The sequence below is a fragment of the Passer montanus genome, unplaced genomic scaffold (assembly GCF_014805655.1).
Source record: "Passer montanus isolate IOZ18808 unplaced genomic scaffold, ASM1480565v1 scaffold52, whole genome shotgun sequence".
NCBI classification, from domain to species: Eukaryota; Metazoa; Chordata; class Aves; order Passeriformes; family Passeridae; genus Passer; species Passer montanus.
Genome location: NW_024370152.1, coordinates 43,255 through 187,433, shown reverse-complemented (window position 1 = coordinate 187,433; position 144,179 = coordinate 43,255). Strand labels below are relative to the sequence as shown.

Genomic DNA, 144,179 nt, shown 5'->3' with positions numbered 1-144,179 from the left:
TCTGAGTCTCTCTGGATTCTCATCAAGTTTCTTTAGTCTCTCCTCATAATCTCTTTGTCTGGGTCACCTCTTGTGAGACAGTGCACAATATCCATTACAGACTGCTCGAGAATGCCAGGTTCCTATATTCAAATTCTCTCAGTATCTCCCACTTGGCTCTTGCCTCATTGCCATTCAATCTGCCCTTGCTGAAAGTATCTCCACACTTTCTCCATGACAGTTTTACTACTTTCACAGCAGTTAACAAGCTTGTAAAAGGTTACCTTATCCTTCTCTATTCTTTCATAGCTGAATTTCAGCCAGGCCCCACCCATACTACCTGACACAATCTAGTCATTACTTTACAAACTACCCTGTAACTCTTCTATATACTAATTTCATACAATCATCATGTTTCAGTCATCCTCATGACTTATGCAACTCAGCAGATTTCCAGCCATCCTCTTGATATTTCTGCTGTGGTTAGAACCATTGTTTCTTGGAGGCAGACTTGGGGAATGGGTTAATATAATCAACTTGCCAACAAGCTTCACCAAGCTTGTGTCTTGGAATTGTCAGCAGCAACAAATGCAATTCAGGGACCCTGATAGAAAAGGCCATCTTTGGTTTAATCTTATCACTGGACTAAACACAAGGTGCAGAGCTCTGAAGTCACCACATTATCTCTACATTGTGCATACCTTGTTCGCAGAGGAAGCTCAAGGCTCAAGATGGGAAATCACATGCTGCAGAAAATTCTATTGTACATGGTCATCCCTTGCAACATATGAACATTTTTTTCATTAGGACTTCTATTTGCTTCATTTCAGATCAACAACTTTGTTCAGCTGCTGCAATTTCCTTCCTTACTTTCTTCTTACTGGAGCCTCCAAAAAATAAGTAATACAAGAAATCAATATGCAGTATTTTTTGTGGGATCATTGGAGATCATTAAAAAGAAAAAATGTATGAAAATCAATTGAATCTCCTTTTTATTTCCTTTACCCTTTGCTCATACCAGGAGTATGGTATGACATACCATATGGTAGACAGTTCTGTTCCAAATCTGTTTTGCTTTACCCTCTCTACATGCAGAGAATGGACTAGTGTGTGGGGTGGGGTCTTTAATCTGTTTATTTAAAATTCTGTTAAGACCTTGCTTGTTTTGCTCAGGCACCACTTGAGATACCACCCAAGGACAGCATGAATAACTTACAGGAGCAGAGGACCAAGTCCACCAGAGTATAGCTCAGTAGTGCAGCAGTGTCAAAAGAGAATCAGAGCCTGGATAAGATATGATTTGTGGACTATACCAATATTGCCACATGGTCTTTGTGTTGCCAGCTTGAGCCATGGCATCAAGATAAAGTGCAAAACCGAATGGGATGCTGAGGAGAAGCACACAAATGTGTCATCCTCCAAGCAGGAAGCATTTTCCTCCGAGTATAGATTCAGGCCATGATCTTTGAGAAGCTGAAAATGTCTGTTTTGTACCTTTGCACTTAATTCAGCCCTGTGCTTTGCATCCTGTCTCTGAAGACTTAATTTCAAAGTAGGACAATAATCTGTTATCAAGTAGAGAAACCATGGTGATGGCTGTACTTCCACAAATCTAAATTATTTTCTAATTATGGAAGGAGCTGTGAAATGCAACCTTGGCCACTAAAGCTCTCCTACACATCATACAGATGTTCACAGCCTTCACCATGCTGTGAAATACTCATCAAAAGAGAAGACAAATTAACACCTCTTACAAAGACTGCAAAAAAGTGACTCACCAATGTTATGCTGTTAACAGCAATAACTGGATTCCTTGGATGCCAGCAGCAATATCATTCGCACATGCACCCGTGTCAGCCCTTGTAAAGGTGCACATTATCAAGAGAATTAGTCAGGGTAGAACTGAGATATATGATTTTTCAGACTCCAAATTACAACCTAGTGATTACTTTCACAACACAGCTGAGACAAATAAACACAACTTGTTCTAAAAGGCCGCTTCAATTATTAGCTATTCATGACAATCTGAGTACACAAGGACAATCAGAGGAAAAAAAGGGAGAGGTTCATTTTTTTTTTAAAATAAACTTTTAATGTGCAATATAGGCATGATCACTACAAGATCCTCCACCTATACGCAATACTACACACTGTTAACACACCGCATTTTCACTGTACATTAAAAAATCTGGTAAGAATATTCCTTCACTGGAAAAATATAATACAATCACTTAAATAAACTGAGACAACATTACAGTGCAAACAAAATCCTGGTTTTATTTATTCTGCAATTATTGAGTACTTTCTAAAAGTCTTTTAGAAAAATAATAAAAAAAACTTCCCATAGACAACCAATACGTTCTGAGATGATTTCCTCTTAGTGAACCAAGAACCTTGATCTGATCCTTGAAGCTGTAATAAGCAGTATACTCATTTGTATGATGCACATTCACATAATTTGTATGACAATGGATCCCAACCCAAAATTTGCAGACAGCAATAAAATGGCACTTGCTGGCTTCATCTGACTTTTGATCAGACCCGTGACAAGAAAGGTCTGGTACAATAGTTATCCCCATGAATTAAAGACAAAGTGCTTAAGGAAGCCAGACAAGACCTTGGTTAATGATGCTACTGGTTTCTACTGGTAATTGCTGTTAGACAGAGTAGGGGGCATACTTTTTTTTTTTCCCTTTAAAGAAGAAAAACAGACTATGAAACAGCAATCATGCCAGATTCAACATGCAAAAGAAGAAATAACACATATTTCTGTTCCAAAGGGCATGATAGCGTTGCTCGAGTCCACAAAGGCCAAGACTCAGAGCAGATGTCACCTGATTCCTAATCTGTGTGAATTCTGCCACCTTCATAAACTCCTACTCTGGTGAGAGAATATACTAACTTAAAAGTGCCTGTATGGTCTTGTCAGTTGAGTGATATTAAGAGAGTAAAGACTTTAGGGAAATAAAAAAAGCAGATGGGTGAATATGATGCCTTAAATTTTAGCTTTCATATTTTTCAGATTCTGTGCTGTTTTAGTGTGAAGCTCTGAGCTTCATACTAAGTGTTGGTAATTTCTCTTCACAGGATAGGTAGGCAAAACAATTCCTTCTCCAGCTGACCAAGGATAACCGTTACAAGCTCCAGGCCCAAAAAGTATAGACAATGGTGAACTTAAGAGAGAAAACAAGGAGGATGGAACTTCATAACTTAAACCTCTAACTGGACAATTAACTCCAATATGCTAATGGACCAAAACTTATAAAAGTGTGACACCTTGTGACTGATCATCCATTTTGTGACCATTTTAGGTTCATCTTGGGTGCGGCCCTGGCCAGGCTCTTACACTGCCCAAGGTGTATCTTTTAAGGGCTTTTAATAAATACCTACTTTACTCTTTAACTCTGTCTAGCCTGTGTTCTAGGTCAGCCATCCCAAGGCATCAAGTACACCAAAAAAGGCATGTTTGTGTTCACTTGGAGAGGAATGTTGTCTCTTTGTCCTCCATTGAGCCACCCTCCTTGGAAAACTTATTTCAATGCATTTTCTGATTCTGGGTAAGACAGACAGTTTGACCCACTGCACAGAATGACACTGGGCTCTTCACACACATATGATCAACTTCTGCTCAATCTGCATTGGATGCCATTTAAAGAATAAGGCAGGCTTAAAAGGAAACAGAATATTTAGCACCAGTGAGAGTATATGGGTCATCCTTGAGGTTCTTAACAAATTAAACAATACCATGAAGAACTACTTTTACAGGCAATAAGTGGTTATTCCATCACAATTTTCAGATTTGCACTTCTTTCTAAGCATACATAAAAAATAGTAGTAGCTAAGAAAGCTTAATTAAATAGCACACAATTTCACAGTCCTATTGCTGTCTGTAAAATACATAACCTGCATATAACCAGTTTGCTACTATACCAGCTGATGGGTTAATGCACAACATTCTAGACGTATGTGGGAGATGGCACAACATGAGGACTATAAGGCTATAGATTCCCCAGTTCCAGCTTGTGTACAATTATAATTTTTCACTTTATCTCACTGAATGAGCACACAGAGCATATAGAAAATATGTCCCAAGGAGATGAGTACTGAGTTGGCAGGACTAAGATACAGACCAGCTTCCACAGTGCTTCTGGCTGACAGTGACTGAAATACAGCAAGAGGCAGGCTTCTGCTCATGGTGAAAAAAAGCACTGGCCAGAAGGTATGTGTCAACGGGGCTATGGCTTAAGAATGCCGTGGTAGACCAGAAAAACAAAATTCTGCTCTGCTACGTACTGCAATTCTCACAGCTGCAAAAGCCATCTTGTGGAAAGGCAGTATGATACACATTAGCCTGCTACATCAGTAGGACAGCTGTTTGATCCAGATGAACGAGCAAGTGAAAATTTTGCCTACTAAAGCTTTATAAAAGCCTTTGACCACCCTCATGCATAAATACTAACCCACATATCAAAATTACTTATCCTAACTACTTAAAACATTATGGTGTAACTGCCCCAAACAGAATTAGCTGCCTGTACCTACAAATGAAACTTGCAAATGAAGACAGTAAACATTAAGAGATTATTGTACCAAAAAGGATAAAAATATATAACAAACTACTGTTTAGTTACATCCCCTATTCATAAGTAATTGACCATGATTTGCTCTCACAAAACTATTTTAAGATTGTGTGTCTAATAGAAGTTCAATATTTGACTACCCCAAGAAACTGCATTAAAAAAATCCCAAACCCATCAAACTATGTGACCAGAGCCAGAGACTTGCTTGCTAAGCAGCTCCTTCTCAGGTCCATCAAGAACACCCTAGGGTCCCTCAGAGTAAGGTTCCTCTTTCTCATGGAGAAGTTTCTCAGGGTAGCAAGAGAATACAAGTGGTTGGTTTTTTACTGCTGAGAAGAACTTATTGATTCTTCTCAGAACATGAAGGAAGAACTTTTGTTGGGAAGCACTTTCATTCACATAGAAGGTCTGGGAAGGTTATCTGCTCTCCTTGCATTAAAATAAATGTTCTTTCTCTTATGCAGTAATATAATTCTAGAGGCATGCTGCAGCACAAGTGTATCACACACACAGCCCCACAGACAACTCTGCAGAGAGCCCACATTCACAAGACTAAATGCTGCCTCTCTCCATCATAGACTCAGGCTCTGAATTCTGGCAATGAATTCTGTGCAACCCAGCTTCTCTCACCTCCCATCCACAGGAAGGGGTGAGACTAGGTTATTAGAGAGTCCGTACAGCCACAGGGTAGAGCAAGGACAAGTGTTCTGCTCCTTTGATAGGCAGCTTTTTTGTAGTGTAGTAGTGGATGACTTCAGGAACACTGTCGAAGGGAGGGCTGTTCTGACCCAGGATGTACTTCTCTTTGGTTTTCGTCAGCTTCATATGCATAAAACCTTGACTGCTCCTGCAAGGAAAGCAAAGTGTAAGTTCATGCTTGTGCATAGGGAAGAGGGGTGCAGCACCACAACAGGCTCTCCTTATGGAAGGGAAAGTAGGAGAACAAAATGCCAATAGCTGCTGGGTGGCAGGCCAGGACAGTGGCCAGACTGACATCTCCAATTGCTAGTAGCAAACCCCCATGGACAGTTTACCACTGCCTAAGGCAGTATTTTGTTTTCAGCACCTGTGCTGCCTTGATCCACATGCACAGCTGTCTCACACAGAAAGTGATCCAAAGGTATGCCAGCAGACAATCCATTTCCTTCCCATGGCCCCTCTCTCCAGCCCCTTCAATATTTTCCTGTGAACACTTATTTGCACTATAGCCAGTCATTACTTCTGGACCCAAATATCTGTGGTGTTGGCCTGTCAGAGGCCTGAGGGTCCCTTCATAGGCACAAGCAGGCTATGAACCTTGCTCAGCTAGGCAAGACAAGATCTGTCCTGTTGTAACCTGTGGATGCCTCAGGGCAGAGCTTACCCATTCCACCCAGGCAGTAACTGTCCAGAACAGATCTCTGTGCATAATATGGTGGTTTCAGGTGGGAAAACTACTCCAGGTAAGCATGTTCCCAAGGTTCATGTCATAGCATTGCTTTAGACTGCTCACTGAGCAAAGGCTGCTGTCCTGTGGTCTTTCTGCAGGCACTCTCTTTGAGGGAAGACTCATGATTACACAGGCAGGAGAAGAGTGTCATGGAACTGCCCTGCCTGCTCTTGGCAAAGCAACCTGTCCAACAGAATTCCTGTTGCTACTCTGATGATGTATGGCAGTGGCACCCACACTGCCATACAGCATCAGAGGTAAAGCTGGCCTCAGCTCTTCCCAGAAGTGACCCTTCAGTGTCTGCTGTCTTAACATAACATATAGGCTACTTGAAGAGTGTAGAGTTCATCCAGGGCAACACAACTGCAAAGAACAGCTCCTGCATGTCAAGATGTTAAATGAGCTTTAGAAGGCTTTTACAGCTTATTTGATGTCCCAATCCCTAACCTTCTGGCTCCAAGCCATTGTTTCTTCTAGGTGTGTCCAGGGGCAGAGACAACAGTGTTAAAATTGGAGTTGGTCTGTGTCAGCAAAAAAACCCAATTCAAGATGACACAGAAAGCTGCAGCAGGAAAACAAATTATGTTAAAACCAGCCTCTCTAAAATCTGCCATATTCTAGTTAGCAGGTGCAGTGTTCCCCTTGTAAGTGCCTGTGTTATAACCAAGCTCATATCTTTCAGATGTATTCAACAATTGTCTGATGAAGAGAAAACCTGGTGTGCAGAAACCATGGCAGGCACTGTAATTATGCTCTACATGCTTAAAATTGTGCTTTAAATATCAATTTCTTAGTAGGAAAATATATCAAGTCATAATTAATCTCTAAATTATTTCCCTTAAATAAGAGTGGCATCTTTAAATACTTATTATGAGGGCAGATGTATTGCTCTCTTTCTTCAGTTGACTGTGAATCTGCTTCGCCACAAAATGACTTAAAAGTGTGCAGATACATTAATGGAATCAGGTGCACGCTAATTTCAGAAGTATGGCAAGGACCAAAGAACAATCTTTTAAGTGCACTTTAGTGCAGAGAAGGAAAAGGACAAGCCCTTTTTGAACAGGAGGACAATGCAACAGAGTATGAACAAATTGCTACAAGCCATGTATTCATGACAACTGTTGCTTCCTCAGGAAGGACCTATGTATATGTATATATTCAGGTTTGTGTAGCAAATAGTCACTGAGCTCCCACAAGAAGAATCCCTGCTATATATCCTGACAGGTGATATATAGCCGGAAGGCCACAGTGTTTGTGAGGGTGGGGGAAAAAGAATGTGAGCTAAAAGTTATGAATAGCAGGCTAATGGAATATAGACAAGGCAAATTCATAGCTTCTGCACTTGGGATGGAGCAAACCAAAGCAGCGGTGCAAGCTGGTGCACACAGGCCAGACAAGGAACTGTAGCAGGGAGGACTCAGGGTGGGAAGGAGAATGATTCAATGCTCTGCCCATGAAGGCCTACTGCAGCCCTGAGTTCCATAGCAAAGTGCAGCCAGCTGCTGGAAGACAGTGACTACTACTGTTACAGAGCACTCGTGAGGCTGCATCCATATCTGGTGAGAGGTGTCCCATGATAAAAGAGGTGCCAATACTGGAGCATATCTAGAACAGGACCACTAAACGTAGTCTGGGGATGGGAATACCTGACATACAAGGATAGAGTTGAGGGAATTGTGCCTGTTTAGTCTCTAGGAAAAGGAAAGATGAGATGGAGTGTGTCAGGTTGCAATCATCCACTGCCTGAAAAGGAGAGTTACAGAGAAAAGAGAAGTTTCTCTGTCAACAAGCACAAGGTGCAAGAGAATTCCCACTGGACAGAGGGGCTTCTTCCTCATAGGAGTCCTAGAGCCCAGGAACCAGGATTAGGCAGGTCAGAAGGGTTTCATCCTCACAAGTTTTCTGAAGCACTCAGCAACCTGAGAAGCATGTACTGCTTGTAGCAGGGGATTGGACTAGACATCTCCAGAGGTCCATTTGCAACTAGATCTCCCTAGGCAACTGGAAGGTATGTTAAATTGACTTCAAAGCTTTGGAGTGTCTCACACGCAAATTTTCGGTTCATAAAGCAGTAGAAATGAGAGGCAAGAACATTCAGCCAATGAACTGGTTTTGCTTACTGCTAGTGTTTGCAGCCAATACCACATTGTTAGTGATAGACCTGATTTTTATCCTGGCTACTTGTCTGGATGTTCAGAACTCTTTAAACTGAGCATTATTTCACATAACTGCACAGACCAGTCCCACACAGTAAGGAATCTGAAAGGACCACTTGTGTCTTGAGGCTTTCCCCACTCTGCCAAAACAAACAAGTCACATTTAATACTGCTAGAAGGGAATTCTGACCAAGTCAAGGTGAAATAAAAAAACTGGCTTTTCAGAAAAAAAAGACACAGAGTTGCAATAACACTCTTGCTTTCTAAGTGTTCAATACTGAACAACAACAGTGCAATCAGACTTTCACAGATGAAAATAAAGTAAAATATTCTCAGAAAAAAAGAGATGTTTTGGAACTTGGGCAAAATGGTGGATGAAAGCAAAGATTATGTTTTCAAATATTTTCCTTCTTCACTCCCTTTCCACCCTCTTTTAGTGTCCAAAATTTACAGTGTGAATGTGCTATCTGCCCTCCCTGTTTCAAAAGAACTATCACAGGTTGCAAGTAGACATATCAAACCAGACAATTCTCATCTTCTATAATGTAGAACAAATTAAGTTCAAAGAAAGTCAACTCAGCACCTTGAAATGCCCTTGAATTAAACCATTTCAACTGTAAACTATTCTCTGAAACTATTCAGATCTACACTAAGGATCCTTCTGTGCTGTTTCAATTTCTCTATTTATCCTTAAAATCTGTCTATCTGTCTTACAGTCTCCCCTCTTCTGCTATGTTTGGACTCAGAGAATCAGTGCCTTTAGTAATAGGTAAGAGCAAAATGCATCTGCACTTGATTAACAACACCAATGCTGCTAGACCAGTGATTAGAATTACAGGGACCAAGTCAAAAAAGAGCCTGGAGTTCTTCCTTTCCTCCAAATGCTGATTTTAGTGTGCAAAGAGATTACTGAAATTTCAGGTAATACAGAGAAAAAAGCTTCATGGTTGAAGTGATTGTAAATAAGTTTCTGCTTAGTTTTTGAAGCACTGTTGGAGTCTACCTGAAAAGGTGCCCGACTGAGTAGTCCTGGTTTTGGAATGCCTATTTATCAGCTCAGCAATAACTATTAGAACCTGCCAGACCCAAGGTTTTCAAAGAAAAGAACCTAAATAGTGATCCCAAGTTCACATTTGTGAACACTGGTGAGAGCCAGCACCTTGAAGAGACAAGACATACACATTTTGCAAGAGAAGGTGCCTAACTACAGCATGTGATATTGTTACCGTTTGAATTCTAAATGTCATTGTGGTTTTTCAAGTGTTGCAATAACTCTTCACCACATTTTTATTCAATTGACAAATAGAGACAAAACAGTGTTACTAGAGACAATATTCTACCCTTTCTTTCCTTTTTCCAGCCATTCCCATGAGTTTCAAACACAGAAGAAAATTGCTAATTGCTGATCCCTCACCAAATTTCTTTGGAACTCTCAAGCACAGATGTTTACACAGACACAAACTTGATACATGACTAATAGTCAGTCACACCTTGTTTAAAATGTTTGGCAACACAACCATAACACCAAGAGACTTTGAATTGCAACCTCCCCACATATTTTTTTTTTTTTCAGTTTTCAAAATCCAGTGAGGATGGAAAAGGAATTGGGCAGACAGTTAATTAGAATGTGCTTTTCTGATCTTATGCATGAAGTGTGATAAAAGCAGGTGTAATAAATATTAATTAGATATTAAACCTAGTATCTTTTCCAGGAAATATTAATGGCTTTGAAACATGATTCAGTGTTCACAATCAAAGTTTGGCCAAGTCTTCTGAACCCTATTTTTTCTGAAGAAAGCACTGTTTTGTCAGAACAGATTTTCTGCATTCATTTTGATGAAACATCACTTGCAAAAGAAAAAAGCAACAACTTTGCAATATCATCAGGAAAAAAAAATCTAGCCATGTAGGAAATATATGCTGTGTTATTTTTCCACTCTGAAATGATTTCCATAATGCCAGACCAAAAAAAAAAATAAAATCATTTACTGGAGGCATTAAGAGGCTGGCCTATGAACTGTTTTTCCTCTATCACCTTTGCTTTTTCAAGCATATTATACACAACACTGTCATTCTACACCTGACAGACACTGTCTCAATGATAAAATAAACATGTCTTCCCCTACAAACAAGGTGTAGAAGTGCTCATTTGCACCCAGTGTGAGAAAATCACTACTAAGCCCAGGCTCCATCCTCTATAACCAGTTCCCACTTGCTGCTTTGAAGGTAGTGAGAATCCTCAGCTTTTTGGATTTTCAATAGAAGTGAGAGAATCCATACATTCTGCTAACAGTCAGGACCCTATCTTTACGGTTTAGGCTAACAACAGACTGTTAATATACTTTTAAATACTTTTATTCAATTGCTAATTTAGAGACACATCAAAAATCCCATGACCTCTTTGTAAATTATACTGACAGGAAGAAACTTGTTATTTTTATAATATTACAAGATTTACTTCCAAGAACAAAAATCAACAGAAATGTGCAAGTCCAGCATTTATCCAGAGCCCAGAACTACCCAAAGTTTATGTACTCAGTTGTGGCAATCAGGACCACTTCAACAGACAGTAATGACAAAAAACCCCCATAGCTTGCAGTTTCCTTTGCTATTCAGGGAAACCACACGCCTGTTTACGAGTCCACAGGATCAGGATGTCAAAAGGCACCACCCTCTCTGAATTCAGCTCTGTACTTCCAGTGGCTGTGATTGTGCAGGAACTATCTGGCAGATCAGAAATCAATGCCTGTTACTGTTTTTGCTCACAGACTGCACATTTAGTTAACTTGTGAGATAATCCTTATCTAAAATTAAGAACAGCCACATTTCCCAAAACTGAAATGTGAGTCAGGAAATAAAGTGGTGTGGGCACGGTGCACACTGCTGCAAGAGCCTTGGGAGGGGGAAATCCTGACTGAAAGGATTAGTTAGTAGAGCCCAGCTGGTGCCTGGTCTTCACTGAGCAAGACTGAAATATAATAACCCCGTCCTGAGATCCTGTTCTATTGCTACATCAGAAAGACTTCTCTGTGAGCTTGATGTTCACCAAAGTAATTGCTGAACACCTAAAACATTATAAGTAAGAAATGGCTCTCTGTCTTTCATTTGCACATCTACTTCTATCTTTTTCACCAGCGTGCGTGCTAGTAAAGAACAAGAATTCAGATATGGAATTTGAAACTAGGCATTTCAATAGCAGCCAGAAATTTCTGGTTACAGCACAGTTACCAGGAGTATGGGTCTCCAATTTTTACCCAGCCTTCTGCAATTATAATTGTGTTTAAGGAAAGAGTGGGTGGGTATGAGCGAGCCAAATATCTACAGACCTGAAGGAATGCAGGGAAGAGGAAACAGGGAACAATCCAGGACTGACAGAGGAGATTCAAGAGAATGTACAGCTGCTCCTCATGCCTTTGGGATCATTTTGTTCTGGGAAGGTAGATCATATTCTTTTCCTCTTCTGCTGTGCGGAATTTAAACAATGCTGACACGGAAGCATAGCTCTTTGGATCCCAATCCATAGAAAGATGTTTTTAGCTTCCAACACTTGTCACCACAAATACTAATTCCTTGTTTCTAACTGAGATGGGCAGCATAAGTGTGTACTTCAATAAAACCTTCTCTTGATGGCCCCAGAGATAGCTAATCCACATGCAATTAAATTTCACTGGGTAAACTACACCATCTCAAAGCAATAGACATTGAGATGAGCAACTTAAACTACCTCAATGACTGTTTTATACACAGATGCATTTTAATTTAGCAATAAAGCTATTTCCACACTCATTTCATTATATTTGGAATGATCATTTTTGGATTTTGAACCAGCCAGATATCTCGCACAAATTCCCCATGCCAGTCAAGCCTGTCTGGCTCTCTCAATGTCCACAGAAAATAAAAAGACTTCCTGCTGTTGGAAAAAATGGTCTTCAGAGATGTCTCCATTATGAAATATTCAGCTATATTGAAAGAAAATCAGCAAGTTCTACCATTTTTTCACTTTTCAAATACAGGTAATATTTGGGTAGAGTCTCATTGCTGTGTTTTGAGAAACAATCTTTTGTTATTAGAGAAAACTAAAATACTAGAGTGAAGTGGTTTGGGTTTGGTTTTTGCTTTCTGTGTTGTTTTTAGAAAAAGCTTGTCACACGAAACAGAAGAATAGATTTTAAATCACTGTTACTTAATCTCAGGACAAAATCAGGGTGTGATTCTTTTTCCCTGAAGCAAAAATGAAACATTTAACCGAAAAAAAATGCTGATTCACACATGGTACTAAAGGTCTTTAAGAAGCAGAAACACACCTAATAGACAATGGAAATGTTGTAGTTCTGTCCAAAGAGACTAAAAAAGGATAGTAAAGGCATGAACGCAGCTGTCCAAAGCAGAAAAATATAATTTTAACTGTCGCCTTTCCTCTGGAAATTGTGCTCTGGCAGAATAACAAAAATCACTGGGTTGATGCAAGAATTAAGTGAAATACTTTTAAAAATAGTTCATATTCTAAGACTTTGAATTTAAGGGATAATTTAGGCCTGAGGGAAAATTTATTCCAAAGCTTGTGCCATTAATGTTTCCGTGTTTGAAAATATCTAGAAGACGCCTATATCGGAGTACACAGAGATCAAATTACAAAAGAGATAACAGGAACTCAACCACAATTCTAAAGCACGTGTTCCAGCTCAACGCAAACCTCTGCATTACAGAGAGATCCCAAAAACAGTAGCAGAGGAATAATGATTTAAAATACACTCCTACAAAATATTTTTCTTATCAAGTCCTACAATGGAATTTAAAACTTACCAAAAAAAAAGGATCCACTTTGGTGCTATTTATAAAAGCATTTGTTACAACCAGGTATCATCATCATCCCAGCAGTAAAATGTATTTTCAGAACAGACCTGCGAAGAAATGGCCTAAAAGCCAAACTGGCAGGAGTAATGCTAGTGAAAAGGGCAAGCTGGCCTATACCCCAGACCTACTTGGAAGGTTAGGCTCCACATCAGACCCTGTCCTGCATGAAGGAAAGAAAGGAAACATTTCTCTTTGTACCTGTACAGCCTATACCAAGGTAAAGGGGCTTCCTTTTCTCCTGCACACAAAACCTTGACAATCTTCCTCAGCTAGAAAATTAAGTGAACTTATCCTGTCATGGGTGGGAGAACTGGGCTAGATAATCTTTGATTCTCCCTTCCAACCCAACAAGTTTATGAACTTGTATTATGGTATGTTGAAGACATCTGTAATGTACCCTGTTCAGCCTAAGCTAGGTAAAGCAGATTCAGAGCAGTGCTAAGACTAGAATACTCCTAATTCTGTAGATCTTGCATCCTCAGTCCTGGACTTTTTACTTTGAAGAACTGTAACAATGCTGTACAGCTTTACTCCAGTAAAGCACACAAAACAAAAGGAACAAAATCCCAATACAGTTCCTTATTCAGCCAAAAGCAGAAGCAGCAGAAGCATTTCAAATTAGAACCAGAAAAAAAATTAATCCAAGCTTATTTAGTTAAGTGGACACCAAATAAAGACTAAAAATCTATTAACATCCCTAGACAGGAAGATACTAATTCAGTGACTGGTAACTATACATCACGCAGTCCCAAACACTCTGGAGTCCTTCAGAGCTAAAACAGTGCAACAACAAACTGGATAATTTTCTCATATGGCACCAGAGAAGTTAGGGCTTATAAATACATTTACTATGTTTTACTGACAAGTACTTACTTCAGTGAAAGTGAATAGTCATGCTTGCTTGTTTGACTATTTCTTACAAGGTAGCTACATTCCTTACATAAGCGCAACAGGTTTTCTGCATCTGTCCGACTGATTGCTCCATGATACCATCTAGAAAAAAACAAAGAGGTGTTAATTAACACAAAGAAATATTCCCACTCATACTGCTTTCACTGCTTAATTTTTTAAGATGTGAATTGTTACCAGTAACACATGAATACCTTTAAAATCCAATATATTATGGATAAAAAGCTCTGGATGAAGTTATTACCAATTGTGAAGGCTTCTTGTTCCTGTCAGCTGAGGGGAAAATCTCAGATCAGGAAACCATGCAATAAGATTTGTGTACATGTTTATGTAAGAAATTCCCATTTAGAGAAACACATAATCTGTTTTGCAAACAGATCCACGATATACAATTTGCTCTATTGAATCCCTGGGATATATCAGTTTTTAAACTAATACAAAATAACAACAAAAGCAAAGACACTGAAGATCACATGTGGAGAATATGACCAGTTAACAGTAGAAAAGATTTGCTAAAATAAATCTTTTAAGAAGGAGAAGAGTGATAAAGTGTGAAGATCTATCAAAAAGGCACATTCTAAACAAAGTTGTGGCAATTCTGACAGCTTTAGATAAATCTCTGTAAGATCTGTGGAGTGATGTGAACAACTCAGGGAAAAAAGGAAATTGGGTGAGGAGAGGTGGTCTTTCATACAACTAGCCACTGCAAACAAAGAAGCTTCTCAGTGCTTTCTATCAGCTTTCAAAATCTGAGACTCCAGGAGTAAGCACTTCCTTAAGTTTCCAGAGCAATGTAATGTGTCTGGCCCTGTACTCTGTCAAATGCAGCTCTGAGGAAGATCTCTCCCTCCCTGCAATTGGCAGGTGCACTTTGAAACAGTATGTGACATTACCACGTCTGCCTAGGCAAGATGATGAACACATCAGAAGTGCTCTCTGTTCTTACCGGGAAATGTTGCTTGCTTTGTGTAGAAGAGTTTCATTCCATTTGTTCCTACTCTAAGAAAGATGCTCCAACTAAAAGATAGGTGAATAAAGACCAGATAAGCCTCTTTGACAGAAATCATTCTCTTAACTGCCTTTTGCTGGTGTCTCCATTGTCAAATCTGATGAATGTGCTAAAAGAATAAAGTTGGTGCCCAAATTAAAAATTCATTGAGTGCTTGATTAAAACCAAAGTCTGCATTAGATGGAACTAAAGAGAGGTTATATTTGTATAGTCAAGACCAACTAGAAAGAGAGGCCCTAACAGCTTCATTACTTCACAAATAAGATGGAGACACAGACACAAATGATTTCAGGCAATCTCTTCCTCATCTCCCATTAGATATGTACTGGTGAAGGATATTTCCTAACATGCAATTTAAAGACTAGATTGCCTTCTGAGTGTGATGGAATAATATTAACACAGGTGTGAATCAAGAAATGGATCTGGGAGAATTTAAAAACTTTTCCTATTAGTTACAATTATCTTTATTTTCTTTTCTCCCCAAAGGCCCAAATAAAACAAAAGTGAAATATTACCTTACCAAAATAAGTGAGATGCTGAAGTCTGATATTCAGAGAGAAATAGAAAAAGAACACAGGGCTGGTTTGGGGAAGAAAAACCTGCTTTTGAAAGTTGAAAGTAAACAATGGATGAGACATCTGACTCAGATTTGACGTCTAGAAGCTGTTTTGGCTACACCTGACAGTAAGCAGCAGTATCCAGAAGTGTAATTGTTTGTGAGTCATATGCCCATGTAATTGGGACACTCTGACTGCTCCTGTTCCAGCTACCTAGTGTGATAAGCAAAGTGCAATAATCAGCTTTAAGTTCCTGAGAGATTTGCTGTTAAACTATATTGGGTCTGTTTGTCCTGGGTGTGTTCATTTTTTGAAATGTCAGCATACAAGCACTTGTGAAGAAAGGTCAAAAAATCAAACATCAGTGAGGTGGTCTTAAAAGAGTGTACTGCATTAGTTTAGATTTTTTTTAGGTAATTTTTACCTAATTTTAGGTAAAAATTAGCCTGTGGAAGATATCAGTGCAAAAGTATGGAATAACCTGAATGTCTTCTAAGATATCCTGGAAAAAACATGCACATAATGCAAACCTGAAAGTAATATTCTACATAGTCACACACTTTGACCCTTTACCAGGATCTCCTTCCAAGTTTTTAAGTGCCCTGATTGTGATTTACAGAATGCTCTTCCTGACATCCCTTACTTTGTCAATAGTCAGGTTTCAGCCACTGAGGGGCCACAACTCCACCGAAGACAGGACAGCAGCATCAATTATACAGTAAGTAGAATAAGTTATTAGAACTTATATAATGCACAACACTACTCCGTTTCTGAGTTAGAGCAAAACAGGAAACCACAAGATCTTGATTATAAGGCTGGGAGGGATTCACTTTCAATAAGACAATAGAAACAGCAGAACACACTTTTTCTTTACACTGTTATTGAGGAAATAGAACAAATTACTTTGATTCCCCTGGGTCCATGAGTTAGCAAGTTCGTCGTTACACAGATTCCTCAGTCACAAGTAATTAAAAATATTTTCTTAATGTACTAACTCACCTTGGTATTTCTGCCTGTTTGGGGAATATCCTAACCTACCCATCCATTTGCCAATTTGTGTACATCCTTTTCTTTAGATCTTGCATTCCTTTCTGCAAAAACAGACTCTACTTTTGCATAAAAAGAAGGAAGGGTTTGGCATGTGCTGTGGAGATGTCTCACACTACTAAAACAAGTAATTTGAATTACTATGAATATTCTATGTTAAAATAAATGTGGACTCTTTCACTTTATGATGCATCATTGTTAACTGCATTCATTTTAGGTTTGATCCAAAAATAAAAAAAAAACCCTCATGTCACTGACATTTGAATAGTTAAGAAGGAAAAACTAGACCTGCAGTTTTCAATTGCAACATTTAACTGCAGTTATACTAAAAGATACCAACAGTTATACTAAAAGATACCAACATCACGGCATATCTGTGAGTCAAAAATTCAGTAACAGAAACTCACCTTCTTGCAGTTATTTTTAATGTATTTGGGACTAGGAGAGTTACTTTGGTGTACTGCAGCTACTCAACTGGAAGAACTAAATCTACAGTTGAATTTACAGCCTTTTAGTTATTTACCTAACAGTATCAGTGACTGATTTCACAATAATGGTTGCTACTTCCTCTACTGTAGATAAGCACACAATCAGTCAATGGGCAGATGGTTCAAAGTCTGAGGCTGATTAGATGGAACATGACAACATGTGGATGATATTATCTGTTTCAAAGCTGTTTTAAGCTTCAAAATAGTGCCTGAAAAAGTGTAAAAGGATTCTTAATCCACCCAATACCGCTAGCATTAAGGAACAAAGTATTCTCACAAACTGCATACTCACATCCATGCTAAATTGTGCCCTCCCTCTCCAGTGCAAACAAATTCTGCCTCTAACCCAGAATGACAGCTTCTGGAGTGGACAGCCTTCGGGGATTCAAGATGCAGCTTCTTCACTTTATTGCATGAATCCACTGGCTTCTCAGTGACCAGGAATATCAGTCAACTTTTGTAAATTGCTCTACTTTTTCACTTTTCAGGATTTTTCTCTGTGTAGCAGGAATTCTGGCCTCTTCTCTGAGGCTGCACCTTTGGTATGATACAGGACAATGAGTCATTGTACCACACAAGCTAGTCTGTCCAAATTGTTCAAGGAAGGGCAACAAAGAGGCAGGACAGGGGCCATGCTTGTGGATACCAGACATTTACTACAGGGAATTCACCTAGAACCTGAATATGAAGCTGATAGAAGTGCATCTAAATACTGCTCTCAAGTTTGATAGCACAAGGGTAGAAATAATCTCTTTTCTGACAGCTATTTAAATGGTCTTATCATTCTCTCCGTAGAGGAAACTCACTGCCAGATGCAAGGCAAATCTGATGTATTAGAAACATGCTCTGCAGCCACAAATATATTGGTTTCATGAACCTTTAAACAGAATTTGGTTATATGTGAGGAACAACTTTTTTTTCCCCTAATGCAGCACAAACAACATGTTTGAAAATTGAATGTACTGGACAGATAAAATTCATTGTTTCTGAGATGAGTTTTCTGTTTAACACTGTTTTTCTCCCCACAAAAATTACTTATGCTTTGCAGGACTAGTAAGGGTAAGTCTTTGGGGATACTAAGGAGAGAAGCCGGACAGTAGGATCTGGATACTTACTGCTCCTGTAAGTGGGGAGGCAAAGAGCTAAAGAGCAATTACTGTGCTTACTTACATCTGCTTTTCCAGTTGAATAGTTGGGTCTATTCTCTCTCCCAGGATCCCACAAAATTCTGGACTGCCATGTTTGATAGGTTTAAAGCCTCCTCCAGGTGCTCTTAATTGCCTGTGCTGGTCGTTTGAGGGAGAAGGAGATGCTTGCCGTTTCCCACTTCCATTAAACTGGGCTGCAAGATACACAATAATTACCTCTCCAGGCAAGGTTAGCAAGGACCAAAAGAGTTGTAGCACATACAGGGGTTGTCATACCTCACAGAGAATAAATATATACCCACTAGCATTAACATGCTTTATCTATGTGTGACATAAAGTGTTTCTTACTAAGCAGAGTACAGTCCTAAAACTCTCTTGTTTTTCCAGTAATAAAGTTCACCCTCTTCTAAACCTTGTTATAATAACTACTGCTTATCTTGACATTTGATACATGGATCCTCCAGAGCTGTTACACAAGTTACAGTAACAAGCCTTCAGTCACCTGCCATAATTCCAAAAGGAAATAAGTGAGAAGATCAGTTTGCCTCAGGTTCCATGGTATCATCCTAACAGTGATCTGGGGGCAAATCAGGCAGCAAACATCCATGTCAGAAATACTGTCAAGCAGCAAAGAATTAACAGTACATCCACTCACACTTTGCTGGCACAAAGCTTTTGCCTTTATAGCCTAGGAAAGATGACAAAAGAAAAATAGCCTTTCATAATTTCTCTCACTAACTATATTATTCCAAGAAAAGAAATACAATTTATTTTGCAAAGCTGTTCTGTCCTAAAGGACATAATGCTGACAGGAACAGTGAAAGACTCTACCCACACCATATTCCTGACTCTGATTGCCTTCTATGATTTGCTGCTTCACCAAAAACTAACAGGCCCAGCTGCAAATGATTATACATTAAGGCCATCTAGTGAGGACCAGGCAGAGAACCTTCACTGTGTCAGGAGGTAAAAATCACAGTGCTCACAAGCGCAAACAGCTCAATCAGCCCCTATGTGAGTTTCAACAGCAATACTGGAGAAAAATGTTACAAGGAAAACTGAAGGAACTCCCTGCAAAACTTACAGGCTTCATGCACTTAAAAGTGAACTCACTATAACACACTGCCAAGTAGGCATGTCAGTGACAGCATTAAGTGTCTTAAAGCAGACAGCTGCAATGTTCAAGTTCAGAAAGATAGTGCACAGAGACATGTTGGATGAGGAAAGTGTTTTAGAGCTGTTTTTTAAAAATTTGTTTATGCTTTTGTCATGAAGTTTAGGACACTTCCAAATCCCCCCTCTACTCAGAGAAAGTAGGCACTTTTTTGGGTAAAATTTAGCCAAATGTATTCAATCACATTCCTAAGCATGTGTGATGGAAAAATGCTGATTCTTTCTTAATACAAGCTCAGATTTAACCTCATTACTGGATAATGAAAGCTGATTAGTGTAACAAGGAGAAACACTGCATGTGGATACTTGCCCACGACATATACAAGCAGCATTATTTAACTCTAAGAAAAGGTACCTGGATGTACCTTGGGTACTCTCAGAAACCCAGTGAGCTTATTGTCACCTTCTGGACAAGGAACACCTTTCAGACACCAAAAAATTCACTTCACATAACAAACTCAGTTCTGTTAGCAACTTGTCATTAGAACACAGAATGGCTTGAGTTGGAAGTGACATTAATGATTATCTAGTTGCAAACCCCCAAGAGCAGAGAGATGCCACCACAGGCAGTGATTTCATCCACTAAACCACATTATTCAGAGCCTCATCCAACCTGGCTTTGAACAGTTCCAGGAAAGGGCCATCCACAATTCACAAACAGCAAACTGCTCCATTGCTTTACCATCTTTGACTAAACAATTTCTTCCTAACATCTGATCTAAATGTCTCCTCTTTTAGTTTAAAAACATTCCCTCTTTTTTTAATCCCAAAATGCTTGTGTAGAAAGTCACTAACATGATAAGGCATAGGAACTATTCTCCAAAAACAGGACAAAGTCAAATTTCAGATGCTTTTGAATGTTGGGGATTTTTTCTCTGAAAAGTTCACACATGAGTCTGGACTTGGCTTTTTGGTTTTTTTTTTTTTTTTTTTTTTTTTTGTCCAGAAAGAAGCAGTCTTGAAGGGATACCCAGGCAGATTAAATTTACAAGTGTGATAGCCAGTCAGACTAGGCACCCAAACCAGGTCTGAGTTTTGGCTGCTATGAATCCTCTCTTAAACAAAGCTAAAGCATATCAGCCATTGCAGTTATGGAACTGACTGCAACACTTCCACACTCTCCATGTGGCCTCTCTTCCACTGCCCTGTAAGTCCTGCCCTAGCCCTGTGACAGTGGCATGCCAGAACTCCCTTGCTTTAGGTCACTCAGGGTTCTAGGCAACACCCTTCCATTCAACAGTAATAGAAGGCAGAAAAAGTTTGGCATTTATGAGTCCTCCTTCCATGAGCCCATGATCAGTGCTGGAAACTACTACCAAATGGCCCTCTTGACCATTGAGACCCTCTTTGTAAGAGAGGGTCACATATTTTGTTAAGCAATACTAAGACTGGCTTTACAGATTTCACAAGCATTTCCTTTATCCAGAGGTTTTCTGTGCCCACACGACAGCTTGAAGAGGACAGATTTCTCACAAACTCAGTGGAAGCCAGCATCAGTGTGACATTCTTCAATGGGCCCTCCAGTGACCATGCTGTCTATCCAGTGGGCTGTCCCTGGTGTTATCTCCTTTTCTAGCCAGACTTGTGTACCTGGAGCTACTTTGTTCCTGTTACTTTGCCAACCTCAATTCTTCTGGGCAAACCAGTCTGCCCAGCTCAGCAGGAGTTCTAACAAGACCTGCTCGCTTCCCATAAAAGCCATCAAAACCATATTTTAGCTTCAGCTGGACAGCCTCCAATAAAACAACCCCAAATTTGTTTGTGAAAGAACTCCAGCTGCAGACAGTCAAAATGCTGCATTCCAGTTCTGCTACACAGACACAACTTTTAGCACAGCAAAGTCCATAGGCTATGTACATTTTGCTCCATCCACAATGCCAGCATGACACCAGCCTCAGCCCCATCCTCAGGAGTCAAGAGCACAGACACACTGCCCTCAGCCTCAGCACACTTCATAGCTTGAGCACACTTTCATTCTGACAAATCTCAAAGTCCAGGTTGGAGATAAAGTCCAGGTTTTAGCTAGCTTCAGCAACGAATCTTGAAATCATGGCAGAAGAAAAATTTTTTTCCTTCAAAGACTTGCATGAGTAATTAAGTTCATGGTCATTCTAGTGTTGCCGGTGATTTTGGTTTGTTTCTACAGTCTATCACCTGACAAATCAAAAACATTTGCTGCACAAGTCTCTCTTGCAATTCTCATCACAAATGTATGTTGTTCCCTCCAGATGAATTTCACAAAATAGGAAAGTTTCAGCAGAGGGTCCCTCCAGGATCTCCACAGTTCCACAGAACTGGGAGATGGTAATTGTAGGCCTGTAAATTGGGGCTTACCCATTGCCAGAATTTTTAGTAGTTAGACCAACTTTTCAGAAAATTCCAACTCAGCTAAGAATTGAAAAAACCTTTTCCTGGGCTACACTATGGAACCACCAACTAAGTCAGAAGAGCACTTCATACATCTCAACAGGGGGTCAACACTTCTCCATTGCAAAATTTCCACTGTTTTGAACTTCAAAGCTAGACCTCTTAATTCCTTACTTTAAACATTTACTATTCCTAGGACAAAGATGAATTCTAGAGACACTAGATGAAACGGCAATCGGGCTTGCAGCCAATGCTTAGACATTTCTTTGTGACAAAAGAAATTCTTGTACCTAAAATAATCTTGTACCTAAAACAAATTAATCTATAATGAATGGCAGGCATAATGAGAGAAATCTAATTAATCTCAAAAAGGGTTTACTCTTCTTATTTTAAATAACAATTCTCTATGCTGAACCTGTAAGTAAACCAACCATATCATAATACTATTTAATTAAACTTCTCTTTAGTCTATTAATTCCGTAAAGCAGTATTTTGCTCTGTGTGCTTTCGTAACTGCATAGTACGAAGTAGTAAGAATATTTACACATAAGCCAATCTTAAAATCTTGTATTGGACTGACCTTGTTACATGTAAAAACTGGAAAGTAGATATAAAGAAAAAATATAACAAAACTAAGATTCTTTATTTTAAAACAACTTAGAAAAACCCTATTTCAGAATTTACCTGACAAAGAGCAAAAAAGTAGACACAAAGATGAATACAGAGGTTAAGAGAAGTTCCAAATGAATTAAAATGCATAAATTTCAAATAATATGACCGATACATGAAGGATAATAATTTACATATGTCCATTTTGACTCTTTAGACTTAACTTTTAAAATCCATTTCTCTGTAGCTGCTCTATTACTATTAGAAAAATTTGTGAAATGTGATCTCACTGGAGACACATGCATACTGGTCCCACAGCTTATATCTCAACAGCATTAAGCAATGAAGTTGCTGGTTTTTGAAAGAAAAATTACTTCTGGGTAGCACACAATCACAAGCCTTGTGTGGGAAGTTATGTGATCAGATCAGGTTGTTTATCCAGTCATTTCTTCCCACAGGATGAAAAAAATCTTAAGATGGAGACTGCAAGAGCTCCTTGAATAATTGTTTCCAATACTTAACTGTTCTTGAAGTGAAAAAACCAACTTGAGTAAGAACCTCTACTGATTCATCTTATATCTCATCTTCCCATCACACACCTGCTCATTTGTAAAGAAACTGGCTCCATCTTATTGAGGATCTCCTCACAGGCATTAGAAAGTTCCCACTATGTCCCACCCAAAATTTTCTCTTCTCCAGGCTAAGCAAGCCCAGTTCTCTCAGCATCTCTTCACATGTGCTGTCATGTGCTGCAGTTTCTTCCCATTTTGTTGGCTCTGTGCTAACAAAAACGTTTATCAACATCCTTCTTGTATCAGAATCCTGCCACAGCATTATGCATAGCTCAAGAAATATGAAGTAAAGAACAGTCACTTTGTTTTATCCACTGGCTTGCTCCTATTCACACAGGCTAGCACGCTGCTAGCCTTCATTATGGTGAGGAGCATTGCTAGCCACATGTAGTCCATGTCCATCAGGACTGTTTAAGCCCCTTCTAGCAAAGCTGTAAGCCCAGCAAGTCAACCAGATCTAGGTCCATTATCATTGCAGGGCGTTAGGTTGCTCCAGATACCAGGCTTTGGGTCTGTTCTCATTAGGTTTTGTAAACTTGTTGTCAATCTATTTCTCCAGTTTGCTCAGGTCCCTCAGAATGGCAGCTTTGTACACACCCTCCCTTCTTGGCTGTTATGTCAAGCTTGATAAGGGGCATTTCCGCTCCTTCTGGTTTGGTTACTAATAACTATGCTAAACAGCAAGGGTTCCAGAACATATGCTTGTAGGAATCACACTTGTAACCAGATTCCAGGAAGAGTATGAATCACTAACACTACCCTTTGAGGTCAATGACTCTGAAAGGTTTTTGCAGATCTATTAGTCCACCCATCTGGCTACAACATTCCAAACACTGCTGATGCCACAGCACAACATGCTGAAAGCTAAAGTCTACACAGATGACACCTACTGCTCTCTTTCCATTAAGAGATCTAGTAATTTTAACACACAAGGCAAACAGGTTGGTCAAGTAGGATTACCTAGGGTAAATGCACATTGACTACCCAGTAATCAGTGCTCTCAGGCTTCTTCCATGCTCAGTCCCAGAGCCACACCTCTTTTCTTCCCACCTCACCCCCAATACTTCATAACCCAATCCCTTTGAGAATAGCTCTACAATATCAGGACCCTGCAAAGCTACTTCCTCACCATAGAGATACTCAACAATAAACACTATCTACATCCCATCCATTAAAATGAGGGTAGGGAGAAGGAGTGGGAGAATCAGAAGTTTTACTTTTATGAAACAAGTGCTAAGATGACTGACAAGAGGCTTGCTGAAGTACCAAACAAAAAATGCAGTTCAGTATTTCTGCAGCAGGTAAAGACTTGAGATGACCCACATTCACTTTTCAGAAATTTCTTCATACACACATACACAAAAGAGCATAAGGATTTGATTTACCCCAAAGGCAAGTATATATATGGTATAACTGTGAGAAGGAATTTTGAGGCTGGGATCTAGGAATCCCTACCTGCCAAAGCTGGGATGCTGACTTTGTTCCACTCCCACGGCTGATCATACTCATCTGCAGGCCTGTCATCATCCTGTGGCAATTTGCTTTCTCGTAAATGGCGACTCACCACACTTTCAGAATCGGATTCCACACCGCTGCCTTCTGGTTCATAGGGTGTGTCATAGAGCTGCATGTTTTTCTGATGGGACTTCATGCCTTCCTGCTGTTGAAACTCTGTTGGCAAGGAGGAAAATTGCATCAGAATCACTACTAACCATGTCTTATCATTACAGTCTATAATTTTAGAGCATTCAACTTCCACCCATTTCTTAATAGACACGTAATTATAGAGATGACAAGCTTGTACAAGACTTCTAAATTCTACCTCTACACTAGTAACTGGCTGGAAGCAAAAGTTTGCTCCAGTTAACCACCACAGCTTTGTGCCTCCACCAACATTTCCCAGCTTGTGCAGAGCCAGATTACAGGAAGCACACAATCCCTGTCAGCTGCTAAAAAAAGTACACTCACAAGCAACTGTACATCAATTCCCAAGAACACTGAGATTTGTGTATAGTTAGCTCTTCAGGAGGAGATGGTTCTGAAATGAAATTTGAAGACACAAAGAACAAAAAAAAAAATTAAATCCCATAGTACAATTGCATATGCTGATTAAAAAAAAAATTGTCTGCATTTACACCTACAGAATATCAGCAAAAAATGAGCTAGGACTAGATTAAGAACAATAAACAACAATAGATTAAGTAAAATAAAAAGCTTATCACACATCAAGGGGGTTGTAACAGCCGGTCTCAGCTGCCTGAAAAGCAGTCAGAACCAAATCTTTTTGGGCAGAATCAGAAGAATCAGTAAGGAGAAACAGGCACAAGAGGTAGCTCAAGAGATCCGAGTGGTACATTGTAGGTACCTTCTTCCCCTCGTGTGAGGTGCAGCCCTGGGACAGGTTACCAGGAAGTGGAAGGAATAGGTCATGGGAAGTATCTTCATTCTTTGGAGTTTACAGAGCCTTGGTTAGGCAAAGCCATGGTCCCTCCATCTACTGATACAAAACTGGGTGGAGTGAATGATAGACCAGGTGGCTGTGCTACCACTAAAAGGGACCCAGGGAGGCTGGAAGACTAACAGCCTAGAAAGCTGCTCAGCAGAGAAGGACTTTGAGGTCCTGTACGGCAGCAACTTAAACACAAGCCACCAATGCACCCTCACAGGAATGAGGGACAACCCAACCTGGTGTGCACCAGGAATGCTGAATGCAGATCAAGAGATGTGATTCTTCCCCTCTAGTCGGCAGTGGCGAGGCCACATCTGGACTGCTGGGCCCACTTCTCATCTGCCCAGCACAAGAAAAACACAGAATACTGCAGGAAGTTTCAGCAAAAGGCCATGAAGCTCAATAATGGGGCTGAAGCCCTTTTCATATTAGTTGAGACTGGCTAGCTGGGAGAAAATAAGTTTTTGTGGGGACATTATCAATGCATATAAATGCCTGATGGAAGAGAGAGAAGACGGAGACAGACTTTTATTGACAGTGCCCAGTGACAGCCCAAGATACAACAGGCACAAGTCAAACATAGAAATAGGTTGCCTGGAGAGGCTGTGAAGTATCCATCTTTGGAAATATTCAACATCTGACTGGACATAGTTATGGGCAACCTATTTGAGCTGAACCTGCTTGAACAGGATTTTTTTATTAGATAATATCAAGAGGTCCCTTCCAACTTCAGATGTTGTGTGATTATACTGACCACTGCAACAACAAAATAAGAACACCAATAATGTAGTCAATTGCTAAGTTATGAAAAGACTCAGAGAGAGACCTTTTTAAGCTACAAATGAAGCAAAATCTAGAGTTCTCTCTGTTAAAACAACAAAAGTCATAAATCAAATCATACATCAACAAGAATATTATAATTAAGTAACTTCTCCAAACCACTTTAAAGTGCAGTGAAAAGTTTGCAAAATGACAGTGCCTTTATTGCTTGAAAAAACCTTATTTAATTTATACATTAAAAATTCAGTAATTTTGAAGAAATATACACCAAAATTGATGCTACAAGCAAGATGTATCCTGTTAATTTCTAGTTGTGAACAACCAACAACCACATCAAGAAAAAATGCTGCACTGAGAAAAAAACAAACTAAAAGAAAGAATACAGCGCTCTCTTGAATACCCTGGTTCAAAAAGATAAACATTTTGTTATTATCAGAAGTCAGAAAAATGGTATGTATCTTTTTGCCTTTCAGTACTGTGGACCCAGTCAATGCTTCACCAAGAAATGTGCATTTCTGAGGAACAAAAGCCATATAAGTTGTAAGTGCCAAAAACAAATTTGTGTGCCAAATACAGCTAGGCAATTGGCTCTTTGCGTGTGAGCATATACAAGAATTCTTGCCTGACATTTTTCTTTTACCCAGAAGACCAAAGCATCAGGCCATACAGAAAAGTTTACCAGTAAATAGAAGGTCGTTCATATTCAGGAAGCATAATTAGAAAAATTATGAATATTTGATTCTAAAGCAGAAAAGTTTTTCTGGGAAAAGCTACAACCTAGATGGAGAGTGTGCAGGGCCAGGAGCTGGACTTAATGATCCTTGTGTATCCCTTCCAACTCATCATAGTCTGTGATTCTGTGATATATAAAAACGTACACTTCCTACACACATATCTCCAATCTCTTTTGTAAAGCTTTGTACAAATATGCTTGAAAATTCACCTTTGAGAGTATTTGTAAATAAAAGTAATTTTACTAAAAGCTAAATCAGAAGAAGTTCCTTTCAATAAACGACAGCAGAGCTGAATCTGTACCATAAGCAGTGTTAGCGTTATACGCACAGATAGCTCAGTGCAAACTTGGTATTCAAGAATCAAATAGTAGAAGACAAAAGCACATTTGTGATGAAGCATTTCTCATGGTAATTTTACAGCCTCTAACAGTGACAGCTCTAAGGGCTAAAGTCTTTGGAAAGATTAGGAAGCCAAAACTATGTTAATTTAACTTTTTCTTTACAAATTCAGTTTTATGAACTATATAATTGGAATTCTTATTTTTGATTAAAAGTACACTTGCATACAATTCAGCATTAAGTTAATAGCTATCAGCAGAAGTAACAATTGAAGTTTTTAAAGCACTAATTTTGCTAGCAGCCTGGAAGACTCCCACAGACAATTCTTGTTCTCACAGATTAGTGGTTATTACAGAAACAGGCTCCAGAAGTTTGGATTCCTGTGTAAAACCAAGAACTTGACTAGGAGAGATAACAAAACTGAAACAACGCTATGAGATACAAGACTCAACTTGACATTGTTCTTTCTACTTGGTGAACAACTTTGATACTCAGAGAACAGAAGGCCACAGGACAAGCAGCCACATCAGCCACACTGAACAGCTTAATAGCCCTAAATAACTGAACAGGATTACACATAGATGCACTATATTCCTGAAAATAGTTGGAAGAGAATTAGGGGACCCCATCAAGGGAACAGAACAGCTACGAACCCAACAAAGTAATGTTTTCAACATTTCCTTACTTGCTTATCAAACCCAACAGGTAAACCTCTACAGCTTCCAAAAGGATGCACCAGACTAAAAAAAACAACCAGACCATTCTATAGTGGCCAGATGCCAATATATATTTCCTTCATCTCAAACTCAAGCATGCAGTAACAAGAGGTCAAACAATGTAGTTGCACTATAAAAAAAGTCCTGATAATATAAAAGCCCATTTTCCCAAATCAAGCACATCTGTAAATGCCACCAGGCAGTAATAAACTCAATGCTATTTACAGCCCATTTTTAACATATCTTTTGATGAAACACTAGACAAGCAAAATGCAGGAGTCTTACTGCCACAATCATGTAAGGAATGTTAGTTACAGAGAGGTTCCCTGAAGTTAAGGGCTTGCAAGAATTTTTGTTCTCCTGTGTGATGAAAGACAATGAACAATGACTTTGTGCACATTGGGGTTCCTGCATCACCGTAAAAGCACATCTTGCTTGTCCACATCTAATATTCAGGAAAAGTCTAAACCTGCAGGAGACAAAATCACTACCTTATACCAACTGCCTGGTTTTTTCAACCTCTGCTATTTTATTGGGAAACCTTTTAAACAAATTACATGCAACAAATCACAGCATCAGTGGTAAAACAGACATACATGGTTCTTTATCAGTCTGACAGCCATCTGTAATTTATGTATGCTCCACTGAAAACCAGGGAAAACTATAGTGGAATTGGATATCACTATATCAGTCTGTAAGTTAATGTAAGTCACATTAACTTACAGACTGATCAACAGCAGCACAATAAAGCTGTTTTGACTTGCCAGTATGTCAGATTTCAAAGTGCACTGGCCCACAAATAGGTACAAAATTGATAAACCAGACCCCTCTCCATCTCAGCTACCGTTTTCAAGACTAGTGCCAAATTAAAATGACAGTCTTACCAGTTCCTCAGCTGCTTTCTCTAGCCAAAAGCCCTGTCTTAGTGAGACAAATCTGACTATGAAGGTCTCATGCTGGAAACAGTACAAAGAGCAAGGTCAACTTTTGAAAAGCTACCACTGAAACTGACTTTCAAGAAAAGAACAAGGGATATCAAAGCCTTTGTATCCAAGCCTAAGAGCAATACTCAGGAAAGAGAACAGAATACTAGAAGGGATTTTCAAACAGGGGACATTTAGCTGCACTCAGCTCCATTCAACAGTACGGAACTCACAGAGTTTATCTGGCCACATTGCTGAATAAAGCTTCATCCTATTTCAGAAAGCATGAAACAAAATACTTGGAAATACTCCTAACTCCTACAAGCAGCTGTTGCTAGAAACCATTTAATGTAAGTATAAAGATTTTCAAGGTCATTTTTGCATGCAGTTAAACTTGCTCAAATACATAGTTATTTGCAGAAAACCAGGTAGATTTTTCATTCATTTAACACACATTAACATGTAAACACTATGCTGGAATCAGGTTTTACAGAGGACAGCTGTCAAGCTGTCAGCTTGAAGAATTTCTGTCCTCCTACCTCTGGATTCAGACTACAGATGGCTTCTTTTTTTCTGCTCTCTTTGCAGAAGTCAGCATTTAAACAACTTCAACCCCACTGACCTGGATTTAGTTTCCCACTAACCAAATGAAAAACACAACCTGCTATTAACTACATGCAAAACTGTAACCAGGCTGCAGTGAACACCAAATACTGAGCTGCTATTTCCGCTGACTGCATTTGTGTCACTCAGATCTACCAGATAATTCCAGTGACAAGGATCTCAACACTGAAGAGACTTAATCTGGAACTCACAAAACTTTTCAAGGCACACAGACAGATCAAACATTTATTATCAGAAAGATACAGGTATTTAATTAAAGAGAGTCAACTTCTTGCATCCTTTTGTCCTATATACACAAAATTCCCCATAGGGAGAGGGAGTGTTTCTGCCCTGACAGAACAGGCTCACCTGTCTTTAACTAGGATAGTCAGAGCAGAATTATGAACAGCAGAACTTGTGGAATGTGAATTCAAACACTTTATATTCAAAAGCCCTAAAAGGGCAGTCCACAAAGTGCTTGGAGACTTGCTATAAGCACACTGGCTTTTGTGGATAAGTCTGGGGAAAAAAATACCTGTTGTTTGAGGACAACAGCCAACTGCATTTCTTGTATTCTCACCTATCACTGAAAGCCAGAAGTTACCAGTGGAAGCAGAAAGAAATTTGAAAATGCTCAGAATTTGAAATACCTCTTCACATTGAGAGGTATTGCTGAGCGTCTGATGCATTTCCCCCCACCCTATCCTGACAGCCTGGCAATCTCTAGCAGGTAAAGGTCACATCAGGGCCAGATCTGATCACAGACAACAAAGACCCATCTGCAGGAGTGCTTGCTATCAAGGAGTAAGTTTTTCTGAAATGCTCAAACCTCTGCTTTACACGTGTTCTGCTCTTGAGGCCTCTAATGGAAAATCACTGAACTGGCAAGTAATCACATTGAAGGGCAGTGAGCTGTTTGCTCTAGGTGTATGGGCAGGCAACAATCAACAAGTAACTTGCCAGTTTGCCACAGGCATAAGACAGATTAATGCAAAGATCACCCTGATATGAACATTTGCTTCCATCGAATTAATTAAGATAAACAGGCAAAAATACTCAGCCAACTGCTTCCTTATCCATGCCTCGCCATCACTGTTTCTTTTCACATCTATTTTAGAAAGATAGTCTGAAAATATTTCAGGACTTGTGATTCAGAATTCTTATTTTATTACTGCAAAGCCTATTCACTAGAGAAGCTAAGTTTTACCTCTGTTCAAATTTCACCTCAGGTCACCAGAAATCAAACTGCTTTTTCCTCTGCTTCCAGATCCAGCTGGATGCCTCCAACTGCTGGGACACAAGGGAACACCAACTATATTCCAGTGGCAGGGAGAGTTATTTTGCTTTGAGACTGCAGCAACTGCTATCCAATAGTAATTATTCCAGATTTTGCTACAGGAAAAGCTGGATATGAGATCTTCCGTCCCTCATCTTTTATTCCAAACAGAAGCCAAATGACTCAGTGAAGTGAGCCACTTTCCAGGAATGACATTTGTTCCCCTGTTCCCTGTGAGGGCTTGCATTACTGCATGATGTGAAAACCAACATCTTCACGTTGCCTGCATCATGCCGGAAATACTACCAAAGTCCAAGTATGACTCATTACCCCAGGAAAAAGCATTCAAAGCAAACTTACATTCCAACAATCCTGATAAAGAAAAGTTGTTAAGCCAGTCAGAGGAGGGGTAGGCAGGGAGAAGACCGTTTATGATAAGTATCAATAAACCAGCAAAAAAAACCCCATTAATATTTTCCACAGAAGGTATGTACTGAATTAAAACAAGCAACCACTACCCTGCCCAAGAAGACAGGAAGCACACATTTGTCTTTGTGGGTGGGAAGGGTGAGGAAGAGGAGGGGTGGGTGTTGGTGGAGTCAAAGGATGCTGATTAAAAAAACAAAACACATGGGAAGCAAACCTAAATGCTGGTGGCCTGGAAGCACAGCCATACTGTTTCTAAAGGACATTTATTTCTTCTCCAAAAATTATTTTTGGAGATGTATTTTTCTTTGGCAGAGGCACATAAAAAAATATTTTTTTCTTCAGTTCCCTGGAGGCAGAAATTTATTTTATAAAGCCTTCCACCTCAACATCATATTTTCTGATAAGCAAGCAGTGTTTAACTGTTTAACTGTCAGTTTTAAATTCTTGATTTCTGCAGACTTTGCCTCTTTGGAGGTGCTTTAATGCTGCTGACCTACTTACTCCTTGCACATTTTTCAGTAAGACAGAAGAGGAGTAGGGATGCCCTTTTTATTTAGATAAGGGGACAATGAATAAAAAAACTCCACACCTCTGTACATTTACTGCTGCTTGATCAAAAGCCAGCTCCAGATGTTGCTACAGCCAGTTACATCACAGTGCTATATTCCTGGTTTGTTTATAGGTTTTCTTGACCTGCCTGGAGTACTGACCTTTGGGATTCAATAATCATTGTTTCATGGCCTAAACAGAGCAATCCAAGTGGCAACAGTGCAAACCAAAAAATTCAAGATCCCCATTCCATACTCCAAAACTTTTAAGCTGTGTAAAAGAACACTCATTTCTTGAGGTAAGAGGGAACAGAAGCCCACTGGGAAACAGAATGCTGTGCTGGGATTTCCATGTATGCCAGTTAGTACAGGGGTTCTCATTAGCCCAGGATACAAACCACAGTGTCCCAAAAGATTTGTTTTAAGATTAGCACAAACAGAATAAATTGTCCTTGAAAGCCATCCTAACACCAAAGTCTAAATGAATATTTTGAACAAGCTAAAACTTTCCCATGCCAGGACAGAGAAGTTTATAGTGAATATGACTGTTTCCTGCAGTTACATCAGTCCTGCTGCTCAGGACTGCTAGTGATGCCCTCTATACCCTTGCCAGTGCTCTTCATGAACACACCTTGAGAGAGGGCAGGAGTGGAAAAAAAAACATTCATAATTTAAATGCTCTTCAAGACTCACACAGAAGGAAGATAATTTCTTGCATCATGTCTGCCTATGAGAGTCTCTTTTTGCTGAATGCTTACTCAAAAGAATCAAATTATCAAATTAGATAAGCACTGATCAAAATTATTTTTAACGAGTATAAATATATATATTTATACACTCAGAATGATATTGCAAGGAATAACCAGATGGGAGCAAAAGGGAGTTTAGATGACTCCCTTTTAAACCTCCAGCTCTCAGGAAACAGTTCCCTAGGGAACTGTTTTCTGAGAGCTGAAGGATTATGAGATTTATGCAGAAGGAGTTATCTTTTCTGCATGTTACTGACTTTGAGCAGAGCCTCCTAGGGATGTGGGAGAGGGCAGAGAAGGATAAGTAGATAGAGGCCTCCCTCCAGACTTCCTCCCTGTGGTACAAACAGTGGGAAGAAGTTCCCTACAGGTACAACTTACACAGTACAGTAAGGCATTAGATTTTTGTAGCCAGAAGAAATGCCATTATCTGATTTAACAAACTCAGATAAGACGTATACTCAGCTAGATGAGACATGTTATCTTCTTTTAGCCACCTGCTATCATTTGCCATAGAGAGTACAAGGCAGGTAGAAGAACTGCTACTTAATAATTCCTACAACAGATTTATTCCATAGACCTGGTGGCTACATCATCAAGATGAAGACAGAAATGTGAATTGTGCATTGTTTTCATGCAACCTGTGAATGATCGTGTCACCATGATTAAAAAAACCGAATACCAACCGACCAAAAAAAGCTTAAAACCCCCGCAACTGCCAGCTGAAAACATAGCCTGAAACCTTCCTGGTAACTAATGCCCATTATTTTATCTTTATTAGTAATTTTTAAAAGAAAAATGCTAAGAAAACAAAGAAGTCAAAGCTTTGGAAGCAATATCTGATGCATTTTTAGGAGCTCTTTCCCCAACCAGCATTCCAGGAAGAGCAGGCACTATCAGTACTGTTTCCTCCTTTGGCAGGACTTAAAAGCCACACAGCATCTGCATGCTAAACCATCTGGTTTTTCTCCTGTTCACTGCAAGGAACAGCCACAGTGATTATTTGCCACAGTGATCATTTGCAATTTTCCAACTGGCAAGTTGCAAGCAGCAGAGATAAGCCACCGTGGTTATTGGCAATTTTCCCCATTTCTACATGCTTTCCCAAAGGGAAGTATTGTCCTAGTTGCAATCTTTCTGTTCTGTCATTCAAACTAAGTTACAGGGATAATCTAGCAACTCTGATCAGCACCTAAGCACTAAATGAAGATGAATCACCACCTCTTGGACATACAAGCTTTCAAATATAACTCCAAATGTTAAACTCCAACGTAAATCTAGCACAGTCCTGCACATGCATGCCATAAGCATCATTAATGCAGACATAAAAAATGGTTTGCATTTGCTGTTGAGCCCTGGAGAAAAAATGGTTTACTTTAGAATTCTACCTTACCATGATTAAATGAAGAAAGCTGTTCAGTTGTCATTACATGCAACCATAGATTTTACTTATCACAATCCAAGGCCTTGCATGCATTAAATGACAGCTGACAGCAGAGAAAAAGTGACAGGGACATGAACACTGAAATTACTGGGAAAATGTTTCAACCCATCCCCTTTGGCCTATGATCTCTTTACTCATTATGTCAAGTAGGTCAGCAAGAGATTGATGGAAGGAGAAACTTGAGTCTAGCATTTGTTGGTTTCAAATACTCTGCACTGGGCTGTGCAGCTGCTAATATTCAGTACCTTGTCCGTGTTTGCAGATTTATCTGTAATTATTACAGTACTCAGGTAAACCCTGTCTGGATGTCCATTTCTAGTTACAAGCCCACTTGCAGAGTAATCGGTCAGTTACACAGTGTTGGGTTTTCCCCTTGGACAAGACTTATATAACAGTACAGGACACGCAGCAGTGTTTGCATGTATGAAGTATACAGTCTATCACATCATCACTCAAGAGCATTTGTGCTTACACTGATACATAACAGCAAGTATATCTGGTTTGCATTCAGCACAGGATAATTAAGAACAGGTGCTTTAAGAAAGCAAATGACAGTCATGTGCAAACATCATAAATCTGTACTTTTTTAACTTCTTGCAATGGAGTATCACAAATCCAGAAGAGCAATATTTAATATTTTCCAGTTAGGTCAAGTCAGAAAAGGTCATTTTATAAAAATTCATGGCAGTCATGATCCTGATGCATACAACTGAGTCAACAATTTCTGGTAAATTTTCCAGTTACACTCTTACTTTCCAATATGCCTCTCTAAACCACCAACCAGCGAACATGGAAACATTTACAATGCACAAAACCATACCTATGGAGACAACTGTGGAAGGCTGTATTTTTTACTGGGATTTTTTGTTATTTTTTTTAAGAGACAGATACAAAAAGATCTTTTAAAAATCGTTAGGAGAGGCTGTCTTTTGTTATGCTCTGTATTCTACCATGATGCCAGGATCTCAGTGATGGTGCATGTCACAGCCTAAGGAAAGAGCAATAGTATGTGCAACTCGGCAAAAATATAATACAAAATCAAGAGTATGTATGAAAGACATCACCTTTTTTTAACTTCATCTCATTCTTTCCTTTCTGTTTCAACTGAGGCAGCAGCACAGACACCTTTAAGACAATCTCAGGCTGCATTAGAGCCATAACTGCTGCTGCAGGACTTGCTTAGAAAAAGCTCATGCTTTTCTGTCTTGCAGCCCATCCCAGATAAGTGCAACTGTTGTTAGACTGTATAAAATACAAGAGCCAGAACACCAGAAAACCCACTGCTTCATCACAGCAATTTTCAAATTATCCACAGAAAATGAATGCAGAACTGAAAGCAAGCAGAGTTCCTTCAGGCAAAATTAATTTCCCCCAGGTTTACCTGTGTTGCTCTTAATTGTTAGTGTGACCTGCAATAGCATCAGTTTTGCATGCCTTCATCCTGCTGCATAAAACCAAGATGTATGTGGACTCTCCCACTTCAAGGCACCATACACATGAAACTGAACAATGCATAATCTTGTTCAAGCCCAGATGAAGACTGAATATTTCCATGTTCTATTTGTACAACTAGTATTATTCAACAAATTTAATCACATTAGCACAACACAATCCATCAGGAAGCAGAAACACACTGGAGGCTTCCTAGGTCTTTACCTGAATAGGGATAACAAAGATAATGCACATATAGCACACCAAACACACACCAAAACCAGAAGAGGCTTACCTGACCTCAGCAAGAAGGAACAGGCTGCTCCTGCAGACAATTGCCTCTAATAATTTTAGCAGCCAGAATGGTAATGAACAGCTGGGTTTGTACAGATGTTTGAGCTCCTCCAAAGGAGCATTTTCAAGCACAGTTCTTCATAGCCAGAAAACAGAGAAGGAGAGAAGATGTACGTTTTTGCTACCCTACATAAAATGCTAAGAACCCAAAACACCACTTCTCACTGAAGTTTTAAGTTCATTCTATGACACTGCTGTGAAGCCACACTAAACTGTTGGTAAACTGATGTGGCAAGATGTACTGATGTCTCTGTGGCAAAAGCAGACACAGAACTAACTGGTTGAAACTTCAAGTCTCATTTACTTCTAAGGATATGAAAGCACTCATCTGGTTTGGGTTTCCTAACTGAAAAAGGCACAGGAGAAAGTCTAGCTACTACATTACAGCTGATGTCAGAAGCAGACTTACTAAACAAACCTTACTGAAGGTTTCACTCATATTTTGCCACTTGGGATTTCCAGCGTCTGGATGCAAAACCAGCAGGCAAAACTTTTTATTCATTTATTAACAGGCTAAGCACCATAAAGATGACAATATATCAGAGCTGAAAGGGTGTCTTATTCCTTCAAAGAACTATTCTGTTTACCTCATGCTTAACTAATACTTCCTGTACCAGCTTTTTTGAGCCTACTTAACTCTTCTGTATAGCACAGATAAAAATCCAAAAGTGATTTGAGTAAGTGATAGTACGAAAGAACATTATTGAGAAAGTTCTTCGGAGAAAAAATTCTCACTAGTTTGAGGGTGGTGGGGGGGAAGGATTCCCAAGCAGGACCTTTGAGTTGAGCACAGCTAGCTGGGGAAAGGGTAGAAATTCCTTCTGGCTTGACAGCACATGTAAAGTCCACTAGTTGCCTTTAAAAAACAATAAATCCAGGTTAGGCTAGAAGTATCTATTCCCAGGGTTGTCATCCTGACACTAACTTGTTTATTAACATGCTGCTTTGAAACATTTTCACATTTTCCTTGGCTAAAAGCCTGTTTGCAATAGAATAAAAGGAAAGAGAAAAGGAATACAAAGCACAATTGAAGATACATTCAAGTGTGACAAGGGATTTTTGTATCACTTTTTGTCCCAAGTGCATGTCTCATTTTTTCTTTTAGTATTGTTATTACATGTCCATATAACAAATCCCTGTAAAACTCATCAGCGACAGTCTACATCTCCCACACGCTGCTGATTATTCATGTAACAAATTCTCCACATTCTGCTTTTGAGCCATGTTGCAAGAAGCAATAGAGCTGGCATCAGCTTAAGAAGATTGAGAGCTGAACTGATAAGCTGGCATGATGTACCTCTGATGTCCTCCTACCTGATAAAATAATAGTCCTCCCAGTAAGACCCAAAAATGAGCTTACAATGTTCCTTTGCTGTGGCAGGCCACAGTGGTATCAATCACCTATGCTTCCATCATACCTCCACTTGGAAAGCACACAGAATTCCTGCCGACAGAGTCCAGAAGTGCACATACAGGCCGAGTGCAGTCTGGAAACCCATCTGTTCAGCCTCTGCTCCTCCCCCCCCCACACTGATAGTGAACAGCTGTCAAGAGTCAGACTCCCTTGCTTCCACAGCATGCTTTCAGCATGGATACTGCCCATCTACGGTTACCTCCACAAAACCAGAATATTTGTGCATAAGCCCCTGCTCAAACTATATTTCAGCAGACTGTTTCCTTGTGCCTCACAGTCACCTGTCTGGTCTTCCCAGAGATAAAGCTTAAAAGGATCAGCATTGGGAACATACTGTCATGGTGGTGAAGCTAGAAATCAACTGAGACTAATCAAACATGGGTTCCAGCAATCTAATCTGGGATATGCTGACTCTCACAGCCACTCCTCACTTTCACAAATCAGCTGCAGGATCATAAAATGAGCTAGATTAAACAAGATCTTAGGACATGGAAGTCATCTTGTTCAGTGTACACTCAAAGCAGGTTTTAGCTATGGTTTCTCAGTCCAGTCCTGAAAAATTCCTAAGATGGAGCCTACAAAATCTCACTAGGCAACCTTCTCCACAATTTGACTGTCCTCATAGTGAGATTTTTTTTCCTCCTGTATTCAATGAACTTATTTCAGTTTGTGTTCACTCCCTCTAAGCCTTTCCAGGCAAGGACAGAACAGATGGAACACTGATTAAATCAGAAGGAATCACACTCTACAGCGGTCTGAAGAGAAAATGCAAAACAGTTTCATTTTTTATTTACTTTATCCAATTTAAGGGTTTATACAACTCACAATAATCTCTACAGGGCAGGCAGAGGATTCCTTCATGGCCATATACTTTCATGTTCAGGCATGTTCTATCAAAGAGAATCCTTTGCACCAAGATGAAGTACATCTTTACTATCCCTGTAGATTACCAGAGAAGTGAGTTACCTTCAAATTCAACATACGTGGTACTACAGGGTAGGAGTTGGGGAAGGGAGGGTAGAGGGTAGATGGGAGAGAGATTTAAAGGACTTGAACAGGCCAGCAGGACACAAAATTAAAAAAACCAGTAACTCCTTCACCTTTGTAACCAAAAGAATACCAATATTCCTATTTACTGAATTATTTTGACTCTAGGGTCACAGTTCTCTTTTTCATATTTCCAAAGACACAGCTGCTGGAGTGCTAAAATTACAGATCCTCTTAGACCACACAGACCTCAGTGCTACTCAAACTGCTGCCAGAAGCATTGCTGTCTTGAAGGGACAGGCAATTCACATCCAATATTAAAAGCATTGTTGTTCTTAAGAAAAGCAGTCCACAATCTTGAAACTTATCTGGGGATGAGAAGGATGGAGTAGAGAGAAGACCTGTGGTAATTGGCAGGTGAAAACAGACAAAGAATCAAAGCAGCATATTAAGAAACACAAATATAACTCCCTATGCCACAGACAACACTGCATGCAAAGCACAGCTAGGCACCAAGGAAAAAGCACCTGCATACATTACACATGTTGATTCTATTAGGAAAGCAGATAGTTTTTGTCAAACTAACCATCTTCATCAAAAGTGGCTTGAAACTACTGCTTCTTTGCCAACACCAGTCTTCCAAACTGCAGGCAAGGGTTAAATAGCATTTTGACCTCATTGGTTTCTCTTTCCCAAACATCCATCCCTTCACTTTGCTTTTTATGCAAGTACACAGGCCAGATTCATCAGACAGCGAGCAAGGAAATTGAATGAATGAAGCTACAGTCCTTCAACATGCATCCTCAAGTAGTCTACTATAATTCTGATATACATTTCCAAAGTTCTGGAGATCTTGTTTCCATTATTTTGGGCATAAACTTTGTCTTAATGAGAACAAAAATCTTTGTCTTAATGAGAACAAAAGTCAAGAAACTGAAAAAAACTCAATTTTTATTAAGGCTTGTGATTAAAGTTTCACATTTAGTCCATTTCCAAACTATATCAAATCAAATGAGCAAGATGAAGGTGTTGAAATGGGGAAAAAACCCCACAAACAAAACCAACAATAAATTAAACCTGTATTATTAAACATTAGAGATCTTGAAATCTTTCTAGGGGAGGAGACATCTTTAAACATAAAGAAATTGTATTCATTTTATGCACAGCTGGTTTCCAGCCTAGTGATGCACCTAGTTTCAGCAACCAAAACACATCACAGTCTCTCACTACCTGAGAAAATAGTCTCTCCCTGTTCTGGCTTTATCTTCTCACAATCACTGATAGGGTATGAAGTGCTCATGAAGACAGGAAGAGAAGTACTGATGATCCTGGCACCTGGACATGCTTCTAAACTGGTAGGGTTTCACAGCACGTGTGAGATCTATTGCTTTGCTCAGGGAAGGCAAGAACTTGTGTTGAAGCAGGTCCAGCACAAACAACACTCAATTAATGCACATTAGACCTAATGCCAAGGAAGATGTTCTCTTCTGTAATTGCTCCTAAACAATTTCTTTCCTTTAAATCATTGCCCAATGGAATGTCTGTCCAAATTCCAAATTAAGTAAGAAACAACTTAAAATAGATGCTGAAGCCCAGGAGGTTTCTAATTAACACTGCATCTAGCATACTTTAAAGAAGCAGCACAGCTGTTCAGAGCATATGTCCTCACTTCTCATGAGCTGCAGGGAATTTTGCAGGATAGCAGCAGGTGACAGTAACACTAGCACTATACTCCAAAAGATGGAGAATGCTCAGAACACATGAGACATCCCTACTTTGTCACTCTAGGAAGAGCTCCCCAAGATTTCTAGTGCTGCTGTATAGGAAACACCTAACACGTAAATAAAACCATCTTCTTACCAATCACAAGCTTACTTCTGTGTGCTACTGATCTTCAAATCCTACCCAATGGCTCTCCACACTGCAAATGTTGAAATGAGAGCACATACACATTGAATTTCAAGAGGAAAGTGTTATTAGCTTGCACTTTTTCACTTTTTCCACACTTTCCCTTTTAAAAGGAAAAAAAAATCTTAAAATTTTTCTACTAGAATGACCTGCATGTGGTCTACTCACGTCATCTGGAAAACGGATAATGATGGCGTTAATGAGGAATTCACAATACCACCTGAGGTGCACTGACAATGGACTGATTCTCATTTGGGGTTCATTTCCAGTCATGGCTAACCTATTGTTAGACTCTCAAAGAGAATTAGAATTGAAACACATAAATGTAGGAACAAAAGAAGGAGCTTAAAGTTTTTTGAAAATGATGCCACCTGTTGAGCTTAGTGGACAAACATACGGCTCCTGTGTCCACTACAGCTGTCTGCCATGCTCAAGTACAGACAGACAGGCAAGTCTTACACAGAGACACTTAGAGATCTGGTTAGCTTGCTAGGCTTAGTGATTTTAATAGGACAAAAATATTCTTCCTAAACTTCCCATGCTGTACATGCTAATCTAGCCATCCTAATCAAAGCCTTTATCAAAGTAGTTATCATTGCTCTTCTTATATTTTTTGCAGTTGCAAACCTGGTGCCAACAAGCAATATGCCAGAGGCCACCTGGTAAAGAATTTTACAAGATCTGACTCACCACCAATGTGCTCTAGTGACTATTCAGATGAAGTTACATGTCTGAACAAAAAAACAGCCTTTCTAGTTACAAGGGAAACTGACACCCAAGACCTTTTGAAGTAGGTCCAGGTTCATGGGAATGCTGTTTTCTCCATACTCCCAGCATTGCTGTGATAGCTTGTGTGAAGACTGAGCTACTTCTCCCAGCATGTCCATGGGAAGCTCCCAGTTAAGACAGGTGCACACTTTTTGCTAGGCTGCCTGTCATGCATTAGAGATTCCATTGTGATGCAGCCATGGACTCTTACCTCAGTCCCTAAAAAGAAGCAGTGAAGTGCAAGAAGGCATTTACTCTTCTAGCACTGTCTGCATCTATACAGGAGACTCAGCTTTCTGCATCCTCAGAGAAAGAAGGCCAAGCACAAAATTTCTAAATATGAGCTAGTTAGACTTGCTCACTGCTGTCCTATGGCACAGCCAGGATAATGCATATGGAGACAGGATGATAAATATACAGAAAAAGAAAAGAAGGGGATGTTAATATTGTGAGCCTATGAACAAAGCTGTGATTTTTCTTTTGGAATTCTCTCTAATAACCCCTCATTTAATTTTAAAAGAGTTTCCGTTGACAAAATGCTCACATTCATTAAGGCCCCTCTAGATGGAAACCCTGCCCTTCCTCATCACACACTTCCCCTAGTTTATGCTCACCTTTGCTAATGTATAATTGCTCAGGTTGATGAAAGCATTGAACAACACAGGCAAAAAAAAGGTATCTCTGTACCATGATCCTAATGCTCTAGAGCACCCTTAGGAATAGATTCCAGCTCTTCAGGTCCAGTACACAGATCTTTCTGCCACATCACTCACCTAACCCTGGAGCATGCACACAAGCTCATCTTCTCAGTTTGAAACTGGAATTCAGCTTTCCATTTATGCCCAGAAGCCTTCTTGTGACTTACTTAGATTTTCCAGTGTTCAAGGAGTAGTGGCAGCATGCTTCTGTGTCAATTTGGGACTTGCCAAATGCACACTGAGCACGTTCCCTGATCTCATGGGCTGTCACATCCCACCTACAAGATCTAATATGCCCAGTCCCCAGGACAATTGTGTGAGTAGACTCTTGTGAGAAATACATCAATAACAAATTGAATTCCTTCCTCTTGTAACATCTACTTTGGCTGTGCAAAAGGAGTTATTTTATGCCCTGAGGAACCTCTCAAGTTACCCTGATCAGAAGAGAGGCACAGTGTTTACTTTATCAATAGCACTATGACAGCCTTCTTAAATCTGCATACAACATAGCATTTGCTCCATGAGGAATACTGCATGGTATGTTACACCTCAGGGAGAGCAACTGTTTACAGAAATGCTACCCATTCAAATCTTCAGAATTCTGAGACACAAGAAGAGAATTTTCTCCCTGGCTACCACATTATTGAGGCAGATGCATGAACTAGAGACCAGAACCCTATAAAGAGGCTGATGTCTCTGGCACAGTCCTAGATCATTTCTATAAAAGAAAAGGAAAAATGTGATGCGCATCAAGACTGTCAGGGCACAGACCTGAGGCATTCCCAGATCTCGAAGTAATCAAGGGATACACCACATGCTTAACTTGCCTTTCAAATCATTGTCCTAACTCAAGGGCTTAACCTTCCTTATTTCTCCTTCCCTGACCATTCTACAGAGCAGAAGATACAACTCCTGATCCAGAAAAAACAGAATGATTTTGCCAATGTACTTTTCTCAAGGTAGGCATCACATCCCGATAATGCTTTCTACTTCCTCTCTCAGCAAACACCCTCACCCCTTACCCAGCCATTTTTATTATGTAGTTTCAAATTATTCTGAGACTTAAAATGACCTTAATTTTATGGTTGTTTAAGTAAGCTGAATTATGTATTACAGTATGTATCATGCTAGGTGCTTCATACTCAAGAGATAATAAGCTGTTCAGATCAGGGTAACTTTAGAGGTTACTCAGGGCACAAAATCTCTCCTTTTGGAAGCAAGAAGCTCTCTTCAAATCCAAGCACCAAGTAGGAAAACAGATGCACTTTATTAACTCAATCTCTGTAGAAAGTATCCCTTATCATACCTTAAAATGACACAGTTGTTTGTACAACAACTTGCCTACCAGCATATCTCTATTTGAATGGTGATCTAAAATTGGACCCTTCTTCAAAGGCAAGTTTTAGATGCACTCTATTATGCAGCACACAGAAGGCTGTGGTATAGGCAGCCTTGATCTGGCATTTGATTGCAAATGTTTCATGCAATCTGAGGACTGGTGTTAATTCTTTCTGAAAGGCAGAGATGCCTGGAAAAGCTTTGTCAACATGCACAGCTGTCAGGAGAAAGAGGAAAGGCATGGCTGTAAGGCTATAGCTAGAATAGGACCTTCTGACTTTCAGGGGATTTTAAGGGAAAAAAAATGCACACATTTTCCCCAGCCATTGCCATAGTCATAGCCATGAACTAAGGAAACCTTTTGTCCTCTCAGGTAAGGGATTACCACAGAAAACAAACAGACCTTCCTTCAGGATTTGACATTCAGTGCAACTGATGGGAGTAAATGCTCAAGTGGAACTTCTTGTCCCCTAGCATTCCCTGAGAAGAATGGATGACAGAGAGGCCTGGATGTAATGATCACCAGCACTCTGACCTGACAGTGTCTCAGCCATTCACTTCTGTTCAAATGCAGCATTTCCAGCCACTGCTTGTCTGCAGAGCTCTCTCTCAAGCATGAAGAACATACTACACCTGATCCAAGGAGTGATGCTTGGTTACAATCTAGGTAAAGCAGCTCAGGCTTGTTTTTGTGACAGGCAGCATGCTGCTGCAGCAGCTACAGACTGACACCAGGGGAGAAGTAAGGTCCACCTACTACTCAGGATCCTTAGAAATCAGCATCTTGGCTATCTCTATTGCTGTCATTGCATGCTTGGTAGCAGCCAGTTCAGAGCCTTCAGCCAATTCCATGCATAGTCCAGGATACTTCACATCATATACCACAGAGAACTTCCTTTACACTCGCGTAGTTACTCTGACACATCAAATCTCCAAAGAGGTTGTGGACAAGGCAAGGATGCAACAACTGTTGCTATGGCTTTGGATGCACACCCAGCCAAGCTGAGATTCCCACCACACAGGACTTCAGGAAGTGTGGATTGACAGGGGTTCTCTCTGAACCTTTGGCATGGATTTCCTGAAGACAGGACAGACACTTAAGAATAGCAATACCACAGCAGATGTGTCCAGCTGACAAAAGATGACAGCTTCTTATCAACATGCATTTGTTATCAACACATTCTACCTTAGCCTCAGGTCAAGTCTTCCTTTGAGAAGTCCTTTCAAACATTGTCATGAAGGTTGCTCTTTTTTCCAGTCATCACAGCCACAAATCTGAGGATTTTTGGGGAGCACTATAACCAGAAGAAACTTCAAGCCTGACTGAACCCAATTCAACCACAGACAGCACGGGAACAGATAGAATTATTTATTTCAATTATTAATTTAAATAAACCAACTCGGGGACTGTCTATTCTTTTAAATTAAACACCAGCCCAGAACTGCCTGACAACTGCAAGACCACAGAACTTTTAGGAAGAAAGGATAAGCTCTGAATAAAAATATTAGTTACTTCAGACATCATGCATTTCTGTTCAGATGTAAGCTTACTTTCTCATATTGAAATCACAAGGTCTTATTTCATATGGACACCTGCTTCTGCCTAATCCTCTACTAACTCAAGGACTACGTAACACGCACAAAGTTTTAGGGTTGTATTTCAACTACCCTCACAATGGGTCCCCAGAGGGGGACCAAGAGTTAGGGTACACCAGTAAAACATGGAATAGCTGATAGAAAATGAAACAGCTTTTTATCTCTCCTACAGTGCATTCCACTGGGTTATGCAAATTCCTACTCTCTAGGATTAAGCCACTTTAAATGCAATCAGAAGGATTTAATCAGATTAGTCAGGCTAAACTGATAGCCATCTGATATTATTCCATTCATCAGACAACAACACTAACAAACATAACAAAGCAGTAAATATTTTGAGACAAGTCAAACTTCAGTCAAAAGGTCTTCTTCAGAAGCAGCAGATACATAATAGAACTCACTCACTAAATATAAATAGAACCTTTAAAAATTCTCCAACAAGATGCCTTTGGATTTTCTTTTATCAAGTGCAAAGGCAACACCTGAGCAATAACAAAATCCCCACACATAAAACTGTGTGCTTGAATACAGGAAGTGTGGATTGACAGGGGTTCTCTCTGAACCTTTGGCATGGATTTCCTGAAGACAGGACAGACACTTAAGAATAGCAATACCACAGCAGATGTGTCCAGCTGACAAAAGATGACAGCTTCTTATCAACATGCCATCTGATCTATCAGCCAACATAGCCTGATGCCATGGACGTTTATAGGGAGACGTTCTTTAACTACATTAGGACGAGATGACTGGAAATTAAATACCCAGATCTCAAAACACTAAACATCTTCACAGGTATATAAATCATCTTCTAGTTGCTCAGTCACATGAATATTCAGAACACTTGCTCTATCATTATAATCAATTAAACCCTATTTTCAAAAGTGCCTTTAGAATCCTGGAGAGCTGCTCCTCTTTCCTTTATGATGACATGGAGCAGATATAACAGCTTATCAGTTGCACCAAGTACCCACTAGGCAAAAGGATGTCTTGTAATTGCAGTGGCTCACAAATCTACTGTCCCTAACTGCAGATAAGTCATCCAGTATCATCCTACTAAATATCTCATTTATAATTAATCTGAAAAAGAAGAAAGAACAAACTCCAGTCCTAAATGCAGGAAGAAACAAGCCAATGCACTATAACTTTAATAATTTAAATTACAAGTGCTCACCACTTCTGTATAAAGAGCAAGAAATTACTTAGACTCATTTCATTCTGAGAAATTCCTTGACTCAAAATTAATAGATTTACACTAATGAGAAGTAACAGCTCCCAGCCCTTCTACAAGGTACTGAAAACTTCCAAAGAACTGTTTCCATATCAATTCCTGTGTCTCTCTTCAGAAATGCTTTAAGAAAAGAAAAATAGGAACACTTGCATGAAAAAAGGATCTTTGCATCCAACAGCCTCATCTTCCCCCACTGATTAATCTTTCCTGAGGGCCCAAAACAGGAGCTGCCAATAGAAAAGGAAAGCATACAATCAACTTAACCAGGCACAAGCGTGACTTACACCGCAAAATGAGAAAAAAAGGACCTGCTGTACAAATCCAAGAAATGTACGTTTGATCTGCACAAAGATATGTGTTGACTGGTCAAATCATCACAAATTAAAACATATGGCCCAATACCTCGGAACATTTTACAAACTGCACAGCCAACAAGTGGGATAATGATCCTGATAAAGAAAATACATGGAAAATAGAGTTGCATAATGCCAGTACAAGAGATTTAAATAGTTTAATGGAACACAACATCACCACTAACCATCTTCCTACATGACAGAAAAGGACAGACACTACCAAGAATAGCAGTTAAAGGCTCAGAGGCATCCTATAGTGTCTCATTTTGACTACTGGTAAAAAAACATTGGAGAAGCAAGGAAGGAAAGAAGGAAGCTACAGAAAGATGTAGCTCTGCAGCCCTCCTCTAACACCAAGAAGTCCAAATCTGATTGAGAAAAAAGTCCATTAGCAAGCTGTTAAACTGTTTTTAAGTGGAATAACACAATGTCATGCTTTGGCCATCTCAACCACATACACAGATGACAGCCTTCACATTGCCAAGAGGAGGAATACACACTCCAACTCCCATTGCTCTTATTTTTTCATCTTATCACATGACAGTACAAAACTTCTATATTTAAAAGCAAGGTATTGAACGGTATATTTAGGAATAAAGGCACATGCAGGAAAACACAGTGCTTCTATGGCATTTGCTGCTGCCTACCTAAGCATCTTCAGAATCATGGTTTTCCATGCCAAAGGACATTTCTGTTTCATAGCAGCTATCATATGCTGCCATATGTGAACTGCCATGCAACTGGAGCTCACTCTTGCAACAGTCTTTTCTTACCAGCCATTATTCTCTGGGCTTCGTATGGCTCCATATAGCCGGTGTTCTCCCCTTTTCCCATTCTGTTCAACTCACTTTTGGCATCAAATGGATCTGAGTAGTCATCAGCTATCAATACCTGAAAGACAGGAAGGTAACTGTTACTGAAGTCAACATAGCCTGATGCCATGGAAGCACAGATGTCAGATGTGCAAACCAGAAGGCAATGACATCCTATCAGCAAATGAAACAGCTTCACTTGGCTGCATCCTATTCCATCTTCAAAGTAGTCTTGGTTCAGAGGACAAATACACAATTGCCACAGATCAGTTACTCAATGGTACTGAAACAGAAGTGTGCTCCTATTTATACCAGAAACCCCATAAAGGCAGACTCCATGTCAAAAGGATTTCTGACTAGCATTAGCAATGGAATAATTGGGATGGACAAATCAGAAAGAGCCAACCAGCAAATTCAATCCAGTGCAAATCTTATCAGAGAAGTCTGCTAATATTCAGGGGGAAAAAAAGCACTCTTTCCCTTGCACATACTTAATCTCATCTGCTTTTAAGGTTTATGAGCTACAATTGCAAATATTGCTAGAAACTTTTTAAATAAATATTCTAAGGCTACTGTTTTCACTGCATCAATAAGAAGTCTTTTAATTTTAGGTCTCACCTATAAAAAACAACACACAAAACAAACTTCTTGGCTAAACTTAAATCCTCAAACCCATCTGTGCCATTCTTTCTCTCAAAGAAACATTCTTTTTACTTATATTTTGTCAGCTGAGATAAAAGCTAGCAAAAAGAAATGATCTGTCAGAACACATTCTCTTCCTCCACTAGGAGATTAAAAAAATCTGAAGGTTAGAAAATGTCACACTTGACCTTACATTATTATGCTTTCCTGACCACTGCAAAATCATTGTATGCTGCGTAAGACCCATCTATAGGGTTTTTATCAGTCAATTACAGTCACAGGAATCATTCCTCCCTATAATTGAAGTGGTAGAGCTAATCTTTGTTTCTGGGATGTGACAAGTGGACTGGGGCAAAGGCAGAAATCCTCATATGAGAATTATTGCAGAGCATAGAGATAAAATCTACAGCAGGCAAAAGAGACTGAAGCAAACAAAAGCAGGCAGAGGCAAGCTTCAACATCAGAATGCCTATGAAACCATAAGATTATTCAGGTGGGAAAGAACCACAGGAAATCACGCTATCCAACTCATCACTCAAATCAGGGCAAGCTTAAAGGTTTTTGCCCTGACTACTTACTTTATTTACAAGGAATTTTTCAACTGAGTTACTTTACATTTTTAAGACAAGCACTCGTAAGCACAGCGCAGCACAGCACAGCGCTATTCCAACAGTTTAAATCTTTTCAACAAAGAACTAGGAGTACACTGCCAGCTAAGAGACTGAGGCTGCATCTGTTTCTGTCTCCTGCTGCCAGCATATCCCACCAGTCAGAGAAGAAAAACAGGGCACACAAGTATTCACAGATCAAACACCTGCACAAGTGCCATGGAATAAATGAACACTCTATTAGGAAAGACAGAGATCTCCTTTAAGATTAGGAAACAAAACATCTAACACACTTCTGAGTCATTACTCAGGCCCCATAACACTGGCACATTGCAATTTTGTCCTACTTATTTTGCTTATTTTACTACAAAGACTGACGTTTTAATTATGGGGTTTTTGTGTTTTTCTCCACTCAGAGTTTAAAGTGACTGGAAGCTTTTTTTTTCACCAGAAATTACCAGACTGACACGGATCATCGAGACAGGAAAACATAATTCTTTCTTTCACTTGGTGTCCAAAATTACTCCCTCATTATTTAGAAAATCAGTTAACACAAAGGGGAAAAGTCCCCTCCCCCCGTCTGGCAACATATGCCCAAGCAGCAAATCAAGTGACAGCAGCTGCACACACTTGAGACAAAGACAACAACGTGTATCACGCAGCGTAATTTCTCCTAGCCACAAGGGCAGTTTAATTTCCAAAAATGATGCGGCTGAAATGCCATCCATGTTGTCTTCTGCTCCGACCCTATCAAGAGCTGCTAGGTGGTCGCATGTGCTCTGCGCTGGTCTCCTTTCAAATGTTGACACGTAGTACCTGCCAATCCTTTGCATAACTTTAGTACAACACAAAACAGAAAGCACACTTAGCACAGCTATTTGACCTTTTTTCTTCTCCATTTGCCCAAAAACTATGCTAGGAGGAAAATTATACATAAAAGATTCTGTCAAACAAGAAACCCCACCCCCCATCCCCAAAAAAGAAAGCCACTCAAAAAACCTCCAACCTAAACAACACTCTCTCACACCAAATACCAAACCCACTTTCAGCACTCAGACAGGCAGAAAGAGCAGTCTACTTCACCATTCCTGGAACTGTATATCTTATTACAAGTGGATTTACAATGCTGAGCTGTCAGAGGACTCCCCAGCTGACTGTTACTGTTTCCATATATACTAAAATTCAGTAATTCTCAGCCTAGATGTAGCAGCTGGCCAGTGCCAGAATTTGATTTCTTCTATACTTGCTAACAGCTATAAATTCTCCACTTCTAGGAAGTCTCAAGTATTTCTACTTCTTTCAAAAAAAACCCCAATGCTTGAAAACCTCAAATAAGTATGATTGCTGGTTCTGTTTTAATATACTTACTGTAAATGCCTGAACTCCTTTTGACAACTGTGTTTCAGAGGATTATTTATCCTGTTTTCAGAGATCTCAAGCAGAAAAAAGAGTCCCTACTTTGCAAGTCTTTTTGCCATCTCCACATAAGCTACTTTTAGCTTAATGAGCTCACCTTCCAAGCCTCTATGCTTGGTTAAACAAACTACAGACGAAAACTTGTGATGAAATAGAAGGTTCTGAGTACGTGAATTTTCTAATTAAACAAAACACTTGCTTCATGACAGATGGTATTAATAAACTGTTCTCATACCCCTTTCATACTATCCTGAGAAAGAAAAAGTGTTCTAAGCTAGACAAATATCACAGGTACATGCCTTGCATGTGCAGTGGGGGTTCTGCAGATCATGATCTTGATCACCTCCATGCCACACGGGGAAGATCCACTGTGAGAACACCATGCTGTCACCTCTTCCCCAGAGGCATGTAGGAGCAGGTCTTCCTGTAGGATAACCAATGTGCTCCTGTGTTCACCAGAGCTCATTAGCTTTCCAGAAGGAGGCATTTTGTTTGTTTATATTTCTCCCAACAACCTTTTAACCACTGTCCACCAAACTGGTCTCAGTCAGGCATTTGTTTTCTACAGTCCAGAGGCCAAGGTAAGCACAGGAGATCCCAGGTTAGGGCCTGTATGCAGTGCCCTTTCCACAGCTTTGATTTAGTGCACTTCCACGGCAAATGGCTAAACTCGTTCAACTGGTCTCCAAACTGATCTTTCATGTTACTGACTGACAAACACTGGGCAGGAGGTAGAAGATAATGGACAGCATCCACTGTCTGCAAATGCATCCCTCCTAGAAGTCTCAACTAGTTAGATCATCCAGGATCTAATACTGTACTTGCCACATCTACCCTGGACATAGAGGAATGGCAACGTGTTGAAATTTTCTAAGCACAGCTAAAGACAACATTCATACACAGAGGAAGACCTCTGGAGCAGGACACATTTAATATTTGACTCCCTGCTCTGCCAAATCCAGCCACCTTCCTCACAGGTACTGCCTGCCAAAATGAAAACACAGCTTTCAGGAATCCCCAGCAGGCAGTCATCTAATTCCAAATTAATGTCAAAATCAGTTGCATTTGTCAGGGTTATTGTCAAAGACCTGTCGCTTATCTCTTGAAAGAATGCAAGATCTACATTCTGAGTGTGGACTAGGAGCTCCTACAACTACATGAATAGAGCAGATTCCTGTTCTATTCAAGCCTGTTCCATGGCATCCCATACATATATGATACTATTTTCTATTTTTGTACATGCAGCAGTAGTATTTTGAGGCATCACTAACATCAAGCAAAAGAAACTTTAAGAAATAAATAGAAGTAAAGTTATTAAAATAAGTCAATAAGGATTTAGAGAACACTCGCAGGGGCTCTTCCTTGCAGGTTGCTAGTTAAAAGTCAGAAGATAGAAAAAAAAAGAGTACAGCTCAGTTACCAGACAAGTTGACAAATTAAAAACCATAACTCTACCTAAAAAGGTAATCAGCAGATACAAGATCAAAAGCCCAATAATCACTGTACCTCCCAGAAAATTACAGACAAGCTGAGACTGCAGTTGGTTTATCCCTCTATTATATATTAACTAAGTTGCAAGCTTCACTGTTGATACATAGTCTTTGTTCTTATGCAGTCTTAAAAAAGTCTGATGAATATTATCGTATTACACACAAGTTTAAATGGGTATTTGCATATACAAAAGCATGATCTGCATATGCGGCCACAGGAGGAGACCAAAGAACACACCGAAGTGCATAATTTCACAGGTATCTCTATCTGACTAAACCAAACATTTTAAAGGGAATGAAAAAGAAGAAAACAAATGAGAACTCACCACATTGAAAAAATAGCGGTAATCTCTTTTTTGCAGAGAAATGCAGAAGGTCAAGCTATCTTTAAAACAGCAACATCAACACAGAACTGTTAGCTACTTCAATAATTTAGTGGCTATTGTGATTAAGGACATACTCTTCTAGAAGAATCCAAGAGGAATTATAATAAACAACATGGAGCAAACAATCTAAAAGACTTTTCCTGCCCAGCAGGCATTTGGAGAATTTATTAGGGGATATTAACTTTAAACATTTCTTTTTATTAAATAATACATATTATTATATCATCAATATTAAATAATAGAATAGTTTGGGTTGGAACAGACCTTAAAGATGCTCTAGTTCCAGCCTCTTTGCCATGGGCAGGCACATACTTAAATAACTGCATAAAGGCAGACCATATATTCCTCTTTCAACTTTTGTGAGTTGCAATTAAGTCCACCAATATCGCAGATAACAGCATCCGTCTATCAGCAAAGATACAGAAGACAAAGGCACTTAAAAACTGTGAATACATCTCTGAGAACACCAGAGATAACACATTTAACACAATGTAATGAAAATTCTTCATCCTATCTGAGAATTTGTATTCACAAAAGACCGATCCTAGCAACAGTAGAAGACACTCTAAATTATCATAGAATGGCCTGGGTTGGGTAGGATCTTAAAGATCATCACATTCCAACCCCTCTGCTACGGACAGGGACACCTTTAGATAGACCAGGCTGCTCAGAGCCCCATCCAACCTGGCCTTGTACACTTCCAGGAATGTGGCATCCACAGCTTCTATGGACAGGCTGTGCCTCAACACCTTCACGGTAAAGAACTGCTTCCTAAAATGTAATGTAAATCTACTTTCATTTCAAAGCTATTCTCCCTTGCCCTGTCACTATATGCCCTTGTAAAAAGTCCCTCTCCAGATTTCTTGTAGGCTCCCTTCAGATACTGCAAGGCTCCATTTAGGCGACCCCAAGCCTTCTCTTCTCCAGGCTGAACAACTCTAGTTCCTCAACTCAGCCTTTCCTCATATGAGAGGTGCTCTATCTATCTAATCATCATGGTGGCCAACAATGATTAACAATATTATATGGGGGAGTTGTGTTGTTATTTTGTTTGTTTGGTATTGTGTTGTATTGGTTGGGGATTTTTTGCAGGGGTATGTTTGGGGTTTTTTCATGACATGATATTTTTAAATAATTACATTTTCATGTAATATTAAGGCAACTAGACATCAGAAGCATCTCTGATGTTGAAGCCTGGACAAAGTTCAGCCTGCATACAGCAGGACTGTGAAGTTTGGTCTTGATTTTCCATATGGTTTTCCATATTAATAAAGACATCCATTTTTCTTCCATGAAGCACTGAATTCAGGAACCTGTTGGATAATCCTCCCTGTAGCCTAAGCACCACTTTTTATTCAAAATAAACTTCACACCCTTGGAAAGCAAGGTAATAGCGTGATCTGTACATGCTGGATTCTTGAAAGTATCAGGAAAAATAAATCACGGATGTTTAATACCTTGCGAACAAGAGAGAAATACAGGGTATGATTCTAGAGGACTACCCTATAGACAAAGTGTATATAGAGCCTTTCCTCCTCGTCCTAAATTTGAGTATTAGAAAGACCAACACTAGCTCTGACCCTGGAAGGAATCACAGGTGCCATTCACAGCGCCATTACTTGAGTTCCCATACACTTTTTGCTGTGCCTAATTTCTCCTTCAGAATTAGAATACCCTTTGAATGCCTAACCTTACTTAACCTATAGAAGGTTTTACTGCCATATATACATTGTAACAGTCCTAATGCTAACAGTGGGTGTGCAAGTTTACCTGAAGCTGGATATGTAAAACAGTGTAATACAGATGTCCTTCCCTATATGGACAGTTTTGAAGAAAAGTCTGCAGGTAACATGTGTGCTATCATACAGCAGTAAGAAAGCTGCATTTATGGTGACCCCAGTGTTGTAAGAGAACAGCAAGTCTGTTCCCTTGTTTGAAGGCAGTGTCTGAGGAACTTTCTTACAATGGAGCTGAGGTGTTTACTGCAAAGTTATACACCTGATACACTCTTCCAGAAGTCTACCATGCCCTCCTTAAATATCCACACCATCCAACTGCTTCATACTCTTTCCTGATAGTCTCTGCTTGGATCTTTGTGCCCAAAAGTCTGACAATTTGGATAGCTTCCAAAGCCGTGAGTGTTCCAAGCTGCATGTACAGTGCAGATGCCAGGCGTACTTGTAACTGAACAGCCTATCACATCATTCCAAAAAAGCCCTGAAGTCACCAAGGCTCCAAAGTCTCAGGCTGTATCTAAATATCCTCCTGTTCATAAGACTGCTGTAGTCCCTTAATCATGAGACTGACATACATGAAGAAATTGCATTTTTAGCTGCATTACAGCTGCCCTATAAAACATGGATATGGAGAAAAAAAATGCCTAAGCAACTCGTGCACGACCAGCAGCCATGAGTATTTTTTTTTCTTTTACTCAAAGAGAGAACCATATAACAATGGGAACCACATGTAGAGAGGAAGACTTTCAGAACCAACTGCATGGAGAGGTAACTGAAACTCTGCTGCAATGGGTTAAACATGAGAATAAGGCATTGAGGTACATCTGTAGTTTAGGATCTCTAGAAATAATATTCTGTGATAAAAATAACCCCAACAATGCTTAAACATCTTTCAAGTGTTTTCTCAGTGCATCTTGAAATACCAGCTGCAAGATTCTCTTAAATGCATGTAACTTATTCTCAGTTTAAAGATCAAATAAAATATAGACCTTCCATATACAAAAATAAGACAAGCATCTGCTCAACCCTAAAACAGTATTTTAATAATATAAAGATATTAATAATGTTATACGGAGTCTAATCACTTCTGTGCAAGATGTCAGAAGTTCAAAAAGCTAGACTACTTTGCAAGTCTACTGCAAAGGTGCCTGTTTCTTACACATAGATAATGTTTTCAGAACTTTGTACATCAAGTCAGCAACTCTGCTGTCCTGAACAGTTGCCTGGTTGATTGCTGCTGCTGCACAAGATTCACATGATTTTGCACTAGGTCCACTCTGACTGTGCAGAATCAAATTATTCTCTACTGCATCACATACATCCTGTCTTGCAATTCAAAATTTTCTACTACTTGAAAGTAGCTGAGTGCTTGCTTGAGAAAAGTAGTTGGAATTGTTAGGCTGTAGGTTGAACTTTATTGGAACTATAAGGTTATTTGCTGTAAGTTGAACAGAGATTATAGTACAGTCTGGAGTACACATAACAATATGCACATTAATAATAATTAAACTGGACAAAACTAGCATTTTAAATATTACTCAAAAAATAATAGATCACAGCTTATGGACTGCAACAACCATATTACAATACAGATGGCAGAACCAACTAAACATACAGCAAGCAGTTGGTAGCAAAACAGAAAATCAGAAGCAAGAAGACCCCAGACCCCAATGCTATTGTTTGTCCAGGCTGTCATGTGAGGGATAGAGTTTGGACTGTAAGTGTATAACTGCCTAGGATTTATTTGTTCAGAGTCCCTGTCTTGAAGCACTGCCAGGTACCTTAATTGACCTGTGCCAACAAACCTATCTAATGGAAAAGAGAAATTAATGTCAAAAATTTTGTAAACACATGTGGAAATGGATCTTGCAAATTGCAGTGTCTTCTGCATTCAATATAAAGAATTGTTACATTGTTCCGTCTCCACTGAACACAGATAGAGCAAAATGCTGCTCATTATGAAAGAAATGTCTTTTGAAGGACAATGTACTAGGAACCCAGCTTTTAAGTCCTAAAAACTTCCTGCAATGAAGTATGATACAGCTTTTTTTTGGGAAGCATCCGAGGTTCTTCAGCTGCAAAACCTGGCAGAGCAATGGTTAGGTTCAAATACATAATAGATGAAAACATATCTGAAGTGTTCTTTCACATAGACACTTCCCTCTCAGTTATTACTTCAAGGATTTACACACGCCATGTGTATGTAAATCCAGATAGAGGACAATCACTCAGGAAGACTTCAGCTTATTTCTTTTGATCTCCATTCACAAGTGGTTTGCCTAGTGCGCTGGTCTTAAACGAAGTCTTGAGTTTATTCTTACACAAATACAGGAGATGCCAGATTGATCCAGAATACAACCACATGTTGTTTCAACTTGCCCACACTCCCTAGCTTCTTTGTGGCAAGCAAATGAATCAAACTCTCGCAAGTCAGCACTAAAGATGGAAGCAAATAATTTCTTTATCCACCATACCTGAACTGCTTCAGCCATTAATTCTAACACACTCTGCTCTCCCTTGTCTGAAGGTAAACATCACAGTTAAAGTCCCCAACCCCACCTAATTGTATTGCCTAAATAATAAAAAAAAATCCACCCAACGATTTGAATTCAAAGACATCTGGAAATGATGACTCTCACTGGGCATCTCTTGTAGAGGTTACTCACCTCACTACTAAGAGGTGCATGGCAATTTGGGTTTGTCTGCTTCGGCTTTAATTGGTATTTCCACTGCTACATATCAAAACTTCCTGAATCCCAGATACATTACATCTCTGTTGTTACTTTACCAGCCTTTGTCTAAAATCTTGCATAATATAATCGTGTCTGCCACCACTTTTAGTCTTCATCCCCTTTATTCCCTGAATCAGCTAATTTACAATTTTTCTTTTCCTCTGGGAATTTCAGCCAACCAATCTGCCACTATCCGTACTTTGCCATTTGTCCTTTATAAGTAGCCACACCAAACAAGCACCTCCCTGAATCTCCTTCCCATTCCAGTAACTCTTTCAAGTATGACACACAACTGAGATTTTCAGCCAGTTCTTTACAGATGACAAACCACAGAAAATATAAAATTGCTTGCTGAATTTGATGAAACCCCTACTTCTCACTTCTCTCAACACATAAAGGAAAACAGCATTCTGTCCTTGTAAATGAAATCAGAAAAAAAAAAAGAAAAAAAACTAAAATACCGAAACAGTGATGCTGGAATGAAACACGAACATTTAACAGGCATTATTGGATCACTAAACACTAACATACTTCTGTGAAGACAGAACTATGTGGCCCTCAGTTATTTTTTTTCATTCCTGAAGTGTTTACTAGCTTATGCTATGTTACACACAGCATAAAAAAACCCCAGTTTTTAAAATGTTTTTTGCACGTCTGTAAATTCTTATGAACAGCAGACCTCTAGCTTTGAGGGGGTTTTATTCCATCTTTACTGTCTTTTTTATCAAGTCTTTCCTAGAGTAGTTTATTTTCAATTGCTTTGTTCACTACTGAACTACAGACACTCAGCTAACTAAATTCCTAATTTTTCTTCTTCAGTGAATCACAGGTGTAGAAGAGAAGCAGTTCCCTGCTGGCCCACTATGACCCCTACTTATGAAGTTCACCTGTCAAACTCCACATTTCAGGGCTGTGAAATAAATGAGATTTCATGTCCATTGCTGGGATAAAATAACACAATTGAACAAAAGGCAAGCTATGTTGCATACAAATGCTGTTGCAGGCAGCCACAGTTGGCTTTTCTCAGATACATTCAGATTTCCTGCTTGTGACATATAGTTCTCTCTCTCAATAATTGGAAAAAAATCCTGAATACAACTGAGAATTTTTGCCTACAAGTTTCAGAACCTGCAACAAGGGCTTAGGAGCAGCATACAGATTTATGATCATTACAAAGCAGCAGGTTACCTAGCAACAAATACATATTTTCTGATGAAAATTGCTTCAGTAGGGTCTAAAATCTAAAGTGATTTTAAAAAAAGAAAAATAAATACATCTTGCCCCAAGCACTTGTTTTTGCTGAAAGGCATGCCCTAAAAGAGGATACCTAATATCAATGTAGGAAATTTAAAGAAGACTGAATAGATTGTAACATCTATATGTTACAATCTATATGTGTTACGATCCATATGTTACATCTATAGTGTAAAACATACTGAGATGCTAACTTTTAATCAATCACTTCCACAAAAGAAGTTGCTTCCAGTCAGGAACACCGACCAAGACAATAGAATAAATCCTAGATTTTCCACCCTATATCATCACCTTCACAAGCTGATTTCTTTGGAATTCCATCTGGACAGATACAATTTATCAAGTTGTCATGGAAGTGTGGCAATGCAATCATGTTACATATTTAAACATGTACACACAGATCATTTAGACTGATAACATTCAGCACATACCTGAAATTCCTGTGATGTGACTATTATCCTGGAGTTGAAAATGCCAGTTAACAAAATAGAGAAACATTTATTTCCAATATGTGAGAAAAACTGAACTACACTCACAACCAACTGAACGATACTTAAGACCAACACAGGCAGGAGGATGTGCTGTTCTTAATTAAGGCTATTCCCTCTCTCTCTAACTTGAGTTCCCAAGCCCAGTACTTTCCAGTGTTTTGTTAAAATTTTAAGAGAATGACCAGTAAAAGACAGGATAATGTTTGCAACTGGGCAAGTGTCTATGGAATTTGCTACATACCAGTTGGAAACACAGCTATCATGGAAGTTGCCATGCTGCTGTAACACAGGACTTTGAACCACCTCACCTCTAACACTGAACTAGGAGGTAAAAAGTTTATAAATAAATAAATTACAAACTCTCTCTGTAAAAGCAGTTTATTTTTTATATATGACTGTCTAATACCACTCGCAGTGGGGCTGAGGCCTCAGCTTGGGGTCACAAGCAGAAGGCTTTTCAAGGGCCTCTAGCGCTCCCCAAGCATCCCCCTAATGACTCCTATCCTGTTCTGCAGGGTCATACCAAGAGCCTTGGTACCCATCATGAGGTTGGCAGTGAACTGTGCCTCAAAGGAGGGCTAGACACACCTGGGAACCTGCCCCATCAGAAAGAAGGTGAGCTTGAAAGCCATAAGGACAGGGCACCATCGCTTCACACGTGCTCCCCCTGCACATGCCCTCATGACCTAAGTATTAAAAAGGGCCAGGCCACCCAATGAAGGACGGCTGAGAACAGAGGCAGCTCCAGGTGGTCCCTTCGCCAAAAATCCTGCTATGGGCTGACGTAGCCCCAGCCCTACTACCTAGCCAACAAGGGCGGGCACAGGAGCACAACACTTACTTTATCTTTCATGGCAGAGGGAGCAGCAACCGTCGGCTGCTTGGAGCCCTTGCTGAGCTTCTTGCCCGCGCCGTCGCCGCCTGCACCGCCGCTCTCCACCTTGATCAGCCGGTGCTTGGGGGAGATGTACTTCACGTCGGGCGGCGTCGCCGGGCGGCGCTCGCTGTGGCTGCGGAAGAGGTGCGGGGAGCCGGTGGTGGGAGGCGTGGCGCAGCACGACGAAGAGGAGGAGGAGGAGGAAGCCTTGAGGGCTGCCTCGCCCAGGTCCTCGGGCGCCGAGTAGTCCGGGCGGCACATGGCGCGCAGCTTGCGCAGGGACGAGCCGGGCCCGCTGTAGGGGTCCTCGAAGTCGCGGTCCTTCTGGGCGCGGTAGGCGCGGAGCAGGTCGCTGGTGTCGTCGCGCAGACGGCGGCGCGAGAAGCCGGGCGAGGTGTGGTGGTGGTGGAGGTGGAGGTGCGGCGGCCCCTCGGGGCGGGGCGCGCTGCCGGCACCGTTGCGCTTCTCCCGGTAGTCGGGCCGCGGGGGCTGCGGAGGGCTCTTGGTCTTGCTATTGCCCAGGCTGAAGTACTTGTTCAGCCATTTGGCCATCGTCTCTCCCGGTCGCGGCCTCAGCACCGCTGCGCGCTGCCCCCGGCGCCCCGCGCCCCAGCCCCGCTCGCCGCCCGCATGGAGGAGCGGGTCGGCGGGGCGGGCCGGGCGCCCCGCTCCGCGCACTCCCCGCTCTCCCGCTGCCAGCGGCTGGGAAGGCCCCGCCGAGCCCCCCGGCTTCCCGGCAGGACGGAGCCGCTCCCGGCCCCAGCCAGGCGCTCGCCGTAGCTCCGCGCCCGCCCCCGCGGCTCCGGGTCTGCCGCGACCTCAGCCCCGCTGCTCCGCGCTGGCAGCGCAGCGCAGCCCAGCCTGACCTCAGCACGCACCGGAGAGGCGGGGGACGCATCTGCATGCGGGGCCCGCCCACCGCCGCGGCCGGGCGGGGCCGCGCCAGGTGCCGCGGGGCGGTGCGGATGGGCCGGCCCTGCGCGGGCCGGGCCGGGGCCGCCTCAGCCTGGCCTTGCTTCGCCTTCTGGGGCGCCGGGAGCCGCCGGGGCTTCCCAGCTGTGCCCGCGAACGGGCGGGGGAGGGGAGCTGTGGCTGTGAGGAAGACGGAGGTGCCTTTCCGTTCCTTTCCTAGGTTCCTGCGCCTGCCGTCTGGAGAGGCCGTGGGACCTGCAGCCGCCACCTGCACAGTCTGAACTCTGAATTCTCTGCTACCGCTACCTGTGTGTCCTTCTTCCCATCCGTGGTGGGCTAGGAGGGTTCCAGCTGGCGCCTAAAAATGTAACCAAGCCCTGGTTTTGGCTAGGGCTGATGCTAAAAAGGATGTTGCATATTTTTTGTTAGGTACATTTCCCATGTGTGTTCCTAGGTAAGGAAATCAAATACAGAGATGATGCTTGTGTGAATCATGCTGCTCAGCTTGTGTGTTGCCAGAAGGATTTGTCAGCTGGACCACCACAGTCACAGCCACTTTTAATCTTTCTCCATCTGCCTGAAGGTAAACATATACTACAGCAGGTTTTCCCAAGTTCTGTCTGCCCAGCTGTGATAGTCTCACTATATCTTTAGTCCTGGTCCTAGTGCTGATTTGGTCTGGTTTTAGGAAATGCTGGAGACATTGAATGGATGTTCAAATGGGAACAGGAATACCTGCAGGCTGATCTCTCCAGGCCTGTCTCTGGCCTTTGCCACAATGAAAAAGTTAAGCAAACATAACTACTCAGATGATAGCTTGACCTGTAGTGCTTCAGTTGTGCATTATGATCAGTGACAGGAGAGATTTGTTGCAGTTTTGTTCTGTCTACACTGCATGGTGGAACACAGTTTCAAGTGAAGAGTTAGAGAACGCCTCATAATTGCATTTTAAAAAAATCTTCTGCTAATCAGAATTCAGACATGTCAATAAAAGAAATAAAAAAGTTTTTCATTCCTCCAATGCAAATCTGTGACAAAGTTTTCCAGAGCTATACCTTCATGCAAAGCATCATTTCCCCATTGTTTTATCAAGTCCATCAATGCAGAGAGATGAGCAAGAAGGAGAACTCTTTTCATATAGTTCCTAGTTTCACTAGGAGCTGTGGGTGTGCTCCTAATATGATGTGCTGGTTTTGACTCAGGTACTGTTAATTTTCTTCACAATAGCTATTATGGGGCAATTTGTGCTGAAAACAGCATTATTAATATGGAGGGGGTGGGGGTTGTTACTGATGAGCAGTGCTTACACAGAGCCAAGGCCGTGTCTTCTCACAACACCCCAGCAGTGAGCAAAACTGGGGGTACACAAAAGCTTGGGATGGCACAAGCCGGGACAGCTGACCTCAACCAGCCAGATGCATATTCCATATCACGTGGTGTCATGCTCAGCATACAAAACTGGGGGAGAAGAAGGAAGGGGGGGATGTTCAGAGTGTTAACCTCTGTCTTCCCTAACATGCTTTCTGCACAGAAGGGTGGCTGAAAATTAGACATGAGATGCAGCCCTATTTAGAAGATAAGAAAGGCAATGTCATGCACAGTTCGGAGAGGGTTGTGAAGATGTCAGAGCACAGTCATGTTTTGCACTGTTGTTTTTAATCATTTGGGAGTTACAGCTCTTTTAACATTTTTATAATCAGGATAGTGGAGGGAAGAGAACAGGAAACCTTTATCTACTTATTACTCCAAGTCATCTGTGTATTGCCCTGTTGCATTTTGGCAAACACTTGTGTAGCTCCCTGTTGGCATTGTTGAAGCCCAATGCCAGACACATACCTGCAGTGTATTTACACACCCACAGCCAGTCATGAATTATGAGGGCAAAATGGACTCGGCTATATTAATGCATTAATTCTCTTTATGAAATAAACATGGACTAGATTTACATACGAAGTTTGTATCTGGTTTTATTGACCCTTTTAACCTTGCTCTTGGCTACACATTTCTCTATAAGAAGCCTCGCTGTCTCTGAGTTTGGGCACTATCCTTGAAATTTGCCCAACATAGGCATGTCTGTATGTTTTAGGGAGCACCTGAGAACAAACCTCCTCCCCCGTGAGCACGGCTTCACTTGTTATTCCTTCCTGCAGTATTTTCATCAGCGTGTGTGGAAAGGAGGGTTGCATGCTCCCTTTACTGTCATCAGCAGTATTTTTCTTTTTACGTCCTTAGTGCTGGTCTTCTGTCTCTGCTCAGCATATTCATCCTGTCTGACTACAGAGGGTTTTTTTCCTCAGAGCAACTTCTCAGCCTGAGCCTGAACAGTGAGTGTCCTGTTTCTTGACTGACTAGTGCCTGGGTCTCTCAGGGGGTTGCAAGACTCCCAGTAGTTGCTGATTGAGGAATAATATATTCTAAGCCCTTTGCATGAGAGCGATTTTTTGCCCTGAAGCAAGATGAGTCTCAATTTCTTTAAAACTGGAAGGATCTCATTACCCAGAAGTCTAGCAGCTCCCTAATTCCTGTTCTGCCAGTCACGGGAAGGGCAAGAAAGTCCCAGCAGTGCTCCAAACTCAGCCTGATAGTGTCCCTTGTGGCTTGGTGAAGAACCACATTCTGTTCCATGCATTTACAGGCACCTTGTGTGGTGACAAGCGAGCAAAAAAGCACATCGATGCAGGGGAGCTCCTCTAATACTTCAGAATTTCTCTTAAGCTGCCACCTAGCAGTGTGAGAGGATAGGAACTACGGGTGTACAGGATAACCCTAGGAAACCCCAAACTTGGATAAATACCTACGAATGAATAATAGGAATACCTACAGAATAATCTGTAAAACCGGCATAACAGAGAAGTAAAATCAAGAATTCCATTGTCTCTCTAATCTCAGAGGTTGTTCCAATATAAATCTGCAAGGCCCAAAACATTTTTGCATATGCCCAAGATGCTTTCCAGTCTCAGTCTGCTCATGCAGAGTACACCCAAACCTCCAGGACTTCTAGTCCCCACTCTGAATAATTTTCACACGTATTTTTGAAGGTAACAGGCTTTGTAGTTTTCAGCACTTTGGCCACATTTTTAAGTTCTGCTTTTTTTTTTTTTTTTTCCAACCATAAGGAGAAAGGGGTGATTATGAAAGTGAACTTTTTCTATGAAATAACAAATCCTAAAATGTTATTATCTGAATAGAATATCTACTTCTTCTCAGATCTGCATTTCTTGAAGCAGAAATAATTCACAGTTTGTTTCAACTTAGGGAATTAGTAAAGAAGAGACTCTTACTTTTTGATACAGGCATATCCTTGCACACAAATCACTAATTTGTGCTAAGTGTTCACACTCCTAATCATATTAATTTAATTAAATAATGAAGTTAAGGAGCATCTACTCTAGAATTTATAAGGCCTTGTTTCCTCTCATACTCCTGATTTCCATATATAATAAGAGTTGCATTACATGCAGTGCATTTCAAATTAGGATAAAGAAGAAAAAGTAGCAAGTAACATGCAGAGCAAAGTACTTTCTGTACTGATAAACACTCAAGCAGTGCTGCCAAATCTAACTTTACACTTATCTTCCTGGAAAATAAATCCAAAATTTTCAGTATTGATCAATCCTTCACACTGAGATATCCATAAGAAAGATAGAAAGCAGACAATCAGTCTGGTTAATATGGTTTTAGGCTATGCAGAAAAAAAAAATAAATCAAATACATTCACCATGTTAAGCCATCACAAAACAGAGAAATGTTCTCTTTCTTGAGGTACTTCTTTCCTGGTGACTAGTGTCAGATAGTTCAGAAAGGGTATGTAGCATACATAACACATTTGGATTCCTCCTATTTATGTATGTTGCATCACAAAACCATACCCAGCTAATGATCAGTTTGTTGTCCATAGCCTGTGGAAATGCTGAATGTTTTCTTTCTCCTTCACATATATGACTGAATGTAGGATTATTAGGAAGTTCTGTATTTCTTCTTTCCAGGATGACATCTTCCTGCAATTTGTTTATTCCTGAGTAAGGAGAAATTCTTATACTGTGAGCATGTATTAGTTATTTAAGTCCAACCAATTTGTCCCATATTCTCATGCTGCAGGGAAAAACCTAACCAGACACTCCTCTTGAATTCTACTTCTGTGATGATTGCTTTGCCTCCAAGAACAAGTTCACATCAATCATCTTTAGTTTTCCTAAATCACATAAGCTGTTCAAAATCAGATTTTGAAGGGTTTTGTCACCTACAGACATCCTGTGGAATTTGCAAAAGCAACTTTGTAAAACCAGCTGGATTTAGAGTACAGCATTTGTCATTTTCTTGCATTTTTCAGTGCCTCTCTGGAAAGCTCTGGCTCAAGTGACCACTGTGATTTGCATCATAGATCTGCTCTGAGCACATGTAGTGTGTAGCCATTAGAATTATATACCTCAATCCCAGCTACTCTTCAGTAGCTGGGCAAATGACAATGGCAAATTCTGGCAAAGATGCAGCGGTAAAAGCTGATTGCAGCTTATGTCTAGAACCTTGAATTAGCCTGAACTCAACCAGATAAATGGTATAAGGAGTCTTTTTGGTGCAAGCACTTTTCCCTGCTGTTTTTTGGTTTTGGTGTTTTTTGGTTTTTTGTGTTTGGGGGGTTTTTTATGTGGTTTTTTTTTTAATTGTATTTTATTTTATTTTTTTGGGGTTTTTTGTTTGTTTGGTTGGTTGGTTTGGTTTTTTGTGGGATTTTTTTTGTTTTTGTTGTTGTTGTTTGTTTTGGGTTTTGTTTGTTTTGGTTTTGGTTTGTTTTCTTTGGGGTTTTTTTTGTTTGTTTTAGGGTTTTTTTGTGGGTTTCTTGTTTTATTTTGTTTTGTTTTGTTTTGTTTTCCCCTGCAATTACACATTGCAATGTGCAATTATCTCAGGATTCTGACCTTCCTGCTCCGAGTTCCAGTGCAACACAGAACCTTTGGGTAGCAACAGGGCCGCCTGCACAGTGAGAAGAAGTTGAGCACTGGTACAGAGTGGTAATAAGAGCTCCATTGTCAGAAATTGAGACCTCAAATAGAGAGGGCAGATTTAGATTGGCCCAGCTTTCAGTACGACAGTGGTCCAGAGATATCTGGAGGTTCTGTTGAACCTAAAATGAAGCTGTTTGCCTATCCATATTCTTTCCAGTCCTTGGGTACCTGTGCTGCATAAGGCAGGACACAGACCAGAAGCCCTCACTGGCACAACAGGACAATTTTCTATACAAATACGCCTGACTGATACCCCACTGAAATGCCACTACTCAACCTTAAATTGAAAATTGTTTTCCTATAATTCTACTTACCAACTGCAACTGTAAGGACAAAATTACTCCTTTGGAGAACCTCAGCAGAATGATGGCACTAGATTGTAATTACAATTAAATAGCTATTTTTAAAAACATAATTTTAGGATCAGCATAGTATAAAATTTTATGGTCAAAGTAGCACAGGATTTTTTTGTAACTGGTATCAGTGTAGCACAATTTTATAAGTATCATAGCACCAAATTTAAAATCACATCTTAATTGATGTTTCTTAATCACCTGGACTCTGCAGATTGGGTGGTTTGCTTGCAGTGTAAATAAAACAATCATAATCTATATTCAATCTTCAGAGGAAGCAGATTACAGTGGAGGAGTCCCTGACCAGTGGGAGACTGGGTTTTGCTGTCCAAAAGCAGCTGTGGACCAAGTCCCTCTTAGGGCTTGTAACTCCTCCATTTTACTGAGTACTCTCTCTGTGTGATGTTACGTTTCATTCTTCTGTGACTGAATTATCACAACTTTTTTGTCCAGGTGCCTGAGACCTTCAAGGCTATAAGCAGGTGAGAAGGTGGGCTGGTGCCCAGGCACATTAAGGATGATATGGAGGTGGATAAGTCTGCCTGGTGTGTGGTATTTTCAACAGCTGATAAAGTGGAGGAAGGGAGCTGGCACATGACTGCTCAGTCACAGGAACAGCTCTTTGCCATATTAAATGGTATTAGTCATGCTAGCCATATTGCCATGTGTCAGGAGTACAGGAGTGGGGCACCAGAAACTCTGCATTGAAAGAACAGACCCCTAGATTCAATAATGAGGGAAATTTTTGATATGGCACAGGAAGAGATCTAAGATCCTGCTGGCAGTGGTACTGTTGCATCGCTTTAGGTACATTGTTCAGGAACCATAATTTAAAAATCACTACAGTTAAATTCCAGAGCCTTCTGGTAACAAAAAAAATTAATTAATTTATAAAAGATTTCCCTTTTGTTCTGAACTTATTTATAGTTTCTGTGGACTAAATAGATTTTCTAATTAGGAAACACATGTGGTTTAAAGGGTTTCACATCTTATTGTTGGAATGTGTGGAAGCAGCAATTTGAAGACTCACAAAGAGGTCCCAGGTTTGCTGAAAAATTATTAAAAATTTCTCCATTCCTTTTAACTCTTGTTCACGTCAGGCTCATAATACCTAATTACTTTTTCAATATGATAATTAAGAAGAAATAGTACTTTACAGGCATCAACCTGTGTACTTCTCAAGAAAATTATCAGAATAATATCAGAGCATCAGGTTAATCCTCATAATTTATTAATGACCAACTTTCACTGGTCAAAGATTGGCAAGATTGGAAAGATTTCTTCATAATGAGCTTCTCAGCAGAGGATTAGAACAGAAGCAGAGACGGTTCTGCATGCTAAAAAATATTTAACTACTTTGATCAATTTCAGGGAATTGAGGTATAGCTCAAGTACAGAGACTCTGGGAAATTAACACAGGCATCCATAAACATTCCTCTGAAAGGCTGAAGCAGACACTGCAGCACAGTGAGTACAGTCTCAGCAAAAGGCCAAGTCAAGTAATCATACCTCTGAAATACATTAGTGGCAACTACTGGGAGAAGAGATGTGAGAAATTTCATAATCATCTTTTCAAATTGGTCTGAATGAAGCAGGAAACGAAAGTAATATGGAGCACAGGCTTCCAACAAGCAATCCATACAGCTAGTGCAGTAATTGAGTCTGGATTCTGTGAAAAAGCATAATTCTGTAATTAAAGGCTAAATCATAGCAGCTGCAAGTAAGATATTGACCGGAGTTTCTAACATTTCCAAATGTACAGTGCAGACAGAGTATTTATTATGTTATTGATTATGTTTTAACATTTCCCTAGTTCAAGCAGAACAATGAATTAATGACTCTCAGAAGTCTTGTCCTACCTCATTTTCATGAGGTTTTAGTTACAGAAAGAGGAACAGTTCTGCAGTTCAATTTTTCAGATTTGCCATACATGTACCCTCATACTGCTATTGGAAGATGGGCCTGCAAATTTTGCTGTTGATTTCTTGCTCTTTGTGGATCTAATGAAGAAGAATTCAATTCCAGATAATCTGTGTCATGTGTTGTTTCAGCCTCTGAGAGCCAGCAACAGTCATTTATAACACATTTGTCTTGGTGCTCTTCTGTGCAGTAAAGAGCTCCTACGGTCTTTCTCTGGTTCACAAGTTCTCTGATTCACAGTTTTCCTGTCAGGTTCTGAATATCCATCAGGAAGACAAAATGTGTTTGTAGTTCCTGATTGCACTGTGTTGACTAAAAGGATTTTGAGTCTCAACACCTGTACTTTCTACAAGTACATTTTGTAGGTAATTTTTCTTCTGTAGCTTGTACAAAAGAGAAAAATTATCTGTAACCAAACCAAGTACTGAGGAGTTTCATAATAATCAAGCTCCTACAGTGGAAGCATACAAACAGTAGTTGCTGAAGCTTGAAATTCTGATTCTATAGAGGGAGATAGTTTGGTGACTTGTATACTGGCACATGCTGCAAAGCAACCAAGACAGCTCTGATTCTTTAATTAATTACTCCTATGCCTTGAGGCACTGTCCTCCCCTCTGACATTTCATTCCATTGGACTCAATATAAGGTTAATTGCTTCCATTTAATGTCTGCTGGCTTATGGATGTCCAAATGTGGCCATTTTACATAATGAGAGATTTTGCAATTGCCTTGTGAGTAATCCAGATGCAGACTTTCATTTTAGCATGCTTGGAAACCATAAAAGGAAACAGAATCAGATTGTTCAAATGCAGTCAAATGGCTGACTTCTCAATTAGGACAATGTAACTTACACAAATAATATAACTCACCCAAATGCCAGGGATTTTTCTGCACACACATATTACAGCCTTTACACTTGTATTTGGTCTGGCTGAGGTGGGGTTCATTTTCCCACAGAAGCCCCCCCAGAGCTGTGCTTTGCATTAGTAACTGGAAAGGTGTTGTCAACACAGCAGTGCTGGCACAGCACCAGCCTCTCTCTCCAACATCCCACCCCACACAGGCCAGGAGGCTTGGAGTGGGCAGAATCCTGGGAGGGAATGTAGCTGGGACAGCCAGCCCAAACTGACCAAGGGGTACTCCAACCACAGGATGTCTGTGCAGGTACAAAACCTAAGGGAAAGGAGGAGGAAGGTGTGGTTTCACTGCTTATGGTGTTTGCCTTCTGGACCATCTGCTATGTGTGCTGAAGCCATGCTTCCCAAGAAGAAGTGGCTGGATATTATCACTGGTGGGAAATAAAGAATTAAATCTTTCAGGTTTTTTTTCCCCTTTGCTTGCACACATGCAACATTCTTTTTTGTTTTATTAAACTATCTCAACCCATGCGAGTTTGTTTCCCATCTTATATTCTTTCTGCTCCCACAGTGCTGAGGAGAATCATAGAGCAGCTTGGTGGGCTCCTGGGTCCCAGACAAGGTCGATCTACTATATCGCTTTCACCTTGAAGCCCCCAGAATTCACCAAGTTTTTGAATATTTATAATTTGAACCACAAAGAGATAAGAGGCTGCTGATTATCCACTGAGGACTTCTTAACAGCCCATATTTGGCAAAGAAATTTTTTTTTTCTTGGAGAAAAAATGTTGCTGAACCTTGCTATCTCCCTCTAAAGCATTCATTGCGAATTCAAATAGAGAATGGCTGTCAGCCGGTGTTTGTGATCACTTTTAATAAAGAATAGTGAAATGCAATGGCCTTTTACATATGAAAAATAGTTTTAGGGTGTTGCATACTTTCACCTTGAAACATAAATGATACCTTGAAGGAATTCAGATTAGACGTTCTTCTTCAACAACACATGAGGTATTGAATAATTTGAATAGTTAAGGTTTGAAGGAAATTTAATTGTTATCTAGTCCAACTCAGCCCTGCAACAAACCTGAGTAGGGACATTCTTCAACTAGATCAAGCTGCTCAGAGCTATGTCCGAACGGACCACTTCTGGAATGGACCAAAGCAAAAAAACCCCAACAGTATTTGCAAAAATTTTCCTGGGAACTGCATCTCTTTAACTATCTCAATCCCCTATAAAATATTATGTGTGGAACAGTAAGCGAGAAGTATTATGTCAGCTATTATAACTTGGCAAAATTCCATCTTGTCAATGTCACCCACTTTGAAGAAACAGACCTACCAAAACTGGAGTTCTATCTACCTGTTGCTAGCCATGAGACATAATGCTCTGTGGAGAGAAACTATGAGATAAGAGTGTACATGCACTCTGCATTGCCCTAAAGCAGCAAATAATTTACTCATTCTTAATTTCTCAAACAATCATTCATCTTCTTGAAGTAGATAGTAGGTGTAACAGAAGCTTTCAAAGTGAACTGACAGAGAAACTTTCTCTGCAGGCTGTGAATCTCATGGAGTCTTATCTGTGACACTGGTTCTGACATGATTTGATGTCTGCTGGCAAAAAGAATTAAAGAATAGACTTTGCTACTACTTCCACATGAACAGACATAAGAAATGTGCCATTTGTTGCCCAGAGGAGACAAAGTCACAACTGTGGTCATAATGCAGCTGCCTGGAAGAGGGGATCTCAAGTGTATACAGATGCTTCCTCACTCTTCAGCAGCCAGTGTGGTGGGTTGACCCTGGCTTGATGCAGGGTGCCCATAACAGCCACTCTATCACTTCTCAACTTCTCAGCTGAAAAGAGGAGAGAAAACTGAACCAAAGGCCCATATGTCAAGATAAGGACAGGGAGAGATCACTCACAAATTACCATATAGAAATAAAATGGAATTGGGAATATTTGTTTAATTGATTTCCAATCAGAGTAAGATAAATACAAATAAACTCAAATTTTAAAACACCTTCTCCCATCCCTCCTTCCTTCCTGCTTTTAATTTCACTCCCTATTTTCTCCACCTCCTCCATTTCCTAGCAGCACAAAAGGACAAAGAATGTGGGCTGAGGTCAGTTCTTCACACAATTCTTCTTCCTCACCGGAAGGACTCCTCACAGTCTGTCTCTGCTCCAGTGGAGGGTCCCTTCCAGAGGAGACAGTTCTTTGTGAATGTATCACACAGTTCATCATGAGCTGTTCTAGCATGGGTCCTTTCCATGGGAGGCAGTCCTTAAGGAACAGACTACCCCAGCATGGTTCTACCACGGGGTCACTGCCAGCACACCTGCTCCAGCATGGGCTCCTCTCTCCACAGAGCCAGAGGTCCTGCCTGGAGCCTGCTCCACTGCCCATTTTCTGCAGGGTAACAGCCTCCTTCACCTGCTCCAGCATGGATGTGCTGTACTCTAGCACCAGAGTGAACCAGCTCTGCTAAAGGGAAGGCATGTTCTGCATCCACACTGCACTTTCCTTCTCCTCAACAACACCCACAGGCCACTGGAAAGCTGGCTGAACACATACATGATCAGCAGCACAACAGTAGTGGCTGGGATTATGAATCTGCTTTCTGTCCATCACAAAGAAGGTTTTGGTAGGATTTTAGAGTATGTCTGGATTGTAAACCACTACAGAGGTTCCTGGCACAGACTTTCCTGCTGCTGAAAAAAACATAGTTGCAAGTTTTAAATGACTGAATCTAGCTTTGAGGAATAACTCCTGTCATAAAAAATGAACTAGAAAGTATAGATACATTTCTTTTTCAAGATTGCAACATGTAAACTTCATTAACATATTAACCAATTTGTTTATCACTCTTTCATTCATGAAATTACATTCCTTCATGAACTTTGCCTTTTACACTGACTCAGGAAAACATTACTGTTTCAGGTACCAGAGCTTAATATCCTTTTAATTCCTGGCCCTGAGTCCAGATGGTTGTTTTCCAGGAGTTACTCAGTTATGATCATAAACTTACTTAACTCAAAACATGTAATAGCCATTATGTCTTTAATTGACATTATTTTCCAGTCATTCTAATGGAGTCTGAATATTTGTTTTAATTTAATAAAAAAACAAAGGAAACCCTGTCTCATTGTAATCTCATATGGTCATCTGCTGCTTTCCCAAATTGTTATGTGGTATTATGAGGGGAGGAAGTATACTCATATAATTACAAAGCTGCAACAGTATATGTGTTGTTGCAGTCAAAATAATTGCTGCCTTTCTAGTAATAGAAAATGGTGGAAAAAATAGAAGATTTTTTTAATAAGAAACACTGAGATTTCCTAATTATATTATTGGTGAACCATCATTAAAAGCCAAAGCGTTCCTGAAATATCGAAGGTGAAAGGCAGGTTATTTACTTTGCAGTGCAAGGTCCTACACCTGGGTCTTGGCAATACCAGCCACACCTATAGGGTGGATCGATCTCTGATGATTGAGAGCAGCTCAGAGGAAAAGAACCTGGCGGGTGATGGTTGATGAAAAACACAACATGACCCAGCCATGAAAGGCAATGGAATCCTGGGCTGAATCCAAAGCAGCGTGGGCAGCAGGGCGAGGGAGGGGACTCTGTCCCTCTGCTCCACTCCGCTTTGCTCTGCTGTGCTCTGGTGAGACCCCAGCTGGAGCACTGCATCCAGCTCTGGGGTCCTCAGCACAAATCCAGAGGAGGGCCATAAGGCAGGTAAGAGGGCTGGAGCACCTCCCTCAGAAAGGCAGGCTGAGAAACATGCATCTGTTCATCCTGGAGACGGCTGTGTAGACACCTCATGGCAACCATCCATTATCTCAAGGGTCCTACATGGAAGCTGGAGAGGGATTCTTCATAAGGTAGTATAGTGATAAGAAAAGAAGTAATGGGTACAAACTGAAAGAGGGGAAACTTAAGTTAGATATTAGAAAGAAATTCTTTACTGTGAGGAGATGAAACACTGGAACATGTTGCTTAGGGAGGTTGTGGGTGTCACCTTGAACTTTGGTGGTTCAAGGTGAGGTGGGATAAGGCCTGGAATGAACTGGTATATGGGAAGTGTCCCTCCCCACGGCAGCAGGAGTTGGAACTGGATGATCCTTAAGGTTGCTTTCAACCTTAACATAATTAGCAAATTAAGTGAGTAAATGTATTTCATATGGCATAGCTGGCATCAAATTATTTTTAAAGAGTAATAATATTAATTGAAATAAAATTACAGAGAAAATAAACATACATAATCCATATTTTCCTGCAGAAGTTTTTTCTTTATAGAAATTGAAGTAATTCTGTAATATTATTATCTTTTTTAGCTGGACTTTGGTGACCTCAGGAACTTGCTACAGTTCACATTTTTATATGTATCTGTCTGAATACCACACCTGGCTGGACAACAATTTTACCTGGGAAACTGGTAAGAATGAGAAAGTCTAAATGTTAGAAGTATTCATGTCTAAATGTTAGTAGTATTCATGTCTAAATGTTAGTCGTATTCATTTGCAGTTTTTTTTTTGTAATGGGTTGACCCTAGCTGGATGCCAGCCACCCACCAATGCTGCTTACTCACTCCCCTCTGCAGCTGGACAGGGGTAAGAAAATATAACAGAGAGTTTATGAGCTGAAATAAGGGCTGGAAGAGATCATTAATCAAATTCTGTCACAAGCAAGACAGAGTTGACTTACAGATATTAATTGAATTTACTACTAACAAAATCAGAGCACAATAATGAGAAATAAAAAAATACCTTAGAAACACCTTCTCGCACTTCCCTTCTTCCCAGCCCTATGTCCTCCCACTCAGCAGAACAAGGAGACAGAGAATGGGTGTTGTGGTCAGTTCATCACATGTTTCTGCTGCTGGACAGGGCATCTGTGGTATCGGCGGAAGAAATGCGGCACTCAATATGAGTGATCAGCAAATCTCAAACTTTATTGATAGGCACATACATTTGTATTGGTGTTAATGAGGCTAATACATATTGCAAAAGGTGAGCTCATTATTGGTTAGTTACTTATCAGCTAACTACGCCTACCTTAACATTCTTGTGACTACTATGTTGCAGCTGTTCTCATCTTTTCTTCATATTTCTAACTAACGATCCTCTCCCCCATCCTGATGTTGCACCAAGGGCACAGTGCCCTTGCCAGGTTTGGACACTGACTGCCGACTCCCATCCTCATCTCCTTCTCGCTTAATTAGCGGTATTATGTCAGTGTGACCTTTGTCAGCTAGCTAGCTGTTCACAAAATCCTCCACACTTCCCCTGTTTTTCTGTTGCACAAGCATAGTCTGATTAAATGCAGCAAATATCATTCTTTGAACCATGTTCTGTAAGCACATGCAAAAACAAGGCAAAACTAACACTACTAACAAAGCTATAATGCCTACTATAATGATAACTCTTAACAGTAGAGTGCAACCATGATCCCAAGCTTAAAGATTTGAGCCATTCATCAATACTGGAGCCCAATTCTACCTGTAAGTTTCCAGTTAATCTTCACAGCTCAGAGAGCTGGGAGTGGATGGACTGGGAATGATCAGAGAGGTTCATGCAACACATGCCCTCAAATTCTTCACAACCATGGCCTTGTGCCAGTAAAAGGAAGTCAATTGCAGCTCTATTCTGAAGCGTTGCATGGCGAATAGAATCAACATCAAGCAAAAGGCTAGAAAGTGCTAAAGAATCGGCATTAGTTTGTTTAGCAAGCCAGCATCCTAGCTTGTTTAAAATGGCATGGGCACCTGCTGCTGATACCCCTGGAGCCAAAAAGGATGCTGCCACTATGGCCCTGAGGACCAAAATTTTACATCGTCTTTGCAGTCAGCAGTAAATGCATGGGCCATTCTTTTAACGCTTGTCCTGTCGGGGAATTAGGGATGCCTGTCACATGTTCTATCCCCCACATTTGCATGAACTGCTTTATTCTTCTGCTGCAGTAGGCAGGCCCATTGTCTGCCTTAATGCGCCATGGCACTCCCATTACTGCAAAGCAGCTACTGAGATGCCTCTCCACGTGCCCTGCTTTCTCACCAGTCTGTGCTGTGGCCCATATAAAATGACTATAGGTGTCTATAGTAACATGCACATACTTTATCCTCCCAAACTCAGCAACATGTGTGATATCCATTTGCCAGGTCTCATTTGTATTGAGCCCTCTGGGGTTAACTCTTAGACCTAACCCGCAGCCCCCATTATGATGACTACATATGGGACAGGCTTTGACTATTGCCTGTGCCTCTTCCATAGATATCTGAAATTCTCTATGGAGGCCTTTTGCATTTTGGTGAAACATGGAGTATTAGTACAAAAATAATTAGCACATTTACATTCATTTATCTAATGCCATCTCTTCATGAATAGAAGAGAGCAAAGACCATAGTATACAGAAATATTACAGTTTAAATCTTCTCACATGTAGTCCAAACAGAAACTAGGAAGTTTATTTAGATTCTGTTCCCTTAAAAGGTTGTTTCTGCCTCAGGTAAGGGAAAGGCAATCAAGTCTTTAAGCCATCAAACCCAAATACTCTACCACTTTTAAAAAAGCAAACACATTTACAAAAAAACCTGGTAAACTAACTGTAAAGCCTATGGAGCAGTCAGGGCGGTGCTTGAGGAATGTCTGCCCGCGCCCCGTCTCCGCCTGCTCCGGCACAGCCTCAGCCTGCGCCACCTCGGGGGTGCGGAAAGGAACACTCTCACCCGGACCCGCGCAGCCCCGATCCCGTTTGGGCTCTGCTCCGCCTGGATCTCCACTCTGGCTGGTTCCCCCTGGCTCTGCACCAACACCCGCAGCCAGCGGGAGCATGTCCCGCACCGCTGGTGCTCTTGTGCGCTTGCAAAATGTGAAAAAGCCCTCCCAGCTCCAGCTTTCGGGTTTCGCGTTACTGGTGCGTGCCCGCCGCCGCTACCACTGGCACTGCGCTTGTCGCCGCCCCGTATTCGGCCCCCGCGTCTCGCCTTGGCTGGCCCGGCCCTGGCTGGCACTTCCCTCGCGATCTGTGCGCTTTCCCCACGGACAGCTGCCGTGCGAGTTTTTGTCACTGGACCCGCGGTGCGCGTGCCCGCCACCGGCACTGAGCATGCCGCCGCCACCACACGCGTTCTCGCCGCCACGCCTGCCCCGGGCTCTCCCGCGGCCCCTGTCGCCCTCATGGTCCCGAACTTACACCACTCTGTTAATTCATGTACTGTATGAGGATTTTGAAAAACTCCTTGCGCGTACCCATAAGCTAACAACTGTGGGAGCTCTTTCTGCAAGTCTATGTCCTTAACCTGACGCTTTTTTAAAAAGCAAGTAAATAAATCATATGCTGCTTGCCTTTCAATTTCCATTTTTGAGAATGTCGACGGTTTTGCAGCCCTTCAAGGTCTCGGCAGCATGTATCGGCTGGGCTCTTCTATAAGGTCACCCAAGGCGTGGCACCTTTCGCTTTTTCAGCAGTGCTTATTCGCCGTCCTTGCTGCTATAGGACCCGAACTCGTTCACCGATCCACCGTGGTTGCCGTTACCAGTATCACGTCCGGGGTCACCATTTGTGGTATCGGTGGAAGAAATGCGGCACTCAATATGAGTGATCAGCAAATCTCAAACTTTATTGATAGGCACATACATTTGTATTGGTGTTAATGAGGCTAATACATATTGCAAAAGGTGAGCTCATTATTGGTTAGTTACTTATCAGCTAACTACGCCTACCTTAGCATTCTTGTGACTACTATGTTGCAGCTGTTCTCATCTTTTCTTCATATTTCTAACTAACGATCCTCTCCCCCATCCTGATGTTGCACCAAGGGCACAGTGCCCTTGCCAGGTTTGGACACTGACTGCTGACTCCTATCCTCATCTCCTTCTTGCTTAACTAACGGTATTATATCAGTGTGACCTTTGTCAGCTAGCTAACTGTCCTCAAAATCCTCCACAGGCATCCTTTCCCTGCTCCACTCTGGTGTCCCTCCCATGAGGGACATGTCTCCATGAGCTCATGTCTCCATGAGCTTCTCCAATATAAGCTCATCCCACAGGCAACAGCTCTCCACAGACCACTGCAATATGGGTCACTTTTCCACAGGATGCAGTCCTTCCTTCAGGCACAGCCTGCTACAACGTGGGTCCCCCATGGGACCACAAGTATTGCCAGGAAACCAGCTGCAGCATGGATCTTCTCTCCACAGGTCTGCAGGTCCTTGCCAGGGCCCTGCTCCAGCATGGGCATCCCACAGAGTCTCAGCCTCCTCTCAGGCATCTGCCTGCTCCAGTGTGGGGCTTCTCCATGGCGTGCAGATGAATCTCCATGGGCTGCATAGGAACAGCTCCTTCACCATGGTCTACACCATGGATTGCAGGACAATGTCAGTTCCAGTGTCTGAAGCTTCTTCTACCCTTCCATCTCCACTGACTTTGGTGCCTTCAGAATGGTTCCTCTCGCATATTCTCATTCCTCTCACATATTTTCACCCCTCCCTTCTCTGTCCACAATTACACCTGCACAATAACTTTTTTTTCCTTTTTAAATATGTTATCACAGAGGCATGACCACCATTTCCTATTGGCAGAGCCTTGGCCAGGAGTGGGTCTGTCTTGGAGACATATGGCTTTGGATCTGTCGGACACGGGGAAAACTTTCAGCATCTTCTCACAGAAGTGACTGCACCTCTCCCACTACCAAAGCTTGGCCACACAAATCCAGTACATGAGCACTAAGTGAATCAAAACCAAAGCAAGTCCTCTCACATCTTCTGCCTTAGAGGTTTGATGACAAACAGTCGCCTGAAGGTTTGCTTGGACAATTCTCAAGCTACTCAGCTCTGCCAAACTGATTATGAGTTCTTGTCTTTCTTAATGACAGGCTTCATGGGTTACAATACCCTCTAGCATATGATAAATTTTGCATCTCCACCCCTTCCCTCACTCTCTTCCCATCTCCCTGCCTCCCACTCTTCCCATCCCCTCACTCTCCTCCTCTTCCTCATTCCTTCTTTAATTAACAAGTTATTTTTTCAGTGAGTGGACTGGAATTGTGCGAAATAAGGCCTTCTACTAGGTGGTTTACTTTTCAAGCAGTCATAAAGGTGTGTTATTAGGAAACAAATGAGAAATGCTTTTGTGTATGTGTCTTAATTACAATTAGATCAAACCTTCATATATTATTATCAAATACTTTTTAGCAATTTCCCTCTTTCCATTCATAATTTTTTTCTTTCCTGCTTTCTAGTGTTCCGGAAAACTTTTCCTGATTATTTGGAGTACTTGACTGGAAGGACACTACACAGACATCACATGTGACTCCTTGGGGTTTAGTCAAGATCTGCTACCTTAGCCCAGTATCTGCAAACTGCAGCTGCATCTTAGAAGTCATGCATTCTTCTATCCCTCCTCTTAAGTGTTTTTCCTGTGGTTTGTGGATTTTTCCGTTAAGGTAAAGTACACAGATTTTAACCATATTGCTACTCTTCTCATTAGTACACTATGGATTATGTAACAGATGCCTGGCAAAACGATCACAAAAGGCAAAGCAAGTAGAAAATTACTTGTTAGTAAGAAATTTAAAAGAGAAAAGAGGAGAATTAACATCTGGTCAGCTAGGCAAGGAAATAATTTGCCTTCTGTTAGAAGGTAAACTGAACTGTCCCAGAGTGATTACAATACAAAGAACTGATATTTTGGTTAATATTTAATATTAACCAAATAAAATAAGCTTGTCCTTAGGTATAGTCTTATTTTGTCCCATCTGCTGCTTGTCAGCTGTAATAATGTCAAACAAGGCCACTTCCAATGTAACACATCTCTCTGATTTGCAGTTCTTATGCTTGCTATGTAGGATAGGAATGCAAATGCCTTCATTCACCTTTCTTATTCCTTGATTCTACCAGCTGGTAAATTTATAAAGTACAGTGTAGCAGTTCTGCTCCTTGGTGAGTGATGAGAACATCTCAGGTATTTTCTTCTGTCCACCACTCAGTTTATGGACCAGAACACTGTTTCTTGCTCCTGAGATTTTATGTACTGAGAAGCTGTAGCTCAAGTGTTAATATGAGCTACCCCAGCTCAGCAGTGAGTGCCATAGCTGGCTAACAATTAGCTTGCTCAGGAAGGACAGACTGTCAGAAAGACAGAGCAATAAATGGCCAGTGAAATCACCGCTGTCTTGTATATTGGGCAGATTTCCAGCTGCTTGAAAAAATGCAGTATGTGTGTTCATTCAGCTATTAACTTGAACTGGAATCATTAGCTTCTAACTTGGCTGAATCTTGGCTGCCTTTTTTATTAGTGAAGTGTAAATTCAATGGAGGATTAATAATGAGTGAAAATATGACCTCGTTATATACTTGTGAAATATTTACTTTGCAGATTTAAAATTCTGAGTTAAATTCTAATTTTCTTTGGTTTTTATAAAACCCATATTCTTTCATGAAAAAAATCCACAAAATCATAGACAGTCATCTCACTGCAAGCTATTTTCTGAATGCAAAGACAGACTTTTATCATGCTTCACCACTAAGTCAATATGAGAGAAAAATATCAAGTACATTAAAGTGCATTAAACAAAATAATAGCAAATATTGTGTAAGATGGTTGTCACAGACACACTTGACCCTCACCCGTGTCTTTGTTCAGATTGACTAAAGAGGCCTCATGCCCTGTGGTGAACTTGAATGCTGGCTCCTGGCTCCTGTATAAAGGAGTGAAAATGCCTCATGAAAATATTTCCAGAGATGGTTTCAAACCCCAAAATTACAAGATAACTAAAGCACAGAACAAGATGGTACAGCCAAAATGAAGACATCTGTCTTGTCTTTATTATTGACTAGCAGCCAACTACTTCACTTTGCAAATATCACTGTCAGGATGGGCCCAGTTTGAGCTCTCCCTGAACTGCAGCTGAACTGAATGCCAGGTGACTCCCCTCTTCAGCATGGATGTCTCATGAGGTTTGAAATTCCTTACCTTGGACTAGGATAGCCTTTCTTACCCAAGGTGGAGAGATCCCTTACATTTGACATATCCTTGGCAAGTGATTGAAATAATGCTGATTTAATAATAATGAAATGTTACTAATCCATGTAGCTATTTACTGCTACTACTATTATTAATAATAATAATAATAATAATAATAATTATAATGTTGCATAGCTTAATTTCATTGCACATAAACCCAACACTAAGATTGGACTTAGCCCTCCCTAGGATTCATAAGGAGTTTAGAAAGGAAGGGCCCCTGTTCTGAACCTTGTGACTTAACAAGGGGAATCTCCCTTTTTCTTTGTGACTCTGGTCTCTGTGTGACCTGTTCTAACTCAATTAATTTATATTTTAGTAAAAATAATTTTTTAAAAAATTTCATGACAGATGTTCTACTCTAATACTGTATGCTTCTCACTCCTTCAGCTCAAAAGAGTTAAAAATACTGGAGATGACTAGTACCAACAAGCAGCCTGTACTTTGAACTGCTCAGTAAGTAGTCCTCAATGGTATATGTTCTCACTTGATTTAAGTGATTTGCAGCTCTTTGAACCTTCAAAGGAAAAATACACTTGCAAATACAGGTTTCTAAAATGATGTCAAATCTCTAAAATCCTGTCAACGCGATAATGCTCTGATTGTCACAGATGGTATTCATCTTTCCGATGAAACTCTTAGGAAGCTGTAGGTGCTTCTCTTCTCCTCAGATTACCTCTGACAAGCAACATAGTGTTATCCAAGTTGCATCAGCCTTCTGGGACAGCCAGATAGCTACTGAGCTAGCTAGTAGCCGGGTTTACTACTGAGAAATGCTTTTCAATGAGATTCTAGCTTTATTTTTTTTGAGGTAAGTCAGTTTAATAAACTGTATTTTCTTCTTTTTTTTCTTTTGCACTTTTAAAAATGTCAGTTCATAATGCAAATAGCTGTCAGAACCAAGGATCTGTCTCTGTCATAGAGGCAGAAGGATTATCTACTCTCTGAGAGATTATATACTGCAACTGCAGAAGAAACATAAGCATTCAGTCCATATATTCTTCTGTGAAATGAACAAAAAAGTAGATAAAGGCAAATGTTTTAACTTAATTTACAGGGAGATTAAACTAATATAGAGTAATTCTTCTAATAACAAGTAACAAATTAATTTTACAAAAATTTTGTCTAACAAGTCACTCTTATCGGCTGTCACGGTAAAGAAGTGCTTTTAATTGGAATTATGTTGTTGTACATAAAAAGAAATTAAAAATAAACTAAATTATGAGAAAGACTGTGAGGGTACAGTTCCAATATTATAATTATTGCTTGAAAATATTTATATTCATCTTTAGACATTTGAATCAGCTTTTTTCTCTGTTAGAACTAATTATTCTGGGAGTGCATTTTACTTTTTCTGGGGGTGAGTTCAAAGATGTTTAGACACACCAACAAACTAAAAGCACAGAATACTACAATTACACCCATTAAACTTGTGTCTTAGAGTACTGGAGCATGACTGGATGATTAGAGGAAAGATAAAGTAAAGGTTGGATATTTAGCTAATCAAGGATAACAGTTAAGCCCAAAGTCTGTGTTAGCTCCTCTCTACAGTATGATATGAGCTAGTGTCCTCCAAATGTACTGCCATAGCCAATATTTCCTACTACTGCAGTATGTGTAGCCCTTCTTAAATGATACAGAAAGAGATTTAATCTTCTGGTAATTGTGTTTGTGTTCACGCTTTACTTTGGAAAACATACATAGCTCACAAAACTGACATGCGTATGATTAATAATCACTGTCTGACACAAGTTTTCTGGAAGCTGAAAAGTTGTTATATTTATTCCTTTGCTTCCTATACTTATTTATTAAGCACTGGCAATGGATTACCTTTAGGGACCACACGCTGTGCCAGAGGATTTAAAACCAAATGCAATTTTTACACTAGTGAGCTCTTATTAAAATCAAAGTGAAGTTCTTATTGAGAAAACTGTCCTACAATGAGTTATTTTAATCACTATTAAAAAGTTATAAAAAACTCAGTAGGTGCTCTATTGCATGACATATAACTTCCTCTGTTCTTTGATATAAAACCTATCTCAAGAAAGATGTAGTCAAAAGACATGAACAGAACTTATTATAAATTAGAACTGTTATGGGCTGGAGCATTGCTTTGCAGAAAAACAAGCTCACCTTACTCCTGTGATCTTACAAATTTTCACAAGTCACTGGTTAGGAAGATGCAGTCTCTCCTCATGCACAGCCTTAGAAGTCAGGATAAGGAAAACTCACAAGTATGGTTACATATTTTAAAGTAATGGTTTACCTCGTCTACTGTATTTGATAGAAAATGTTCTTCTGGTAGAGGTGCTTGACTAAAGCTGACCCAGATCAGGCACTGATTGACACGTCTTTATTTAGTTGTCTGTAACCCTCTGGAGAACCATGGATTGTGGCTGTAAATCAATGGGATTATCATTAGATGTCATCATTAGGAGCATCAGACAGCTGGGCAAAAATCTCAACAGCCTCAGATCAGCTAGAGAATCCAGGTTAAAAATTATTGATATGAGGTCTGATACATATGATCTAAGCACCATACCTCAGTAACATCTTGACAGATCAGTTGGCTCTTTAGATTTATGATGAGCAACTTTCTTGTATTTTACAGACACATTCTAAACCAGAAAACATGGCCGATCCAAGTTCTACAATCCTCTGTCTCCAGTCATCCTGCTCCCCAGATTCTGGCCATAGTAATACTACAGAAAGAAGAACAGAGTGGACAACCTAACGCAGACAGAACACCTCATTGGTACCTCTTATTCAGCACAGACAAGGATTGCCTTCTTCAGGCTGAGTTAAATATCCAATGCAAACATATCCTAAGTAGTATTTTAGAATACTACTGCAACTGCTAAGTAATTAAATAGATTAATTTCTCTTTATATCCATCAAGGAATTCCACACCTGATGTCAAAACATTTTGCCAAGTAACATTTTATTGCTAACAGCATATTCTGTGGGAAAATTGCAGATCAGCAAGCAATACTTTTCTAAACTATATACGGTACTCTAAATCTGTCAACTGGTTCTAGGAAGTGCCTGAGTTTTCCTCCAATATTTTGCTATTTATCACTCTCAGTATTTCCAAGTATAAATGTACAAGACATATGTCAATGTACCTCCAACGTTTTAACAGCTGAAGCCTACTACTTCTGTAGCTTAAATACATTGTCCAAAGATGAAATATATCAAATAACTGGATCTCAAAAGTAGTTAGGCAAGTAGGAATATTTCAGTTTTATCAGGCACATGACACATTAAATTTGTTTGAATAATATTGTAATTCTGGCCTGTTATTCATCAGTCAGCATTTGAAAGGGGGATATAAAAAAAACCCTGATGTGACATCATCTCATCTTGCTGGCATAACCTCAAGGGTTTGTTTTTTTTTTAGTTTTTTTTAATCTAACTTCTTTCTGGTATCATCACAACTGAATCAAGAAAAAGCTGTGTTCCTTAGCTTGGCACCTGTTTTTTTTGGAGGATGTTATTTTCTGGATGGAATTTTTTGTAACTGAAGCAAAATTAAATAAAACTAAATCTATTCAAATCTCAAACAAATACACACCGTAAAACCAACTAACATCACACATAAAGAGTGTGTATAAAACCACCTCATCATACACTGAAAGTTTAGACCTTTCATATGCCTAAGAAATTTTTGTCTTTCTACCTGATTTCTTTTTCTTTTGGATTTGTAAGAAGCTAAACACCTGTGTTTGCAAGACTCCTTCGAAGGGGAATCTGGATGAAAGAAAATTCCTTTGCAGAAGACTGCAGTGTCTTCTGAGGAATTTAGTCCAAGTGTTTTAATTCAGCTCACGTGCCACATTAGTGCCATAAAGCTGACTGTCTTGGGGAGGCAGTATGCTCCTGCTGCTTCCCTGCCCCAGCCTCGCTTGTTTATGACCAGCTCAGATTTCTCCTCATGTGGGTGTGCCCAGAAACCTTTGCCATAGAAAGAGATTGTGTGAGGCAATGCTATTATTAGATACCAGCGTCCTTCAGGCACACACTCGTCTCACAGAATTTTTTGTTAAATATGGAAGTGACATCTTGTCTGCTGCCTATGGAGATTGTTTTTATCCTTAGTGGCCTTCTCATATTAATTTGACTGGTTTTGTTTGCTGTTTGCCTTCACATTTGGCAGTTGTAAAGCATTATCTATACTTGAAACATACTGCTGTGAATCAGAACTTAATGATTCGAGGCAATTGTTGGATGTTCAGTTGACTACCCTTGACATTGTTATGTGCTGATTATATTGCATATTCCTAGTATTATATCTCTTCACAGAACACTGATGTTTCAAAATGCATGCTGCATTCCAGACAAACATCCTATCAAGCATCATCCTGTTCTAATACTGCATGCATCTCCTGATAGGGTTTTGTAAGATTCCCTCCAGACATGAAAAGTACTTTGAAAGTTTCACCTATAGTCTTACAAGCCTTCTTATAGCCTTTACACAGTTCTCTTCCTTCAAGACACTGATATTTTTCCAAGTTAGCACCGGTGAGTGCTAAACTTCTCAGAACAGTAAGCACAAACAGACTGCTGCACATACAATCCAAGACCATGTGAATTCCTCAGAAACAGGACTGCAATATTCTTGGATGTCACTGAAGTGGGTGAAGAGAGTAGGATAGAAAGAATGGCATTTTAATTATGATAGGGACTGATAAGTGCAGACATGCTGTGGGTATTTTGGAAAACAAGCTAGGATATTGCAACATCAGGTTAGTAATTGCATAAGCATACTAGCAGTTAGTTGTTCTAGAGAATGATTGCCTTGCCTTGCCTTGCCTTGCCTTGCCTTGCCTTGCCTCCTCCTGAGTTGGAAATCTACTGGTGCAATGGACTATCCTAGTTCACCAAATCATGACAATTAAAACTACTGTGAAATGCAGAGCTCTGTTTCTCCTCTCCCTGTCTGGCAGCTATGCTGGAGACATGTTATTGCATCATAGTGGTGATGATTCTACACTTTCATAGAAATTATCTGAATGACAACTGAGCATATTCTTTCAACAAGTGTGCAGGTATTATGTTTTATTCCCATGGGTTCATTTTCAGGAAAGATAGCAATTTTTTCACTCTCTCATGCTAGTCAATGGGAAAGCTAGTCATCTGTCTGGAAATTATGGAGTTAAATCATTAGCTTTAATTAATTAATGTAAAACTACCAAGGGCCAATAGAGCTATGTCAGTCTACCCATTCATATGAGCAGTGTGGCCTGTTAACACTATAGTATACACAGAGTCTTGAGAACTGGGGTCTATCTAATAAGTTTTCAAAAATTGATGTATTTAAAGTAGATAGGAATAAAGGAATAAAAGTAGACAGGACTAGTCAACTCTGACTCCTTAGGCTGACATTTAATATTATTTGATTCTTAAAAAGTCATGGTTTATTTCTTTCTTGTGGTTTTTTTTTTTTTTCCTGAAACAGTATCTTGTTTTATTGTATGACTCACTCTTAAATGAATTACCGCAGTGAAAGGTGTCAAGAAAATAAAGGATGAACCAACCACTTTATAGGAGCATGAAAACTTCAGATAAATCCCCTCAGGAAAGCTGAACTACAAAATTACTTAGTTTTTTTAGTTCAAGGGCTTGTCAATACTTGAAAAGTAGTCCAGAAAAAATGTCATTAATCAGTACTATGTCTTACAGAAAGAGTTTTGTACATTAATGGTGCTTTCATTACTGGTAATTATTCCCTGCATTTGAAGCCAGAAGTAGGAGGATTACAAGTTTCTAATCCATATCAGGTTTTGCTAACTGATTGTGGTACCTGCCCAGTAAATGACGTTGCTTTTCGGCTAGTTGGATTGTCTATCAGGGCACATATATATCATCTACTGGGTCAAAGTTAGCCTGACCAAATGACCAGTTGGTTTTAAATTAGTGTTTTTGTACACCACCCAGAACTATCTTTCCCATCTGCCATCAGCTGCAAATTTCACATACCTGTGTGAGAGATCATATTTCTTACCCATGAGGATTCACGCCATTATTTTGAGACTCAGACTGCATTTACTTTCTCTGCAGAAATCTTGTAAACATACTGCTACTCTAACAAGAAGAATCACACAAAATCATTATTTCTTAATGCAGTTGTGAATAAAATCTATGAGTAGAGACTTTTCAAAGGACAGATGTAGACTATAACTTTAATATCAACAACAATTCTATAACTAGTTTCTCACAATAGCACATAACTACCATCAAGCAGCAGCACAAAAGCCCCATTAAGTACAATCCACTGCTAAGAATGGATAACAGGAATAAAAAGAGGCTAAAAGCATTAAGATTTAAGCATTAGTATCAGCATTTAGCATTAAAGTATTACCACTTAAGCATTATTCCTTAAAAGAAAGAAAATAAAATGATTGTGTTAATACCTGAAATTGTTTTTAATTTTTATTTAAAAAGTTTGTAGAGTAATTACAATGTTTGATCAGAAGCAAGGATATGTCACTTCAACACAGTGTTATCAAGTCATTTGCTACCTGCCATTCTTGAAGATTTGTTCTTAAGGGAACACTGCCAACATGAGGATAGACTTTCAGTGAAATAAATACACCACTGAAAAATTCACCACAGGCAAACAGAAAGAACTCTGGTTTCTGAATATATACTTGAATTAGAGCTCAAACACATTGGCCAGACTTTTGCTTTCTTGTTGTCTTGAGATAGTGTAAGTTAGAGTACCATGCCACTGGCACGTGCACCTTGTTTAGTGTATGGTATGTTCTCTATGCTTTAACATATGCTATCTTACTGAAGGCTACATTTTTGTTGCAAGTAAAAGCTCTACAGTTTATTAAATAATTTAAGATTATGAGAGAGCATCACTACACTATTTTTCTACAGAAGTATTAGTCACACAGTTTTTGCACAATTTCCTTTTATAATATTTTTAATGGCTGCAAGGGGTTTTGCCCTTCAGTGTCCAGAGTGCAAATAGAATCAAACTAGGGGTGTCAAGACTGAACACTTCAGAGAGTAATTATATGGATGTTTTGCACTGACAATTCCACTACACCTTGTGCTTACTTCTGCTTTATGGAAGATTGAGAACACATCAGCCAGCTTAGTACCTTATGGTAGTCATGTTCATTGAACTCAGCGTATCAAGAGCAAAGTTACTTTGGACAGTCCATCAGTCTCATATTTCTCATAGTCAATACTTGCCTGATTCACATCACTTAACTTTGTATTTAGACAAAGACTACAAATACATTAATAAAAATATGTGAAATAAATAGTGCTGGTTTTTCACTGCATCTGATAAGTGGCTGATAATTTCAGATCATAGCTCTTCAGCAGCTCTCCAGTTTGAAAAGGACAAAGTATTACTATTCAGTTGCTTAATGGGGTACTTCAGATATGAGCCATGAGCACAGATGACTTCTTAAATTCCAGTGTTATTCTGGCTATAAAAAATGGGATACTTATACTTGTATCTTATTTATTAATCATCCTGTTTATATCTTATTCATTAAGAAAAGTAATTGAAGCTCTCAAAAATCCATAACCATTGTTGCTTTACTACTGTTGATGTCATTTAGTGTTTATTTCAAGAAGAAATAAATCTTGTCAATACTAAGTGCTTTTAAAAAGTGTGGATTTATTCTGGGCAGACTTCCTACTTCATAAAACTTCTGTCTTAGTGAATCAATTTACTTCCATTTTTTCCTCAGTATTTAAGAATGGTTATTTTCAGTGCTATATAGCTTCAATTTATGGTGGATAAGAGAAAGTGACTGCTTCCTGAGCTGAGCTGAAAATGGAATTGGAAAGAGAGAGAAATCTAGGGATGATCTGTGGATCAGCTAAAGAACAGAACCCTAAGGGGCAGACTGGCATAGACAGTTTATTAATGGAAGCAGAAGAGAATTCTGAGCTGAGGTTGCTTAGCTGCATATTTATGAGCCCTTCTGTTGCTATTGTTATCCATATACTTTGCAGATGCTGATTAAACTCTGTAACCTGAAATTAAATTATCCACTATTTTGGTGAACTAGTTTTCTGCCAGATTAGGCAACTGAAAAGTTGAAATCGGCCTGTAGAGGAATATAATAAGCATTAGAGTTGGTGTAAGGTAAGCAGTGAAACATGAGGCAAGAACTCAGGGGGAAAAAAGCAGGGAAAAGGACACTGCCATTTTGGAAAGTGGCAAGCTGTTAGATTTGCCTAAATCATCACACTTAACTGTATCCTAATTTCTCCTGTGGAAAAAGCAACTTTTGAATCATGCCCCATAGCATTCCAGCCACAAAAACTGGTAAATTACTTCTACTGGGTGGATATATTTATAGTACTGATAGTTTCTAGTTAGTACATGCTTTTTTGAAGAAATTAAACACTAGCTGTAGGTCTTTAGAACCGAGATAGAAACATGCTAGTAATATTCCAAGAGAAAGAGGAAAAACACACTGGGTTAATTTTAGGACCTGAAAGTTCTTACAGTAGCTTATTTATTTTTATGACTTAAACAAGATCAGCAAAGCAAGAAAAGCATTTATGGCGAAGTGACTATACTACAATAAAATGTACCAGTGTTCTAACCCTGTTATGACTCCTCCTTATAATAGCTTGTGGGTTTTTATCTGTAATGCAGCATTGTAATCTGCCCAAAGGCTCATGTGCCACAGGTGTTTATTTCCACATGACTATTGAGAATGGGACTGCACCTTGGGCTGGGCACTATGTCAAATCCTTGTTCTACGCAACAGAGAATAAAAAGCTTTCTGGATTCTAAGAAAATACACAGTGGTCTTAATGTTTCTGAAAGAGACATGGCAAGAGGCAAGGTAACTGCGTGAACTTAACCACATTCTCTTAAAAAAAGGGAATGTATATCTAGGAAGTATTGCTGAAAGGTATGTTGTAAGGCAACACAAAGCAGACAGCAATGACACTTCTGTGGAAGCATCTGCTTCTCCTAGCAAGAATCTGCAGAGAGTTAAGATATGTGAAAGCAACTATGCCTCATTTAGCTCCACCATTCATAAAATTATTTACTTTAATTATTGAACTGGTTACATGTGTAGAAATAGACACATAGATAAGGATACTTATTTTGCAAACACGGTGCTATGGACTGTTTAGGACAGTACTCTGTGCAAGAAGTCGTTACAAGTGGTTGTAGTTCCTGCTGACAGGGGATGAGGGTGTCAGATTTGTTCAGAATGGTGTGCACACCAAAGAAAAAATGTTGGCTTTAAATACAAAACCTCACATTCAGGAAGAAGTTAACATATTAATCAGCAGCACTAACCATTTCAGTCAATGAATAAAGAGAACTTCCCTGTTCCTTATCTCTCACCACAAGCTTTAGGCACAAGTATTTGTTGGGACAGTTTTTTCATCTTATTTTAAGGTTGTCAGACAAATGATTCACTAGTTCCACGTCCGAGTCTGGGCTACTTCTGACATGTTTTAGCAAGACTGATGGACCCTCCTCGTCTTCCAGCCCCTGGAGGTCTGGCAACTTCTCAGCTGCAAAGCTTCACTGTGTGTAGTTGCATCTTATGTGCAGATCTGGTTGAAAACAATTGAAGACTTTCTGCTGGGTGAAAAGCACCTACGTGTCTACTGACGACACTTGTACTGTTCATGAAATCTCTTTGCCTTTCACGAGAAAAACAAACTGCAAAAAGACAGCCTGAGTCATTTCCAGGTGTCTAAAAGCTGGAAGATCTAAAGCATTCTTTAGACATGACTTGTCTTCAAAGTTTAAAAAAGTGTAGGGTTGCTGGCAAACATATTTTAACCCACCAAAAGGTCTCAATTAAGATAATGTTGAATGGAAGCTACCAAACTAAGACACAATACAGGTTATTGCAGATGCTCTAAGGATATATTTAGAGTTTTGAGCAATCACAGAAATGTTTTATTCTGCACCTTAGAAATAAAAAAAAAAAAAGAGAAATTGTGGTAATAGTTGACTTAAAATCTGAAAAAAGAAACAATCTAAAGTTCTTCACTTCTACAAATCACTCACAAGCTATAACTAAAAACTGTATATATTTTATAGTAGAAAGGACCTGTAACTTTTAGACACTTTTAAGAAAATGTTTTTGTAGAAATTCGCTGTTTACCAACACAAGCAAAGATGGACCTTCAAATCCCTTAATTTTTTTTTTCTAAATGATGTTATACAAAACTACAGCAAACCCCTTATTCTTTTACTATAGTAAAAACGGTGCTACTGTGAAACTATAGAACTACTGAGTTCTATACCTGACTTATTCTGTATGACTAATTCCCATTGTATTATCTTAAAACTTGATGTTAATAGGACAATCTGGATATGGAAATCCCTGCACATGTAATGGAACATGATCCTAATTTAGTTTTTTACCTTTCCAAAGATGTATTATACTAAATAAGGATTTTTGATTGGCAGAAATGAAGAATGGTGAAAGCATGTGAGGAGGTGCTCAAAAAACACCATTCAGGCCTCTCTGTAGCCTCTACATGACACTGTGTAGAATCCCAGCAAGATTAGTTACATAGGTATTGTTTCTCTAATATATTTAAATATAGGCCAGACAGAGTTAGTGCTTTGAAAAAAAAAAAAAGCTCTATAGACCTATCATCCTACTAAAAGAAATGATTTGGTGATTTAATAATCTAAAGAAGTTTTTCTTTTGACGATGGGCTGTTGTGGTATGTTCAGGGGTGTCTGTGAATATATAAATGGTTATTAAAACTCACTTAGCTCTGTGCCGACATTAAGGCCAGTGTTAAACTCCAATGATTTAGTGTGAAACGACTTTGACCTAGATTGTGCTACAAGGTTGTCACCATAACTAAGTCTCTGAAACATGATCATGTGTGAAAAAGGGCACTTCTAGGTTTATGAGACACAGAGAAGAGGTACAGGGCTGCACTAGTGCCTGGGTTCTGGTGGACCTCTGGCTCTTGTGGACACCTGGACAATTAACCTCTTTTTTTTTTTTTTAATAAATATGGGACATTAAATTTGTATTCTTTGGGAGCAATCAATTTAAATTTTCTTCTATCCCAAAAATCAGTGTTTAAAAATCTCCTGTGTTAAGAAAAAGACTTTACCAGTCAGATGATAGCAGGAGTGTAGCTGTAAGGGAGAGGGGGCAGGCAAGTCAATAAGCAGGATAGATACTGAACACATATAAGTTCCTTTTCCAGGTTAAGTATAGATGGCCTGGCCACTTTGATCAACATCAGGAATATTTTGTCCCAAATTGATGGTATGTGACATATGACACCATGATTCCTTTGTCATCTCTACATACAATCCCTCCCTAATGCCAAGAGAACCTCAGTGGCTTTAGGTTCATGGTGTTCGCCTTCAATCTCATGGCTCTTTGTTGATGTTCAGCCATAATCACAAGCTTTTGTCTCTCCTGTCCCAACTCCTCTGGAGGCACAGGGGTTAGCAGCAGGTCTTACCGTCACCTATCAGTACTTCATTATAGTTCATAGTATACTTCATAGTTCATAGTATACTTCATATAGTACTTCATTAATACACATTACAATAAACACAGTAGTACAACATGCTATGTAGATATTAAATATTACATAGATTAAGATGATACAATGCTATGTGCTTTACCAGCACACAATGTCCACAGAAGTAAAAAGTGCCCTGAAAAAACCAAAGCATGGGCAGTCCCTCTCTTCTCAAGCTGGAGACCTAGGCCTTTCAAAAGTTCACAGCTGCCACGATGCCACTTTCCACATGTGCAAAGCAGAAAACACATAAATACAATATTTGTAGCATTTTTTGTTCTTGAATTTGTTCTTGAAGATGTTTTTACTTCTCTACTTTTCCCACAGCAGCCACTTGTAATGGTGTTTCAATACTTCCGTATTTCATGGTGACATCCACCGTGGATGCCTGGTTCTCTCTTACAAATACCAGGGCCAGTTTGTATAATTAATTGTTTTGCTCTTTTGTGTTTGGTTCCTGGAACACTATCCAGTCTTTCTTCGTAGCATCATTGGATCACAGTCCACACAATCGCTTGTGCCTTTTGATTCCTGTGTCTTGCACAGCAGAACACTACCGGATGATAAGGGAATTATTTGTTTAAACAAAAAGTAAGGTTAAATTGCGACAGAAGGCGCACGGCAGGGAGATGCAGGCAAAGTCGGCCCGGCAGCACCGCCACGGCCTGCGCGGCCGCTGCGCGGCGGGCCCGGTGCCGCGGCCGGGCCACCCCGCTCTCGGAGCGGCCCAGGGCACGCCGCGATCCGACACCCGCTCCCTCGGGGCCCGCAGCCCGCCCCGGCATCCCCGGCGTGAGGCGGGCCCATGCGGGGAGGAGGCGGTGCCGCGGGGCCCAGCCAGGGGCACGGAGGAAGCGGGCGCTGAGGCAGCGGCGGGTGGTGGTTGGCCGGAGCCGCCTCGCCTGGAAGAGCTGCCGGGCAGGGAGGGAGCCGCGCGCTGATACCGCTGCGGCCTCGGCGGGGTGGTGCTGGCAGGGGACACGGACTGAGCCCGTCCTGAGAGTATGCGGCGGCGGGAGGAGGAGGAGTAAAGAGCCGTGGCAGCGCCTCCGCTGAGAGCGGACTCCGGGAGGAAGATGGAGCCTTTTCCCAGCGGTGAGTACCCGGGCGGCCGTCGGAGCCCGGGACGGGGCCGGGGGCCTCCCGGCGGAGCCGCGTCCAGCGGGAGCTGCTTGCCCAGAGGAAAACGAGAGGCTTCGTAGTGTTGCTGCCTTCGTGGTCCGGCGGCTTGAAAATTGTCTCAGGTTAATTAGGAATAGGTGTCTTGAACGACAGAGGTGAGAGGCGCGCCCTCGCGTTTTCGGCGCTGTTGCGCTTCTCACTGCCCGGCCGGGGTCTCACTGACACCGGGAAGCCGGGGCCACTTGTACACCAGGTGTACACTCGCCGTGTGTGGCACCACCGAAGGAACCTTATAGGTGTCTGGAGTTCCAAAGCCATCATGATTCTGGTGGGAAGTAGGAAGCAGACCCGCTAGTCATGGCGTTTTCCTGATCGGGGCATTCGCACCACAACGTACCCCCTTCTTCCCCCCCTCCCGAGCGGAAGGAGAAATAAAATACAGAAGTATAAGCGGTGTACGAAATAGTGTTTCAGGGTGTTCTTGAAATGCAGAAAGCTTTCAGAGCTGCCCATGCGTTGACAGAAGTGCTTGAAATTCCGACGCGGTTGTATATGCTCAGAGATAAGCGTTTGCTGGCATCGTGATACGGCAGTGTGTGTGCATCCTGTGCTTGTGCCTGAAATGAAGCCATGAAAAGTCCGTGTTGCTTCTGCCTCTACTAATAGTAACGCATTCTACCCGTCCAGGGCAGAGGAGGAAACGAAGCTCTCAGATCAAACTGAAACTGAAGTATGTTTGGTTAGACTCGCAACCATGGCCAAATATGGAATTAGACAGTGGGTAAAACAACAGCCTTCCTGCTGAAAAAGCAGCACTTTTGTTACAGGTGGGATTTGGTCTGTTAAATGACAAGTACGTTGGATAGCCATCGCTAAAGTACCATGTAGTTTGCCGCATCGTTTTTTTAAAAAAACCCATGCACCAAAAAATAATTTTTCTGTCTCATGGCAGGGGGGTTGGCACTAAATGATATCTAGGGTTCCTTCTATTCCATTCTATGGTTCTATGAACCGTATTGTGAATTTATAAGTATATCTTCATTGCATTGCATTTCCCTGTTTTCAAACACATGAAATATCCCCTATAATTTGATGCTGCTGTTTAGAATCTGAAAGAAACTGAAGGTCATGAGCTCTGATTTTGGTGGCATAACTAGCAAGAGAGATATTTTCCCTCTTCTTTTTTTTTTCCCCTCTTTGTATTGTCACGCTAAAATTACAGTTGGTACAAGCAGTTGATGTTCTGGTTCTCTAGTTAATCCTGGCCTTAGTATAAGGTATTTCAACTACAGCCTATTTCAGTTACAGGGCTGTATTCTGCATTGTTTTATGCACCATAAAAAGAGCTTGTCTTTAAGAGTAAGGCAGTTTGGGGGAGAATTTTATTTTTAAGTCATCTTGCTAAGGCCATTCCTTTTGAAAGAGATGAAATGTTGTTTTAAAGGTGTGTTTGACATAATGCTATTGCTGCACTGTGCAACAAAACGTTTTAAAAATTCTGCTCCATGCAACTGGAAGAAATGGACCTGTGGGCTTTAGCATGTAGCTTAAGGTACTGAGAAGCAATATTCATGCACTGAGGTTCCTAATTTTGTTCCCTGAAATGAAAACCCTGCATGGTGGTAAGACTGGAAGAAAATTTGGCTCTCAAGTTGGTCAGTAAGTTTCTTTCTGAAAGCTAGCTCTGCTGGAATGGACACCACAGAGAATATACAAATACTAGAGCAAAAATGTTCCTCCTTATTTCTGATGATCTTGAAGCATGTCTGGTGCTCAATAGCACCTGCAAAAATCTGAAATGAAGAGGGTGCTTACATTATTGGCTTTTTGAATTTTCATTTTCATGCCTGGTGATCTGGAACTTTTTGCGGGTATCATATTTTTCAAATAAACTGGATTTTTGTTTTGTGTTATACAATGCTTACGAGTTCTGTTTGTGAGTCTATGTTGACTTCCTGTGCAAAGTGCCGTTTAAATTGAGAGGAAAGCATGCCTATCACAGGAAGCTTACAATATTGTAATTGTAGATCTTTTCAGTTCTTTGGGGTTTTTTACCCTTGTAAAACATGAGGAAGAGGGAATAGACTGGATCTTAAGATTTTGCAAAAGCATTTTAGTTGGATTCAGAACTTTGATACCCATTGGGCAAACTAGCAATGAGACAATTTCTTGTTTTTCTTTATGCAAGTAGAGCTGTGTCAGAATGAGTATGTGTCTTAAAATAGACTTGAAGGCAGCAAGTGTACTAAAGTGGATATAAATTCCAGCTTTTCTAGTTCAGTATTGTGTTGGATTTTTCTTTTCTTAAATAAAAGAAAAAACACAGCCATAATGCATTTCAAAAGTCAAAGAAGCCCTTATCCTTTCCTTGAAATCCTAGTGTGTGTCCTGAGCTCTTTACTGTTTGAATAGCTTCTCCAGTGAAAATGCTCAGATAAACTAAATAAACTTAAGATTTAATTTTTTTTTTTTACTTCTTCCCTCATCTCTGTGCTGTAAACTTAGTTTTGGACCTGTCTGAAGAGATCTAGGTTGTGTCTTCCTCCCTGCCTAAGAATTTAGGTGATGATGTATGAGGTCTGTAGCTCTGGAAGAACAGTTAATTGCATATTTATTTTTAGCGCCTGGAATAGCTGAGTTAATCATAGAATATCTCAAGCTGGAAGGGAACTACAAGGATCATTAAGTCCAACTCCCTGATCCTCTCAGGACTACCTAAAACCAAACCATATAACTAAGAGTGGCATCTAGACATTCTGTGATCTCTGGCAGGCTTAATGCCATAACCCCATCCCTGTTCCAGTGACCAACCACCCTTTCAGTGAAGAACATTTTCCTGATGTCCCATCTTCACTTCTCCTTGAAAGTTATGAATGCTATAAAGTAGTAAATGTTCTAGAAATGGTTATTGATAGGATTTTTTTTAGATGGATTCCTCTGTTTTGCATGACTGTTCTTATTTTGAGATTTTCCCCAAGAATGAATAATCAAAGTTTAATTAAAAGTTAATGGAAGTCTTCTTTATTTGTTGCTCAGAATTTTTCCCCCAAAGATGTATGGTCTCCCATTCCTTTGAATTCTGCTCTGAATCAATGAGCAGAATTAATTTATTTTGACTAGTCATTTGTTACCTAAACAGTTCCACTACTGATACAAAAACCCAAACAAACAAAAAACCCCCAAAAAACAACAACAACAACAACAACAACAACAAAAAAAAAAAAAAACCAAAAAACAAACAAAAAAAAACAACCCAAAAAAACCCCCACACCCCAAAAAACCCCCAAAAAACAAGTGGAAGAAGTGAAATACAGATTAAAGGGAATATGTAATGTAATTTTGGACCTCTTTATCTTGGACATCAGTACAAATTATTTTGCAAGTCTTTTGCTTATTTTTTAGATTGTATGTGTTTCAGAAAGATCATTTCATCATTTCCTGTTTAATACATTAAATGTGTCAGTTCTCTACTTGACACGGAAAAAAGAGGTAGAAGTGAGCTATTACAGAATTTCTCATTTAAGACAGGTGACATGCATGAACTTGCAACTGCAGATGGGATAACTTGTGAGGATCTGAAGTGCAAATAACATGCACTTTCACTGACATTCCTGAATTATGTTTATCCTCCTCATACACAACAGATGCAATCTTTGATATTGATTACATGACTAAATTGATGAACAAAATAAAAAGACTCTTGGGAAGAAGTGGGGGGTTTTTGGAAAGTAGAAATAAAACAAGTTAGGTAATGTCCTTTACAAAATGAAAATGTTATTTGCAAAGTCTAGTTATTTCAGGTAGTTCCTGTCAATTCTAAAATATTTTTGTTCTTCGTGTTAATTTTGTTCAGTACAGAAGTGTATTGGAGGTTTCAGGAGCATGTACCTGTGTGCATAGCTTTAATTCTATTGGGGGCAGCAGGCATAGCCTTGACTCTCAATGTTTTACAATGTTGAGTCATGGAGCAGAGGGGTTCCTGTTTGTCTTGAACTGTTACTAGGTCCTAAACAACAGATTGAGTAATTTTTTTTTGTACAATGGTAGATAGAAAACATCAAAGAGGTCTGTTCTTTATGTCTTTTTTTCTGCCCTGTGTTTTGCCTATCCCATCAATTATTACTGGAAAAAAACACTGATTTAATCTGTTCCTGAGTGTGAGTTTTACGTTGTCCAAGTGCATTGTGCTGGGTTGTTGTTTTCCACAAAGCCATGTTGTAGTATCTGTGCTTGTGTTCCTGTGTCAGCTCAGCTGAACAGGAACCTGTTTTTTCAATGTATTGGGTATGTGTTTGCTTTTACTGCTTCCCTGCGAACTCCCTGTCAAGCAATGGATGTTCAGAAGGGGAATTCAGTAACTCAAAGAATGTCTGAAGATGAGAGTATTGGTTCTCACTATTGATCATTTGTTAGTGTTTTTCCACTAAGCAGTTGGTCTTCCACTTGCAGAATGAAACCATGGAGTATCTGTGTGTTTAATTCATAAGTAAAAAACAATGAAAGCTTATGCTGACCTCAGTAGCTACCTGTAAAAGTATTCCAAGACTGTCCTGTCATCTTTTTTGGGAAGATGATGTAAAGTTGAGCGACCATGTTTCACATTGTTGGGTCTACATGAATGTGTGGTGCATAAAGCCCTGGAACAACTGCGATAAAAAATAGTAGACACAAATAAAAGCAAGGATAAAACTACCTCTGTTTTATCCACTAGTCAGAATACTTTTTCATGTTAGACGGCCACTGGTGTAACAATTACATACAAAGAAGCTGAATGTTATTTATTTAATGCATCCTCTGATTAAAGTAGTGATGAATTCAGAGAATTCAAGTTTTACATCCTTTGCTCAGTGATTTAAGAAAGTTCAGTGAATTTCCAGTTCTCCTGCACAATATTTTTTTTCATTAAGTACAAAAGCAAAGATTGTGTAGAAGAGCAAAAACATTAAGATTTCTTTATAATTTGGAGCAGTATTATTCCTTTGTCTCTCATATGCATGGCAGCTGCTGCTTAGACTTCTGTCCAACACTGCCTTAAAATAAGATCATATTAACTTTTAAAATAAACCAGGATCTTGTGTGATCCGGGTTTTAATTGCCTCAAAGTATTTTAAAGAGTACATATGTACATTTTGAAGTTGTGTTTTGACTACTTATAATACTGCTTTAAATAGTGGAAGTATATTAATTTTAAATGGTAATAATCGCACAATGATTGTGTGCCTTCTTGCACACAGAAAGATGGATACTCCTGAAGGAAATTTGGAGTAAGGAGGGGAGGGAACATGTCTGGAAAACTTATCTAGTTCATCAAAGAGACAGAAATTTCAGGGTGATACGTTGTGTTGGGTTCTGTGCAGTGTCCCTAGGGCACAGCTGATCCTTTATTGCTTCATGAATGTTGTCTCGAAATAGATGTTCAAGGAAGACCTCAGAGCCCAGCCCTTCTTCTAGATTATTCAGTGCACGCAGTAGTTTGTTGAAGCAGGGGTCGTCCTTGCTACATCAGGTGGAAAGTGAAGAAGTGGAATCCTGATTCCACTGAAACATGAGATGCTTTCAGTCAGCTCTTTTGTTCGTGTGGAAATAAAGTGAGTTTTGATTTTGGGATTTGTTTTTTATTCCAATCAAAACTCCCACCAAGATGTTTGGAGGAGTGTTTCAGTGTGCTTTACTAACATAACTGTGTGCAGAAAGCTTTCCTTTAGTTGTAATTGCTCTGACATTGAAGGAATGTATTCTATTAACTGGCGTTCTTGTGTAACAATACTTCTACCACAGTGCCATTGACTTTTATGGAGAATTGATTGTGTTCAAAACTAAGAATGTGCCTAATTCACCTACTGTTCTGTGGCCTAATAGTGGTTTTTATTTAAGCCTTTCTTTTGTATAGAAACTGACAGTTTCTTCAGTAATAGTGAGCTGGTAGCACATTAGTAGAACCACTTGTACTATTTTTCATACATGAAAAACAAAAGTTCTGGACTTCAGCAAGACTTGTGTTTGGAAGACCAAAATGCTTTGATGTGCTTTAGAGGCCTCATACTTCTGACCTGTAAACCATTAGAAGAGAACAGCAAAGGGTGGTTTTTAGAAAATGGAGCTATGAATACAACATGTATAAACTCAGTTGCTGTCAAAACCTGTGTTTTATATTAATATCTCCTGTGATGGAGATATTAATGAGGCTTTAGTGTCTCTTTTGAAACAAAGATATAATCATAAGTGTGAATCATTGAATGATTTAGTTTGCCAAAGACCTTCTGAAATGTGTCCAGTACCTGAGCTGCCCACATTCCCCCATGGTGATGGTTGTTACAATGGTAATTTCAAAGCTGATATATGATACCTATATGGGGTTTTGGAGCAATCTAGATTTCAGTATGTCTTAAAATACCAGGCAGAGGCACTCTACCACTTCTTTCTTTGTCAATACCCTTTGTCTCGTTGTATTATGAAACTGAGAAAAATGTAGATAGATGTATTTTTGCTCCGTTAACACAAAACTTACTGTGTTGGGAATCGTAGGCCATAACCTCTAGCCATTTGCTTTCTGTGAACTGGACTGGTTCTAGGAAACTCACCACTTAGGGAGCAGTGAACACATAATGTGTGCTTGTGACCTGCAGATGGTTTGGTATGGTTGGAGTTATCAAGTGGGTAGTAACAGTAGTAATCCAGAAGGCGTATCGGATTGCGTCTGCAGAGAGTGTTCAAGACAAGAGGATATGATTCTATTAATTTATTGCTAAAAGCAAACAAGAGAACAAAAAGATTAGGCAAGCATTAGGCAAGTTTGTATATAGTCTGTCAGGTTCTATACCTAACAGTTAGATGTTTCAGAAAACTGTCAATTTTTTTTTTCTTCAGAACAACTGGTACCAGCAGAGAGATGTTTTGTATTCTCAGCAGTGATGAACGAGATATTTATCAGACATGATATTAATGGACAGCTGTTGTGAAAGGGACAGTCAGTAGTTCTGAATATGAGAGTTGAGTAGCTCAGGAAATCTGAGACACAACTTTCTGTGTGCCTCTTAAGATTCAGGACCTTTTCATTAGATCCCTGTGGTTAAACGTTTTATGTGATTTTAATTACAAAATGCACCTTTGATAAGACTGGAAGCAGGAAACTAAAACAACCATATTCTGTAATTAAAGCCAGAAGCTTTTTTCCTATCCCATTCTTTGTTCAACTGGTGGCTGAGGATTGAACACTGCCTCAACCTTCTGGAAGGTTTTCCTTCTCAGTAGTATCCAAAGAGGAAAATGTAATGTAATGTAAGCTACATCCTCTTTCCTTCCCTGCACTGCCCCTGCATTTTCTCATAGGAAACCTAACTGGTACCAGATTTAAACTTGAAAATACATGTTAATGTGAACAGATGTGATATATATCTGTTGGATATCAAAACCCAGACTAGCCCTGGTTTGGTTAGCCTTAAGTTCTCCTCTTGTTTCCTCATAGCTAATGGACAACATCTGTCCATTAATTTGATGTCTGATAAATAATTAAGACAAAAATAAATTGTGATTTTTTGCCAGTTGTATAGGTGGAGTATTCAGTAAGTGATCTACTCACTTTTTCACCTTCTATAATATTTTCTTTTTGTTGATAACATAGAAGTGAAGATTTGAAAAGAAGGCTCCATATAGTAGCCTGGCTATTTGCATTTAAATCTAACTGGTAAATGGTGACATGTAATTGATCCATGTAGTTCTTCAGTCTGAGGTCCTGACAAAGAAAATGCAGTGGTACTTTGCTTAAAAATCATGAAGAGACTTTCAGAGAACCTTTTACAAGCACCCAAGACTAATAAACACTGACTTCCTTGAAATTACACTCCTCGCTCATGTTTCTTATGGCAACTTCAGATAAGAGAAAGTCTTAAAATACATAATCACACATTGTTTTAATTTCCATTATACAGTGAATTGGCAGGGTTTTGTTCCAGTCGATGTGCAGAAGCTTGTTATTGCAGTATTTATCTCACATTCGTTTTTAAAACCCACATAAACAACTAAACAGCAGAAGTGGACCTTGGAGTATGGCTTGCAGGGCAAGTGACCTTGTAAGGCTTTGAACTTGAATTCCCTTGTGTAGTTTGGAGTGGAAAGCAAAATTTGTCCTCCTTTGCAATGCAGGAAAATCTATTCATTTTCAAGTTAGGGGTTTTGGTTTTTTTTTTTTTTTTGAGAAAGAAGGGGGTTTTGGTTTTTTTTTCCCCCAAAACCAGCATCTGTTTTGAAGACCTTTTGTCTGTCCAGTAGAAGTCATTATATATGCTTAACTATACAGATTCTTCTAAACGTCTACCAATTATTTGTATCTTAAAATCAAACCCTTGCAGAGTGGCATATGAGCTTTAGGTCGTGAGCGGATGTTAGGTACTGTCTGCCTTTTAAGAGTATTTATTAAAAAAGTATTTATTAAAGAGTATAAGAGTATTTGTTGAAATCATATGGAGTCATATCTGTTTGCATGTAGATGTTGACATTACAAAAAACAACAGACTCTCTTTTGTTTTACTGGAGTCTGTGTGCCTTTTTTTAAATTTCTTTTAAAAATTTTTTTAGTTGCATTCAGCATATAAAAGTATATATAAGTATATATGTGTCCATTTTTGTCTATTAAAAATATGCAATGCATATGTAATCTTGCTGCATAGTGGGAATTAAGAACTTGCTCTTTGCTTACTTGTTGCTTCTGTCTCTAAAAAGCAGGCAAATCCCATGGATGATTCAGATTCTCATAGCAATGCTTCATATTGCCTAATACTTCTTCTTTTTTTTTTTTCCATTGGATTATTTCCTCTTTTTTTCTGAATTCATTAATTTGAGAGAGAAAAATGGTGACATCTATATTGTAGCAGCCTAACCTTTCTTTTTCCCCAGAAATGTTCTCCTGTAAAGGTTCTTAAAGTAAGGTTTAACACGTTTGAAATAACTGCAGGCATGAATGTTTTTGTTCCTAAATGCAAAGACTTGTGCTTTCCTGTAAGTGGCTGTATATTAACCCTTTACAGTGACTGTACCAATAAGTAAAAATTCTGCTTAAATGTTCTTGTTGTAGGTAAACCCTGATAGGTAGCTAATCCCCTCGTAGCCACATGCTTAATTCCATGCAGCAGGGTGGGGAAAGAATCACAAGGGTAAAAAAAGGAAAAGTCAGGAGATGAAAATATTTTGATAGGGAGAGCAAAATCTGCGTACACACAAGCAAAGAGAAGCCTCAGCTCCAAAGCTGTAGGTGAAACCATGGTGAAATGAAGGCAAAGGTCTTTCCAGTAGGACTTGTGATTTCTGTGACATTCCAGTGGCTTGCTTTGTCTTTGTTAGCTGAGTAAAGGTTATAACCTTTTTCTTACTGCAGATAGATGCAGGTTTGAAATTATATGAATGACATTGTGTACTGTCCTGCTTTAGTAAGAATAAATAATTTTTCTGTGTAGAATTTAATTATTTTCTTGCTCAGAAGGAACTTAGAGTGTATGGAATGATTAGGGAGACATGGTAGAGAAGAAGGAAATCTTTGGTAAGAATCTTAGCATAACTAATGTGTTTGTGGACATGGGCTTTGTTTGCTGAACAAGCTTGTTGGAAGAGATAAGCTTTCCTTCATTCCCTCCAAACAAGAATTATAAATGGATGAGTTGGAGACAGCCCAGCGCATAACAGTGCAGGAAGTAATTCGCGTTATAGAAGGAAGAGCTAAATTGATATGACAAGGAATAATAATCATAAACAAACAAGTTCTTGAAGCATGCTGGAAAGATTATAAAATTAAAAGGCAGCCTTGTAAAAAATCACTGCTTTCTTCAATTCAGTAACTTTTAATGTCTGATATGATCTATCTGTTGATACTTACCCACAAGAAGAAATAGTGTAATGCAATATTTAAGTATTAATACAGTGATGTTAATCACTGCTTCTACAAGACACAATTTTGCAGAAAGTTTTGAAAAGATTAAGATTTTTACTTGTTTTACTCTTATGTTTTACTTACACACTGTTCCACTAACAGTACACAAAGTACACTATTTTTCAAAAATTAGATTTCATAAGTAAATATTCAGGGTTTGGGTGTTTGTTTTTTTTTTGCCTGTAAATGTGCAAACTCAAATTTGAGCATGTCTTCAGTTTAAGGAATTTTGCTTGTCTCCTATGAGATCCATGCAGCCAGTCTTCAGAGTTTTGATGTTGAGTTCTGGCTCCAGAAATGCCATGAGTAATTTGCTTTCATGAAGACTTTGAATAAATATAACTTTTTGCTTGATGTTCCTCCTCACACTTCCTTTCCTATGTGGGAGGGAGGATAGGACTAGAAACATCACTGCTTGCCTGACCTCTGAAAGCTTGAGGTTTTAGGTAGGATTTTGGGTAGGTTTCCTGATATACTCAGGCATTTGGCATGTGATCATCAACAGCCTGTGCCAATACCCTTATATGCTTTCCGTATGTGAATTTCTTTGTCCCAAAGAGCAAGCAGGTGGCAACAAGGGTTATTTACTGACTATGCTGTAAAACAACTGTCTGTGAGAAAAATTCAACAAAGCTGATATAACTTCTGTGGGGTGATATTTTAGAAGAACAGAAAAGCAATTTTAAAAATTAATATTTGTTAATTAAGTATTTTTTCCACTTCACAGTTTTTTTTAATTGCTTCCTCCAAAATTTTAAGGCATTTCTTTTCAAGCTATGATCAGACAAGGCATATACAGTGACAGAGCAGGGGGAGCTGGCAATTAGAAGAGCTAAGTGAGTCTTGTATCTTTTCATGGAAACCAAGGTAAGGAAGCAGGTAGTTGAGAATTTCTCACTGTCACAAGGTTTCAGAATAAGGAACTGCACTAATTTCTGTGTTAATTGCTCCTCAAAATAGGCATGCAGTCCTACAGTGAATCAATGAATGTAGTGCTCAGAGGAGAAGTAGAAGAGCTTGCTCACATTTTTAATTATTTAATCTTCTTGGTATTTAATCTGCTCGGTAGCAGCAGCTAGGTGTCCAAAACTGTTATTATTAAAGGAGAAAAAGAGCAAAGAGGAGGGTGGAAAACAAAACAGTGTCTGCATTATCCTGAACACTGGTGTCTGGGAAAGAATGGTGAGATGTGCTGAGGGGGTGATGTACCTTCTGTTAGAGGAAGTGATGAGTTGCGTAGGGGAATAGGCCAAATAATGTTCAGAGGGATGTTCTATCAGTATTAACAGCTAGGAATACAGTATGACATCAGCAAGTAAATTTCAAATTGTACAATTTACTTAATTAAATCAGATTTGTAGAATTTATACGTTATAATATTTATAAAATATTAGAATTCCCCATGATAAGCAATTATTTATTGAATCGTAGAATCATTTAGTGTGGAAAAGACCTTTAGGATCATGGATTACAACCGCTAACCTAACTGGCAAGTCCACCACTAAACCTTGTTCCTTAGTGCCACATCCATTTGTCCTTACATATGTCCAAGGATGATGACTCCATCATTTCCCTGGCTAGCCTGTTCCAAAGCTTGATAACCCTTTTGATGAAGAAATTTTTCCTAATATCCGGTCTAAACCACACTTGGTGAGCTTGAGGCCATTTCTTCTTGTGTCTGTCATTTACTACCTGAGAGAAAAGACCAACACCCACCTCACTAACCAACTTTCTGGTAACTAAGTAACTTGGAAAGTTCCTGTCCTGCTTAACTGTGGTTTGTGTTTTGATGTGGTTTTTGCTTTTCTTCAGAATGTGTAGTTGAAATCTGGTGTAAAAATTGGAATTCTCTATATTGTGTGGGAACTGGCGTTAAATTTAGGTAACTTAGCATTTTGGCTCTAATTTTTTCCTTGGTATTTCAAGTCACTTAGAAGTAGAGTAATTTACCCATGGATAGAGTATACAAAAAAGAAATATCCTGAACCAGATTTAACCAAATAAGAATGAAATTTCTGGATAGAAGACATTAAATCTCTATACTGACCTCAGTTCCTTCATCATGAACATTCAGCAGTGGCTCTGAGTTGATGAGGTGATAACTTCAATCAATGTTCTGCTTTGGTTTTTTTCCTATGAAGAGAAACTGCTTACTGATCATCATGTTTTTTCCAGAAGTAACTGCGACTAAATGTTTTAGTTACACTTCTGTAGATGTTTTGATCACAAGGCCATACAGTAACTTAGACTCTCTGAGAACTGGTTATAGAAATGCAAATGGCAAAGTTGCCTCTGAATTGTGGCTTTTGTTTTTCAACAAGAAATTAATTTTAGGCTTTCTGTTTCTTTTTTCTTTTAAATAACCTACTCTTTACCCATATTTGATGTATTTGAACTGCAGAAATCTTTATGAACACAGCCTGGGTATTTTCACACAAGTTTTAAATTGAACTGCTACAAAGGCAGAACAGCTGAAAAGTGGAAATATTAGTAACAAATAACTTCCTGAGTATTTCAGTTAGTCTTAGCTGGAGTTTTCATATAATGAAATGGGAAAAATGGCTCTATGGGCCAGGAAAAAAGAATCCACAAACACAAGACGCTGCATGACTGTTTTGGGAGAAATTTGAGGACATCAAAATATCTGCTGCATAGAAGAGAGCGCAGATGAGATGCTGTTTTGACTTGGACTGCTGAGATTCAAAGTAATTCCTCCTAGAAAAGATCATTGCTGAACTATCAAGTAACACCTTTATCTGTTGTTTAAACCTCTGTTTTATAAAAGAGGGGAGAGGCCTATGTCTTTAAGAGCTGGTATCATTAGACTGCTATTGTTAAGCATAGCCTTTGATTTTATTTTTCTATTGTCTGCATCAGTGATACCAGAAATCAGACTGTCGATACCTGTGTGAAGACAATTTTGTGGTACTTATCCTACAACTCCAAGACCTGTTGAGCCGCTAGAAGCCTTTTGTGTTCAGTTAACTTTTGCTCAAATCTCTAAGTGCTGCTTCTGGCTTCACAGCTCTCACTGAAGGAAGGTATTAACTCTCACTGCAGCCTAACCTACAGGCCTACATACTAAACCTTTAGGCCGAGGGTTGCCTTGGAGCAGCTTACATTAAATGCAGCTAAAATAAGAGCAAATATCTTTAGAGGAATTACCTCAATCCTGAAATAGATTAGAGAGTTTGTAAACTAGGGAAAGCAATTTTAAACATCAGATTTTATTTTTTATAAAATGCTGCTTGCTCAGACTGTCCAGAAGAGCTTATCAGCCAGCAGTGAATGAAAAATTCAAAACTAAGTTCTTTAAAAAGTAAATACCTATCAGACAAAATCATATAGTAATTCTCCTAACTGTTTATAAGCACAGGTCTGATCAACTGTTACTACCATTTTCTGCTAAATATATAAAATGTCTGCCTTGTTTGTTTTTTTTTGGCTTGATTTCAGAACTTTTGTTCGTTTTTTTTAAAATCAATCTACAGCAACCACTGTGCTATGTGATAATGTACATAATTCATCAAGGAAAAATAAGACACTAGATCACAGCAATTAACAGTTCATACAAAAGGCAAATTTAATCCTTAAAGAATGGTTGCTAGGTAGTAGCAGGGACCCTGCAGTATTGGGAATAATTGCATGCTGAGCATGGAATATTGCTAGCAAATAAACCGAAGAAACTTTCCAAGACTGTCTGTAGCATTATTGATACTACTGAGTGTTTATTTTTCAGTGCACCTTTATTTTTGTATGCAAGAGTTGTGAGATATGGCTTCAGATTCATAGTTTTTTGCTTTTGAGGGGAATGGAATTGCATGTAAAGTCTGTCTGACTGATCATCAGTTGTTTTGCATGTCTATGACAACAACTGTATTGCACAGCTCCAGTCTGGGTCCAGTCAGTACTGTACTCCTACTGTTAAATTTTCTGATTGAGCAGAGATGGGAGGCAGTTCTGCTTTAGAAGTAACTTTGGAGGTGGTCTCCTTTCAGATGTCAAAAAGTAATGCAGCTTCTCTGTACTCATAGTCTGTGTTCAGGTGGATTGAGAGGCTTCAACCCATAGTTCTGGACTGCCCATGGACATTTAGATGACAATCACTTTTGCATATGAGTACATCTGTTTGTTTATCTGTTTGCTTAATTGTACTTAAAAATTCAGGATTCATATTTTTACTCAATGTTGAGAAAGCCTGGCTTTCCTTTCCTAGCTGCTGATGCTTCAATTGTGAAATACAGTTTGAAGGTTAAATACCAGTGTCGTTGATTTTGGCCAGTTGATTTAAGTATTTCTTGTAAAATTGTTGTTCAGGTTTTGAAGTGCTTGCCTGAACAAGCAATCTGTCATAGGCCTTATTGCAGAGCTGAGGTATTTCTGATTTGACCAGTAGGTTTTGAAATTACAGTAACATAGAAAGCAGCTCTGAATCTGCATTCCAAACATAACAGAAGGCTTTTGATAGCAGGACGTTTTTTCGTCATAAGCACTTATTTGTAGACTGAGCATTTGCTGGCACATACTGCCAGAGAACAATCAGTGCCAATTATTTGTATTCTTTGAGAATTTTGTGGTAAAAAATTAGATGTTACCTAGTGATGAGATAATGTCATCTCTGTATTAAAATCCTGTGGCAAATATCTTATAGTACAGCATATAGATAGGACATAATAGATATATGGATATGAATGGTGCCTAAATAAATAGGGAAGTGGGACTGTGTAAAACAAAAAACCGAATTGCCTCAGTAATCTGTTGAGGGTTTTATTCTTGAAATAGTTATCTTCCACAAAAGTATTGATACAAAATACTCCTAGTTTACTAAGTTGTCACTTCTGTTTCTTCATCTTTTTTTTTCTCATTTTATTTGCTGAAGTAGTTTAGTAGGGTAGAATGTGGCTTCCTTTTTTGTTGGATTTTTGAAACTCATTTTTGTCATATTAGGTTATGCAGTTCATAAACAGCATTAGCTGGAGTTCCCAGCCTTATTTCATCTTTAGGTTTAGAAAGATGAAATTTATATATAAGAACATGTTAGCAATTAATGTTTTAAGTGTACATTTTCAAAGTCTATCAATTCAGCTGTTTAGCTGTTAATTAAACTTTTTGTTTGCTGACTATTTTATTTCTCGTCTGTTGAAAAAAAAATCTGATAGACATTTGATCTTTATCTATACACTTGGCTGTTCTTATTTCTGTTTACTTGAACTCTAATGCTGATCTGCTGTAATAAAAAGCCTTAACTAGTGATGTTTGGAACTAGTGATTTTTGGTCTCCGTTGAGGAAGTGATTGCACTTTCTGAAATATTTTTCACCTTTTGGATTTCCAGTGTAGTATTTGGAACCAAATTTTCTTCAAAATGCCTTTGTATGCCAGTTTGAGTATCTGTGACAATGAATCTGTTTTGGCACTCCCCTTTGGGCTGCCCATCTCTCTTCTCTCCTCTCAGACAACTTAGAAACAATAACCAGGACAATAGTTTTGGGTGAGAATAAGATGTAAGATTTGGAGCAAGTCTCAAGCATTGAGTCCAGCATGAGGTGCACAAATAACAGTGAATGTTCCCTTTTGTGTTCTATAAAACCATAAATATTTGGTAGTTTGGAACTGGAGTGATTGATCTTCTGCTTCCTGTAAAGTAGAATTGGTGAACTGCCATTAGTAAGAGCAGAGCCCATGTATATAGTTTTAATTTTTACAGTTCTGTTAAAGTTATATTTTTACTAAGTAACTCGGCTTAGATAGATTTAAGTTATATGTGGAAGTTGGGCCTATGCTGAATTTAATTTAAAATTCTCCCAAACTTAAAAGAGGTGACTGAATACTATATATGTTGCTTTTCTGTAGTAGCACTTCTGAATTTTTAGATAGGACAATTCTGAGAGATTTGGTGTATTAAACATTCCTCTGTCTCTAGCCTCCTCCTGTTTGAGGTTGAAGATGCAGATTTGCATCAGAATGTTCAGGAACAAAAGTGTAAACCTTTAATAGTGTTTCCAAATCCTTAGTGCCTCAGATGCCATTAAACACATTTTAAATGACCCTTTAATGTGCAAAATCACAGTTTTGTTTCTACAGTCAAGTTTAGTTTTTCTAGGAAAAGAAGGAGAATTACATTTTTTTTTTGTGACAGTCTTAGTGCCTTGTGCATTTAAAATATTGAGTTACTTTAAATTTAAGTAGAAACTAATAACAGAAACATGTAACATTTCTGAAAGCTTGTTGAGTATTTGTTATACTCTTCTGCTATAGCTTGTTTTATTCCTTCTTGCATGCAAACTGTACAATGCAAGTACATCTGGTTTTAATTGAGTCTCGTACTTCATCATGTTCTGTTCACTAGCTTGATATGACTGAAGACATGATATGTGTGAGACATTTCACTAAGTAGGTATATTTTTGGTTTCCTCTCATAAATATAGATGAGTACTGTACTGTGAATAATGTCTTAATCTTTTCCCTAAAAGAACTGATTCTGTAGCAGGTGCACCTGTTATTTGCAAACTTTCTAGAGCCATGTCTGCGCAAATCATATTACCTCTTAAAGACAGTGGAGTTGTAGCAAAAAACTTTAATGCATTTGTTATGGCTAACAGGTTCTTTTTAATTTGTGCTGTTTCTATTTGGTTATTTGGTTTTTTTACAGATACAATGAGAAATTATTATTTCACTAAGCAAAATATAAAGTTACAGTGAAAACATTTTTTGATATCTTTTGATACCAATTTTCAACTTTTCCCTTCTTTTTCTGGGAAATAGTTATACTAAATTTACTGCTTTTGATATGAGAGAGGGCAATGACTCTATATGTGTCATTATTTCTGCAGAATTCCTTCACTGGCTTTTCCAAGTGACATACTGTTAGTACTGACAAGGACTAAACAGCTTAAAGAGAAGTAGCATTTGTACAGTTTTGTATCCATGGCTATGTATGAGTGACCTGCTTCAGTTCTAACTACCACATTCCTTTCTGCTTGTCCCAAAGACCAAGTAAAGGAGAAAAGGTCAGATTCCATGTACTCTAACCAGTCTTATTATTTTTACTGATGAGTTAAACATACATACAAGCATGCATTTCTCTGCTTGGAGCATGCTTACATGCCATACACAAAGTATTTGCAAGCGCTCATAAGTGCTTCAAATAGTTCCTCAGAGTCCTGGAAACAAGGAATTTTATACTGTTAGCTAAACCTTAAAAGTGTAGAACTAATTCTCTAATTCTTAAGTATTAGTGGAGCCTTTGTTCTTTTAGTTTTAGACTGTGGTACACAGTGTTTGTGCCCAATGGCATCTTCTCCTCCAACTCACTTTACCATCCTGGTGGCATGAAGTTTATTCCTGTATTAGGAAAAACATACTCTGATCTTAATACCTGTGCTGAAATCCTGCAAGTGTTTCACTGCTACTTGTAGCTGAGGTGGCATTTAAACAGGTACATAAAGATAAAAGATACCTTTAAAGGAAAAAATCCATCTTGGAGTTGCTTTTTGCCCTGCTGGATGGCGTTAGCCAAAGCAACCAGGCTTTTAATAGGAGCAAATTTATGTGGTTCGTCTATGGAATTTGCTGTTTTGTCAGCAGGTGCTTCTGCAAAAAAAAAAAAAGCCAATGCTTTTAATTTGGACATAAAAGTTATGTATGCAAAACAGTATTATAGTTCTTAATAGCTAATGGTATTGTTAAACATCTATTACTGAAATCAGTGGGCAAAATTATTCTTTGACATAATATCAGTGAGTTGCTTGATAGCAAAACAAGTACTTGGCTCACGGTTTCTATGTTCTTTCCTGATCCACAAGGCATGAATGTCTTATTTTGGGCAGTCTTAACTCTGCACCTTCTCTCCTATTATTTATATGCAGCTGAAGTAGTTTACATTCAGTGGGAATCAGTTTTTATTCCAGTTGGTTGCCACACTTTATACCCCTTTACAAATTTGATCTGGCCTTGGGTTTTGCTACTTCTGCTGGTACATGTTACCCAATAGTTGTTTTGCTCCTAGTTTATTCCAGAATTACAGAAAGGTTCTCACTTATTTTCAGTGGGAGTTTGATTGCTACAATGTGTCAAGTGTTACTGTAATTCCTCTGACATTTTTTTCAGTTAAAATATTTTATGATATCTTATCACTTATTTAAAGATTATATTGTGAATTTCAGTCTCAGGAAGCAGTAACAGTCTGTCTGAACTGAATAGGATTGAATACAATTTTTAGGGGTTTTTTTTTAGTTTTAGGCTCTTAATCAGAACTGAGAAATTGAAAAATAAAATGCCATGAGCATTTTCTGCATATCTTTTAAAAAGGAATGAACTCAATTAATAGGTCACTTAGATCCATATAAGACTTTTGAGTATTGAGATTTCTGCTCAGAGGTAGAATACCCAGACATGATAGACATAGACAAAAGACTGCTGATTTTGTTTTGCAAGGGAAAAGTACATACTTCCAGAACTAAAGAGAGGTATCAATAGCATTACAGGAAGATACTGTCTCTGAAATACAAAGGAATAATTTCTTTCTGTATTCTAGAGAATATTTATAATGGATTCCAAAAAACCAAACATCATGAGATACTTTGTTATTGTACACACTAAAATTCAAAATACTGTGTTGTCTGTTAAACTTCAGGAAAAAACTTACTTTCCTCTCCTTAATGAGATTGGACCTCTTCAGACAAAATAAATACTGGCAGCAAACTAGACTACTGTTTCACTTCAACACCTGATTGTTCCTGTAGGATCATGTTTCACACTGAACATGAGTATTGTCGTGAAGTTGCTTCATAAGTTTAAAGACTACTTTGTGAGAGGTATAGAAGTGAAGAGTGTATGTTTTGTAAGAACAAGCTGTGTGGCTTGCCTTTGTGTCCTTAAGTCATACCACTCTAAACCACCCAGGACACATTATCAAAGCCTATGGGGATTACATTGTCAAAGACTGCAGTACATACAGCAAGCTCATTGTACTGTTGTCTTGGCGCAAACTGCATCTGAAGTTCACATCTAAGCATTCTGTCCTCTTCACAGGAAATAATAGACCCAGCTTGTTGCCATCCCTGAATGTTGTAATTTGGAGATATCTTGCAATAGATTTTTTGGAATCTGTGCTGCAGGAGGCAGCTCTAAAGAAACTTTCAGAACCATCATTTTTGAGAAAATGTCTGCCTTCCTTCATTTTTTCAGTATAAGGAAGATTAGCTTTCTGGATTTGTCGATCGTATAGTAGTTAAGCTCACATCTTTTATCAGAATTGTTCCTAACTGTGAGTATTCATATTATTCACCCTTAAATGTGATAATAGATCATGTATTAGGGAAGATGTTTAAAATCTCTTGCTTTCAGAATAAAAATTTGTAGAAGAATTGTGTAAAATCACTTTTGTTTGGGTATGTTTAAGCTTTTAGCTAATGTAGCTAAAAGCTTAAGCTTTCACCTTTAGGCTCTTAGCATTTCATTAGGGCCATTTAGAGAGCTGCAAGACTCACTTCCTAGACTTTTTCCTTTTACCTCCTTGTTTACTGCACACTAGACTTGTGTGTAGCAAAGATTTAGATTCAAGTTGCCATGCTTGATGTCAGATGTCTTTTGTAATGCATTTTGGCAGCTCAGATCAGTACTTCAGTTATTGTGGACTGGTATGACCACAAATGCCTCTAGTGCACCTGCAGCTTCTGGCATGACAGTGGTAGTTCTCTAGAACTATGCAAGTTCTTTCCAGGTTAATTTTGCTACTCCTGAATTTATAATAATTTATCCTCTGTTATATTTGGAATATGAATTAATCTGCTTTGTATCTGTTTTAAAATGGGAATGTTTGCTGCTTGGCCTTACGTGGTATGAGAGATGACAGTGAAATGTGATGCTTGCAATCATCTCTTCAAGCTGCTCCTTATTCCTTGTGGCATGTTTCAGTTTTAGAATACTCGTTTTTTTTCCCTTTATGTGGCTGTTTAGCTCATATCGTAACAGATCATGGGTTAAAATTGAAATGTCATAAAAGTTCCATTCACTCACACTATCATGTTACCAATGCCAGTGAACCAGCAAGAAGCAAAGAGTTCACAGTTTATTTGAGTGTTAAAATTTTAAACAAATTTTCTATGGTTTGTTTATTAAAAATGTGTTCGGTAATAAAGAAAATGATTAAAAGACTTTTATGTCAGCATAAATAGCTCTAGTAACCTTTTGATACTTAGTCTGTGTTCTTTCCAGTGGAGAGTAGCAGTCTGGTGATGCTTTTGATACTCAGTAAAGTTTTGATCTTACAGATTTTGATTACTTCCACTTTGTGCAAATATTTCTGTAGAAATTACCTGTAACTGTTGTTTTCCTAGAAATTAATGTCTCTAAGTATTAAAACTGTGAATTGTCTTGAAGCTAACTTCTAGTTTAACTTTTCTATCTTAGTTTCAGTTTGAGATTTTTTAGTATAATTCTATTTGACTGAAAAAGTTGTTAGTACATGCATGCAACTTTGAAAATACTGTCTTTAGAAGTAACTTATTAGAAAATAAGTTCCTCAAAAAGCAAACTGTTCTCTAAGCCTCAGAGCTGATGAAACTTACTTTCTGCTAGATTTATGCACTTTATCTTTCTCCTCCTTCCCTCTGCAGTGCCTCCCCTGTCTTCTACCTCTTTTGCTGGCCATGCAGCTGCACATGCCATGGCTGGGGTTGGAGCTGTGTACTGATTGACTGCTACCTTTTGGAGTGGTTAAGATGTGAGTCTTAATACCTGCCTTTTCTACATAGCAGATATGGATTTGGGTGTCTTCTACCAGCAGCTGGTTGTTTTGGGGTGGGATTACATTGGGACTTGAAGAAATTTGGTCTTGTGTCTGTTTTCAAATTTGATTAAAGCTAGTCAGCAGATTTCAAAAGCAACCAGCAGAGGGGAGGAATCAAGAAATTCTGTTAAAAGTTGTAGTGAATTCTTGATAAACTGCTCTTGAGGAGAGAAATTGTATAAGAGTTTCTGCTGCACAGTACTTTCTTCCCACATTTTTTTCCTCCACTAGTTTGCCTATGTGTTTTCACTTCTAATTTAACTTAGCTTTTGTCCTCAATTCTGTATGGCCCCCAGTCTGACATGCAGGCGCATGTGCTCCAGTGTAAAGGTCATGGTGCTAGACCACTGAATGCAGCTGCAGCCTGAAGGCTGGCATGTGAGCACTGTACTGGGAGGTGCCATAAGAATAGAAAATTCTGGAAGCTGCTTTTGCCCAGAGGTTGGAGCAGGTGACTTCCTGAAGTCCCTTCTAGTCTCAGATATCTTGTGTTCCTCTGATCCTGTTCCTTCTTAGAGCAGGTAGATACAAGTTTCACCAAATTCCCTGCTTTTATACATTACTATTATCTCCTGTTCAGGTTGACTAGAACCTTTCTCTTACTGAATTTTCTGGGCAAGGATTTTTTATTTTCTTTTTACTTTATTTTAAAGTCTTTTCATTGCTACAGCTACTGACACTCCAGTTTTTCTGAGTTTGTGGCCTTGGAACAGGAAGTCTTGATATATTTAGAGTGAATGTTGAGGAACTTTGTATATCTGGGTTGAAAATATTCTTCCCATCTTTTCTTTAAAGTGTTTTATTTTCTCTTTTAAGATTTCCAGCCATATAGAAACTTGACTTTAATAAAATTAAAATAAATAATACATTGGAGGAACAGTTATATTCTAGGTTGTTTATAGATTGGCAAAATGTACATTCTTGCCAGAAATTAATGAAAGTTAGCTTACTTCATAGTAGGTTTACATCCAGAGCAAAAATCAGCTTTCTTCTTCTGGAAACAAATAATGTGGAAGATGGAGGTCCGATGTGAATATTGTTCAGTTGATTGTAGACAGGCATGTCCGAAAGAGATTAGGTTAATTTCTGGACCCTTGCAGTTGGGCAAAAGTATTATCTGGTCCCTTGGATAGAACCTGTGACTGGAGACTAATTAGCTAAAAGATAACCTTTACGTAAACAGTGGAAGATATTATCAGAAGCTTCATCAAAATGTAACTGCATGTTATAAAAATGTGGTTTTAAAATTTGGTATGGATTTCAATTCCTCATTTATATTCACTGGCCCATTAGCTATTAAGGACAAATTTTAAGGAGGCAAATAGTCTGATTGGCACTGATTTGACTTCTTAGATGTGTGGATTGTTTCAAGAATTGTATGAGCTAGATCTTAAATGAAGATGTCAATTGGAACTATGATTTTTATACTGCTATTTTTGTGTGAGAAATATTTTCGTCTTTTTTGCAATGTTTCTGAAAATTGAGTTTAAAAATGTCTGATGGATGTTTTATTTGTGTGGCTGCCATCGCATTGGCAGATTTTCTCTGCTGCGAAAGAACTCAAAAAGTAGCATTTTTGAAACACTTCTAGACCTGTATTGGCTACTGTGCTTTACTGTGCAACATAAGAAATAATCCAGCTTGAAGAATTTAGTTGAGTACCAATATTGTTTACTGGAATAGAGGAAATGCAGCCAAGCCAGTGACATCAGTGGACTGGGAGAGCAGCGCAGTGGTCTAGCTGACCTCCAATTATGGTGTAAGATGCTTTTGATTATGCCCAAGGAAAGCATCCTTTTGAAGATACTGAAATCAAAATGAGGGTAGGCAGAAAAGTGTAGAAATATTTCCAGGAAACAAACTTATCAGAGAAAGTGGAAGAGATCTTGATGGTGTATACTGTAAAGACATTTCCCATTCTGTAATTCAGTGAAATATCTTTGAGGCATTAAAATCAAGCCTGTTTATGATGTAATACATGGTAATTTATTTTTCAGATCGAATCCAGTTACCCAGGAATATGATTGAAAACAGTATGTTTGAAGAGGAGCCCGATGTGGTTGACCTGGCAAAAGAGCCTTGTTTACATCCACTGGAGCCTGATGAAGTGGAATATGAACCAAGAAGCTCTCGTCTCCTGGTGCGTGGGCTTGGAGAGCATGAAATGGATGATGATGAAGAGGATTATGAGTCATCAGCAAAATTGTTGGGGATGTCCTTCATGAACAGAAGCTCGGGTCTGCAGAATAACATGTCTGCATATAGACAAAATCCAAATGGATCATGCTCAGTTCCCTCTACGAGGACCATGGTGGTTTGCACAGTTGTTTTTGTGATTGCATTTTCATTAATAATAGTGATTTATCTTCTTCCCAAGTGTACATTTACCAAAGAAGGCTGCCATAAAAAAAATCATACAATGGAACTAGTATATCCTTTGGCAACCAATGGAAAACTATTTCCATGGGCAAAAATAAGACTTCCTCCTGATGTTGTACCACTGCACTATGATCTTGTCTTGCAGCCAAATTTAACTACTCTGAAATTTGCAGGCTCTGTAAAAATAGTGGTCAACATACGCCATGTAACTCGGAAGATTGTACTTCACAGCTCAGGACTTAATATCACCAAGGCAACAATTACTTCAGCACAAGGGCAGCAAGCAAAGCCAGTTGAATTCCTGGAATATCCATTGCATGACCAGATTGCACTCATGGCTCCAGAGTCTCTCCTTGCAGGACAGAATTATACTGTCGACGTGGAATATTCATCTAATTTATCAGACACCTACTATGGCTTCTACAAAATTTCTTACAAAGATGAGAACTCTAAGCAAAGGTATGCCCACTAATACAGCTTCTCTGTTCTGTCATTTCTAGATTGTGCTTTGATAGCGGAAGTAAAAAGGTTGCTTTTTTTATTGGGCATTTTATGCAACTTATTCCTGTTAAGAAAAATCAGTCTTTTTATCTATTGATTAATCTACCTGAAAAATGTGTTTCATGGATGAGTTCCTTAAGTGAGGGCAGCCTCTCCTACAGTGAAATGTACTTCAGTGTGGGGGTTGTAGTGTGGCTTTCTTGGTTTGTTAAATTTTTGGTTTCTCTCTTCGGAAATTCTTCCCACATTTCTTGAGCCCTTGAGTCTCAAGGCAGGGACTGAGGAAACAAAGTCCTGTCCTCATAGAAAGAGGCCAGGTTGAAGACCACCAGAGGAACCCAGTGGGGCCCAGAGGGATACATCACACAGTCATAAGGGAACTGAAATGTCATTGCCAAGACACTCTCAGTCATATATGGAAAAGTCATGGCAGTCAGGCAAGTCTCACATGACTAGAGAAAAGGGAAACATTGCCTTTATTTTTGCAAAGAGTAAATTAGTGCTTTTTATCAAGGAGATTATTAAAAATTGGCCCTTCCTTCCCACTTCAGATGGGCCTTATGTTGCCCACGTATTTAAGAGCGTTCATGCCTTTGTGGGCAAGTAACTATGCAGGTCGTCTAGAAACAGTGTGGTGCAATAAAAAAGAGACAGGAAAGGCAGTGTGGGTCAGCTAAGCAACTTATTCTAAGCATTAAAAACATGCATTCCCATGAAGTAAGTGGACGTAAGAGTGCAGTGGCAAGTCTAAAAGGCAAAAATTATCTATATGGTTGAAACTCAGTGGATTTTTTTCCTATTCCAATAGCTTTCTTTTCTGTTTGTATTTACCATAGTAGAAAGAGAATGCTTAATTGTTCACAGAGGAAGAATATGACCTGTGAGTAATTTTTTGAGGTTTTGTCTCCCTTCAGTCCAGTGCTACCCGCTTTTGTTCAGGAACAGGGTGTTATAACCTGTATGTTGAACATGTTTTAACCTGTATGTTTTTCAGTAAATTCTTTCCAGATAACTTTTTAGTGATTTCATCATTTCCATTGCCTTGCCTGCCTTTTCTTTTTGCAGGGACATTATCTGTCTGTCTGTTGTCTGTAGTTTTATAAATGCAGATTACTCTGATAACATCTGTTGTTACTGTACTTTCTATATAAGACTCAAACTGTCAGTTGATTTTGGAAGAAAATGTATTTTCTTTAGTTTAGTTCTACTTTCTTTTAGATATTTTTTATATCATCACAAAAACACAAAATTACAGAATGGCAAAATAACTCACTTGTTGCCAAAACCAAAATAAAAGTGAAGAAATTTGGCCTTATTTATATTTTTACGCAGAATGGTTTTTTATTCGTTGCTTTTCTTCTGCACAATCTTGTGGTGAAACTACATTAATTTGTCAGAGGAAACAAAGAGTAAGAAATTGAAAGCAGACATGCAGTTTAATCTTGTGACTTGTCAGCACTGTGCCTTCTCAGAAGAGCTGTATATCCAGAAATGTTCAAATCATGGTGCAGAACAAATAAACCGCCCAAACACTTGTGGGTAGCTTGGCAGTAGGTTAAAAAAAAAAAGCAAGGAAATAAAAAAATCCCACAATGTGTACCATCTTCTCCATGTAGCGCTAGTAAATACTTCAGTTAGTAGACTTGCTGAACGTGTGTTGTCTTGCAGGTGCGGAAGTCAGAGATGCTCTCCATCAAAAGCTGTAATTTCCATGGCTAGTTAGTATAAAAAGAGTGAAGAAGGAAGATAGACTCCTGAGAAGTCTTCTTGTGATATTAATAGCTGTTGGATTAGAGACAAGACAGTACATGAACTTGGACAGAATCCAGCTACTAGCCAGCACAGGGAGCAGGCATACAGTTAGATGAACTGTGAGAACATCTGCAGGAAATAGCCTGGCAATTAGATGAAAAAACTTCCTTGCAGTCCTATCTGTTGCAGAGGTTTCCTAATTCTTATTTCGTAGGCATGCTTGCTAATTTAATTTTTCAATCTTATTTTTGTTTCCTTTCTCTGGAAACTGGCTGGTTTATATTTTGGCAATTGTTTTGTAAGGGAGTTATTCCAGGTGTATTCTTCTTTGTTCAGAAAGCAAAAAATAGCCAAGAAGATTACTCCTCAATTGGGTATGTTACTGGTTTTAAGGAAAAAATTGTGAATAAAACATTTATTCTGGCTGGCCCAACCAGTCTTCAAAAAGTTATTCCTATAAAAGCTCTTAGAGTGTTTGGGAGGGAAATGACTGTTCTATCCTAACTAAACTGACATTTATGCTTTTAATAATTCTTACTTTGCACTTTTCTCCACTCTTCCCATTAGGTGGTTTGCAGCAACTCAGTTTGAACCTCTGGCAGCAAGGTCTGCTTTTCCATGCTTTGATGAACCAGCACTTAAAGCTACTTTTTTAATCAAGATCAAAAGGGATGAGAAACTTTCCACTCTGTCAAATATGCCAAAGGTACGTGCTTTTGTAGGGGAATTTTAGTAGAGCTGCTGCCTAGGTAATCCATTTCAGTGTTTGTGATTGCATTTTTATTGCATTAATGTCCAGGGGATTTACCTGAGAGGGTAAGCTATAAACTATGACTTTATCAACTGTTTGGTTCTCAAGACTTGAAATTTGTAGAGAAAACACCTGTTCAATGCTTTGTACGGTATAGGATGTTACTGACAGACTGCTGAATGACCGAAGGATTCCTGTTGAAATTAAATTAACTTTTATTTTGCAAAGGTTATGTTGTTGGTGACATTGGTCTCAACAGCCCTTAAAGTTTGCTTTCAAGTTTTCTGTGTTTGATGCTGTTGCACATGTACTGAGTACTGGAGTACCTTCAGCAGTAGTTTGTGTGATTACCACCAGTCTATGTGAAAGATACACCTGATCTTGAAGGATGTTCTTCTGTGGCTAAATGAGGGGAGGTGTGATATGAACACAGACAGAGAGTCAGCTCCAGAATGTGAATGAGGAATCTGACATTACTTCAGCTAGAATTTTTCAGACAGAGTCTTGTAAGAGCTTATCTGAATTTTATGGTGATGTTTTATGCTCTTATGCCTTTGACAAACCTTTATAGAAGCCTAATTTAATTTTAGACAGACGAGAAAGACTAACATTACCTAGTCTGTGTCTGAACTAGGTATTCTCTCATCAAAACATTACCACCATTTATCACCCAGCAGAAACTCAATACTGACATTGGTCTAGTCCATAAATGAGAAAATTACACCTTTGGTGTTTCTGGTACATTTATGTACACTGTGCAGCTTGGGTTCCAGGAAGCTGTCTAAAGCTCAGGTGCTGATGCAGATGTGTTGTTTTTGAAAACCAACCTCATGACTGCAGCCTTATGAAATAGTATCTTTTCACAGTGTATGAACATTTATTTGGATTTGTAGTGATTCTTAGCAATACAAGAACAAATGAACTCTGGTGGACTTCTCTTCTGTTTTATGTAAAAAAGAAAGGGTGCTCACTCACTTCCCTCTGCTAGTAGCTGGGCAAGTGGCTAAGGCGTCTTTCAACAGCCTCCCAAATTCTTCAGGTACAGAAAGTAAATGATGGTTTAGCCCTGCTGCATACACCCACAATTAGTTCCACTGGTCAGAGCAAAGTGCTAATAATGCCAAGGCTGTGGGTTAGAGCCCCGTATGGGCCATAGACTTGGATTCTGTGGTCCTTGTAGATTCCTTCCAACTCAGAATATTTTGTGATGTGTGCAGCAGATGTTGCTGAAATAATCATCTATACGTACACGACCAAGAGATCTCAGAAGTAGGCCTTGTCAGCTAGCGTGTGCATCACTAACTTGCCAACATATAGTGTCTGACATGGATTAAGGCTAGAAATAAACTGTGTATTTTGGGCCTGTAGAGCTACCTTTTGTGGTTTTGTTTCTCCTGTTTTTGGTTTGGGTGTGTTGGTTTGTTGGTTTTTACCAGTTTATCTGCAGCTGCAGCAGATTTTCTTAAATAGACTGTCATCTCCTTATGAAACAAAAGCTGTAATAAAGGCAGAAATTTATGAATTCACTAGAGAAATTCAAATATGGCATTCTGCTCATATGTAATGGTCAGATTAAATTATTATAGTGGTTATATCTTCAGGTTTAAAAATCCATTTTTCTTTAAGGCTGACAGTTAAATTTGTAGTGACAAACCAAACATTGTTGGGTTTCAAATGGTCTTGTTTAAACTAAGGTTATTGTTGTTTTTTAAATCTTTTTGGGTTCTGAAAACAAAATCATATATGAAGTTTCAGAATTTATAAACTCATCTTTCCAGACCTTTAGTATTCTGCACTATAGTGGTTTTAAAAATTTTGCTTCGTTCTTTTTGTATTTCATGATTGTGAAGGAATACATAGAAAAGTACTTAAAGGCATATAGCCTGCTTTTCTAGGACTAGTATTAAAGAAAACTACAGAGAAAGTGAGTTGAGGTACAGTACAGTATCCTACTTCTATATGGTATCTTTCTATGTGCTCAGAAAACTGGGCAGACAGTCGCTTTTGTCAGTGTATGGTTAAGCCGGGCATCTTTTTGCCTTGAAGTAACTGAAGTCCTAGGTTTTCTTCAGTTTTTAAAATGCATTATTTTTTAATTTGTAAAAGTGCATTTTATGAATATTTTGTTTGATTTTAAAATAGTAAGTATGTTTGGTTACGTAGTTTTGCTGAGACTTATGGGAAGAGACAAATACTTAACTGATGTAACACCAGTATTTTTAGTAGGCTATGCTGAACTGTGTCTCTGGTCTAGCCTAACGCTCCCTTGAATCAATGCTGATCTATATGTTGACTTTGGATTATACTGCAACTTTAAATGCAACCCAAATTAGATTAGTTTCTCCAGCAGAGTAGTTGTTTGGTAATATTACATAATAAAACTTGACAAATAATTTTTGTACATGTAAGGGTAAATGTTTCATGTCTTCTTAAGCTTGTTACATTATTGTGAGTATCATCAGTCCCTCTGAAATATAACAAAAAAAATAAAGATATTATGTAAGTGTGCCTATAAACTGTTTGTAGCATGAAATTATTTAATATTGATTTATTTTATGACTTAGTTCTTTTGTCTGCATTAATAATACTTCATTTCCCCTGCAGAAAGCCTCTACACCTGTGACAAATGGAATTGTTCAGGATGAGTTTTTTGTGAGTTTGAAGATGAGCACCTATCTAGTAGCTTTTGTTGTTGCAGACTTGAAAAACATCAGCAGGGAAACTAATGGGACTCTGGTATGTGTTCATTGCACTTTAAGTTCTGCTTCAGTCTTCCCAAGGTGACCAGGCTACTAAACAAAACAAAAGTATCCCCAAACCAAAAAGCAAATTCTGTCTCTTTTAAATTTATTTATCTTCTTGGTTTCATTATGCTCATCATAGGTAGGGGACAAAAGCCATATGCTGTAAAGTGGACTGATGTGATATCAGACTGAATACACTTTTACAACAAGGGAGTCTGCATCAGTTAAAAGTGGAAATTTACAAAATGTAAAATTCCTAAGAGCTTGTCAGAGCTGGCGGCTTTAAACTCTTCAGTGCTTCGTCTGTGAACAGTAATGTCACACAAACCAGGAGTTGTTCTGAGGGTGTAAAGAAATGTGACAAATTTCTAGGAACACCTACACATGGTTTCAAGCAGTGCCACAAAAATTTTCTGTACCTGCCAAGATAACTTAACTGAAAAGCTCATGCCCTACAGTAAAGCAAATTTAGGTTGACTTTAAATCAGCATTTAGTCCCTTAAATACAATTATTTCATTTTGTTTTTCCCAAGTTCCAAACATGAAAGAGTGGGTCCTGCTTGAGTTGTCCTTTACAAGGGTATGGCCTATCTCTATAATGTGTGCAGTTAGAGAAACTAAAGAATAATCGTGGTAATATTAGTAGATGCTCCTGAATCTTATTTTAGAAAGTGCATAAGTTTCATGTAAGCAACGACTTTCATGGCTTGTTAGCAGAAACTGCCCCTTTGTGGTGAAAGGTCAGAAGTGCCTATGTACCTAGAAAAAGCCAGGGGGAATAGTATAGTAGAAGGAGAAGCCCTCTCTTTAATCCAGTAAATAAACACAAGTAAAGATGCAAGACAGGCTTTGATTCTGATTTAGGCAAGTATTTCTAATGAAAGATGAATAGAACAGATTGCTACGCTTCTTTTTTTTTGCCTGTGGCTTTTATTCAGGTCTGTATTTGAACTGTACACTGGTAAAACTACTGTCAGTTCTTCGAGGCAGATAACTTCTAAATTTAGTAAGAATACTTTTTACTTACCTTTAATTTATTAGTTTTAATTTATTCATTTTTAAAAAATTTATTTCTATTTTAATCTTATTAAGAGTACTTGCTACCATGAAGGGAGAAAGCGTAAGAATACCAGGTAGGGCCAGGGTTTTAGTAGGTCTAAAGTAGACTCATCAGTGTCCAGCAGGCCAAGGAAGTCAGTAAAAAAGAAGCATATATTGGCATTTCCCAGGAAATACAGACTCAGAATGCTTCCAGCTATTTGTGGTTGGGAGAGCCAAAGAATTTGAGCTTCACACAGAAGTCTATTGTCATGAAAGCTTTAATATAGTGCAGAGTTGAAGTAAAGTTGCTTCGTGCTTATACTTTTGTACTCCAGGAACACTGGACTGGATTCTTATGTATATGTACTTCATTCAAACTCAAAAATTAAAAGATGACCTTTTCCATCTGTTTGAAATGTTGTTTGTTGAACTAATTTATAGCACAGGAAGAGTGGCTCCTTTTTTATAGAACTGGAATATGGTTGTCCATATTCCAAGCATTTCTTTGTGTAGTAAAGGGTCTCCTAAATGTGAGTGTATTTGTAACCGAATCAAAGATGTTTTCTTGATACAGACAATTCAACATAAATAGGGGGAGATTGTAACCTCTCAATTTTGACATAAATGCTTCTTACATCATGTCTGAGGTGGCCATACCTTAGATAGGGATGAACTTTATGCCTTTTTTTTTTTTTTTGAGAGAGAGAATTTCTTGCAGATTATACTACTGCTGTCATACTATAAATGCTGTCATAGACTAAAGATTGGTTGAGGTGTACAGGGAGGGTCACTTAATAACTCATGAAGGATTTTAAAATTTGTGTCACATAGACCCTTCTTGGACACATTCCTTAAACTTGTCATTCTTGAATTGTTCTTGCATATGCACAGGACAATGTCCCTGTATTTTGACCTGTTAATAAGCTCTAGTAAGAAAAATTAGCTCTTTATGAGCAGCTTTGTAACTACTCTATGTAATTTGTGTATGTACTTGCAAAAATGTGCCTTATCTGTTTCAGGAACTCCTGCCAGCTCCTCCTTCAATTCTAAATCATTTGTAGCTATGAGTTTCAAAATATTTTCTCTTCTCTGTTTGGACTAGGTATCTGTTTATGCCGTACCACAGCATCTAAACCAAGTTGGGTATGCGCTAGACACAGCAGTGAAGCTTCTGGAATTTTACCAAAAATACTTTTTTATGAAATACCCTCTTGAAAAATTAGGTAAGTTCTTTAGGACTTTTTTTAACCAAAAAAACCAAACAAACACAAAACCACCACCAACAACAACAAAAAAAAACAACCAAAAAACCCCCAAACAAACAAACAAAAAAACCACCCAAAGAACCAACAAAAAACCCAAAAACAAAACAAAAAAAAACCAAAAAACCACCACGAAAAAAAAACTCAGAAGAAACTCTGATCTGAAAAAATGCATGGGAATTTTCATTTTAAAAAAAAGTATTACAATTATTAAATACATCAAAAAACTAAGTTTATGTTTATCTGACTGCAAGTATTGAGTCCCAAGTTGGAAAGCTTTTGTGAGCATTTGGAGACAGATTGCTTATATTTTTACCTAAATTTACACAGGAGAATTTCTTTGGTGTTACTCCACTTAGTAGTGACAAAATTCTCAGTCTGTGAACCATATTCACAACTACAAGATTTGCAGCCTGACTCCTCTACATGCATTAGTTTGACTGGAAAGATAGTAAAATGCAGTCTTCTAAGACACTACTTTTCAGTATGTACTTTTCAGGTCATCTCGTTGCCATGCTACTTTTGCTCATGCAGGATCCCTAGGCAGGGTCTTGTTAAGTTGTTTGTGTCAGAGTACTGCTAGAGAAACATAATTATAAATCTGTGGGGCTTCTGTACCTCAGATTTGAGTGTATGTCCACACTGCAGGGTTTAAATAATTAATTTTTTAATTATTGTCTCATATAATAGGTGGGCTGGAAAGATAAGATTGGTTTAATTAGCAATTTTCAAAATCTTCTTTGACATCTTTTCCAGATCTGGTAGCAATTCCTGATTTTCAGTCTGGTGCAATGGAAAACTGGGGATTGATCACCTTCCGAGAAACAACACTCTTATTTGACAAAAATACTTCTTCAGTGAGGGATAAAAAGCTAATAACTGCAGTGATAGCACATGAGCTTGCCCATCAGGTACTAGTCTGGGAAGATTATTTTTTTCTTTTTTAATTTCTTTGTTTTTTAAGTGCAATTCTGTCCTTAAATTCATTCCGCTCCTCACTGTGACTGTGCATTGTATCTGTTTAGAAAAGCTGCAGGTGTATTTTCTACAGCACAACAGGCAGAGTTCAACTCTCATGCCGTGCTTCAGGAGTTGTTGCTGCAAAGGCTTTACTGTGGTTTTGACTGACCTTCACTTTAGATAAGGCAGAGGATGAATGGAGTACTTCTCATTTGATTTTAATTCTAAGAAAATAATGATGTTTTTGGTCTTTCTTAGTGGTTTGGCAACCTAGTGACTATGGAATGGTGGAATGATCTCTGGCTGAATGAGGGATTTGCCACATTCATGGAATACTTTGCCATGGAGGAGGTATTTCCAGAATTACGTTCAGTAAGTAATTTCTGTAGTTACATTTACAGTACCTTCACTATTATCTGGTTTTATTGTTGCCTATAAATTATTAATACGTATAAACTGATATTAAAATTAATTTTGTGCATCATTGAGATCTTGCTACATCTCTGCTTTGGCATTTTATTATACTGGAAGTGACTTTGAGAAGGGTACATTGTTCCTGTGGGTTTAAATTTTTTTTTGCCTTTTTTTGGTAGTAATCTACAGGCAGACTGCTGTGTTTTGTGAAGGTTAAAGTATTCTGTGCAAAATAGCAGGTGTTAAAACATGTAGATGTCTATATATCAAATTATAAATTAAAATCTTTCTAGAAGTGCAGACATGTTGTTGAACAAGTTTGTCTACTTCTGCTTTTCCTAATAGACCTATGAAGCTTTAGGTTATTAAATATGCCTGAGAGTGCAAGCGCATGAAAGAAACAGCGTCCCCAGTCGTGGTATAAAAGTGTACATAGCTTTTATAATATTTTCACCGTTGGGTTAGAATAGCGTTACCCTGGAAAGCCAATTGTTAATAAACTTGCTAGTTCTGTGCAAAATAGCAGGTGTTAAAACATGTAGATGTCTATATATCAAATTATAAATTAAAATCTTTCTAGAAGTGCAGACATGTTGTTGAACAAGTTTGTCTACTTCTGCTTTTCCTAATAGACCTATGAAGCTTTAGGTTATTAAATATGCCTGAGAGTGCAAGCGCATGAAAGAAACAGCGTCCCCAGTCGTGGTATAAAAGTGTACATAGCTTTTATAATATTTTCACCGTTGGGTTAGAATAGCGTTACCCTGGAAAGCCAATAGTATAATTGTTAATAAACTTGCTAACCAATAATATTTGTGATCAGTTCCCTAACAGCAACATCAGACTTTTCTCTTAAAGATAAATGCTTATATAATAGTTTTCTGCAAACTGCTGTGCTCCTGCTACTTGTTACATTTTTAAAAACTTTGTTACATCTCTGGTGACTGAATAGTGTTCTCTTTCTAACTAAATGCTCTTTGTTCTCTCAGTTACAGATTCCCATTGTTTTCTTTCCCTATGTCTCCCCCTTTCTTTTTTACTAAGTATTGCAAAATACGGTATGTGTCTGCATAACCATTACATGCTTTATGTTCTGTTGGATAAACAACTGAACACAAGAAAATACATGCTAAACTTAACATAATCATCCAAAACGCTATGAGTCCTACTGCAGCTAAACCAACAACATGTTTGACCCAAGGTCCAAAATTAAATCTTCCCAACGAAGAGAATAGGCCAAAGGATCCCATCCCTGGTTTTGCCACAGCTCTCCAGATAGCTCCTTCAATTACTGGATGTGTTTCTGAATGGATTTGGAGTGGTCATACAGCAGCACATTATCTTGGGAGTCTTCATATCTGTGTCCTTGGGCTAACATTAAAAAGTCTATTGCTGCTCTGTTTTGCAGTGTTGTTTTACGTTCTGAGTCGACATCACTTAACAATCCTGTTAAAGCATTACTAGTAGTGTTAGTTTCTTTTGCAAGCCAACAACCTGGTTTATTAATTGTGTTTGTGACATGTGCAGTATCAATAGATTCAACTAAGGAACTGAAAAATCTCTTTGCACTATTCCAGAATTCAACTTCAGAGTTACTGTCAGGGTCAACTGACTCAGCATCCTGTTTATTTTGCCGATGTCAGAGTGTCCATTTAGTTAGAGTTTTCAGACTGGGATGAAACACAGTCAAACAACCAAAAGTACATGGACCTCCCACTGCATTACTTGGAATGCCTTTCCATGCTGTGTTGCCACATATTGAAAATATGTTACCAGGCATATTATTGCACATGTCTCTGTTGTGATTTGTGAAGGAGTAGTAAAATTGCACCAGGTAGAAGCATTGCAATAAATGCCATCGCCATTTATGTCAGCCCCTGTGTTTTCTGCTTTTGGATCATTAGCATAATTAAGTTCAAAACACACAGGAGCTTTTATAGAGCCTGGTACATCCAGTTCTTGAGGCTGCAGGGTGGCAGCAGGAAGTTAGTTACTTCTCTCATGCCTCCATTAGCAATGCCCAGGTACCATCCCACAGACTGTCAGGCATTAGACTGGTGTGATCCCAAACACCATGAAGGATCTATGCTTACCTGGAGTTGTACAATCATGTGGAATTGTTTGACTGTATAATTTGGTCTGTTTGTCCTCCGACAAAGGGATGGCAACCAGACGTGTTTGAAATGGATCACTAGGTCTGGTATACAAAGGGCAGATTGGTTAATTGCTTTGGCTGATGTGAGCCTAACATTGGTATTTAGTTGTGGGACCCATGCTTCCTTCACATTCATTGAGGATACACTGAGAATGATAAAAAGGGTTACATATGTTGTGCCCAAACCCATTGCAACTGATTACCAAACCTTCAACCTGTGATGCCTTCAAGTCTTCATCCCTTCCGTGGTGGGTTTGGTGTTCTTTGCTGGTAGCCAGTGAGCTCCTGTGGATAGAGAAACACAGCCGTAACCACACCCCCATGTTAACAAAAGCACAAGGCCTAGCCATTGTCCACTCTGCAAATCTTTATAATAAAGAAGTCACTGACAATCTGTTAAAGCATCATGGGAAAACCTTTTTTCATTTGCTGTTTATCATAAAATCTGGAAATATTTAAATAAAGCTTTCCAGTCATCAGGTAGCATATCACAGCTCTCTGCAGTAGCTTCTGTAGGTCTTAATGTATAGGAAGATTGCAAACCATTCTCTTTCACAGATTTTCTTAATTCTTTAGCCATTTCATAGAAAAGTTGCTCACATCGAGGGTGAATGCCTTGGTAAACCACAGGCAAAGGATGAAGCAATTCAACATCTTGAAGCAAAGCATTTTTCTACAGGTATCTAAAAAGTATTTTGGCTCAGGGAGCAGCAGAAATTCACTGTCAGTAATAAAGGCTGTTCTAGCACCTTTTTGTCATTAGATGGCGCTGCAGCCATAATTTTCAGCTGTTGCAATGGTATTTTAGAACATGTTTTTTTACAAGTTTGCTTTCTTTTTCCTCCCCAGTGGTCCCCTCCACGTGCAAAGCAGGCGAATGAAAGCATTGCTGTGGGTGCAGGGGAAGCATCTGCTGGAGGATTTACAGCTGGGAGTACTATGTCTTCGGAATTATGAAAAGCTTGCAATGCAGAATATATAATTTTCCGTGTTGTAAATTCATCTGAGTCAATCTCAGGCGTATGTGTTTGACATGCTTTAAAGTATCCCCCACTCACTTCTAGTGATCGAGGTCATAGGAGCCTTTAGGGGCGTACCAGTGACAGTTTTCTCACATATAAGGAGTTGTATTTGTTTCTTTTCCTAAATGTGAAGGTTTTGCTCCTTTGCTATGCATAATAAGCAGTCTTTATGGAAGGCTTCTAGTTTAGAGATATTGTTGCCTGTTTTATGAAAGAATTACCCAACTGCATTGCTAACCTGTTTATTAGCCAGAGATGAAGGGATGTCCTCAGTGATCCTGAAGCTCACCGTTGGTACAGTTGGGATGCACTGCTGGTCAAGGATTGTCTTATGAGATTGTATGTATGTTCAAGGAGCCATTTGCAAGCACATGAAAGAAACACAGTCCCCAGTTGTGGTATAACCACAGACGTCTATTAAAAGTGTACATAGCATTTACAATATTTTTCACTATTGGGTTAGAATAGTGTGAGCCTGGAAAGCCAATAGTATAATACTGTAATTATATAGTGTAGTTTGTTAATAGGCTTGCTAAGCAATAATATTCATGATCAATTCCCTAATAGCAACATCAGACTTTCCTCTCAAAGATAAATGCTTATATAATAGTTCTTTCTGCAAACTGCTGTGCTCCTGCTACTTGTTACATTTTTTAAAACTTTGTTGTATCTCTTCTGCCTTGACTGAATAGTCTTTTCTTCATAACTAAATGCTCTTTGTTATAAGTTCCCTTTGTTTTCTTTCTCTACATGTCTTCCCGTCATCGTGGTACTTGCTTGTGTCTGAATCAGTTTGAATTCACAAATGAGCAGACCTGGCATAAAAATAACAAAGGATTTTGATAGCATTGAGTTACACTTAATACAAAGCACTACTCCTACAGGTATTTCTATTCACATATATGGCTGTAGGATAGTAAATAATCACGACATTATTATATCAGAAAGATTCTAACTCGCTCACGTACTAAGTGACCTGGCTTTTCAGGCACTGAAAAACATGATGGATTCAAATTTTGGTCTCTCTTTTCCAATGAAAGGATATCAGCTACTGCTATAAAACTTTCTTTTCGCTGAGAATGATGGGCAGATAAACAAAGGTTAGTGGAATTAAATGTAGAGGGTAGTGGAGAGACTAACTTTTCATTCTGGATAGAGATATCTCCAAGGAGAAGACATATCTGAGCCCTGAAATCAACTTCTAGGAGTGTTCACATGATTTGCCTTAGTTATGGGATTAAACACCTGATTTATACTGACTGTTTCCTGCCTGATAGACAGCATTCTTCTCAGCATTCTGGAGAAGTGAGACTTTGAGTTCTTAAATCACTCTTAAAAGTATTAAGAAACTTGAGTTGCTAACCTGGTCCAGTAGAATTCTTACACAGCACTGGATGTTTCAAAACTTCTTCATTTGGCATAGCTTGGTTGCTCAGTTGGATTGTCACCATTCTGCTTGTTGGGTGTGTATGTGCTGAGGGTGAGACACAAAATAGTGTCATTTTTTAAAAGAACACATCTCACATCTGTGTACTTCATTCCAAAAGCTGTCTGATAAGCTGCCTTGATGAATATCTCATTTCATTGTTTGGTGGTACAGAATGTGTTTTGGTGAAAATAAAAGATATCACCCAGAACTTCTCCATTCAAGAAGAATTGCCTTAACATGTTAAACTTTAACAGTTATTTTTATTTTATTTCACAGAGGGTTTTTGTGGATTTGTTTTCTTGTTATTATTATTGCTGATTTTGGGGGTTTTTTTTAACTCTCTGCTGTATAGAGAATTGTTTGCTTGCCTTGATGAAATGAAATGGACAACTACCAATATGATCAGTTTCTTTTCAGTGTTTAGGGTTTTCTTGTTCTGGTACCAAGGTATTAAATTCTTATATCCTCATTCTAGAAGAAAAGAACTAAAGAGATTTTGGTCATCACTAGAGAAGCTGCTGTTTACATTTTGCGAAACATTACTATAATGAATAATTTCCCTAGACTTCATTACATGAAAGTCATATTTTTGTATTCCCTATCTCCTGTAAATGAACCGAAAACAGCGGTGAAATTGAATATTAAATTTGACACACACTTACTTAGAAGGTGCATTTTTGTCTAGTGCCTTTGACACGCTTGCCTGAGACAGGGGCTGTGTAATGATGCAAACTCAAAAGTGAGATTCCATTGCTAAAATGTGGCAGGGAAATAGTAGCTTATATTAATGATATCCTGACAATTGTTGTGCTGCCTAGAGCAATGGAGGAGCAAAGCAGAGACAACTTTTACTTTTCTGTTTAACATGTACATTTCAGCTTCCTAAACAGTTACAAATGTTCCTCTTCCAGGATGAAGATTTCCTTACTTTAATTTTCAAGGCTATGATGAAGGATGCCTTGAATTCTTCACATCCAGTCTCTTCTTCTGTTCAGTCTTCAGAGCAAATTGAAGAAATGTTTGATGCTCTTTCTTACATCAAGGTAACTGTAAAAATATTCCAAAATATTAGGAAAGTGATACATTGGGTATTGAAAATATGAATGTGGAATCACAAGTAAGTAGGCATGTATTGACAGACCTTTGGAGGTTATTTACACCCAATTCAAATAATGCAGGATTTCTCAATAATGTTTTTGATCATCTATGTAGCATTTGATTAGGAAAATACTATGTATATGTATTTGTTGCCTTACTTGCCATCTTGTTGAGTGCTTGAGCACAAAGTGGACTGCAGGTAAATACTCTGAATTTTTTGCTCATCTTATTCCAAAGTTCTTTCATATAAACAGGGAGATTACTCATGAAGACAGAAGAGGGGGAACCAATAGATGAAGCAACGTAACCAGTTAGGCATATATACTTCTGGTAGCAGACTGTAACAAGTGATTAAAAAAAGAGTTAAAACAAAACACCAAAGTAATCATTCCATCTTTTACTCTCTCTGGTTTAAAAAACCTCCAGTATTTTAGAGATATCCTGAACTGGAAGCTTGCCTCTGAAGGCAAATTATTTTACTGCATATCCTGGTTGTCTGAAACGTGATTATTTCTAATGTCTAGTGAGAGTTGTGTGTTAGGCTTATGTTATTAAAGCATCTCAGTGCCTTGCTTAAAAATGCATGAGAGAAGAAATACCTGTGTTTGCAAAATTTTTATTCACATTGTCTCAGGTTTTAGATACCAGATTTTGGTAGTGTTGGAGGAAAGCCTTTTGTTTGTTTATTTTAGATTAGCTGGCATTTTTTTTCATCACTGTCCTGTACTTTCATCTAATTAGAAATCATGGGGACAGCTACTATTTTCTGCTAGAAAATAGTCAAATACTATATCTTCCTCTGCTCAGTGGAATGCAGTTCCCATGACAGTCTTGGTTTGTTTCCTCTGACTTCCATTTGCAAGTCTCAGCTGGTCAACACAGGCTGTCTGGCATCCTTGAATAGTCTGGGATGCCAAATAGACTTATGTAGTGATGTGCTTCCATTTATTTTGGACTCTGCTCTCTCAGCTGCAAGAACAGATATGTGTGATTTTCAGGTTACCATGGTTGCCAAATGAATTTGGATTCTCTCCTTTTATCAAAAGGCATGGCTGTTGTTTCATGCTACAGAGGTGCTGTCTCAAGTAATTCCCTTTTTGGTGAGCTTCTGGAAGCTATGGATTTGGCACAATTATGTGTGTAGCCAGTTAACTTTGGAGATAGAAATTCTGACAGTCTTTGATTGAAACTTTTCTATATAATTTTAATGGAAAAGTTTCCTAAGTGATTGGATGGGAGTTTTAGTCAGTATAACATTATATTTGGAGAATTATTTTATTACTTCATTGCTACTAATAAGTATTTGTACATTTTGAATAGAATTGTCCTAACCTACACCTTCAAGAGCTGACCAAAAGAGGTTTTGCACATTGTCAGAAATACTGTTTTTGCAGGTGCTTTCTATGTTTCAGAGGATTTCATTGCATAGCTTTTCATTCATGCATGAAGTTCTTGTATTCACTATTTTTGTCCTTGTAGCTTAGGTAGAGTTCTTAGTGATCCATGTGAGAAGACACTTGCAATGTAGTCCCTGATAGGCAAAGGATTGTCTGTTACTGAATTGTACAATGTAATTTGTTTTACTGAACTACCAACTGACACAGATTAGTAGGTGACCTCTGCATTGTACTGTCTTGAACAGAAATAATTGTATAATATTATTTTTAGTCCAACTGTTTTGCAGACTGTCAGTAAACCTGACACCCACTTGGAAGGATGTGACAGTATGGAGAACAAAGGAGTAGAGCTGTAGGTCAAGTATGGATGCATACAGGATAGGAAATTGTGGCCATATGATTAAAAGCTGTAGTAAGGGCTATTCCTGACATTTGATGAGTAGTGAATAACTAGGCAGCCTTCAGATAAGATGAAATTCCAGAACTTGAAACTGGAATGTGTGGGAACAATGCATTATCTCTCTAAAATCTTCTCCTTTACTTCTTGTTTCTTTCCTAGAAATAGTACCAAAAATATAAAGTGTACCTTTAAACTATTCTTGATCTATGGCTGCTCCTGTGTTCAGTTCTACAGTATGGAAGCCCTCAGGCAATTTACCTATTGGTGGCTTTCACATAGGAACATTCACAGCCCTTTTGATACTAAAAGTATACTTTCATTTTTTGCTTTACAAGACATGGCTGTATTTAAACACATCAAAATGTACTTGTTCATCTGCAGTCAGTTCCAGCCTACCAAGTGTATCTTATCTTTTTCCTGTATTCTTCGGTTTTTGATATAAGTGCACATCGTATGACTGTTAAACAGTGACTCACAAGAGCAGTTCTGTACCATACAGACGAGTGCTGGTAATGTAAAATGGCAGCCAGCAGAGACATATCAGTAAGAAGGCAATATTTTTCAGATTTTGTTGATTGGAAAAAATATAAAATTCTACTAGTCCATTTTGTAATTGTAGTTTGAGGCTTTAAAATATTTTTTTTTCCAAAGCAGCTGGGTAAAATTTTCAAACTACATTAGCCTTTTCTGTAACTGTATTTGGAGTTCATGAAATAGTAAAAGAATATTTTTCCAAGGAAACTGAGTGTAACGGTAATTATTTGAAGGATATTATTTGGAATAAAATCTGCTAGCTTCTGACTTACTCCTGTACTCTGAAAGAGCTATAATATGCATATGCTTAAAAAAGTTCTGTAACTTCAATTTACTGATTCATTTTCTTTTTTTTTTCTCCCTAAAGGGGGCTTCACTTCTTTTGATGCTGAAGCATTATCTCACTAAGGATGTTTTCCAAGCTGGCATTGAGGTATACTTGCATAATCACAACTACGGAACTGCCCAGAGTGATGACCTGTGGGACAGCATGAATGAGGTATCCGTCTTGGACACACTGTTCTTCTTTTTTTTTTTTTTTTTTCCCTCCACTTCTCTAAGAGTATCACAGGTTTTATTTCCTTGTAGATTAAAAAAGTAGGATAATGGGCTGCAGGTAAATACTCTAAATTTTTTGCTCATCTTATTCCAAAGTTCATTCATATAGATAGGGAGATTACTGAAGCTTCTAGGGGGTACATTGCATACCATCCCAGAAAAAGCACTATGAGTGAGTATGTACTGCCCTGCATGTCCATCCAGAATGGACATATCATCTCTACAATTACATAGGTAGTGTGTTAAGACCAGAATGAAAGTAATAAAATTCAGGATAAAATTTACTTTCAATGAATAGCTATATCCAACCTCACAGAGGTCTTAGGTTACTTGCTACTAATGTAACTTTGTCATAGCTTCTGTTTTAATAAGTGTGATGAAATTTTAGATAAGAAGACTGTACAGGCAGCTCTCAAATTATAAGCCAGGCATAAGGCTGTGTCTAATTTTAAAACTAGTGTGAAGGGCTCAATAAAGCAAGGGCTTGGGTAGAAGAGAGTGAGGACTGGAGTTAGCAATGCCATGGGAATCAGAGAGGCCAGGGAAAGGAGGGTGGAGAGAGGGCAGGAGGGACAGGGGAAGGGACTGAGGGTTCAGGGAGCTACAGGCTTATCAGCCAGAACTGAGTGCCAAGGAAGGTCGTGGAGCAGATCATCTTTAGTACCGTTACAGGGCACATACAGGACAACCAGGGAATCAGGCCCAGCCAGCATGGATTTAAGAGGGACAGGTCCTGCCTGGCCAACCTGGTCTCCTTTTATGACCAGGTGACCCACCTGGTGGATGAAGGAAAGGCTGTGGATGTTATCAGCCTGACGTTCAGCAAAGCCTTTGATACTGTCTCCCACAGCATTTTCCTGGAAAAGTGGGCATCTCATGGCCTGGGCAGGTGTACTCTTTGTTGGATTAAGAACTGGCTGGATGGCCAGGGCCCAGAGAGTGGAGGGACAAGTTCACTGTCAAAGTGATTGTTTCGAGATGCAAAATCGTGCAACCACTTAATTGGTAACTTAAGAAGAAAGTTAAGTGTTCTCCATTTGCTTTTTATGTTATGATTGTTTTTACAGATTACCAATGGAACACTAGATGTAAAAAAAATGATGAAGACTTGGATTGTGTATAAAGGATTTCCTTTAGTCACTGTTGTCCGAAAGGGAAAGATTATTTCAGTACAACAAGAGAAATTTTTGTATCGTGTGGAACCAGAAAATTGGACATCAGATGCAAGGTTATTATCTTCTTAATGCCTTTTATACATTAAAAGCAAGCTGCTGTCTTAAGCTTGTACATCCTTCTAACTTGTATTCAAGACTTCTAGTGTTTCCTTTGAAGGCAGGTAGTAACAGAGAATTCAGCACAAAACTTTGCACATCTAGTATCCACCTGAAGGTCCATGTCTATTTCCACTGAAGCAACTGGTAGAAATTGGTGACACTCTTTGTAATCTGAATTTCTTACATGTATCCTTTTCCTGAAGCTTTTAAGCTTGACATTGTGAGTTGGTTTTAAATACCAAAAGACAGATCTCATAAGTAAAGGTTTCTTTCCATTTGAGAAAGTTTTGTATGTTTAGCAAGACTCTGAAGAAAGGCAGGCTGCAGAAGCTTCACAGAAGTTACAGATGAATGTATCCTACTTTTGAGTCTCTGCTTTTAACTTCCAAAATTCAGCTGTATACCTTGGGCTTTGCTACAAGAAGGTAGAGAAGCTAGAATCAATTATTTCTTGGCTTTGAAATTTTACGATGACACTACTACATGACAACAAATGGCTTGTTAGGAAAAATGTACAACAGAGGCAATATCCATTGTACCAAAATCTAAAAAGAAATACATAGGCAAATACTGAAGAAGCAAAGATGTGGCAGTTGTAGTTTTAAAATTTTGTTTACTGAAAATGTAACTTACCTTATGACCCTCAACAGTGTCTTCTAACAAAAATATGTAAGTGTGAATTCTTTGGATATTTTGCTGGTTTTATTCAGTTGTTTGAAGTTTTAACAGGAGCTAAGTTCATTGCATCACCTTGCAGAAAAATAGGTCTATGAAAGAAGTTTGTCTCTTGAAATGTAGGAATTTAGAGGGCTCTGTTTTACTTTGTTATGCAGAAAAAGAAAAGCAAAGTGAGGTTGAAAGGTAAGGGAAGAAGGGAAGGATTTTTAAGCTAAGTAATTTCTATTTCTAGTGGATGTAAGTTTGGGGCATGTATGAAAAGGTTTAGAAAAAGAGCACTCTATGTGAGTCATACATAGAGGGGATCCCTGTAGAAATCTGATTAATATGTGCAGCTTCTTTCATCTCACTCAGATATATGTTTTTCTCTAAATAGCCAAGTCCTTATCATCATTATGATCCTCATTAGTATTTGTTCTTCCAACTTGCAGCTCACTTAAAGTCTTTGTGGTAGAAACCACTGAATTGTGGTTTCTATACCATGATTTGGAATTTGAATTTTGTACTTGGATAGTTTTTTCATTTTAGTTCAAACTTGCAAAAGATCCAGAAAAACAATGTTGGACTCAGGTAAAAATCATACTAGATGAATTTCTGATGCAGCCAGAGATTTACTGTCTGTATGATTTCGGACTAGCTAGCTAGAATGCTGGAACTAGGAAAGATGTACTAGAAAAAGTAGAGGAATTCCATCAGGGAATAGTGCCATTTAAGATCTTCTTTGGTGATGTACACAGTGGGATCAAGTGCTCAGTTTGTAAATGACACCAGGCTGAGTAGTGCAGTTGGTGTGCCTGGGGGAAGGGATGGCATGCAGAGGAATCTGGACAAGCTCAAGCAGTGGGTCAGGCCAACCACTGGTATCAACACAGGCTGGGGGATGAACAAATCAAGAGCAGCCTTGCAAAAGAGAACCTGGGGGAGTTGTGGCACTGGACATGGGCCAGCAGAGTGCTTTCACAGCCCAGAATTCCAATTGTATCTTGGGCTCCATCCAAAGCAGCTTGGGCAGCAGGGGAGGGAGGGGATTCTGCCGCTCTGCTCTGCTCTGCTGAGAGCCCACCTGGAGCCCTGCATCCAGCTCTGGGGTCCCAGCACAGAAAGGACATGGACCTGTTGGAGTGAGTCCAGAGTAGGTTCACAAAACAATCAGATGGACATAACACCTCTCCTGTACAACGACAGACAGTCGGTTTGGGCTGTTTCACCCTGGAGAACAAAAGGCTATGGGGAGACCTCACTGCATTCTTTCAAGTATTTAAAGGAAAGATGGGGACAGACTTTTTATCAGGTCCTGTCATAACAGGACAAAGAATAATGGTTTTAAAATAAAAAAATCTAGATTTAGACTAGATACAAGGAACAGTATTTTTACAACAAGGGTGGTAAAACAGTGGCACTGGTGGCCCAGAGAGGTGGTCAATGCCCCACCCCTGGAAACATTCAGGGCCAGGTTGAATGGGACTCTGAAGAACCTGAGGTAGTTGAAGATGTTCCTGCTCATTGCAGGGGACCCAAACTAGATGACCTTAAAAGGTCTCTTTGAATCCAGTCTATTCTATAAAATTTACCCATTTCTCAACATGGTGGGATTTTTAAAAATAATTTCTGTACATGCTGTACATTTATTCTTTCATCATATCCTGATTATATAAGACTTATACTTCATTATTCTACACAGCATTCAGTGATTCTAGTATTATTAGTATAAAAAAGTGCTTAAATTAAGCCATTCAAGGGAGATAATGTGTATATAACATGTCAGTAAACATTTGTTTTCCTTTGCAGTTACCTGTGGCATATTCCTCTCACTTACATAACAAACAGATGCAACGTCACTCATTGCACTAGTGCATATTTACTGGATCAGAAGTCAGGTATGTGAGTAAAAGCTTTGGTAGCAAGTTACTTTAGTGTTACATATACAGGATTTTTCTGAGAGCACCTTTGAGAAAGATGTGAAGCTGAAGACATATGGGGCACAAAATAATTTTAGAGATCTGGTCTGGAACAGAGCACTGCTGGGTGTTGTCATCATCAGAGAGCTGGTTCCCACTCTGTGGGAGCACTGTGTGTATAAATACATGACAGTAACTGGAACAGAATCACAGGTTTGAAATTTATAAAAGCCTATGCTTTTCATCATAGTGCATACACATAATCTCTCAAACTGCATGTTCTTTTGAGAGCAAATTATGTGAATGTTGATCTGCCAGTTTGCTGAAATGTTAGCAAGTAACTTTCCACTGAAATGTTTATTTTGTTTAATTGTGTAGGAAAATACTGTATTTGGAACAGTAGGTGGGGCTGTTTGAAAGAACAACTGGATAAAAGGAGAAAAATTGACTGATGCAACTTGGGGTGGACTGTGATAATGTTCATTCAATCAGATATAAGAAGAAGGATGAGGAAGTACAACCTGGAATTTTTGAGCTGTCTTTCAAAACCTTCGTACTGGCTTTTCCTTTGTTATTGTAGGGGAAAATAGCAGGAAAGTATTTACTGTCTCTCTCAAAGTCTACTTCATGGACTTTGATTTGAACAAACAGTTGTTAAGCGTTTGTTTCAGCTAATAACATACTGTCTGTCCACTAGCTGTCATTGAACTTCCAGAAGAGGTGGAATGGATAAAATTTAATGTAGATATGAATGGCTATTACATAGTTGACTATGCTGAAGACTGGAAAACACTGATTGATCTCTTGAAAAAAAACCACACTGCTCTGAGCCCTAAAGACAGAGCAAATTTGATCAACAGTATCTTCAATCTTGAACGGTAAGACTTCTAATTGGAAAAGGTATTTAATATGTGTTTCAAGTTTTTTTTCCAAGTTAGGGAAGATCAGATTTAGTTTCTAGAGACAGCTGCTTTAGAGAAAGTTTAATTCAGTCTTCAGTAGACTTGTTGGAGCTGTTCACTGATGCTCTAGATGTTATTTCCGTCTTCTTTGTAGCATCATCTAGTTGTTTGGATCACAGAGAGCCGCATGATAGTTTCCGTTTCTGGAAGACGCTGTTTTCTTTAGTGTCCAGTAATTGCCTGCTAACTGTTTTTGTGTACTGTAGTACTCCACTTAAAAAAAGCAAGCTATTTCCCTCTTAAATTTTTACTGGTGGTGTCTCATGTGTTTCACCACCACTATCAGAAGCAGGCGAGGCGAAACATATTGGATCATCTCTTTGGAAACTGCTACTCTATCTGAGTACCCTTATTTATGATAAATATTTTCTGACATCCTTGCCACACTTCCTTACCCATTTTCAATTTTTGTTAATTGGAGGTATGTTAGTGGCCTTTGTTGCTTCGTTGTAATCTTGCTGAAGTTAAAATATGAAAATTTCTACACGTAAATTGTTTCTTATGTCACCTCCTCTATTCACTTATCTCTCTGTTCATGTAATTGAAACCATCACTTCTTATTTGTTTCAGGGAATGCTTTTGTTTTGTAATCCATTTTAATGTTTGTGTTCATTGACCCACAGTCTAGGAAGAGAGTCTCTGGAAAAGGCCTTTGAGTTGATTGATTACCTCAACAAAGAGAACAGCACTGCACCACTTACTCAAGCTTTGTTTCAGCTGAGTCTTATATACAACCTTTTAGACAAAAAAGGTGAACAACAACTGGCAGCACGAGTCATGGTATGTCTTAGTTTTTCGTAAATGATAATTCTAAATAATTTGCTATAATGTTCTTTATAGTTACATTCTCTTTTTACATGTTTCCTGCTGAACATATTAATTAATTTCAGTAATGGATGGGGATTCTAGAGAGTTGCTAGTCTTGCCAGTTTTTTCTAATGGTCTCTTACCAAAATGCTACATTTTTTGGACCAGCTTTTCCTCCTCTCCTTCCCCTGTTCCCCATGTGCCCCAAAATGTTTTATAGGGAGTGTAGTGCAGTAGTGTCTGGGGCTATCTTAAAGTGCCCATACAGCTCAATTTAGTACAAATATGTAATGAAAAAGATTCCATGTACTTTTCTTGTACAGAAAAGTTTTTTTCAAAAGTTAGAGTGGCTAGAGATCATAGATCTAATTGCTTTTTAGAGAGACAACAGAAAAAAAACAGAACTGTTTTCTGTAGAAATAGAAACACAAGGATGGTTGTCATTGTCCTGTTCCAGTTGTATAATAGAGTAATACAGTGTGGCTAGTCTAAATCTACAGATTTCGCAGTGAAATCAGTATTGTAGGTTCAACTCTTGGTAAGTATATGTCTTTCATTTCTCTGTTTACCTTCTTATTATGGAATTTCTTCTCCATATTCATCTACTGGTTTAAAATGACCTTTGCTGCTTTGCAGTGTAAACAGTAAAGGGATTTAATCTATAAGAAAATTATTAAATGATGAGATAAAATAGCAGACTTTTTTCTTTATGCTAGGAAGGGGTAATTAGTGAGTGCTTAAGGAAACATAAGGGGAAAAAACCAGTATTTTAATTTGCCCAAAGTTGTTACATATCTGCTATAAACAGTCCAAGCTCTGCTTTGCAATGCAGTCTGTGCAGTTTTATTTAAGTTCAAAATTTTCAGCTGAGATGTGGTAGCTGATCAGGCATCCAGTTGTGGTTTTGGCAAGCTACAAACAGAACTACAAAACTGAAGGGTGTTCCGACTATAGACATAGAAAAGTTGTTTCTTTGTGCTAAATGAAGTTATATTTACTGTGACTTGGTGAAGTTAAAAGCAGTTAAACATACAAAAGATGTAGTACTTTGTGATTGTAAGCTGATTACAATCAAGTCTGAGCCAGGGCTCAAAGATGAGTCTTCAGTTTCCACGTGCAGTTTAAGATGTTACCTGGCCCATCTGTCACATTTATGTGATATATGATACTTACAGTTAAGAAATAGCTTGTGTAAGTTGGAATAAACAGATGAAAAACTACTGTTTAGCTTCCATTGTTCAAAAGCTCAACCTTTTATTTTTTTCTTACTTTAAAATAATTTTCTGTATAGAAAATCCTCTTGGAAGAGTTTAGCTATTGCTAGTAACTTTTTCCTCCTTTAGCATAGGATAGAGCACTTGCTTGGAGAGAAAATGGATCAACAGCACTGGACAGATGATGGGACCCTGTCTGAACGAGAGCTCCGGTCAACACTGCTGGCTTTTGCCTGCTCCCATGATATAAGAAACTGTAGAAAAACTGCTGCTGAGATGTTTGAGACATGGATGAAGTCTGACGGAACAAAAAGGTACCACAAAAACTGAGCTTCTATTTCTTGTACCCATCTGCTTTCCTGTTATGTTGCCACCATTGTACTTGGGAAAAGCACCCCAACAGCAAACAGAACAGTCAAAAAAAAAAACCCACCACACCACCACCACCACCGACTTAGTATTGATAAAGAATGTGATTCTGTCTTTAACTGTTCCATGTGTAGAAGTAATTGCCATTTCACAATGAGAGAGTGTCTGTGCTAGACTTTATCTCCAGTCTCATTTAGTTTAACTGCAAAACCAACCATAATTTTTTTTTATCTGCATTTCCTGAGCTGCATGCTGAAAGAAGATAGTGGCAAAGCCAAAGCACACATTTTTATCATGTAGAATTCCTTCTGCTGTGAATTCATGTGCATTTTGAGCTGTAGAAAATGCTCAATTTTGTGTACAATTTACTTTGTTTTCATGTGAGTAAATTATTTGCCTTTTCCTAGTGACTGAAAGTATTAGATTGGTGTGAATTCAGTAATGCCAAATCTTAACAATTGCTACAGAATCAAATTGCTCCAAAGAGAGGCATCTCCTTCAAGCTAATATTTTAATTTTGCGACTTCTTTCTTCTATCCTCAGGTGACGATTTTTGTACCCCTGTGTTTATTTGTTTTGTTGGTTTTGTTTTTCCCTGTAGTCTGCCTGGTGATGTTATGAAAGCCATATTTGCAGTTGGAGCCAAGTCTGATAATGGCTGGGAATTCCTCCTGAAGATGTACTTCTCTTCAGTTTCTGAAGCAGAGAAAAGCAAAATGATTGAAGCCTTGGCCAGCACAGAAGATGCCAGAAAGCTGATCTGGTATGAAGAGCCAAAAAGTTGTATGCTGTGTAAATTACAAGTGATAAAATCTTTTTGGAAAAGTGCATTTCCTTTTTTCTATTGTTGAAAAAAATTGTGATTGCTAAAGAAAATCCATCCAGATGTTTTGCACAGGATTCCATACACACAAATAACCAGATATTTTTCACTTAAAAATAACATATGTAACAGAGCAGCACAAAAAACCAAATTCTGATATGCATAAAGAGAAAAGAATTGAACTTACAGGCTTTGCGCTACTGGTAACAGAAAATTTCAGGCTTTGCAATGCAGGTAGCAAAATTTAAGGCTTTTCTATAGAACCTTAAAGGACTGATCTGTCTTTATAATCAAAATAATAACTAGTTGAAGTATATTTTTTGTTTGGGTTTTTTTCCTGTGCTTTTTTTCCATTTCTTTCTTTGGGTGGAAATTTGACTTTACATTACGTTCCTTTCTATAGAGTAAAATCTTAATACTGCATGGAGAACATAAATGTGTCCTGCTAATTTAGTCTTCAGCTTCCCTCTCTTACATCTTCAATGTACTGTTTTTCTTTTACAAGTTATTAGAATTTACTTCATCTTTTCCAATACCAGTGAAAATTCAGGTATTTGCATTAGAGCTAAGGTCATTCTGACTTCTGGAAATTAAAGGTAAGTAAATACAGTTGTAATAAAATGTAACATTGATTTCTTCCAGGTGGCAGAATTTGCTTGCTTGATTTATTATATAATCTTTTCCATTTACTTGAGAACTTTCAGGAAACCCATGTGAACATATGAATGATGTTTTCTTCCTGTCTCTGTGCATATGCTTTGTCTCCTAGGCTAATGCAGAACAGTCTTGAAGGAGAAATCATCAGGTCACAGGAACTTTCACATATCATAGCAACCATTAGCCAGAATTTGCCTGGATATTTACTAGCTTGGGACTTCGTCAAAGAAAACTGGGAAAAGCTTACACGAAAGTAAGGCTTTTAATGCAGCTGAAACTTTTAAACCCACAGTGGCAAAAGCACCTGTTTCTTTGTTTCAAACAAGACAATAAATATGAGCGTTCATATAACAAGATTTGTATTAAAATTCTAGATCATGTTTTAAAATTAGAGTTTAGAAATGTAACTTGCTACATAAAATTTGAACTCTCAACAGTTGTTCTAGAGCTTTACAGTTAATCTTAATTTCTCTTAAAAGGTTGCTGTCTCTAAGATGATTGGTTCAGTTGAAAGATATTTGTGGGAATCAAATGGATTCAAAAGGACATCCAGGGAAATAATTCAGCATTTATATTTTCTGAATTGTCACAGCACTCCCAAAACCAAGTAACATAAATATCCCACTTGCTTCAGAAATATGTTGTCTTTCACTGTCCTTGAAGGGTGCCCAGCAGGAAAGCTGGCTCCCCAAGTCTTCAAAAAGCCAGCAGTACTAGAAACCTCTGTTTCTAAATCTCAGCTTTGATTTTAAAGTTTCATGCTGCTTGAAAAGTTTATCCTCTATGAAAACTTCTGCTCTAGCAAGTTCTTTATAAACAGTATTACAGAATTACCTCACTTGAAAGAAAACTTAGTTGCAAGTTCAATTCTGGTGGAGCTTTAGAACACATATGTACCACAAATACAGATTTTTATATTCACTGTGTGGTATCCTCAGTACTTTACTATTTGGTCTGTGATAGAAGTTTGAAAATTTTCCATGGTTTTTGCTCTGATGTTACATTTTAGAGAGAATAGGGAGCTAGAGGCTTGGATTTCTAAGAACATATATTTGTTTTGAAAAATAGGATATGTAATTGTAATGTAAGGTATTGCATTTACGTGCTTTTAATATTTTCAAACTACTAAACAAAAAAGTAGAAATAGTAGAAAAGAATGCATATGTATACCAAAACTGCATCTTAAAGTGTCTCCTAGCTGAAAATGTTTGTCTTACAGGTTTCACCTAGGCTCATATACTATCCAGAATATTATTACCTGGTCAACTTCTCAGTTTGCAACGAAGGCTCATCTGCTTGAGGTTGGTGGCATAATCTACCAGAAAGGGGTATTTTCTAGTGCCACTGCTGTTTTCATTTAGTTAAAGGATGAGGAAAAAACATGTTCACATGTTATTTATATCCTTGACACCTTGTTGAGAGTATGTATATCAGTTGCTTTCCCTATTTCACACATGGTAAATATATGCATGGACACTGGGACATTATATCCCGAGACTGTGACGGAGTTGCATTACAGAGTTGAACACAGTTATTGGTTTATGCTATTGTGTTTTCATGTACACTGGAACACACTGTCTCACAAAGTACTGACTTGATCTATATGTAATTTTGGTCTAGATTTTGTAAACAAGATGTACTTTCTGTGTCTCTGAAATGTGATACTGTGCCATAAAAATTACTTTTTGCTGTTTTTTCCTGTCATCAATCCCAAAGAGTTACTGTGGAAGTTGAGTATCAGTTAAGAGTTGTTTAATAGCTTTCAGAAAGCTCTGTTGTCTTCCCTAACAAGGATCAAGAATGGTTTACAGTTTAGTCTAATGTTTTCATTCAGATAATTTGGTAGAGATTGGTGTTAATGGCTTGATCTATAATATTTTAAGTGTTATCATTGACAGTTACAATGATGATTGGGTGTGGGGGTGTTCCAGAATGCTGAAGAGTGTTGCTTGCAGCAACCAGTTCCTTGTCACAGAATATCACTCCTGTTCTCAAACTCGGCATACTCTCTGTTGGCTTTGTGGTGTGGTAAATGAATGTCGGTTTGTTGGTGAAATGACTTATTGAAACCAAATGAGTTATTGCTGCTGTATCTGTGAAAAATGCTTTCCTTGCATTTTGGGAACTCCTTTAAGAGGTTTTCTTACTGCATAGATACAAACAATTCTCAAAGATAGATTTCCTGCAACATGTATATAGCCTTTGCTGCTGAACCTATTTGGCTGATGTTAATTTTAATTAAGATTTTCTTTTTCTTTCTTTATTCTTGCTATGCAGGTCAAGTCATTTTTTGAGTCAAAATCAGAAGAGAGTTCTCAACTGCATTGTGTAAAAGAGGCAATTGACACAATTCAGCTCAATATCCAGTGGATGGAGAGAAACTTGGCAAAGCTACAAGATTTGCTGTAGTGCATATAATACTGTGCTGTGTCAGCCATTTAGGAGCTCTGTGAGCAGTTATTGTGTTTCATTTGCAAAAGCCAGGGTGAAACCAGGCATCACTGCAACATTGCACTATTAAGGAATCTAGATAGCTCAGGGCATGTCTCAGATAAATTTTTATTTTTCTTGAAGCATTTTGAGCAATATGTGAGTATTTACCCTGAAATTGTTTTCATCTATAGACCAAACATCTGCACAAATGATTAAATATAATTTTATATGTGAAACTCATGCCCTTTCCTTTGGAGTTGTGTTAAGTTTCTTGGCAAAGGGTTAATATTGAGAGTCAGATAAGAAGGAGTTACCGTGAACTGTTAGTTCTTTGCAGACTGCTCATTGAGCAGATTGTTTCTTAATGCAAAACTGTATGTGGTTTCCACACTTGTAGATACAGAAGCTGTTGTGAAACAGAATTATATTTCAGATATGTAAGTAGTAGTGAATGTTATAAAGTTCAAGAGGCGAAATAAATACAATTCCAATTCAATTTAAGTTTGGATTTTTTATTTTCGTGGTATTCTTTAGGAATTACACATTAGAAAAAACCCTTATGCTAATAGTATACCATTTGGTATATGAAAGTGGCTGGATGGTAATATGGAAAAGAAGAAACATAGCAAAACCAAGCATTTTAGAGATGGGATATCAGAAACAGTGGTGTGACTTTGGAACTTGTACTCTGAATTTATCAGATAGTTTTGAGAATCTCATCATTAATTATTGAACTTCACCTGATTTTGTGGTATTGGTCTCTGACCAGCTGCATGATTTGTATTTTTTCAGCTTAGCCCTAATGTGCAGCACTATAAAGATGCAATACCTGCAGTGAAATCTGTGTCTTTCAGAAGT

The 144,179-nt window shown here is 38.9% G+C and overlaps 2 protein-coding genes and 1 long non-coding RNA gene across 5 annotated transcripts; 2 read left to right on the top strand and 1 right to left on the bottom strand.

Annotated features, from left to right (window-relative positions):
* Window positions 1-2,048: 2,048 nt before the first annotated feature.
* SHB (SH2 domain containing adaptor protein B) lies at window positions 2,049-59,291 on the bottom strand. Its single transcript, XM_039724129.1, has 6 exons — window positions 58,351-59,291; window positions 46,716-46,833; window positions 24,333-24,548; window positions 18,179-18,350; window positions 13,872-13,991; window positions 2,049-5,406 (listed from the first exon to the last, which is right to left on the bottom strand). The coding sequence occupies exons 1-6, from the start codon at window positions 58,936-58,938 to the stop codon at window positions 5,223-5,225; spliced, it is 1,398 nt and encodes a 465-aa protein (XP_039580063.1). The 5' UTR covers window positions 58,939-59,291; the 3' UTR covers window positions 2,049-5,222.
* On the top strand, window positions 58,586-60,505 carry LOC120509477. Of its 2 annotated transcripts, none has more exons than XR_005629277.1 (4): window positions 58,586-58,719; window positions 59,519-59,664; window positions 59,753-59,881; window positions 59,987-60,505. It is a non-coding gene; the product is annotated as an uncharacterized LOC120509477 (long non-coding RNA). The 2 variants fall into 2 exon arrangements; XR_005629276.1 differs by having other exon boundaries at window positions 58,646-58,780.
* Window positions 60,506-90,836: 30,331 nt separating this feature from the next.
* LOC120509472 (leucyl and cystinyl aminopeptidase) lies at window positions 90,837-143,817 on the top strand. 2 transcript variants are annotated; one of them, XM_039724120.1, is made up of 19 exons: window positions 90,837-91,072; window positions 111,637-111,743; window positions 113,807-114,647; window positions 117,009-117,147; window positions 119,797-119,928; window positions 122,080-122,200; window positions 122,996-123,150; window positions 123,458-123,571; window positions 129,131-129,262; window positions 132,016-132,147; window positions 133,274-133,434; window positions 135,947-136,035; window positions 136,754-136,934; window positions 137,642-137,798; window positions 139,169-139,353; window positions 140,010-140,171; window positions 141,001-141,141; window positions 142,108-142,189; window positions 143,166-143,817. In XM_039724120.1, exons 3-19 carry the CDS (start codon window positions 113,830-113,832, stop codon window positions 143,295-143,297), a joined length of 3,033 nt encoding a protein of 1,010 aa, XP_039580054.1. In that variant the 5' UTR covers window positions 90,837-91,072; window positions 111,637-111,743; window positions 113,807-113,829; the 3' UTR covers window positions 143,298-143,817. The 2 variants fall into 2 exon arrangements, with proteins under 2 accessions (XP_039580054.1, XP_039580053.1); XM_039724119.1 differs by lacking the exon at window positions 111,637-111,743.
* Window positions 143,818-144,179: the final 362 nt, after the last annotated feature.

Bases quoted from the DNA above. Each gene is read 5' to 3' on its own strand.
- LOC120509472 (XM_039724119.1), top strand. The intron at 136,935-137,641 runs GTAAGACTTCTA...ATTGACCCACAG, and splicing joins AGTATCTTCAATCTTGAACG to TCTAGGAAGAGAGTCTCTGG. The intron at 139,354-140,009 runs GTACCACAAAAA...TTTTCCCTGTAG, and splicing joins AAGTCTGACGGAACAAAAAG to TCTGCCTGGTGATGTTATGA.
- SHB (XM_039724129.1), bottom strand. From the start codon at position 58,938: ATGGCCAAATGGCTGAACAAGTACTTCAGCCTGGGCAATAGCAAGACC. The intron at 24,549-46,715 runs GTAAGAAAAGAC...CCTTGCCAACAG, and splicing joins AGCCCAGAGAATAATGGCTG to AGTTTCAACAGCAGGAAGGC. The intron at 13,992-18,178 runs GTAAGTAAGCAC...GTTTTTTTCTAG, and splicing joins ATTCAACTGGAAAAGCAGAT to ATGGTATCATGGAGCAATCA.